The sequence below is a fragment of the Pseudophryne corroboree genome, chromosome 1 (assembly GCF_028390025.1).
Source record: "Pseudophryne corroboree isolate aPseCor3 chromosome 1, aPseCor3.hap2, whole genome shotgun sequence".
NCBI classification, from domain to species: Eukaryota; Metazoa; Chordata; class Amphibia; order Anura; family Myobatrachidae; genus Pseudophryne; species Pseudophryne corroboree.
Window position 1 is genome coordinate 969,944,383 of NC_086444.1, and position 144,179 is coordinate 970,088,561.

Consider the following 144,179-nt stretch of genomic DNA (forward strand, 5'->3'; position numbering starts at 1 on the left):
CCGGACTCCCCTGTTTTGGTCTGGACCAGGTTTTCGGAGCCCAGGGCAAGATGGAAAATGGCGCCCCCCCCAAAAAAAGAAGAAGCATGTGCGCGCGTCATACAAATGGGCGTGACCACACTCCAGAAGGGGTGTGGCCACACTCCAGAAGGGGTGTGGCCACTGAAAATGGCCCACAGTGCCAGTTACATTGCCCCACAGTGCCAGATACAATGCCCCACAGTGCTGGATACATGCCCCACAGGGATGCAGTCAGTTTACCTCCAATCAAAATCCTGACGTTCAAAATCCCGACACCAATTGACCGATGGTCAAAATCCCGACAAGGTCAAAATCCCGACATGGACAAAATACCGACATTTAAAATACCGACAAGGTCAAAATACCGACATGTAAAATGCCGACAGGTCAAAATACCGACATGAGTTTTTCATGATTTTTTTCATTGAAACCGACTTGTTCATACTTTACCATCCCAGTGGACCTGGAGGGGGAATATAATAGTGTGCCGAGCGCAGCGAGGCACCGTACCCGAAGCATGACGAGTGCAGCGAGCCATGCGAGGGGACGCGGTACACTTTATATGGTGTTCATGTTGACTTATGTCGACATACACACAAAAAATAACAAAAACCGCATGTCGGTATTTTGACCTGTCGGCATTTTACATGTCGGTATTTTGACCTTGTTGGCATTTTAAATGTCGGTATTTTGTCCATGCCGGGATTTTGTCCATGTCGGGATTTTGACCATCGGTCAATTGGTGTCGGGATTTTGAACGTCAGTATTTTGATTGGAGGTATTTCATACCGATCCCGCCCCACAGTGCCAGATACATTGCCCCACAGTGCCAGATACATTGCCCCACAGTGCCAGTTACATGCCCCAAAGTGCCAGATACATGCCCCACTCAGTGCCAGATACATGCCCCACAGTGGCAGTTACATGCCCCACTCAGTGCCAGTTACATTGCCCCACAGTGCCGGATACATGCCCCACAGTGCCGGATACATGCCCCACAGTGCCAGATACATTGCACCACAGTGCCACTTACATTGCCCCACAGTGCCATATACATGCCCCACAGTGCCAGTTACATTGCCCCACAGTGCCAGTTACATGCCCCACAGTGCCAGATACATGCCCCACAGTGCCAGTTAGATGCCCCACAGTGCCAGATACATGCTCCACAGTGCAAGTTACATGCCCCACAGTGCCAGATACATGCCCCACAGTGCCAGTTACATTGCCCCACAGTGCCAGATACATTGCCCCACAGTGCCAGTTACATTGCCCCACAGTGCCAGTTACATGCCCCACAGTGCCAGATACATGCCCCACAGTGCCAGTTACATGCCCCACAGTGCCAGTTAAATTGCCCCACAGTGCCAGTTACATGCCCCACAGTGCCAGATACATGCCCCACTGTGCCAGTTACATGCCCCACAGTGCCAGTTACATTGCCCCACAGTGCCAGTTACATGCCCCACAGTGCCAGATACATGCCCCACAGTGCCAGTTACATGCCCCACAGTGCCAGATACATGCCCCACTCAGTGCCAGATACATGCCCCACTGTGCCAGATACATGCCCCATTTAGTGCCAGATACATGCCCCACTCAGTGCCAGTTACATGCCCCACTCAGTGCCAGTTACATGCCCCATTTAGTGCCAGATACATGCCCCACTGTGCCCCCCCCCGGTCACTCACCGCTTGTTGATGATATGTGAGGGGAGGAGAGCGCAGCTAGGGCTTTCAGCGGCGGTGAAGGGAGGGAGAGACGGTGCGCTCTCCTCCCCTCACATTTCGGGTTGACGGGGGAGAGTGGGGCATGATGCCCTGGCCTCCGCCGGCGGCGCCCCCCTCTCCTGGACCTGCCAAGGCACCCAGGGCACGTGCCCCACTTGCCCTACCCTAGATACGCCTCTGGAACTGCTATTATACTATAACATGATTACTCCCCAGTGGTCTGTGACCATTAGTGATGCGTTGGCTCGGTTTCCTAGGAAACTGAGCCAACCCACACTTCTAGTTTCCTAGTGGCCTTGAGCCCTGGCTTGGGTTTTGCTGCCAGGGTCGGATTCCAAAATTAGGCTAAATGTTTCTTTTCTGCCACTGCTGTGTGACAATGGGGGTCATTCCGAGTTGTTTGCTCGCTGCCAATTTTCGCAGTGCAGCGATTAAGTGAAAAAACGTCAAAAATGCGCATGCGCATGGTATGCAGCGCGCATGTGCTAAGTACTTTCACACAAAACTTTGTAGATTTACACAAGCACGAGCAACGTTTTTTCATCGCTCGAGTGTTTGTAGTGTGATTGACAGGAAGTGGGTGCTTCTGGGTGGAAACTGTCTGTTTTCAGGGACTGTGCTAAAAAACGCAGGCGTGCCAGGTAAAAACGCAGGAGTGGCTGGAGAAACGTGGGAGTGGCTGGCCGAATGCAGGGCGTGTTTGTGACATCAAACCAGGAACTAAATGGACTGAGGTGATCGCAGTCTAGGAGTAGGTCTGGAGCTACTCAGAAACTGCAGGGAATTAGTTAGTAGCAGTTCTGCTAATCTTTCGTTCGCTATTCTGCTAAACTAAGATACACTCCCAGAGGGCGGCGGCCTAGCGTGTGCAATTCTGCTAAAAGCAGCTAGCGAGCGAACAACTCAGAATGAGGGCCAATGTTTCTTAGATGTGCTATAAACTGCTGTGTGTTTGTGCTGCTGCTCTGTCACTTAGTAACCAGTCAAATTGCTGCAGCCTTTGGCCTAAACTGGATTTAAAGAATCCAGTGAGCTATGAGGAGGCCCAAATTGTGTGAATGTAGCAGTTTGTATCACTCCCCCACTCCCCCCAGGCTTCCCCCCCCCCCCCCCCTGCCTGGCCTTATTGTCTGGGACCCACCCCTTCCTCAAGGGATCAAGTTCTAGACTGAGCACTTGATATATACATTATGCTGTGTTGCATTATACTGCACTGGACTATGGCATATTTTCAAAGTGTGTTGCTGATATTGATCTGGTACAGTACATTATCATTCATGCACTATATGTATGTATATATCAAGGGGCCCAGATCATGCAATAATGGTTAGCCAATCCTCAAAGTATGGGCCCTTACCACTGCATTTTCCCCGGTTGGCCCTTCATGTCCCAGTCCGGCACTGGACAGATCTCCAGATTATTGGTAAATCGGCCTGATAATTATATAGGGGTGGTCTTCTGTATGCCGAATGTCGGGATCCCGGCGCACAGTATACCGGCGCCGGAATCCCGACACCCGGCATACCGACAACTATTCTCCCTCGTGGGGGTCCACGACCCCCCTGGAGGGAGAATAAAATAGTGTGGCGCGCGTAGGGGCTCCTTTGCGCTCGCCACACTGTTGGTATGCCGGCGGTCAGGCTCCCGGCGCCGGTATGCTGATCGCCGGGAGCCCGAGCGCTGGCATACCATACTACACCCTTATATAGTGTGTACCTAGCTATAGAATTGCGAAGTGCATGTCCAAACTCAAATCTAAACTGCAATTGTACGAGTATAAATATGTTTTTCAGCATTTGTGGGCTACATGCAAAAGTAGCCTGTATTTAACCTGCATACAAAAAAATAAACAATGTATTTGCACCCTTTGCATTGCAACATGGTTTGTCACCCTTTGCATTGCGACATGGGTTGTCAAGGTGTAAATTTTGTATTTGCAACCTTACCAGGGGCATAACTCCCAGAAGCAGTGGAGACGCCTGCCTCCAGGCTCTAAGCCCTGAAATGGCACCTATGCAATAACGGAGAAAATCCACAGGTAAATGGCGCTCAATGTTGTTTCACATATAACAATAAGCAATGAATACTTAGAGTCCAAATCAAGATCAAATCAGTCCCGCAAATAGGAAAGTCCTGTCTTATGATCCTCTGATTACGTTCTCACAGGAAGGACCTCTGTCTCCAGTAGTCGCTCAAGATGACATAAAAAGAAAGCAATGAAAGATCATGGTGCAATACGTCCCAAACTTCTTTCAAACAACAACAGATGCAGATGTTAGGGATCCAATGCGTACCCCACTCACAGTGTGTAAGGTGTTTGTCCACACATAAAGGTATCTTTATCGTGATAATGATGTGATAAATCTCTGTCAGATATTGCGTACCATACTCACTTCTCCACAAGCAAGGACCCTCGCATCAAAGTTTCTTTAGACGCTCCAAACCATATTCCTCCTCAATAATGGAAATATAAATACTGATAAAAAAGGATTTTATTTAAAAAATCGGCAATTTCCATACATGAATATCCTAAACTGAAAATGATGCTTTTTGAACAGGTAAAGCCGTTGGCCAATAACAGCAATTCCCTGCCTGGTGTTAATAACATCAATGACAGAATGGAAAACAATGATGGATAAGCCTCAAGCACTCTTCCTACGCGTTTCTACCCTCTGGGGGTCTTTGTCAAGGAACAAGAGTGCTCATACAACAACCTTATTTAAATCAAACACAGGAAATTGAAACAATTAAAATTCCCCATTCAGAAAACGGGTTGCCATGGCAACGCGTTTCCACGTGTACCCAGCATTCCCCGCATTAACCATTACTACTTCCTCCTCGGGATGCAGACTCCTGGTAACCACACCAGTGAGTCTATCCGCCCTTAGTTGCCGTCACTTCCGCTACGTGTTGCCATGGGAACCGCCCTTAGTTGCCGTCACTTCCACTATGCGTTGTCATGGGAACCGCCCTCCGGGCTGTGTCCGCTCGTCCGTCTCTGACGGGCGTCACTCCCGCCCTCCATTTCCATGGAGATCCGTTACCACGGCAACGCGTGCGGCCGATTACCTCAAAACACCGCCGCACGCCACTAGCAAACGGCTTCAAATGAGCCGCTAGCCTGCAATGGGGATATCGCTATCTATATCACATCATCCATAGTACTCCCTGGGTTAGAAGTATAAGCTCGGCGTACCATCTCCATGGCAACCCGTTCTCCTTGGCAACATTTGTGAAAACAAACACTTGAAACAAACATTTAAAATAAACATTGGAATAACAAACATTTAAAAAACCTTAGGCAATATCTACAAGAACCACCTTAACTCAAACTCATGGTTTAAACCATCTGGTGCCATGGTTTGTAAATTAAAAATCCATTGCATCTCGTTTTTAGCCAACCTATTATCCTTATTATTATTGCGCCACTGATCTCTCGTTAATTCAATGCCCCAAAAAGCTAGAATATGATCTGTTAAACTGTACAAGTTTTCGTGTTTTTAAGGGGCAACTCTTACACATAGTGTGTGTAAGAGTTGCCCCTCAAAAACACGAAAACTTGTACAGTTTAACAGGAATGGGAAAGAATTTCGCATCCAACAGTTTATCACTTGTAACAGTAAGTATGCAGTATATGCTATACAATGTTCTTGTGATAAACTCTATATAGGCAAAACGAGCAGGACATTAAAAATTAGGTGGAGTGAACATGTGCGGAATATCTGGAAGGGTTTAGTCACTCATCCTTTTTCACTCCATTTTAAGGAAACCCATGGATGCTCCACTGATCATATTCTAGCTTTTTGGGGCATTGAATTAACGAGAGATCAGTGGCGCAATAATAATAAGGATAATAGGTTGGCTAAAAACGAGATGCAATGGATTTTTAATTTCTCTAACGTCCTAGTGGATGCTGGGGACTTCGAAAGGACCATGGGGAATAGCGGCTCCGCAGGAGACTGGGCATAAAGTAAAAGCTTTAGAACTAGCTGGTGTGCACTGGCTCCTCCCCCTATGACCCTCCTCCAAGCCTCAGTTAGGATTTTGTGCCCGAACGAGAAGGGTGCAATCTGGGTGGCTCTCCTGAGCTGCTTAGAGTAAAAGTTTAAATAGGTTTTTTTATTTTCAGTGAGACCTGCTGGCAACAGGCTCACTGCATCGAGGGACTAAGGGGAGAAGAAGCGAACTCACCTGCGTGCAGAGTGGATTGGGCTTCTTAGGCTACTGGACATTAGCTCCAGAGGGACGATCACAGGCCCAGCCATGGATGGGTCCCGGAGCCGCGCCGCCGGCCCCCTTACAGAGCCAGAAGAGTGAAGAGGTCCGGAAAATCGGCGGCAGAAGACGTCCTGTCTTCAATAAGGTAGCGCACAGCACCGCAGCTGTGCGCCATTGCTCTCTGCACACTTCACACTCCGGTCACTGAGGGTGCAGGGCGCTGGGGGGGGGCGCCCTGGGACGCAATGAAAATACCTTAAATGGCTAAAAATACATCACATATAGCTCCTGGGCTATATGGATGTATTTAACCCCTGACAGTTTTCCACAAAAAAGCGGGAGAAAGGCCGCCGAAAAAGGGGCGGAGCCTATCTCCTCAGCACACAAGCGCCATTTTTTCCTCACAGCTCCGTTGGAGGAAGGCTCCCTGACTCTCCCCTGCAGTCCTGCACAACAGAAACAGGGTAAAACAAGAGAGGGGGGGCACTAAATTGGCATATTAATATATACAGCAGCTATATTAGGGAAAAACACTTATATAAGGTTATCCCTGTATATATATAGCGCTCTGGTGTGTGCTGGCAAACTCTCCCTCTGTCTCCCCAAAGGGCTAGTGGGGTCCTGTCCTCTATCAGAGCATTCCCTGTGTGTGTGCTGTGTGTCGGTACGCTGTGTCGACATGTATGAGGAGGAAAATGGTGTGGAGGCGGAGCAATTGCCTGTGTTAGTGATGTCACCCCCTAGGGAGTCGACACCTGACTGGATGGTCTTATGGAAAGAATTACGTGATAGTGTCGGCACTTTACAAAAGACTGTTGACGACATGAGACAGCCGGCAAATCAGTTAATACCTGTACAGGCGTCTCAAACACCGTCAGGGGCTATAAAACTCCCGTTACCTCAGGTCGATACAGACACTGACACGGACACTGACTCCAGTGTCGACGGTGAGGAAACAAACTTATTTTCCAGTAGGGCCACACGTTACATGATCACGGCAATGAAGGAGGTTTTGAACATTTCTGATACTACAAGTACCACAAAAAAGGGTATTATGTGGGGTGTGAAAAAACTACCCGTAGTTTTTCCTGAATCAGATGAATTAAATGAGGTGTGTGATGAAGCGTGGGTTTTCCCCGATAAAAAACTGCTAATTTCTAAAAAATTATTGGCATTATACCCTTTCCCACCAGAGGTTAGGGCGCGTTGGGAAACACCCCCTAGCGTAGATAAGGCGCTCACACGCTTATCAAAACAAGTGGCGTTACCGTCCCCTGATACGGCCGCCCTCAAGGAACCAGCTGATAGGAAGCTGAAAATATCCTTAAAAGTATATACACACATACTGGTATTATACTGCGACCAGCAATCGCCTCAGCCTGGATATGCAGTGCTGGGGTGGCTTGGTCGGATTCCCTGACTGAAAATATTGATACCCTGGACAGGGACAATATATTATTGACTATAGAGCATTTAAAGGATGCATTTCTATATATGCGAGATGCACAGAGGGATATTTGCACTCTGGCATCAAGAGTAAGTGCGATGTCCATTTCTGCCAGAAGAGGATTATGGACGCGACAGTGGTCAGGGGATGCGGATTCCAAACGGCATATGGAAGTATTGCCGTATAAAGGGGAGGAGTTATTTGGGGTCGGTCTATCGGACCTGGTGGCCACGGCAACGGCTGGAAAATCCACCTTTTTACCCCAAGTCACCTCGCAGCAGAAAAAGATACCGTCTTTTCAGGCTCAGTCCTTTCGTCCCCATAAGGGCAAGTGGGCAAAAGGCCACTCATATCTGCCCCGGGGCAGAGGAAGGGGAAAAAGACTGCAGCAAACAGCCTCTTCCCACGAACAGAAGCCCTCCCCCGCTTCTGCCAAGTCCTCAGCATGACGCTGGGGCCTTACAAGCGGACTCAGGCACGGTGGGGGCCCGTCTCAAGAATTTCAGCGCGCAGTGGGCACACTCGCAAGTGGACCCCTGGATCCTGCAGGTAGTATCTCAGGGGTACAAATTGGAATTCGAGACGTCTCCCCCTCGCCGGTTCCTGAAGTCTGCTTTACCAACGTCTCCCCCCGACAGGGAGGCGGTATTGGAAGCCATTCACAAGCTGTATTCCCAGCAGGTGATAATCAAGGTACCCCTCCTACAACAGGGAAAGGGGTATTATTCCACGCTGTTTGTGGTACCGAAGCCGGACGGCTCGGTGAGACCCATTTTAAATCTGAAATCCTTGAACACTTACATAAAAAGGTTCAAGTTCAAGATGGAGTCACTCAGAGCAGTGATAGCGAACCTGGAAGAAGGGGACTATATGGTGTCTCTGGACATCAAGGATGCTTACCTCCATGTCCCAATTTGCCCTTCTCACCAAGGGTACCTCAGGTTTGTGGTACAGAACTGTCACTATCAGTTTCAGACGCTGCCGTTTGGATTGTCCACGGCACCCCGGGTCTTTACCAAGGTAATGGCCGAAATGATGATTCTTCTTCGAAGAAAAGGCGTCTTAATTATCCCTTACTTGACGATCTCCTGATAAGGGCAAGGTCCAGAGAACAGTTAGAGGTCGGAGTAGCACTATCTCAAGTAGTACTACGACAGCACGGATGGATTCTAAATATTCCAAAATCACAGCTGATTCCGACGACACGTCTGCTGTTCCTAAGGATGATTCTGGACACAGTACAGAAAAAGGTGTTTCTCCCGGAGGAGAAAGCCAAGGAGTTATCCGACCTAGTCAGGAACCTCCTAAGACCAGGCCAAGTGTCAGTACATCAATGCACAAGGGTCCTGGGAAAGATGGTGGCTTCTTACGAAGCGATTCCATTCGGCAGATTCCACGCAAGAACTTTTCAGTGGGATCTGCTGGACAAATGGTCCGGATCGCATCTTCAAATGCATCAGCGGATAACCCTGTCTCCAAGGACAAGGGTGTCTCTCCTGTGGTGGTTACAGAGTGCTCATCTCCTAGAGGGCCGCAGATTCGGCATTCAGGATTGGGTCCTGGTGACCACGGATGCCAGCCTGAGAGGCTGGGGAGCAGTCACACAGGGAAGAAATTTCCAGGGCTTGTGGTCAAGCATGGAAACGTCACTTCACATAAATATCCTGGAACTAAGGGCCATTTACAATGCCCTAAGTCAGGCAAGACCTCTGCTTCAGGATCAGCCGGTGTTGATCCAGTCGGACAACATCACGGCAGTCGCCCACGTAAACAGACAGGGCGGCACAAGAAGCAGGAGGGCAATGATGGAAGTGGCAAGGATTCTTCGCTGGGCGGAGAATCATGTGATAGCACTGTCAGCAGTATTCGTTCCGGGAGTGGACAACTGGGAAGCAGACTTCCTCAGCAGACACGATCTTCACCCGGGGGAGTGGGGACTTCACCCAGAAGTCTTCCACATGATTGTGAACCGTTGGGAAAAACCAAAGGTGGACATGATGGCGTCCCGCCTCAACAAAAAACTGGACAGATATTGCGCCAGGTCAAGGGACCCTCAGGCAATAGCTGTGGACGCTCTGGTAACACCGTGGGTGTACCAGTCAGTGTATGTGTTCCCTCCTCTTCCTCCCATACCAAAAGTACTGAGAATCATAAGAAGGAGAGGAGTAAAGACTATACTCGTGGCTCCGGATTGGCCAAGAAGGACTTGGTACCCGGAAATTCAAGAGATGCTCACGGAAGACCCATGGCCTCTACCTCTAAGAAAGGACCTGCTCCAGCAGGGACCATGTCTGTTCCAAGACTTACCGCGGCTGCGTTTGACGGCATGGCGGTTGAACGCCGGATCCTGAAGGAAAAAGACATTGATGAAGTCATCCCTACCCTGATCAAAGCCAGGAAGGATGTAACCATACAACATTATCACCGTATTTGGCGTAAATATGTTGCGTGGTGCGAGGCCAGGAAGGCCCCTACAGAGGAATTTCAACTGGGTCGTTTCCTGCATTTCCTGCAAACAGGACTGTCTATGGGCCTCAAATTAGGGTCCATTAAGGTTCAAATTTCGGCCCTGTCAATATTCTTCCAAAAAGAACTGGCTTCTGTTCCTGAAGTTCAGACGTTTGTCAAGGGAGTACTGCATATACAGCCTCCTTTTGTGCCTCCAGTGGCACCTTGGGATCTCAATGTAGTTTTGGGATTCCTAAAATCACATTGGTTTGAACCACTCACCACTGTGGACTTAAAATATCTCACATGGAAAGTGGTAATGCTGTTAGCCCTGGCTTCAGCCAGGCGTGTCTCAGAATTGGCGGCTTTATCCTATAAAAGCCCTTACCTAATTTTTCATACGGACAGGGCAGAATTGAGGACTCGTCCTCAATTTCTTCCTAAGGTGGTTTCAGCATTTCACTTAAACCAGCCTATTGTGGTGCCTGCGGCTACTAGGGACTTGGAGGATTCCAAGTTGCTGGACGTAGTCAGGGCCCTGAAAATATATGTTTCCAGGACGGCTGGAGTCAGAAAATCTGATTCGCTGTTTATCCTGTATGCACCCAGCAAGCTGGGTGCTCCTGCTTCTAAGCAGACGATTGCTCGTTGGATTTGTAGTACAATTCAGCTTGCACATTCTGTGGCAGGCCTGCCACAGCCAAAATCTGTAAAAGCCCATTCCACACGGAAAGTGGGCTCATCTTGGGCGGCTGCCCGAGGGGTCTCGGCTTTACAACTTTGCCGAGCAGCTACTTGGTCAGGGGCAAACACGTTTGCTAAATTCTACAGATTTGATACCCTGGCTGAGGAGGACCTGGAGTTCTCTCATTCGGTGCTGCAGAGTCATCCGCACTCTCCCGCCCGTTTGGGAGCTTTGGTATAATCCCCATGGTCCTTTCGGAGTCCCCAGCATCCACTAGGACGTTAGAGAAAATAAGAATTTACTTACCGATAATTCTATTTCTCATAGTCCGTAGTGGATGCTGGGCGCCCATCCCAAGTGCGGATTGTCTGCATTACTTGTACATAGTTATTGTTACAAAAATCGGGTTATTGTTGTTGTGAGCCATCTTTTCAGAGGCTCCTTCTGTTATCATGCTTTTAACTGGGTTCAGATCACAAGTTGTACGGTGTGATTGGTGTGGCTGGTATGAGTCTTACCCGGGATTCAAAATCCTTCCTTATTGTGTACGCTCGTCCGGGCACAGTATCCTAACTGAGGCTTGGAGGAGGGTCATAGGGGGAGGAGCCAGTGCACACCAGCTAGTCCTAAAGCTTTTACTTTGTGCCCAGTCTCCTGCAGAGCCGCTATTCCCCATGGTCCTTTCGGAGTCCCCAGCATCCACTACGTACTATGAGAGATAGAATTATCGGTAAGTAAATTCTTATTTTACAAACCATGGCACCAGATAGTTTAAACCATGAGTTTGAGTTAAGGTGGTTCTTGTAGATATTGCCTAAGGTTTTTTAAATGTATGTTATTCCAATGTTTATTTTAAATGTTTGTTTCAAGTGTTTGTTTTCACAAATGTTGCCAAGGAGAACGGGTTGCCATGGAGATGGTACGCCGAGCTTATACTTCTAACCCAGGGAGTTCTATGGATGCTGTGATATAGATAGCGATATCCCCATTGCAGGCTAGCGGCTCATTTGAAGCCGTTTGCTAGTGGCGTGCGGCGGTGTTTTGAGGTAATCGGCCGCACGCGTTGCCGTGGTAACGGATCTCCATGGAAATGGAGGGCGGGAGTGACGCCCGTCAGAGACGGACGAGCGGACACAGCCCGGAGGGCGGTTCCCATGGGAACGCATAGTGGAAGTGACGGCAACTAAGGGCGGTTCCCATGGCAACACGTAGCGGAAGTGACGGCAACTAAGGGCGGATAGACTCACTGGTGTGGTTACCAGGAGTCTGCATCCCGAGGAGGAAGTAGTAATGGTTAATGCGGGGAATGCTGGGTACACGTGGAAATGCGTTGCCATGGCAACCCGTTTTCTGAAAGGGGAATTTTAATTGTTTCAATTTCCTGTGTTTGATTTAAATAAGGTTGTTGTATGAGCACTCTTGTTCCTTGACAAAGACCCCCAGAGGGTAGAAACGCGTAGGAAGAGTGCTTGAGGCTTATCCATCATTGTTTTCCATTCTGTCATTGATGTTATTAACACCAGGCAGGGAATTGCTGTTATTGGCCAACGGCTTTACCTGTTCAAAAAGCATCATTTTCAGTTTAGGATATTCATGTATGGAAATTGCCGATTTTTTAAATAAAATCCCTTTTTATCAGTATTTATATTTCCATTATTGAGGAGGAATATGGTTTGGAGCGTCTAAAGAAACCTTGATGCGAGGGTCCTTGCTTGTGGAGAAGTGAGTATGGTACGCAATATCTGACAGAGATTTATCACATCATTATCACGATAAAGATACCTTTATGTGTGGACAAACACCTTACACACTGTGAGTGGGGTACGCATTGGATCCCTAACATCTGCATCTGTTGTTGTTTGAAAGAAGTTTGGGACGTATTGCACCATGATCTTTCATTGCTTTCTTTTTATGTCATCTTGAGCGACTACTGGAGACAGAGGTCCTTCCTGTGAGAACGTAATCAGAGGATCATAAGACAGGACTTTCCTATTTGCGGGACTGATTTGATCTTGATTTGGACTCTAAGTATTCATTGCTTATTGTTATATGTGAAACAACATTGAGCGCCATTTACCTGTGGATTTTCTCCGTTATTGCATTTGTTCATAAGGGTTGAGTGGCCCTTTCATCCTCAGGTGGCTGCACAGGTGTGTTTGCGCCTTGGGTAATTGATTATTTTCTTCTTCTGAAATTGCACCTGCATGTACAGCAGCACCTTCGTGATTCACAGTGGGATCCAAGGGTAACCGCTGCTCGTCCAATGGAGCTCTAGGGAGCAGCCACTGCTGCTGCAGACTTATACCCCTCTTCCATTATGTAGCACGGGTCGCAGCCGTGTTGCCTGACACGGCTGCGACCCGTGCTACAGCCCCCTGCAGACAGCGCTCACCAACCCGGCAATTGCCGGGTTGGTGACACGCTAGTGCCGCAGCAGGGGCGGCACTGGGAGATCACATGATCTCCCAGCACCACCCTCCCTATGCACTGTTAACGGGAGCCGTGTCGCCTCGACATGGCTCCCGTTCACACTAGACAGCTAGCCGGGTTGAAGACGTGTTCAACCCGGCTAGCTACCCGGGTAGGATTCCCGGATCACTTGATCCGGGAATTTGCCGGGGGACCCGTTTCTACTAGGGAAAAACACGGGTAAATGCGCGCCCCCGCGCATTTACCCGTGTTTAAAAAAGCTAGTGGAAAAGGGGTATTAATGGCTGTGTCCCAGTAGCCATGCTAATACCTGCAATAGGGGCAGGATGGCTCCTGCCTGGTACTGCTCAGCCTGCGCTGCAGTAAGTGAGATTGGGCCTTCCAATGAATGCTAATTCGGCATACTGCAGATTACTTTATCTCGGCGTAACAGGTGTCCTGACAATTCACTGCATGCTCTGATCCCTGTATACTGTCTAAGAGCGCTATCTATATAATTATTTAAGTCGTAAATGTTCATACGTACACACCATAATTGTTTTCCCTTTTATTCAAGGGGAGGGGGACTGAACTCCAGCTTGCCGCTGGGCGACTGGGATGAACTTAAGCTCCTGATCCTTACAGGTTATTTCCCCTTAATTATTGTAGAAAATACCACTGCAATAATGTTACTACAGAACTAATATTAATTATAATAATAATTCTAAATAATGCTTCCTTCTCCTTCATGGGATTAGTAAACAATAAGATTTATCCCAGTACACTCTACATATGAGAAATATTATTACATTCCAAGAAGGTCACTACTGGGTAAAAATAGTAACTCTCCTTCTAGTTCACTGCACTGAATGTTGATACAACCTGGGAATTCATAAACAGAGAAGCACTTTGGCCTTATTTTGCTATACTGTCCATATGGAAAATGGCTTTAAAATAACTCTGTAATAATGTATTGTCTGCAGATAACAGGAAAGATTTAAAAATACATTTTGCCAGGCATATATCATATATTCCTAGGGAAAGCATTACAAAACTTGACACATGGAAATTTACAGCTAATGGGCTCGGACAGTTGCATTTGTTAAGTTGCAGTGATAGGATGTGGCACACTGCACAAAGCATAGAGATATGAAAAATGCTGCTGTTAGTTGTCTACACGGTTCCTGTGATTTAAAGCTCCAATGGCCTCTTTTGCTACAGTGACCTTTTTAAAAATTTGCAATTTTTTTATTGATTGGCTTGTACGTTTTCTTCCAGATGGATGAAGTGAAGGGGTTGCCATAAAAGAAAAAAACACAGAGCGTTAAAACCAGTGACAGTTTTGCTTTGTACTTGGGGTGATGTGTTGCAAAAATAACTTAAGCCTCCAGATGAGATTAGGAAAGACAGAACACAAGCCAGCAGAGGGTAGGATCAGATGTGATGACAGCATGCAGGCATTTGGCTTGGATGCTTTACAATGTAGCAAGTTACCATTCCTCTGTCATGTGTCACTGCTACCAACGCAGAAAGAGTCATTTATACAAACTAGCGATTATTCTAAAATTGTGCTTGTCTCAGGGATCTCCTTATTACTTTCTCTGGACTATTTATTTTATACTTCTATTACTAAAAATCTACAGTATACCTGTGAATGCTGATGGTGACCAATACAAAAGGTAAAATGCATTGTTAGTAAATGCTGTAGAATAAGGAGGGGGTTACATAGAAACATAGAAACATAGAATTTGACGGCAGATAAGAACCACTTGGCCCATCTAGTCTGCCCCTTTTTTTATTTTATCCTTTAGGCAATCTCAACCCTTTTTTAACCTTAATTTTTTGTAAGGATATTCATATGTCTATCCCAAGCATGTTTAAATTGCCCTACAGTCTTGGCCTCTACCATCTCTGATGGGAGGCTATTCCACTTATCCACTAGCCTTTCTGTAAAGTAATTTTTCCTTAAATTTCCCCTGAACCTCCCCCCCTCCAGTCTCAATGGATGCCCTCGAGTTCTAATACTTCTTTTCCTTTGAAGAATGTTTCCCTCCTGAACTTTGTTAAGACCCTTGATATATTTACATCAAGATATTATTTGCAATGTTATTTTGATAGATCGATAGATCTATAGATAGATAGATAGATAGATAGATAGATAGATAGATAGATAGATAGATAGATAGATAAATACAGTACTTATTTGTGGGCTACATGCACTAGCAGCCACTATTTACAGGGCCAGCAACAGATATTTTGGGTCCTGGTACACTGATATCTCTGGGGCCCTATATATATATATATATATATATATATATATATATATATACGAATCCAAATAGTGGAAAAAAGGCACTCCAGAGGCTTATTGAAAAATGAAAACTTGTATTGACAAGAAGCGACGTTTCGGGGCCGTGCCCCATCCTCAAGGCATACCAATACATATATATATACAGGTTGAGTATCCCTTATCCAAAATGCTTGGGACCAGAGGTATTTTGGATATGGGATTTTTCCGTATTTTGGAATAATTGCATACCATAATGAGATATCATGGTGATGGGACCTAAATCTAAGCACAGAATTCATTTATGTTACATATACACCTTATACACACAGCCTGAAGGTAGTTTTAGACAATATTTTTTATAACTTTGTGCATTAAACAAAGTGTGTGTACATTCACACAATTCATTTATGTTTCATATACACCTTATACACACAGCCTGAAGGTCATTTAATACAATATTTTTAATAACTTTGTGTATTAAACAAAGTTTGTGTACATTGAGCCATTAGAAAACAAAGGTTTCACTATCTCACTCTCACTCAAAAAAGTCTGTATTTCGGAATATTCCGTATTTCGGAATATTTGGATATGGGATACTCAACCTGTATATATATACATATATATATATATACACACACACACACACACACACACACACACACACACACACACACATATATCACATTACGGGCACCTACATCCTGCATCCCCCTAATCCCAACAGTTGGCAGGCTGACTAGCAGGGTCTAGAGTGGGAATAGAACCTGTGGCATGCGCAGCTCGCCAACGAGCCTGCAAGGAGACTCGTTGCGCTCATCGTCGCCCCCCGCCGGCATTCCGCAGCCAGGATCCTGGCGCTGGGATGCTGAACGCCGTGATACCAGTTGCCGGTAACCCATACCTAACCCACTCCGGTCCGTTAGCCCCTCACCTTTTAGATTGTAAGCTCACAGGAGCAGGAACTTCTTTCCCCATGTGCCTTTCCTTTTCTTACTTACACTATCTTATACTCCATACTCCCTTTGATGGCACCTAAGCCCTGGTTTTCCATACCTGTCCTATATTGTCTTGAACTGTAAGTGCTGTTTTCTTGTTTGCTTATTTGATTATGTACTGTGTAATGGGCGCTGCGGATCCCTTGTAACGCCATGTAAATAAAGGATAATAATAATAATAATACAGCTAACTTTCCATACAGTAGGTTTATTTTTGACAAACACAGCATACACATTTAGCCATGCATACTACCTTTGATAAACAGAGGAGGGTGCAGGTACAATATAATTAGAACATAGTGTAGCTTCAAAAATGTGCACAATCTGTATGTAGTATCTGTATCGACATTTATGGATTACTGGTTACATATGTGGTATTCCCAATAAGACACCACGAGTCGGGATGTAATGGAGTCCGAGATCGCCGGCGGTGCAGGATGCCTGGATGATCTCGGACATTTTTTTTTAAAGGGGCAATGACTTACAAGGCAAAACCATGCCTTGTAAGTGATTGCCCCTTTAAAAAAAACATCCGAGTTTGGCCGGCATCCTGCAGCCTAGGCGATCTCGAACTCCATTATATCGCTCCCCACTGTTCTAAAGGGATATAATTGTAATGCCTTCAAATTTATATATGTTTAAGATTATTTCTGCAAAATGCTTTTCGTGTCATTTTGAAATGTTTAACTGGTGCTGTACTTTTAACTTATGTATATATATCTTGGTTTCTAGTCTTTGGAGAGTGCTGACGTTTGAAAGTACCATCATTTACTTGTCTGACAACTTTGTTTAAGTTTGGCTAAACACTGAGATTTGCCAGCTAACAAAGTATATTTTAACTGACATTTTACAATTTGTTACTACTTTACTGTTACAAATAACGATGGTATTATGATGAGCAGACCTCCCATTTAGAGCAAGACAAGCAAAATGACATCTGCTGGAATATTTAACTATATATATAAGTGAGCTTGCTTTGGTGAGTGCTGAATTTTCTGTTTGTATATATATATATATATATACACGTGTGGTAATGGTCGGCACTCCCAAACAAACAAAGTCGCCTGGCCCTGGTGCCCTCCTAGGTGTATGCACACATTGCACACCAAACAATAAACGGCTGGAGATAGGCGGCACTCACGGGACTTGTTCATAGAATACACGGGACGGCACCCGTAGATATCTACGGGTGCCGTCCCGTGTATTCTATGAACAAGTCCCGTGAGTGCCGCCTATCTCCAGCCGTTTATATATATATATATATATATATATACAGTTGTGCTCATAAGTTTACATACCCTAGCAGAATTTGTGATTTTTCTGGCCATTTGTCAGAGAATATGAATGATAACTCACAAACTTTTCTTTCACTCATGGTTAGTGGTTGGGTGAAGCCATTTATTGTCAAACAACTGTGTTTACTCTTTTTAAATCATAATGACAACAGAAACTACCCAAATGACCCTGATCAAAAGTTTACATACCCCAGTTCTTAATACCATGTATTGCCCCTTTTAACATCAATGACGGCTTGAAGTCTTTTGTGGTAGTTGTGGATGAGGCTATTTATTTTCTCAGATGGTAAAGCTGCCCATTCTTCTTGGCAAAAAGCCTCCAGTTCCTGTAAATTCTTGGGCTGTCTTGCATGAACTGCACGTTTGAGATCTCCCCAGAGTGGCTCAATGATATTGAGGTCAGGAGACTGAGATGGCCACTCCAGAACCTTCACTTTATTCTGCTGTAGCCAATGACAGGTCGACTTGGCCTTGTGTTTTGGATCATTGTCATGTTCGAACGTCCAAGTACGTCCCATGCGCAGCTTCCGGGCTGATGAGTGCAAATTTTCCTCCAGTATTTTCTGATAACATGCTGCATTCATCTTGCCAGCAATTTTGACCAAGTTTCCAGTGCCTTTGTAGCTCACACATCCCCAAAACATCAGTGATCCACCTCCGTGTTTCACAGTAAGAATGGTGTACCTTTCATCATAGGCCTTGTTGACTCCTCTCCAAATGCAACGTTTATGGTTGTGGCCAAAAAAATAAAAATTTTTGTCTCATCACTCCAAATGACTTTGTTCCAGAAGTTTTGAGGCTTGTCTCTGTGCTGTGTGGAGTATTGTAAGCGGGATGCTTTGTGGCATTTGCGTAGTAATGGCTTTCTTCTGGCGACTCGACCATGCAGCCCATTTTTCTTCAAATGCCTCCTTATTGTGCATCTTGAAGCAACCACACTACTTTTTTTCAGAGAGGCCTGTATTTCAGCTGAAGTTATTTGTAGATTTTTCTTTGCATCCCGAACAATTTTCCTGGCAGTTGTGGCTGAAATTTTTGTTGGTCTACCTGACCGTGATTTGGTTTCCACAGAATCCCTCATTTTCCACTTCTTAATTAGAGTTTGAACACTGCTGATTGGCATTCTCAATTGCTTGGATATCTTTTTATATCCCTTTCCTGTTTTATACAGTTCAATTACCTTTTCCCGCAGATCCTTTGACAATTCTTTTGCTTTCCCCATGACTCAGAATATAGACACGTCAGTGCAGCACTGGATGAAAGATGCAAGGGTCTTTCAGGAGTCCAGAAACTCACTGACCTTTTACACACACACACTGATTACAAGCAAACAGATCACAGGTGAGGATGGTTACTTTTAGTAGCCATTCAAACCCGTTTGTGTCAACTTGTGTGCATGTTATCAGGCCAAAATCTCCAGGGTATGTAAACTTTTGATCAGGGTCATTTGGGTAGTTTCTGTTGTCATTATGATTTAAAACGAGTAAACACAGTTGTTTGACAATAAATGGCTTCACCCAACCACTAACCATGAGTGAAAGAAAAGTTTGTGAGTTATCATTCATATTCTCTGACAAATGGCCAGAAAATCACAAATTCTGCCAGGGTATGTAAACTTATGAGCACAACTGTATATATATATATATATCTTGTATTGTAGTGTTTTCTATATTAGTGTCCTGACATAGGGGGGCATTTACTAAGCAGTGATAAGAGCGGAGAAGTGAGCCAGTGGAGAAGTTGCCCCATCACCCAATCAGCAGCTCTGTATAATTTTAGAGTATGCAAATTATAGATGTTATTTCAGTGCTGATTGGTTGCCATGGGCACTACCCCACTGGCTCACTTCTCCGCTCTTATCACTGCTTAGTAAATGTCCCCCATAGACATTTACTGTATACTTTTGTCTTTGCTATACATGTGTGTAGCTTGTAAATGACATTTACATAAGACATATAATTGCAAATAGCATTATTACATTTTCTAGACACCTAGACAGCATTTCTATGAACCAATAACTGAACAGCTGTTTAGTAAAAAAAAAAACCTGAACAACACATTATAAAATGGTCATTCTAAACTGCAGTTTCATAAGAGGTTTCATGTCTTAATATATTAATCCATACAGTACATTTCTGTTACTTAGGAGATGATAAGCTAATCATTTCCATTTGCGAATCTGTAGGTGTACATGCTTTCCAATTAGAGACGTTCCTCTCCGGTAAACATGTGACCTTTCACAGGCATTGATCAAGTATGGTAGCATGATTCACCTTTAAGCACAAAGACATTAGTAACAACATGCATTTAGTAATATCCAGACGTGTGTGTGTGTGTTTGTGTATGTGTATAAATTATATATACTGTGTATGATTTGTGAAGAAGACCAATTGATTGTGGTTGAAACGGCTGTTGGGCGGCTGCTGCTATTACATTTTGACTATATAGATCTTTAACATTTCTACTGAAATGTAAGTGCTGGTTCTTTTTTCTTTTTTCTTGCAGGAAAAAGTGAGTGTTATTTACTAATAATTATGAACGCTGCACTGCTCTCTATCTTGGATACTTAGTGCTGTCTTACTGTATGTGTGTGTAGATAGAATACATGCTAGCATGTATTCTAAGCAGCACCTTATAGGTAGTCCACTGCTAGTGGGGACACATACTACAACTAGTTTGTTTTACTATCCCTAGTTAGGATTGTATGACATATATTCATAGTCACTGTCCCATGAAGATCTATTTGGCCTTTTAAAGCTTATTTGTGGATCTTATTCGTCCATTCAGAGAAAATAAATCTACTTCACTGATTGTGCATTTAATTGATCCTTTTGAATTATACCCCTGATGAAATCCTGTTTGTGGATGAAATGCATAGGGTTGTTTGTGTTCCTTTATGTAGTAAGTTCTTTATGCTTTCTTTAAGCTCTCACAGAGAAGCAGCATTACAGCCCAGAGGGAGTGATGGATCATTAGTCACTGTGCTCACCGGCTTGAGAAACGGGTCCCTAGCCAACCACCCGGAAGGAGGTGAGGAACTTCATAAAGAACTTACTACATGCGAGGAACACATGTCCTGAGGGTATTATTATATCATGACCTTAGGCTGTGGGCACATTTACTTATTTTTGCTCCTGACACCGAGTGTGTTACTCTATCTAATGTCTGGACAAAAGCCCCGACAACACTGCTATTCTTCATAAGCACGTTTGTACACATGTTATTTGCAATATTGCACTATTGTCGTTTTTTTTTACCTTCCTTATGGTCTATACACTGGGTTTCTGAGAGAGACGGAGGAAGGACCAATAGAAAGGAAAGAACACACTATATGCTTGAATTTACTTTCGCTCTGGTACCCATGAATTCTATATCTTGTTTTTGTCTTCTTTGCATGTCTATATACATGATTTTAGATAGATTAATAGATTTATATTTGGAATAAGAAAGCCAGACGTATGGCACTCCAGGATAAGATTAAATGCCAACATTGTGGCAACGATGAGCATAGCTACATCTGTACTAGCAGTGCCTACCCGTCAATGCCGAGGTTATCCGGATGGTAGGTCGACATTGATTAGGTCGACAGTCAATAAGTCAACCACTATTGGTCGACTTTGAGATGATTAATACAGGAAAAAGGTGGACACATTAAAATGGTCGACACGGGACAGGTTGACATGACATTTTAAAAAATTTGGCTTTTTTTTTTGCTATTTCATACTTTAACATCCACATGGACTATGTTTGGGATTAGTAACCATGCCCGCAGCATGGTGAACGAAGTGAGCCATGCAAGGGCACACAGTGCACTAATTGGGGTCTCTGGTCATGTTATGCAAAAAACAACACCAAGAAAGTATAAAAATATCACGTCAACCTTTTTATGTGTCGACCTGCCATATGGCGACCATTTTCATGTGTCGACCATGCCAATGTCGACCAATAGTGGTCAAACTATTGACTGTCGATCTAAGTCAGGTTGACCTATTTATCCATAAACATTGCTGAGTGATTAATTTTATTCAATGCTGCTGAGTGATTATTAATTTTATTCAATTATACATTTTTTCTTTCCCATTATTTAGTTCACTCATCTGTCTCAATATTTTCTGTAGTAAAAAAATATTTTTATATTTTTATTGTCTACAATATCCTTTACTCTGTAAATACCTCTTTGTAAACCACATTACAGGCTAAATGTAATAGGGTCCGAGTTTGGTGTGTGGCATAAACTTGCACCATCTCTGACATTTTAATGTGTGCGTTTATTCCATAACTTGGTCTGTGTAATAGGGTTCAAGCTTTCAGTCACAAGCGTAACTCTCATGCAACTTCTCGCGAGAATACACACCAGGAAACATCAAAGTTTTTAGACCAACCGGAATCTGAGTTTCATTATGTGAATTGCACAGTTTAATAGAAAGTCACCCATTGGCACTGAAAAGTCACTTGAATTATACCTCACACGCCCTATATAACCCCTTGATCCTTCCTTTTGTCCTTTGATATTTAGTGAGGCGATTTGAAAAGGACAGAAAAGTTTGTTTGTGAGTGATATAGGGATTTGGCTTTGCTTTTATGCAGCAGCATGACTTCAAGGAGAGTTACACAGCAGGTGATGGAGGATGAGGAGATGATTGTGCAGCAGCCTGACCCTGAGAGTAAGGTCGAGGAGAGTGAGGAGGAGGAAGAGGAGCCAGCTGCACCTGCGCCTGGCAAAACAAGGACAAGGCACAAGGGGCCTAATTGAGACCTGATCGCTCGCTAGGGTTTTTTGTAGTTCTGTGAACAGATAGTCGCCGCCCATAGGGGAGTGTATTTTAGCTGTGCAAGTCTGCGAACGCATGTGTAGCAGAGCTGTACAAACAGATTTTGTGCAGTCTCTGCACAGCCCAGGACTTACTCAGCCGCTGCGATCACATCAGCCTATTCGGGGCCGGAATTGACGTCAGGAACCCTCCCTGCAAACGCATGGACTCGCCTGCGTTTTTCCAACCACTCCCAGAAAACGGTCAGTTGCCACCCATAAACGCCTTATTCCTGTCAATCACCTTGCGATCGGCTGTGTGAATGGATTCTTCGTACAACCCATCTCACAGCATTGATCCGCTTTGTACCTGTGCGATGAGCCTGTGCATTGCGGTGCATATGGATGTGCAGTTCTGACCTGATCGCAGCACTGAAAAAAATGCTAGCGAGCTATCAGGTCTGAATTACCCCCAATGTCCATTTAAAAATATTGACATGGCCCATGTTGTTTCAAATTTTGATTTAAAAATAAAAAATTAAAGTATTTAAAAGTATACATAGTGTTAACTTATCTAAAATATGTGCCACTAACCCTGAAGAGGTTAAAATGTGTGTTTGTAAATCCTGTAAATGTTATCTTTAGTAAGGTATGACTGTGTGACACGAGAAAGTAAGGGTCGCACAGGAAACTGGTAAGTATGGGAAACACACACACACACATTACACACATTTCCATGTTTCTATAGACCCAAGTGTAATGTCACATATGGCAGCATTAAATAAATTACAATTGTGACATATTAAGGCCTGCAACCAATTTTGCCTCAACCATATGAGTGAGTATTTTGTAGTGTCTTACTTAAAACACACTGATATGTGAAATAGTATTTTACATTTAAAAGGGCGCCTGAAAGGACAATTTAGAAACCATGCTTACATTGTACTGGTTTACGTAATTTATTTTACACGTGCATTGTTAGGTGGCCCAAATTAGTAGGAACAGTATTTATTGTACAGTATAAGTATATTTATTTTACTTTTTAGTTTTATTTTCAGGCCCGTGTGCTGTTTCCACCACCACTCCCCACACCACCAGCGCCTGTGGTCCTGCCAACTTCAGTGATGCTGGCGGTATATTCATCAGGGGAGGAGGAGGACACCATAATCCTCACTCTTGTGGAGTCGACACCACCCATGCCACCACCACAGCAGCCGCAGTCACAACCACCAACCCCACAGCCCAGTGTGCCACGTGCGGGTGAACTGTTTATGTCCCTCCACATTTTCCATGTGCATGAGATCACAGTTATGGAGAATCAGACTCGCCAGATGGACTCCATTGGGTGGCAGCTGCGGAGGCTGAACTACACAATGGCAGTGGCATCCAGATGGCCTGTGACATTTACAACCATTTGCTCCAGCTCACCCAGGCGTCTCGTGAGCAATCACTGGCCACACTGGAGAAAACGTAGGCCATCCAGGAGCAGAAGAAGGTGTTTTCGGCCCTGCAGGGGGAGTTGGCAGCCCAAAGGACACTTGATCCCAGCTCTGTTACACTGGGGACCCAGCTTTACCGCAGCCTGCTGCTCCTCCGGCGCTGGGAACAGACACATTGTCCCAGAACCAGGACATATTTCCACAGGAGCATCGGTCAGCCAGACAGCACCAGTGCCCCCAAGCCACCGCGGGGGCTATTGTTACGCGACTGAATAGCATGCTCGCAAAGCCACCGGAAATTCGTTTGTGGTAACTCCTCAATGTTAGGCAGTTTACTGAATTAATTATTAAAGTATTATGTGGATGGGGACTCTCTCACCTGGTTGTCAGTGAGATCAGACCAGGCTCGGACTGGGCCACCGGGGAGCCAGTGAAACCACCGGTAGGCCCCACTGATATTTGGCCATGCCCTCTTTTGTGTGAGGGCGGGGCCTACTGTAATAGTGTGGAGCCCGCGTAGCAGCGCCGTAGTGCGAGGAGCTGCCTAATTATAGTAAGATGCTGCCGTGCAGTCAGTGGCCCCGGGACAGAGGGAGGCAGCACACACACCAGATGAGGAGCAGGAGAGGCGCACGCTGCACTCTCTTCCCCGGCTCCGACACATGAGCAGCAGCGGAGCATGGGTGGTGGCGGTGATTAGATCCCAGATCCCACGCAGAGTCGGACTGAGGGGCAGGAGAGGCGCACGCTGCACTCTCCTCCCCGGCCCACAGACACGGGAGCTGCAGCAGAGCCTGGGCGGCAGCGGTGAGTTACTTACAATGTGTTTACATATGTGTAACTGGCACTGAGGGGAGGGCATATATGTAACTGTCACTGGGGGGGGTTTATGTGTAGTTGGCACTGGGGGGCATATGTGTTACTGGCACTGGGGGGGGCATATTTGTAGCTGGCACTGGGGGGGCAAATGTGTATCTGGCACTGGGTGGCATATGTGTAACTGGCACTGGGGGGGCATATGTGTATCCTTCACTGTGGGGGTATATGTGTATCCTGCAGTGTGGCAGGAGTATATGTGAAACTGGCACTGTGGGCATATGTGTATCCTGCACTGTGGGGGCATATGTGTAACGGGCACTGTGGGGGCATATGTGTAACTGTGGGGGCATACAGTATGTTTATCCTGCACTGTGGGGGCATATGTGTAACTGTCACTGGGGGGACATTTGTGTAACTGGCACTGGGGTGACATATGTGTATCCTGCACTGTGGGGGCATATGTGTAACTGGCACTGGGGGGTGATATGTGTAACTGGCACTGGGGGTAGCATATGTGTGTCTTGCACTGTGAGGGCATATGTGTAACTGGTGATGGGGGCATATTTGTAACTGGGGGAGCATATGTGTTTCCTGCACTGTGGGGGCATATGTGTAACTGGTACTGGGGGGCATATGTGTAACTGCCACTGTGAGGGCATATGTGTAACTGGCACTGGCAGGGCATATGTGTATCCTGCACTGTGGGGGCATATGTGTAACTGGCACTGTGGGGGCATATGTGCAACTGGTGATGGGGGCATATTTGTAACTGGGGGAGCATATGTGTTTCCTGCACTGTGGGGGCATATGTATAACTGGCACTGGGGGGGCATATGTGTAACTGGCACTGTGAGGGTATATGTGTAACTGGCACTGGCTGGGCATATGTGTATCCTGCACTGTGGGGGCATATGTGTAACTGGCACTGTGGGAGCATATGTGTTTCATGCACTGTGGGGTCATATGTGTATCTGGCACTGCACTATTGGGGGCGTATGTGTATCTGGCACTACTGGGGGCGAATGCGTATCTGGAACTACTGGGTGCGTTTGTGTATCTGGCAATATACCCCAGTCATTATGTGTATCTGGCACTCTGCTGGGGTCATTATTTGTATCTACTGTTCTATCCCAGATTAACCCAGGCGCATATACTACTACTTTCTCCCGGTGTAACCCAGGTGAATATACTACTGTTCTCTCCCGGTGTAACCCAGGCGCATATACTACTGCTCTCTCCAGGTGTAACCCAGGCTCATATACTACTGCTCTCTCCCGATGTAACCCAGGCACATATACTACTGGGGCTAATTCAGACCTGATCGCTAGGCTGCGTTTTTGTACAGCGGGCGATCAGGTCTAAACTGCGCATGCATATGCACTGCAATGCACAGGGCGCGTCGCACGGGTACAAAGCGGATCGCCGCTTAGAGATGGGTTTGTGCGAAGGATCCATTCGCACGGGCATTCGCAAGGAGATTGACAGGAAGAAAGCGTTTGTGGGTGTCAACTGACCGTTTTCTGGGAGTTTTTGGAAAAACGCAGGCGTGTCCATGCATTTGCAGGGAGGGTTCCTGATGTCAATTCTGGTCCCAGGCAGGCTGAAGGGATCGCAGCGGCTGAGTAAGTCCTGGGCTACTCAGACACTGCATATAATCTGTTTGTACAGCTCTGCTACACATGCGTTTGAACACTTGCATAGCTAAAATACACTCCCCCTGTAGGCGGCGACTATCTGATCGCAGAAGTGCAAAAATTGCCTGCTAGCGATCAGGTATGAATTAGGCCCACTGTTCTCTCCTGATGTAACCCAGGTTTTCTCCAAGTGTAACCCAGGCGCATATACTACTGCTCTCTCCCGGTGTAACCCAGGCACATATACTACTGCTCTCTCCTGGTGTAACCCAGGCACATATACTACTGCTCTCTCCCGGTGTAACCCAGGCACATATACTACTGCTCTCTCCCGGTGTAACCCAGGCACATATACTACTGCTCTCTCCCGGTGTAACCCAGGCACATATACTACTGCTCTCTCCCGGTGTAAACCAGGCGCATATACTACTGCTCTCTTTGGTGTAACCCCAGGCGCATATACTAATGCTCTCTCCCAGTGTAACCCAGGCGCATATACTACTGCACTCTCCTGGTGTAACCCAGGCACATATACTACTGTTCTCTCTCAGTGTAACCCCAGGCACATATACTAATGTTCTCTCCTGGTGTAACCCAGGCACGTATACTAATGTTCTCTCTCGGTGTAACCCAGGCACATATACTACTGTTCTCTCCAGGTGTAACCCAGGCACGTATACTACTGTTCTCTCTCAGTGTAACCCCAGGCACATATACTACTGTTCTCTCCAGGTGTAACCCAGGCTCATATACTACTGTTCTCTCTCAGTGTAACCCAGGCACATATACTACTGTTCTCTGTCGGTATAACCCAGGTGCATACACAACAGCCTGAAGTGGGCAGCAAAGTAGAGCTCTTTTTCTTTATAAACTATGCTAGGTGGCACCTATAATGGCTGGCCACTCCCCTCAGTTCACGTGGCCACACCCCTTCCAGCATATGGAAGCACCCCTTAGTGGGCCCCTGTGATGGCATTTCCCTAGTGGGCCCTTCATGCTCCAGTCCGACACTGGAGCAGTCAGCCTGTCTACTTAGAGCTGTGCAGGCAGTGTGGTGGCCACCCTTTCCCTCTCCTTCAGTCCTCTCCTGCACTGGGGTTCTGCGGAGACTGTCAGTCACAAGCTCTGCCCTCAGATTACACAAGGAGCTGCTGCTGGCAGAATTTATAGCTTAACAGCATTCTACATTTTGGCATACCTCCCAACTTTTGATTTGCTGCAAGAGGGACCCGAAAAGGGGTGTGACCCAAGAAAAGGGGGCGTGGCTTCGCGGGAGGACCCGCGATCGCGGGCCACGCCCCTGTTTTCATCACTGAGGGGGCATGCCCCCTCTCCCTCTGTCTGCACTGAATAGACGCTGTGCGCATGCGCACAGCGTCTATTCACCGCTGCTCTGCTAAGCAGGGCAGCGAGTGCCTGAGCTCCCAACTGTGCCCCCCACCCCCACCGCGGGACACTGCGGCCCGCGGGGGGGACAGCGGGACAGTCCCCAAAAAACGGGACTGTCCCGCGAAAATTGGGACATTTGGGAAGGTATGATTTTGGCCAAGTGTGGGAACATTTCAGTGAAAATCCAATCAAGACATACAGCAGAGGCACCAACACAGCTTGAAGATAGGAATTGTCTTCATGCTGTGTTGATGCCTCTGCTGTATATCTTGACAAAGACTCTGTGGGGGTCAAAACATTGACTTTATGCTGTGATGAGGATGGCTCAATTAACCTTTTCTGAACACTTATGGTTGGTGAGTGCCCTCTACTGGCCATAGTGACCGCAATTCTTACACAATTGGAACATATTATATGTTACCTTTATGGAGCACCCCAGAGACGACCTATCCTGAATGTGGGTGGTGGATCACTACAAGCAAAAAACAACAACTATATATATATATAATATATTCATACAGAGTAAGTTTAGACTTTTTCATGTGTAGCCACTGTAATAAAAGAAAATGTAATGGTTTGCAGTATAATAACTAATAAGACACTTGGTAATGTCTCTGAAAGCTGTCGAATACTGCCAGTGATGGCTTCTTACCTGTGTGGACACGGTTGGGGGTACATGTACATGTGTGCATACGCACAAATTAGCAAACCAGACAGCTTCTAAGAACTGCATTGACTGCATCTACTAGATCAGAATCAGAATCAGCTTTATTGGCCAGGTGTACTCACGTACACTAGGAATTTTTGTAGTACAATGCACTGCCAAGCAGCAACATAAAGGGGGAATACATAGCATAAGAAGGGGGAAAATCGTAGCATACATTACAAGGATTACACTTATGAGTTCATACAGCACATTGCAACTGTACGATAGACTCGACATATTATACATATTATACATGTTAGACTTTTTATATATTGTCCAGTAGGTGGACAGCTAGTGGGAAGAAGCTTTTAATGCCGGGTAAAGGCTGACGTGATAGCAGGGGATTGGCTTCCCATTGGAACTGCTATTGCTATTGTAGCGCTATGGCATTCTAAGGAGGAGAAAACACCTTGTCAGGAGTCAGTAGCCAGTGAACACATGCTTGCCCACCCAGTGGTCTCAGCAGCTGGGCCCAGTATAGTTACCTGAGTTACTACCAGTTCCTGTTCAGCTCTCCTCCTCTTATCTGTTAATCCAGCACTATCCAGCTGATACTTATTCCCATACCTCCTTATGCAGAGAAACGACATACAACCACCCAGCTTCCGACCATCAAACACCACCCCCAAAGCAATTCAAAGATCTCTCCCAAATACACAAGTTTCTGAAACGTAACATACCTACCCTAGAACTGCCTACCCAGCTGTAATTAGCAGATTGCACTTCCAATAGGAAGCCACTGCCTGTCCAGCCACTGAGGTTGTGGATTTCACTGGGGGGAAGGGGGGTTAGCCCTGCAACTCCTAGGTAAAATCTGCCAGTGGACATCACCCTTTTTATTTTTGTTTTGTGGATAAGCAAAGCAATCATATTCTTTCGGCAGAGCTCACCACTAGCTAGTTCTGCCACTGTACAGATGGGTCCACATTTATCTTGACCTTTAATAGGATTAATTGAGACTGGTCAATTGGACTTAATCCCCTGCTGTAATGACTTAATCCCTTGCTGTATTGTTCTCTGTATTTTATTGCATCTGAGAACAATAGATGAAGGGTTTATGCTAATAAGTCATGTTGTGCCTATGCACAGAAAACTAGTCAAGATAACCGTGAACCCATCTGTTCTTCTCAATAATACTTTGACCATATTTGTACCTTTGTGTGAGCTTCTGGATTACACAAAAAAGACAACATAGAAGCCACAACATTATTGTATGACAACAAGGTATCAGTATAATACACTACATCAGACTAACATTAAAAAGTGCATGAACAATTACCAGATCAATCACCAAACCCCTACTGTATATCAAGTCTTGACCACACAGTTCACCTGAGAGGAGACAGTACTGCTATCCTCAGTTTTATGACATACACTCTCCTCAGTATACCTACCCAGAGATAAGACAATGGGGGGTCATTCCGAGTTGATCGCTAGCTGACGTTGTTCGCAGCACAGCGATCAGGCTGAAAATCGGCATTTCTGCACATGCGTATGCACCGCAATCCGCAGGCGCGTAGTATGAGTACAATGAGCATCGTGGGTTTGCACAGAGTGTAACGAACATTCCAGTCGCACGGGCGAACGCAGGAAGATCGACATGATGTGGGCGTTTCTGGGTGTCAACTGACCTGTTTTCAGGGAATGTTTAGAATAACACAGGCATGGCAGAAAAAAACGCAGGCGTGGCTGGGCATTCGCTCGTCAAAAGCCGTCCCTCCATCGTTAGAATCAATGCACAAGAAGAGTAACCACAGGGCTACTCTTGTTTTGCACAAAAAGATTTGCCAGGCGCTCTGCTGCACAAGCTTTCGCACTTCTGCAAAGCGAAAATACACTCCCCAGTGGGCGGAGACAATGCTTTTGCACGGCTGCTAAAAACTGCTAGCGAGCGATCAACTCGGAATGACCTCCCCCCATGTTTTTTTTGGAGCATGAATGAACTGTCCAGCAAAGCCAACATTTCATTTCAGCTCTATTGCTTCATTTAGACCTTCTGGGTAGATGGACCCTAATCTAAACATCCAATACACTTCTTGTTTGCATAATCTTTTAAATCGATCACCTCCCCTATTTGTTAATGGGATATGTTCTCTCCCTATTAGTTTAAGACCTTTGGGATCACCATTATGAAACTCATGGAAATGCTGAGAACACTGTGTGAAGAAAGTCTCTTGAGAATATTTCTACGGTGTCTGAGGAATCTGATTTTAAGCTTGCTCGTTGTACAGCCTACATATTTAATGCCACACTCACAGGACAAAATATAAATCACATTAGTCGAATTACAATTAATATGGCTTTTAATTTCATACAGCTTTTCCCCTCTATAAGTCTTAACATATTGTGTCTTATCTTCTTATTTTTGGTGGTATCTTTATCAGTTAGCCTAAATTTTGTTTTTGCAAAGTATCGCTTGCGGCATGAGGACCATACATATCTATTTAATTCAACAAATAGATTGAATATATTAGGGGGAGATGAGGGATAAAATTTGAGGTCTCTATTCAGAAGTGAAACCTCCGCATCTGTTATTACTTTTGATGACAAATTAAATATATTAGTTTTTTTTTTTTTTTTTTTCAATTTCTTATATTTTTCTTTTTTTGCCCCCTCTTCTTCCTCTGAATCTAAACTTCTCCTTCTTTTTTTGTGTTGCCTGATAAGATGTTTTGTTTCGGGAGATTAATCGGGGTTGTGGGTCTAAAAAAAAACTCAGATTCTGTTTTTTTGGAATCTGGGATTATAATCTAGTTCTTTGGATCTCGCTCCTATATCATAGTCATCTCGTGAGTGTGACAACAGATGCTGGGTGCACCATTGCTTACTGCAGCACAGGCTGAGAGGTACCAGATGGTAACCAACCTGTTCCCTTATTACAGGTGTTAGCTTGGCTTCTGTGACAGAGCCGATTAACTCTGCAGCAGGAGCAGGTGTGCCGCAGAGCTTCGTTGGAAGAGCAGCGGTCACACTTGGATCGTGCTGTGAACCTCACAGGTGCTGCTTGTACGGGTGTGGTATGGTATGCCAGCGGTCGGGCTCCTGGCGACCAGCATACCGGCGCCGGGAGCCCGACCGCCGGCTTACCGACAGTGTGGCGAGCGCAAATGAGCCCCTTGCGGGCTCGCCGCGCTGCGTTCGCCATGCTGTGGGCATGGTGGCGCGCTACGCACGCCACGCTATTTCATTCTCCCTCCAGGGGGGTCGTGGACCCCCACGAGGGAGAATAAGTGTCGGTATGCCGGTTGTCGGTATTCCGGCGCCGGTATACTGTGCGCCGGGATCCCGACAGCCGGCATACTGAAGACCATCCGCTTGTACAATGCAGGTACCCATTCAGAACTTGGAGCCTAGAGGCAGGCATTTACATTGCCTCTGGGAGTTATGCCCCTGTCTCCCACCACTAATACCACCCCCTGTGAGACTTGTAATTTCACAGACAGGATGTACTGCTTAGTAAATGACAAACATAACACAGCAAAAGGGCAAAGGGAACCCAAAAGGCACAGAGGGCATGTTCATTTGTAAGGCATGTTAGCATTGTGCATGCACAGAGAGATCGAGAGATGTCTGGCATGAGGGAGCCATCAGTTGCCGGGCAGCACAGCATCTCAGATGGACACAGTGACAGCAGCACCGCCCCTTACATGTACACAGTGACGGCAGCATAGCCCCTAAGATGGACACATTCATTAGGCACGTGAGGGGTGGCACTTGTTTTGAAGCGGCACTTGGATGCTTGTGTTGGTACTGTCAGCCCAAAAAGTACTAGTAACTGCTAAATATTTCCACTGTAGTGTACCATATGCCATCTTAAATGAAGTGTAAACAAGTAGGACATGCACACACTGCCCCTGTAAGCTCTCCTACTTATTAAATATGTATACATAATTAAAAATAAAAAATTGGCATAGTTATTGGCTTTTTGATAATTTAATTAAATTTGCTATCATCAATTGAGAGCTTATAACCAATAAATGAAAATAATTAAATTTGGCAGATGGGGGCAATTGATACTGTTGTGCCAAGGGGTGCCCTTAGCCCTAAATCCACCCCTGTACACAGTGACAGCACTTGTATTCCACACAGCCACTTGGATTGACATGGCACAGCAGAGCACAGCATAGCATACAACAGCATGACTGGAGTGAATTGGTGCTGAGTCCCGTCCATGTCTGAATAGAGTTGGTATCTGCACACTCAATATTTTTTATATGTTTTACTGTGGATATATGTGATTCATCACCATAAGTCCACTGATGAGGTCCCCTTTTCCCAGATGAGAGACAATGTCAGACGACCCGCTAATTCTTGGAAAGTGCTTTCACATCGCACACTGACCCGCGTCGACACGGCAATATGCTGTGTCGATACCGGGTTATTTGTGCGATGTGAAAGGGGTATTGGTGTGACAATAGTCTTGGCCTTCAGGTTAGGAGATATTGTATTTATATAGATTGCTATTTCTGCATATCCCCTATCTTTGAATTCCCCAGTCAAACACCACTAGGGAATAAATCTCCATGTAACAGGGTTATATCACATTCATTATTAGTGTCCCTGATAAGGAGAACATAAATGCTCTGATTATGGGGGTCATTCCGGGTTGTTCGCTCATTGCCGATTTTCGCTATACTGCGATTAGTCGCTTACTGCGCATGCGCAAGGTTCGCATAGCGCATGCGCTTAGTTATTTTACACAAAAGTTAGGTATTTTACTCACGGCGTAACAAAGTTTTTTCATCGTTCTGCTGATCGGTGAGTGATTGACAGGAAGTGGGTTTTTCTTGGCGGAAACTGACCGTTTTCTGGGAGTGTGCGGAAAAACGCAGGCGTTTCAGGGAAAAACGCGGGAGTGGCTGGAGAAACGGGGGAGTGTCTGGCTGAACGCAGGACGTGTTTGTGACGTCAAACCAGGAACGAAACTGACTGAACTGATCGCAATGTAGGAGTAAGTTTTGAGCTACTCAGAAACTGCTAAGAATTTTCTATTCGCAATTCTGCTAATCTTTCGTTTGCAATTCTGCTATGCTAAGATACACTCCCAGAGGGCGGCGGCTTAGCGTGTGCAATGCTGCTAAAAGCAGCTAGCGAGCGAACAACTCGGAATGAGGGCCTATATACGTACAAACCGGTTGCTTTTAGGAATATAGCAATTCCAATTTTACATAGTGATAGACAGCCTCTTGAGAACATTTTGCTACAATCATCCCATTATTTGGTAATATATATATCTATGTAGCCACCTCAAGAGGATTGCACAGTAGTAATCACACGTGGACACGTTTTTGTAATACTTTATTCACAATTTCTATTTTCTTAAATTCACGTATATGTTTGTCTTTGTGATTTTAACCTCTATGTTTCACTGTAGTCTGGGATATCAATAACAAATACATATTCTATTTTAATGTATATCTAATAAAGGTTATATTTTATGACAAACTACTTCTGTCTAGTGCGTCGACAATACAGATTTCTTCTTGTTTCTTCCTCCCAAATCCCGCCCATGTCTCCCATATGTGGAATCCAAAACCCGCAAGAATCTGATGCCGGCAGGATGACGTTTGGCCTCTATCTGGAATACGAGTCTGGCGGGAACACTCAAGCCGCAGCTCGGGTAGACCCGGATTCCATAAGCTCGGAGTGGTTCAGATTCTCATCTCTAGTAAATACTGTCTGTGTTTGCATGTAGCCGTTAAATACCGGGCAGCTTTATTTTTACACTGCAATGTAGATTTCAGTTTTTACATGCCCCTCTCAATTGTAAATCTCTGTGCACACTTTACACCTGCCTCATCTGCAGTGCAGAAACATGGATTGCTTTCCCAGAAACTTGCACTGCTGGCAAGTTGTCAGCTCTACCATAACATGTGATTCATGCAAGGGTGTAGCCAGTGCCGTAACTAGGCATTTTTAGCGCTGTGTGCAAGAAACGACAGTGGCGCCCCCCCCATGTAAGATAGGGGCAGTGCGCGCCGCAGGCGCGTGAAAAATTTATAGGGGCATGGCTTCACGGGGAAGGGGCGTGGCCACAAAATAATAGCAATTCATACTACGGTGCACGGTAGTCTACATTATTCAAATTACGCTGCACAGTAGCACCACTACACCAGGTAGAGCCCCTTTTATACATTACAGCAGACAGCGTCCCCCTTTTTACACATTGCGGCAGACAGTCCCCCTTTTTACACATTGCGGCAGCCAGGCCCCCTTTTTACACATTGCGGCAGCCAGTCCCCCTTTTTACACATTGCGGCAGCCACAGCCAGTCCCCCTTTTTACACATTGCGGCAGCCAGTCCCCCTTTTTACACATTGCGGCAGCCAGGCCCCCTCTTTACACATTGCGGCAGCCAGTCCCCCTTTTTACACATTGCAGCAGCCAGGCCCCCTTTTTACACATTGCGGCAGCCAGGCCCCCTATTTACACATTGTGGCAGCCAGTCCCCCTTTTTACAGCCAGTCCCCCTTTTTACATATTGCGACAGCCATCCCCCTTTTTACACATTGCGGCAGACGGTGACCCCCTGAGAGAGAGAGAGAGAGAGAGAGAGAGAGAAAGAGAAAGAGAGATATACTTACCATCTCCCTGCTGGCAGTCAGGCTCCTCGTGTAGCTCCCTCGGTGCAGGCAGTGAGGTGAGAAGGAGGAGGAGGGAGGGGGAGCAGGGAGCCACAGCAGCGCTATGTCATTGGTAGTAAGCGCCGCTGCAGCATCCCCCTCTCCTTCTGTATTGGCTGCCTGGCGCTGCTGTGGATGCTGGGATGGAGGAACCGCATCCCAGCATCCACAGCAGCGCCGGGCAGCCAATACAGAAGGAGAGGGGGATGCTGCAGCGGCGCTTACTACCAATGACATAGCGCTGCTGCGGCTCCCTGCTCCCCCTCCCTCCTCCTCCTTCTCCGCTGCCCGGCGCTGGTCCTCTTCTCCCTCCACAGCGCGGCGCACACAGCAGAGGCGGCATGTAATTAGTCAATTTGACTCATTAAATGCCGCTGGCCGTGCGCCCTCAGGGCAACTGCGCTGTGTGCCAAGCCCACTTGGCACACACGTAGTTACGGCACTGGGTGTAGCTACCATAGGTGCAAGAAGTGCAAAAGCTATGGGACTCAGAGGTGAGAGGGGTCCACCTTCCCTGTCACAGGTACAGTACATGTGTTTATACTTTTTTCTCCATTGGTAGATACATAGGGGCTCTTACAAACGTTTGCCTTGGGGCCTAAAATATCTATCTAGTTACGCCTTTGTACCTTCTCATTGTAATGTGGTATAAAATAAGCTTATAATGTTACATAATAAAATGAACTGGGGGCACTGTAATGTGGCATAATATGAGCAGGGGGCACTATCTGTCATAATGTGTATTGGGGGTACTGTGTGGCATAATGTGTGGCATAATGTGTACTACAATGTCACATAATGTGAACTAGGGCACTACTATGGTTCATAAAATAAACTAGGGCACTACTATAGTCTATAACAATAACCATGGCACTACTTTGGTTCAGAAAATGAACTAGGGCACTATTGTGTGGCATAAAATTAACAACCACTCTGGAGAGGTCTCTCTAGAAGCATTGGGACAAGGGCCCTTTCAAAATGTTGCTATGGGGCCCACAAAGTTCTGGCTATGCCCCTGGATTCATGCAATGTTCCACTACAAATTTAAATTTTTCTGATTCTAAGGTGCAATTAGACTAAAATAACTCAAGATAACCTAAATTCCGTTTGGGAATAGAGGCTGCTCATGTGTTTGAGCTTCACATTATAAACTCATTAGTTCCCCTATTTTGCATTCTTTTTTTCACATTACAGCATTGCTCTCAGCCACAGTCTCTGCAGTTCCCGTTGTTAGTGTGTGGGAAAATAACTAGAAAACTTTTAGCAATCAATAGCTGAGTACATTGCAATCCCATAGGAATCACTGTGACCTTGATATTTTCCACTAGATCGTAAGCAGTGACCATGTGTATGTTCCCTGCAGGAATGTAAAGATGCTTGTGTAATTTAGAAGGTAATAAACTGGTCTATATATTATATATCTATGTGAGTTAATTAAAATGAATACACACACACACAAATATATATATATATATATATATAGTTCAGGGGTATTTCGGCGGCACTCAGTCAGACTTATACGGCTGAAGTATAAACAAGTGGTTTATTGGGCCAACATGTTTCGGGGATTAGACCCCGTCCTCAGGGCCAGACAATCCTCAAAATGCCTTACAATCAAACATTTATAGACAACACAACAGACATTAACACAAACCCTACTCACCTGCTCCACGGCGCCACCGCCCGCCAGTCCTTCCAGCCACACTTCCGCATCGCCGTCATCTGACGTCACGGCGCGCCGCGTCGCAGGAGAGTTCCCATAGCAACCAGCCGAAGCTGGACGGGAGCTAAAGAAACAAAAACAATAACAATACACATATGATACCTTAATACAGTGAAAAATGTGAAAAATATGAGAAATATGACGTGTATCTAAAAAGCCACCCCAGAAGGAAGCCTCGGGAGAAATTGCAGTAATAGCTTGTTAATTATGGAATAATGTTATTTTAGTTATGAACAAAACATCTCACAAAAAATGTTAATACTGCTATAAACATTATCTATATAATCTAATGTCACCCTTATGTTGCCCTCCCTGTCTGGCAACATCCTGTCATTATGTCAGATCCACAATCTATAGTGATTCTCTACCATGGGGCTTTTTACAGAAAGCAGTGTATGCTAGAGATGAGCGCCGGAAATTTTTCGGGTTTTGTGTTTTGGTTTTGGGTTCGGTTCCGCGGCCGTGTTTTGGGTTCGACCGCGTTTTGGCAAAACCTCACCGAATTTTTTTTGTCGGATTCGGGTGTGTTTTGGATTCGGGTGTTTTTTTCCAAAAAACCTAAAAAACAGCTTAAATCATAGAATTTGGCGGTCATTTTGATCCCAAAGTATTATTAACCTCAAAAACCATAATTTCCACTCATTTTCAGTCTATTCTGAATACCTCACACCTCACAATATTATTTTTAGTCCTAAAATTTGCACCGAGGTCGCTGTGTGAGTAAGATAAGCGACCCTAGTGGCCGACACAAACACCGGGCCCATCTAGGAGTGGCACTGCAGTGTCACGCAGGATGGCCCTTCCAAAAAACCCTCCCCAAACAGCACATGACGCAAAGAAAAAAAGAGGCGCAATGAGGTAGCTGTGTGAGTAAGATTAGCGACCCTAGTGGCCGACACAAACACCGGGCCCATCTAGGAGTGGCACTGCAGTGTCACGCAGGATGTCCCTTCCAAAAAACCCTCCCCAAACAGCACATGACGCAAAGAAAAAAAGAGGCGCAATGAGGTAGCTGTGTGAGTAAGATAAGCGACCCTAGTGGCCGACACAAACACCGGGCCCATCTAGGAGTGTCACTGCAGTGTCACGCAGGATGTCCCTTCCAAAAAACCCTCCCCAAACAGCACATGACGCAAAGAAAAAAAGAGGCGCAATGAGGTAGCTGTGTGAGTAAGATAAGCGACCCTAGTGGCCGACACAAACACCGGGCCCATCTAGGAGTGGCACTGCAGTGTCACGCAGGATGTCCCTTCCAAAAAACCCTCCCCAAACAGCACATGACGCAAAGAAAAAGAAAAGAAAAAAGAGGTGCAAGATGGAATTGTCCTTGGGCCCTCCCACCCACCCTTATGTTGTATAAACAGGACATGCACACTTTAACCAACCCATCATTTCAGTGACAGGGTCTGCCACACGACTGTGACTGATATGACGGGTTGGTTTGGACCCCCACCAAAAAAGAAGCAATTAATCTCTCCTTGCACAAACTGGCTCTACAGAGGCAAGATGTCCACCTCATCATCATCCTCCGATATATCACCGTGTACATCCCCCTCCTCACAGATTATCAATTCGTCCCCACTGGAATCCACCATCTCAGCTCCCTGTGTACTACTTTGTGGAGGCAATTGCTGCTGGTCAATGTCTCCACGGAGGAATTGATTATAATTCATTTTAATGAACATCATCTTCTCCACATTTTCTGGATGTAACCTCGTACGCCGATTGCTGACAAGGTGAGCGGCGGCACTAAACACTCTTTCGGAGTACACACTTGTGGGAGGGCAACTTAGGTAGAATAAAGCCAGTTTGTGCAAGGGCCTCCAAATTGCCTCTTTTTCCTGCCAGTATAAGTACGGACTGTGTGACGTGCCTACTTGGATGCGGTCACTCATATAATCCTCCACCATTCTTTCAATGGGGAGAGAATCATATGCAGTGACAGTAGACGACATGTCCGTAATCGTTGTCAGGTCCTTCAGTCCGGACCAGATGTCAGCATCAGCAGTCGCTCCAGACTGCCCTGCATCACCGCCAGCGGGTGGGCTCGGAATTCTGAGCCTTTTCCTCGCACCCCCAGTTGCGGGAGAATGTGAAGGAGGAGATGTTGTTGACAGGTCGCGTTCCGCTTGACTTGACAATTTACTCACCAGCAGGTGTTTGAACCCCAGCAGACTTGTGTCTGCCGGAAAGAGAGATCCAAGATAGGCTTTAAATCTAGGATCGAGCACGGTGGCCAAAATGTAGTGCTCTGATTTCAACAGATTGACCACCCGTGAATCCTTGCTAAGCGAATTAAGGGCTCCATCCACAAGTCCCACATGCCTAGCGGAATCGCTCCGTGTTAGCTCCTCCTTCAATGTCTCCAGCTTCTTCTGCAAAAGCCTGATGAGGGGAATGACCTGACTCAGGCTGGCAGTGTCTGAACTGACTTCACGTGTGGCAAGTTCAAAGGGCATCAGAACCTTGCACAACGTTGAAATCATTCTCCACTGCGCTTGAGACAGGTGCATCCCACCTCCTATATCGTGCTCAATTGTATAGGCTTGAATGGCCTTTTGCTGCTCCTCCAACCTCTGAAGCATATACAGGGTTGAATTCCACCTCGTTACCACTTCTTGCTTCAGATGATGGCAGGGCAGGTTCAGTAGTTTTTGGTGGTGCTCCAGTTTTCTGTACGTGGTGCCTGTACGCCGAAAGTGTCCCGCAATTCTTCTGGCCACCGACAGCATCTCTTGCACGCCCCTGTCGTTTTTTAAAAAATTCTGCACCACCAAATTCAAGGTATGTGCAAAACATGGGACGTGCTGGAATTGGCCCAGATTTAATGCACACACAATATTGCTGGCGTTGTCCGATGCCACAAATCCACAGGAGAGTCCAATTGGGGTAAGCCATTCCGCGATGATCTTCCTCAGTTGCCGTAAGAGGTTTTCAGCTGTGTGCGTATTCTGGAAACCGGTGATACAAAGCGTAGCCTGCCTAGGAAAGAGTTGGCGTTTGCGAGATGCTGCTACTGGTGCCGCCGCTGCTGTTCTTGCGGCGGGAGTCCATACATCTACCCAGTGGGCTGTCACAGTCATATAGTCCTGACCCTGCCCTGCTCCACTTGTCCACATGTCCGTGGTTAAGTGGACATTGGGTACAACTGCATTTTTTAGGACACTGGTGAGTCTTTTTCTGACGTCCGTGTACATTCTCGGTATCGCCTGCCTAGAGAAGTGGAACCTAGATGGTATTTGGTAACGGGGGCACACTACCTCAAGAAATTGTCTAGTTCCCTGTGAACTAACGGCGGATACCGGACGCACGTCTAACACCAACATAGTTGTCAAGGCCTCAGTTATCCGCTTTGCAACAGGATGACTGCTGTGATATTTCATCTTCCTCGCAAAGGACTGTTGGACAGTCAATTGCTTGGTGGAAGTAGTAAAAGTGTGCTTACGACTTCCCTTCTGGGATGACCATCGACTCCCAGCAGCAACAACAGCAGCGCCAGCAGCAGTAGGCGTTACACGCAAGGATGCATCGGAGGAATCCCAGGCAGGAGAGGACTCGTCAGAATTGCCAGTGACATTGCCTGCAGGACTATTGGCATTCCTGGGGAAGGAGGAAATTGACACTGAGGGAGTTGGTGGGGTGGTTTGCGTGAGCTTGGTTACAAGAGGAAGGGATTTACTGGTCAGTGGACTGCTTCCGCTGTCACCCAAAGTTTTTGAACTTGTCACTGACTTATTATGAATGCGCTGCAGGTGACGTATAAGGGAGGATGTTCCGAGGTGGTTAACGTCCTTACCCCTACTTATTACAGCTTGACAAAGGGAACACACGGCTTGACACCTGTTGTCCGCATTTCTGGTGAAATACTTCCACACCGAAGAGCTGATTTTTTTGGTATTTTCACCAGGCATGTCAACGGCCATATTCCTACCACGGACAACAGGTGTCTCCCCGGGTGCCTGACTTAAACAAACCACCTCACCATCAGAATCCTCCTGGTCAATTTCCTCCCCAGCGCCAGCAACACCCATATCCTCCTCATCCTGGTGTACTTCAACACTGACATCTTCAATCTGACTATCAGGAACTGGACTGCGGGTGCTCCTTCCATCACTTGCAGGGGGCGTGCAAATGGTGGAAGGCGCATGCTCTTCACGTCCAGTGTTGGGAAGGTCAGGCATCGCAACCGACACAATTGGAGTCGGACTCTCCTTGTGGATTTGGGATTTCGAAGAACGCACAGTTCTTTGCGGTGCTACTGCTTTTGCCAGCTTTAGTCTTTTCATTTTTCTAGCGAGAGGCTGAGTGCTTCCATCCTCATGTGACGCTGAACCACTAGCCATGAACATAGGCCAGGGCCTCAGCCGTTCCTTGCCACTCCGTGTGGTAAATGGCATATTGGCAAGTTTACGCTTCTCCTCCGACAATTTTATTTTAGGTTTTGGAGTCCTTTTTTTACTGATATTTGGTGTTTTGGATTTGACATGCTCTGTACTATGACATTGGGCATCGGCCTTGGCAGACGACGTTGCTGGCATTTCATCGTCTCGGCCATGACTAGTGGCAGCAGCTTCAGCACGAGGTGGAAGTGGATCTTGATCTTTCCCTAATTTTGGAACCTCAACATTTTTGTTCTCCATATTTTAATAGGCACAACTAAAAGGCACCTCAGGTAAACAATGGAGATGGATGGATTGGATACTAGTATACAATTATGGACGGGCTGCCGAGTGCCGACACAGAGGTAGCCACAGCCGTGAACTACCGCACTGTACTGTGTCTGCTGCTAATATATAGACTGGTTGATAAAGAGATAGTATACTCGTAACTAGTATGTATGTATAAAGAAAGAAAAAAAAACCACGGTTAGGTGGTATATACAATTATGGACGGGCTGCCGAGTGCCGACACAGAGGTAGCCACAGCCATGAACTACCGCACTGTACTGTGTCTGCTGCTAATATATAGACTGGTTGATAAAGAGATAGTATACTCGTAACTAGTATGTATGTATAAAGAAAGAAAAAAAAACCACGGTTAGGTGGTATATACAATTATGGACGGGCTGCCGAGTGCCGACACAGAGGTAGCCACAGCCGTGAACTACCGCACTGTACTGTGTCTGCTGCTAATATAGACTGGTTGATAAAGAGATAGTATACTCGTAACTAGTATGTATGTATAAAGAAAGAAAAAAAAACCACGGTTAGGTGGTATATACAATTATGGACGGGCTGCCGAGTGCCGACACAGAGGTAGCCACAGCCGTGAACTACCGCACTGTACTGTGTCTGCTGCTAATATAGACTGGTTGATAAAGAGATAGTATACTCGTAACTAGTATGACTATAAAGAAAGAAAAAAAAAACACGGTTAGGTGGTATATACAATTATGGACGGGCTGCCGAGTGCCGACACAGAGGTAGCCACAGCCGTGAACTACCGCACTGTACTGTGTCTGCTGCTAATATATAGACTGGTTGATAAAGAGATAGTATACTCGTAACTAGTATGTATGTATAAAGAAAGAAAAAAAAACCACGGTTAGGTGGTATATACAATTATGGACGGGCTGCCGAGTGCCGACACAGAGGTAGCCACAGCCGTGAACTACCGCACTGTACTGTGTCTGCTGCTAATATAGACTGGTTGATAAAGAGATAGTATACTCGTAACTAGTATGACTATAAAGAAAGAAAAAAAAACCACGGTTAGGTGGTATATACAATTATGGACGGGCTGCCGAGTGCCGACACAGAGGTAGCCACAGCCGTGAACTACCGCACTGTACTGTGTCTGCTGCTAATATATAGACTGGTTGATAAAGAGATAGTATACTCGTAACTAGTATGTATGTATAAAGAAAGAAAAAAAAACCACGGTTAGGTGGTATATACAATTATGGACGGGCTGCCGAGTGCCGACACAGAGGTAGCCACAGCCGTGAACTACCGCACTGTACTGTGTCTGCTGCTAATATAGACTGGTTGATAAAGAGATAGTATACTCGTAACTAGTATGTATGTACAAAGAAAGGAAAAAAAAACCACGGTTAGGTGGTATATACAATTATGGACGGGCTGCCGAGTGCCGACACAGAGGTAGCCACAGCCGTGAACTACCGCACTGTACTGTGTCTGCTGCTAATATATAGACTGGTTGATAAAGAGATAGTATACTCGTAACTAGTATGTATGTATAAAGAAAGAAAAAAAAACCACGGTTAGGTGGTATATACAATTATGGACGGGCTGCCGAGTGCCGACACAGAGGTAGCCACAGCCGTGAACTACCGCACTGTACTGTGTCTGCTGCTAATATATAGACTGGTTGATAAAGAGATAGTATACTCGTAACTAGTATGTATGTATAAAGAAAGAAAAAAAAAACACGGTTAGGTGGTATATACAATTATGGACGGGCTGCCGAGTGCCGACACAGAGGTAGCCACAGCCGTGAACTACCGCACTGTACTGTGTCTGCTGCTAATATAGACTGGTTGATAAAGAGATAGTATACTCGTAACTAGTATGTATGTATAAAGAAAGAAAAAAAAACCACGGTTAGGTGGTATATACAATTATGGACGGGCTGCCGAGTGCCGACACAGAGGTAGCCACAGCCGTGAACTACCGCACTGTACTGTGTCTGCTGCTAATATAGACTGGTTGATAAAGAGATAGTATACTCGTAACTAGTATGACTATAAAGAAAGAAAAAAAAAACACGGTTAGGTGGTATATACAATTATGGACGGGCTGCCGAGTGCCGACACAGAGGTAGCCACAGCCGTGAACTACCGCACTGTACTGTGTCTGCTGCTAATATAGACTGGTTGATAAAGAGATAGTATACTACTAATATTATATATACTGGTGGTCAGGTCACTGGTCACTAGTCACACTGGCAGTGGCACTCCTGCAGCAAAAGTGTGCACTGTTTAATTTTAATATAATATTATGTACTCCTGGCTCCTGCTATAACCTATAACTGGCACTGCAGTGCTCCCCAGTCTCCCCCACAATTATAAGCTGTGTGAGCTGAGCACAGTCAGATATATATATACATTGATGCAGCACACTGGGCTGAGCAGTGCACACAGATATGGTATGTGACTGAGTCACTGTGTGTATCGTTTTTTTCAGGCAGAGAACGGATATATTAAAGAAAACAAACAACTGCACTGTCTGGTGGTCACTGTGGTCGTCAGTCACTAAACTCTGCACTCTCTTCTACAGTATCACAGCCTCAGGTCAATCTCTCTCTCTCTCTCTCAACCCTAATCTAAATGGAGAGGACGCCAGCCACGTCCTCTCCCTATCAATCTCAATGCACGTGTGAAAATGGCGGCGACGCGCGGCTCCTTATATAGAATCCGAGTCTCGCGAGAATCCGACAGCGTCATGATGACGTTCGGGCGCGCTCGGGTTAACCGAGCAAGGCGGGAGGATCCGAGTCTGCTCGGACCCGTGAAAAAAACATGAAGTTCGTGCGGGTTCGGATTCAGAGAAACCGAACCCGCTCATCTCTAGTGTATGCCAAGGTTTTCATTCATTTCCCTGGGTGACAATGTCCCCAAAGAGTATATCCACCTAGATTCTTTCTGTAACAATCTCCTATCGCGATTTCCACCCCGTAATGAATTAGGGACATGATCAATGAGTACAGCCCTAATACTAGCCACATTGTGATTAGCGATCAGACAGTGCCGTGCAAAGGGTTGATCGCTAGAACCCTTTTCGTGCGCTTTCTTAATGGCACTCCGGTGCAGTGCCATCCTGTACCAAAATTGTCGTATGGTCTTGCCCACATAGGCAAGACCGCAGGGACAAGACAACATGTATATGTGTGGTAGTGCATGTTAACCGATGTTGGATTTTTATTTTCTTACCCGTTTGAGGGTGGTTGAAGGTGACACCCGTGATTAGTGTGTTGCACGTGGCGCACCCCAAACACCTACAGCATCCATTCTTTGTCCGCAAAAAATGGGATTCCTGATTCAAGCAGCTTGCGAGTGAACAACTCGGAATGAGGGCCTTAGTCCTTTGAAATGTTCTGATGTTCATATGTTCTGATGTCTACTTGTTTTAGATATTTCTCATATGGAGAATTATTAATATATGCTATTGAATTTTATGTGATTTGATGGACTTATTGGTTTTATAAATAAATATTCTTTATTATGGACAGCACTTTAAATTTTTGTTCTTTGTTTTACTAATTATATTGGGATTCAACAACCCAATATTTTGAAGGCAGCAGTCCATAATTAAGGAGAGGTAAAATCTTGATATTGGTTCTGGGAGCTAAACCACTGACACACATATAAGCTTAGCGCTTTCATATATATATATATATATATATATATATATATATGTTAGTGACGTGCACCGGAAATTTTTCGGGTTTTGTGTTGTGGTTTTGGATTCGGTTCCGCGGGCGTGTTTTGGATTCGGACGCGTTTTGGCAAAACCTCCCTGAAATTTTTTTGTCGGATTCGGGTGTGTTTTGGATTTGGGTGGTTTTTTTTTTACAAAAAACCCTCAAAAACAGCTTAAATCATAGAATTACGGGGTCATTTTGATCCCATAGTATTATTAACCCCAATAACCATAATTTCCACTCATTTCCAGTCTATTCTGAACACCTCACACCTCACAATATTATTTTTAGTCCTAAAATTGGCACCGAGGTCACTGGATGGCTAAGCTAAGCGACCAAAGTGGCCGACACAAACACCTGGCCCATCTAGGAGTGGCACTGCAGTGTCAGACAGGATGGCAGATTTAAAAAATAGTCCCCAAACAGCACATGATGCAAAGAAAAAAGAGGTGCAATGAGGTAGCTGTGTGACTAAGCTAAGCAACCCAAGTGGCCGACACAAACACCTGGCCCATCTAGGAGTGGCACTGCAGTGTCAGACAGGATGGCAGATTTAAAAAAATAGTCCCCAAACAGCACATGATGCAAAGAAAAAAAGAGGTGCAATGAGTTAGCTGTGTGACTAAGCTAAGCGACCCAAGTGGCCGACACAAACACCTGGCCCATCTAGGAGTGGCACTGCAGTGTCAGACAGGATGGAAGATTTAAAAAATAGTCCCCAAACAGCACATGATGCAAAGAAAAAAGGAGGTGCAATGAGGTAGCTGTGTGACTAAGCTAAGCAACCCAAGTGGCCGACACAAACACCTGGCCCATCTAGAAGTCGCACTGCAGTTTTCTAGCGAGAGGATGAGTGCTTCCATCCTCATGTGAATCTGAACCACTAGCCATGAACATAGGCCAGGGCCTCAGCCGTTCCTTGCCACTCCGTGTCGTAAATGGCATATTGGCAAGTTTACGCTTCTCATCAGACGTTTTTAATTTTGATTTTTGGGTCATTTTACTGAACTTTTGTAGTATACTTGACGACACAGAGGTAGAGCAGTGGACTACTGTACCGTACTGCTATATATATACTGGTGGTCAGCAAAATTCTGCACTGTCCTCCTACTATATACTGCGCACAACTAAAATGCAGCACTGGTATGGATGCATAGTATACTTGACAACACAGAGGTAGAGCAGTGGACTACTGTATCGTACTGCTATATATATACTGGTGGTCAGCAAAATTCTGCACTGTCCTCCTACTATATACTGCGCACAACTAAAATGCAGCACAGGTATGGATGCATAGTATATAAGGGTAGTAGTAATAAACGATAACTGAAAGGAGATTTTGTGTCTGTGTGTACCGTTTGCCTTGTAAGTTTAATGAACAACAGACTTGAATGAAGAAATTAATAGGACTTTATTCTAATCATAAACTGACCTCCGTTATGGTGCGTTTTAGTAACAGAAAAAAATGAAAACATAAAAATAAAAATAATAATAATAAATGATAAATATTGATGCAAATTTCTAAATTGAAAAAACAAAGATAAATCAAGAATAAAAAACAGGTCAAAAATAGAAAAAAAAAAAAAAAGCAATGGTGCTTGAGCAAATGCTCACAGTCCGGAATGATGGGGTAGTGTGGATTTTCAAAAAGGTCTATTAAACGTTGGTATCCAAAGTTCAGATGCAGTTCATACAATTTGCGGCGTCCCGCATAAACTTTCTCAGAGCGCTCGAGGGAGTGGATGATATCAGGTACGTGATATCGTTTATTACTACTACCCTTATCAACTACACAGAACACTATCAGTATATAAACTTTCATCTTCTACAGATGAACATAGGACTGAGCGCAGTACAATTACCTGTCTATAGATTTACGTACGTAGGTGGTCACCTATTTAGTACGGCAGCTTGTCCGAAGCAGAGAGGACTCAGTGCGCAGATAAAAACCCCCCAATTTTATGGATGCATAGTATACTTGATGACACAGAGGTAGAGCAGTGGACTACTGTACCGTACTGCTGTATATATACTGGTGGTCAGCAAAATTCTGCACTGTCCTCCTACTAAATACTGCGCACAACTAAAATGCAGCACAGGTATGGATGCATAGTATACTTGACGACACAGAGGTAGAGCATTGGACTACTGTACCGTACTGCTATATATATATACTGGTGGTCACAGCAAAATTCTGCACTGTCCTCCTACTATATACTACAATGCAGCACAGATATGGAGCATTTTTCAGGCAGAGAACATAGATATTTTCAGCACACTGAGCACAGATATTTGCAGCACACTGAACACAGAAACTGAGAGAACGCAGCCACGTCCTCTCGTTATCATCTCCAAAGCACGAGTGAAAATGGCGGCGACGTGCGGCTCCTTATATAGAATACGAATTTTGCGAGAATCCGACAGCGGGATGATGACGTTCGGGTGCGCTCGGGTTAACTGAGCAAGGCGGGAAGATTCGAGTCTGCCTCGGAACCGTGTAAAATGGGTGAAGTTCGGGGGGGGGGGGGGGGGGGAGGGTTCGGATCCCGAGGAACCGAACCCGCTCATCACTAATATATATATATATATATATATATAGCAAACAGTTCTGCCAGCACTCTGTCATGCAAATGAACTGCCCCAGTGCAACATCCTATAGAAGCATGGCACAATGTAATCCAAGAACAGATGGCACTCGGAGACTTAGAATCGAAAAAGCATAGGTGATGTATTCCAAAATCGTCGTTTCGGGGTGCAACCCCCTTTGTCAAGATCACACCATAACAACCATATATATAGGGGATTTGTACTGGAAAAAGACTTAGGGGTTCACATAGATAACAAATTAAGCAGCAGTACCCAAAGTAGGAGTGCAGCAAAGAAGGCTAATAAGATATTAGCATGCATAAAACGGGGAATTGATGCAAGGGACGTGAGTATTATACTCCCATTATATAAATCACTAGTGAGGCCACATCTTGAATACTGTGTGCAATTTTGGGCACCATATTACAAAAAGGATATCATGGAGCTAGAAAAGGTTCAGAGGCGGGCGACCAAACTAATCAAGGGCATGGAGACGCTGGAATACGAGGATAGGCTTGCAAAGCTAGGCATGTTTACATTGGAAAAGAGGAGACTAAGAGGGGACATGATCAAGATCTACAAATATATAAGGGGTCAATACACAGAGCTTGGAAGGGACCTGTTTTCTATAAAATCAGCACAGAGGACACGTGGTCACTCGCTAAGGTTAGAGGAGAGGAGTTTCTGCACATTGAGGCGAAAAGGTTTTTTCACAGTAAGGACAATATGTGTTTGGAATTCCCTGCCTAAGAGAGTAGTAATGGCGGACTCAGTCAACACCTTTAAGAATGGGTTAGATAAATTCCTATTGGATAAACATATTCAGGGTTATGGTGCGTAGGCACGCATTATAGTTAATATAACTAGTCTTAACATATAAATAACTAGTCCTGTAATAAGACTGCATAGGAGACCACAAATAGGTTGAACTCGATGGACAATTGTCTTTTTTCAACCTTAGTTACTATGTTACCTCATTAATACAGGTATATATAGATGAGCTGTCCCGCTAACTAATCACCCCTTGATGAAGTCCAGATAGGACGAAACGCGTTGGGTGCTACCGTACTTACCTTCTCAAAGTTAAGAATTTTATTCACATTTTATATGCTGATCTATTTTCCAATTTTATATTGTTAGGATTTTGGTCCTCACGTCTTATATCAGTTTTTACTGTTAACTATCTATGAATTGGTGTACTTTTACGTAGCTCCAGAGATATTTATATTTTATATTTTTTCATTAGTAATTTGTTTTATATATGTGGCTCTTTTATTCACTTTTTGTATTGGTGCTAATCATTTTTATTCATTTTTTTTATTACTTTTAAAGAATAGTCTCCTTAGAGTCCTATGACACCACTGGTCGCTTAAAACCACCTTATCTACTATCTTCTATATATATATATAAATATATATTAGAGATGAGCGGGTTCGGTTCTCAGAGACCCGAACCCTACCAGACTTTGCCTTCCGAGTTTGTTTCCGAGCCAGGCTCGGGTTTTCCCACCTGACTCGGAAACCCGAACGCGGCAAAACATCATCATCCCGCTGTCGGATTCTCACGGGATTTGGATTCCATATAAGGAGGCGCGCGTTGCATCCATTTTCACTCCAGTCACGGAGAGTGTATTGAGAGGACGTGTTTTCAGTGTTCAGTGTCTGTGTGGGGGCGGGAAAGTGGGGTGGCGAGTCTTGTGCTGTGTTGTGCTGCTCAGTCCAGTCCAGTGTAGTCAGTGTATTGTGCGGCATCAGTCCAGCCAGTCACAGTGTTGGTGTCGTCTACTGCCATATATCCAGTGTAGCTGTATAAAGTCGTGCTGTGTTGTGCTGTCCAGTCCAGTGTAGTCAGTGTATTGTGCTGCATCAGTCCAGCCAGTCACAGTGTTGGTGTCCTCTGCTGCCATATATCCAGTGTAGCTGTATAAAGTGGTGTTGTGTTGTGCTGCATCAGACCAGTGGTAGTGTCCTGTCCATCAGTCATTCCAGTGACGATATACACTGCTGCTATATGTCCACTGCTACAGTATTATAATAATTATAACAACAACCACAAGTCCCTTACAGTGTTGTTGTGTTGTGCTGCATCAGACCAGTGGTAGTGTCCTGTCCATCAGTCATTCCAGTGACACTATACGCTGCTGCTATATGTCCACTGCTACAATATTATAATAATTATAACAACCTCAAGTCTCTTACAGTATTGTTGTGTTGTTCTGCATTAGACCAGTGGTAGTGTCCTGTCTCATCGGTCATTCCAGTCATTCCTGTGCCGCATATTGTCTCATATAACTCCCAAAAAATAATGGAGAACAAAGATTTTGAGGAGAAAATAGGGAAAGATCAAGAAGAACCACTTCCTCCTAGTGCTGAAGCTGCTGCCACTAGCCATGACATAGACGATGAAATGCCATCAACGTCGTCTGCCAAGGCCGATGCCCAATGTAATAGAAGGCATGTAAAATCCAAAACCTTGGTAAAAAGAACCAAAAAAATTAATTTAAATCGGCTGAGGAGAAACGTAAACTTGCCAATATGCCATTTACGACACGGAGTAGCAAGTTCCTTGAGGGCTGAGGCCCGGGCCTATGTTCATGACTAGTGGTTCAGCTTCACATGACGATGGAAGCCCTCATAACTGAGGCCTTGACACTTATGTTTGTGTTTGACCTGCGTCCGGTATCCGCCATTAGTGCAGTATGATTTAGACAATTGATGGAGGTATTGTGTCCCCGGTAACAAATCCCATCTAGATTCCACTTCACTAGGCAGGCGATAGCAAGATTTTTCCATTTAATTCCAGTGATTTGGACGTATAATTACAGTGATTTTTCCAATTAATTTTAGTGATTTATAATTATTAATTACAGTCATCTTGCCAATTAATTACAGTGATTTGGACGTATAATTCCAGTTGGAATTGTTTGTGTCGCTTGGCTTAGTCATACAGCTACCTCATTGCACCTCTTCGACATTTTTGCATGAGGTGCTGTTTGGGGCCTAGTTTTTGAAAAGTGCCATCCTGTGTGACACTGCCGTATGAGTTCAGGGGTACTGCTGTATTAGTCCTGGGGTACTGCCGTATAAGTCCACCATTTGCAGATTTTTTTAAAGTGACTGGAGCGTGCTGGAGATGCTGTCAGTGGACCGAACAATTGCGGCCCACTCTCGACATTCAGTCACACTACTAGATGGGCCAGCTGGTTGTGTCGCTTAGCTTAGGCCTATAGCAACCTCGGTGCACCTTTTTTTCTACTTTGCATGATGTGCTGTTTGGGGCCTTTTTTAAAATATCTGTCCTCCTGTCTGTCACTGCAGTGCCACGCCTAGATGGGCCAATTGTTTGTGTTGCTTGGCTTAGTCATACAACTACCTCATTGCAATTAGTTTGCTTCTTTGCATGATGTGCTGTTTCGGGCCTTTTTTTATATCCGCCCTCCTGTCTGACACTTCAGTACCACTCCTAGATGGGCCAGGTGTTTGTTTTGTCCACTTGTGTCACTTAGCTTAGTCATCCAGCAAACTCGGTGCAACCTTTTTTGCCTAAAAACAATATTGTGAGGTGTGAGGTGTTCAGAATAGACTGCAAATGAGCGGAAATGATTGTTATTGAGGTTAATAATACCATAGGAGCAAAATTACCCCCAAATTCTGTGATTTTAGCTGTTTTTATGGGTTTTTTTTTTTTTAAATCATCCAGATCCAAAACCAAAACCCGAAAGGATGGTTTTGGCAAAACCAAGCCAAAACCAAAACATGAAAGTGGAGTTAGAATCAAAACCAAAACACAAAACACGAAAAATGCCTGCCGCACATGTCTACTAACGCTGATGCTCAAGGGCATAGAGAGTTTACACAACTGGTAAAGAAAAAAAGACCTGAAACAGTAAGAAAAAGAAAGTTGGTTCCTGCAAGAAAACTTAAAGTTGCCAACATGCCATTCACATCACACAGTGGCAAGTAAAGACTCAGGGCTTGGCCTATATTCAGGACAGGTGATTCTGCAACTATTAAGGCATCTTCTGCCTCTCATGACAATGAAAGACCTTGTCACTCAAACTTTAGAGGTGTAAAAAACTGAAACCCACTGAGGCAGAAAAACTGTGCATGTCCTGTTTAATATCCAACGTAAGGGTGGGTGGGAGTGACTTAATATCCAACATAAGGGTGGTTGGGAGTGCCCAAGGACAATTTTATCTTGCACTACCATTCATTTATCCCACTGCCGTGTGGCAGTGTTTCATAGATATGCTACAAACTGCCGCATGTTTGTGCCGCTGCTCTGTCGCCAAGTATTAAGTAGTAGATAGATTTGGAGAAGAGAAGACTCTTGTGTGGGCGCACTCTTAGTTATTCAATAGAAGAAAATATGAGGTATTATATATTTTAAGACATAACTTTTAATTAGTTATTAAAAATATTGTATATCCAGCAGCAAAAAGCGTTTAACACACAAATTGAAAGAATGATTAAAAGAAATGTATGTTCTGGTCCATCCACATGAATTGTGTCCTAGTGGATGCTGGGAACTCTGTAAGGACCATGGGGAATAGACGGGCTCCGCAGGAGACTGGGCACTCTAAAGAAAAGATTAGGTACTATATCTGGTGTGCACTGGCTCCTCCCTCTATGCCACTCCTCCAGACCTCAGTTAGAATCTGTGCCCGGCCAGAGCTGGGTGCTCCTAGTGGGCTCTCCTGAGCTTACTAGAAAAGAAAGTATTTATTAGGTTTTTTATTTTCAGTGAGATCTGCTGGCAACAGACTCACTGCTACGTGGGACTAAGGGGAGAGAAGCAAACCTACCTGCTTGCAGCTAGCTTGTGCTTCTTAGGCTACTGGACACCATTAGCTCCAGAGGGTTCGAACACAGGCACCTGTCCTCGATCGTCCGTTCCCGGAGCCGCGCCGCCGTCCCCCTCGCAGAGCCAGAAGAACAGAAGCTTGAAGATGACGAAATCGGCGGCTGAAGACTCCTGTCTTCATTAAGGTAGCGCACAGCACCGCAGCTGTGCGCCATTGCTCCCAGCACACTTACACACTCCGGTCACTGTAGGGTGCAGGGCGCTGGGGGGGGGGGGGGGGGACGCCCTGGGCTGCAATTGAAGTACCTTTTGAAATAAAAATACATATATACAGTCTGGCACTGTTTATATGTAAAAACCCCCGCCATTTTTTCACACAGAAAGCGGGACAGAAGCCCGCCACTGAGGGGGTGGGGCCTTCTTCCTCAGCACATCAGCGCCATTTTCTCTTCACAGCTCCACTGGAAGCAGCTCCCCAGGCTCTCCCCTGCAGTATCCAGGTACAAGACGGGTTAAAAAGAGAGGGGGGGCACATAAATTTAGGCGCAAATAAGACATATAAAGCAGCTATTGGGTAAATCACTTATTATCAGTGAGAATCCCTGTGTTATATAGCGCTGTGGTGTGTGCTGGCATACTCTCTCTCTGTCTCCCCAAAGGACTTTGTGGGGTCCTGTCCTCAGTCTGAGCATTCCCTGTGTGTGTGCGGTGTGTCGGTACGGCTGTGTCGACATGTTTGATGAGGAAGGTTACGTGGAGGCGGAGCAAGGGCAGATAAGTGTGGTGTCGCCCCCGTCGGGGCCGACACCTGATTGGATGGATATGTGGAAGGTCTTAAATGACAATGTAAACTCCTTACATAAAAGGTTTGATGACGCTGCAGCCTTGGGACAGCCGGGGTCTCAGCCCGCGCCTGCCCAGGCGACTCAGAAACCGTCAGGGGCTCATATACGCCCTGTATCTCAGATGGTTGACACAGATGTCGACACGGAGTCCGACTCCAGTGTCGACGATGGTGAGGCACATTTACAGTCTAAAATGACCAAGGCCATCCGATACATGATTATTGCAATGAAAGATGTATTACACATTTCTGAGATTAACCCTGTTAATACCAAGAGGGTTTATATGTTTGGGGAGAAAAAGCAGCCAGTGACTTTTCCCCCATCTGATGAATTAAATGAATTGTGTGAAGAAGCGTGGAGTTCCCCTGATAAGAAATTAGTGATTTCTAAGAGGTTACTGATGGCGTACCCTTTCCCGCCAACGGACAGGTTACATTGGGAAACATCCCCTAGGGTGGACAAGGCACTGACACGCTTATCTAAAAAGGTGGCCCTGCCGTCTCAGGATACGGCCGCCCTAAAGGAGCCTGCGTATAGAAAGCAGGAAGCTATCCTGAAGTCAGTGTATACACACTCTGGTACTCTACTGAGACCTGCTATTGCTTCAGCCTGGATGTGTAGTGCTGTAGCAGCGTGGACAGATACTCTGTTAGATGACATAGATTCCCTCGACAGAGATACTGTTTGGCTAACCCTGGTCCATATCAAAGACGTCGTCTTATATATGCGGGATGCTCAGAGGGACATTTGCCTGCTGGGCTCTAGAATTAATGCTATGTCCATTTCTGCCAGGAGGGTCTTATGGACTCGGCAATGGACAGGAGATGCTGATTCTAAAAAACACATGGAGGTTTTGCCTTATAAGGGTGAGGAATTGTTTGGGGACGGTCTGTCGGACCTCGTGTCTACAGCGACAGCTGGAAAGTCGACTTTCTTGCCTCAGGTTTCCTCACAGCCTAAGAAAGCACCGTATTATCAAATGCAGTCCTTTCGTTCCCAAAAAGGCAAGAGGGTCAGGGGCGCATCCTTTCTTGCCAGAGGCAGGGGTAGAGGTAAGAAGCTGCACCATGCAGCCAGTTCCCAGGAACAAAAGTCCTCCCCTGCTTCCACTAAGTCCACCGCATGATGTTGGGGCTCCTCAGGCGGAGCCAGGTGCGGTGGGGGCGCGTCTCCGAAACTTCAGCAACCAGTGGGTTCACTCACAGGTGGATCTCTGGGCTATACAAATTGTATCTCAGGGATACAAGCTGGAATTCGAAGCGACTCCCCCCCGCCGTTACCTCAAATCAGCCTTGCCAGCTTCCCCCATGGAAAGGGAGGTAGTACTGGCGGCAATTCACAAGCTGTACCTCCAGCAAGTGATTGTCAGGGTCCCCCTCCTTCAACAGGGAAGGGGTTACTATTCCACAATGTTTGTGGTACCGAAACCGGACGGTTCGGTGAGACCCATTCTGAATTTAAAATCCTTGAACACTTATATAAAGAAATTCAAGTTCAAAATGGAATCGCTCAGAGCAGTTATTGCAAGCCTGGAAGAGGGGGATTTTATGGTGTCGCTGGACATCAAAGATGCTTACTTGCATGTCCCCATTTACCCGCCTCACCAGGAGTACCTCAGGTTTGTGGTACAGGACTGTCATTACCAGTTCCAGACGTTGCCGTTTGGCCTGTCCACGGCACCGAGAATATTTACCAAGGTAATGGCCGAAATGATGATACTCCTTCGGCAGAAGGGAGTTATAATTATCCCGTACTTGGACGATCTCCTCATAAAGGCGAGGTCCAGGGAACAGTTGTTGATCAGCGTAGCACTCTCTCAGGAAGTGTTGCAACAGCACGGCTGGATTCTGAAAGTTCCAAAGTCGCAGCTGATTCCTACGACGCGTCTGCTTTTCCTGGGCATGATTCTGGACACAGAACAGAAGAAGGTGTTTCTCCCGGTGGAGAAGGCCCAGGACTTAGCATCTCTGGTCAGGGACCTCCTGAAACCAAAACAGGTATCGGTGCATCACTGCACGCGAGTCCTGGGAAAGTTGGTGGCTTCATACGAAGCCATTCCCTTCGGCAGGTTCCATGCAAGGATCTTTCAGTGGGATCTGTTGGACAAGTGGTCCGGATCGCATCTTCAGATGCATCGGCTGATCACCCTGTCCCCAAGGGCCAGGGTGTCTCTTCTGTGGTGGCTGCAGAGTGCTCACCTTCTCGAGGGCCGCAGGTTCGGCATACAGGACTGGGTCCTGGTGACCACGGATGCAAGCCTCCGAGGGTGGGGGGCAGTCACTCAGGGAAGAAACTTCCAAGGGCTGTGGTCAAGTCTGGAGACTTCTCTACACATAAATATACTGGAACTAAGGGCCATTTACAACGCCCTGAGTCAAGCAGAGCCCCTGCTTCGAAACCGGCCAGTACTGATTCAGCCAGACAACATCACGGCGGTCGCCCATGTAAACCGCCAGGGCGGCACAAGAAGCAGGATGGCAATGGCGGAAGCCACAAAGATTCTTCGTTGGGCGGAGAATCACGTGCAAGCACTGTCAGCAGTGTTCATTCCGGGAGTGGACAACTGGGATGCAGACTTCCTCAGCAGACACGACCTCCACCCGGGAGAGTGGGGACTTCATCAAGAAGTCTTCACACAGATCGCAAAGCGATGGGAACTGCCACAGGTGGACATGATGGCGTCCCGCCTCAACAAAAAGCTAAAAAGATATTGCGCCAGGTCAAGGGACCCTCAGGCGATAGCTGTGGACGCCCTAGTGACACCGTGGGTGTATCAGTCGGTATATGTGTTTCCTCCTCTTCCTCTCATACCCAAGGTACTGAGAATAGTAAGAAAGAGAGGAATAAGAACAATACTCATTGTTCCGGATTGGCCAAGAAGGACTTGGTACCCGGAACTGCAAGAAATGCGCACAGAGGACCCATGGCCTCTGCCTCTCAGACAGGACCTGCTGCAACAAGGGCCCTGTCTGTTCCAAGACTTACCGCAGCTGCGTTTGACGGCATGGCGGTTGAACGCCGGATCCTAGCTGAAAAAGAGGCATTCCGGATGAAGTTATTCCTACACTGGAAAAGGCTAGGAAAGACGTGACAGCAAAGCATTATCACCGTATATGGCGAAAATATTGTGTGAGGCCAGGAAGGCCCCTACAGAGGAATTCCAGCTGGGTCGATTCCTGCACTTCCTACAGTCAGGGGTGACTATGGGCCTAAAATTGGGGTCCATAAAGGTCCAGATTTCGGCCCTATCCATTTTCTTTCAAAAAGAACTGGCTTCACTGCCTGAGGTTCAGACGTTTGTTAAGGGAGTGCTGCATATTCAGCCCCCTTTTGTGCCACCAGTGGCACCCTGGGATCTTAACGTTGTGTTGGATTTCCTGAAATCCCACTGGTTTGAGCCACTTAGGACCATGGAACTAAAGTATCTCACGTGGAAAGTGGTCATGCTGTTGGCCTTAGCATCGGCTAGGCGTGTGTTTCATTTGAACCAACCTATTGTGGTGCCTGCGGCTACTCGGGTCTTGGAGGACTCCAAGTTACTGGACGTAGTCAGGGCTTTGAAAATATATGTTTCCAGAACGGCTGGAGTCAGGAAGACTGACTCGCTGTTTATCCTGCATGCACCCAACAAGCTGGGTGCTCCTGCTTCAAAGCAAACTATTGCACGCTGGATCTGTAGCACGATTCAGCTAGCTCATTCTGCGGCTGGATTGCCGCATCCAAAATTAGTAAAAGCCCATTCCACAAGGAAGGTGGGCTCTTCTTGGGCGGCTGCCCGAGGGGTCTCGGCTTTACAACTTTGCCGAGCGGCTACTTGGTCGAGTTCAAACACATTTGCAAAGTTCTACAAGTTTGATACCCTGGCTGAGGAGGACCTTGTGTTTGCTCAATCGGTGCTGCAGAGTCATCCGCATTCTCCCACCCGTTTGGGAGCTTTGGTATAATCCCCATGGTCCTTACGGAGTTCCCAGCATCCACTAGGACATCAGAGAAAATAAGAATTTACTCACCGGTAATTCTATTTCTCATAGTCCGTAGTGGATGCTGGGCGCCCGTCCCAAGTGCGGACTTTCTGCAATACGTGTATATAGTTATTGCTTAAATAAGGGTTATTGTTATGAGCCATCCGTTGAGTGAGGCTCAGTTGTTGTTCATACTGTTAACTGGGTAAGGTTATCACAAGTTGTACGGTGTGATTGGTGTGGCTGGTATGAATCTTACCCTGGATTCAAATTTCCTTTCCTTGTAATGTCAGCTCATCCGGGCACAGTTTCCCCAGGGCCGAAACTAGGGGGGGGCTAGGGGGGCAGGCGACCTGGGCGCCAGATTGGAGGGGGCGCCGAGACCCCCTAACACCCGCCGCGGTACATACTTTTAAACCCCCTTCTCCCGAGTGCCCAGCTCGGGGGGCGGGGTTTCGCGGAATGACGCGATTGCGTCGTGACGTCACGGCGCAAACGCGTCATTCCACGAAACCCCGCCGGAGGAGGGAGAAGGGGGAGCCCGGAGCCGCGCAGACGAGGAGGGAGAGGCGGCTGAAGAGCGGCGAGAACCGCTTCAAATGTAAGTCAGCCCCTCTCCCTTCCTCTCTCTCTCTCTCCCTCCACCACCTGCCGCAATGTGTAAAATGGGGACCTGTGCCTGCCGCTATGTGTAAAATGGGGACCTGTGCCTGCCGCTATGTGTAAAATGGGGACCTGTGCCTGCCGCTATGTGTAAAATGGGGACACTTGCCAGCGTACTGTGTAAAATGGGGACCTGTGCCTGCCGCTATGTGTAAAATGGGGACACTTGCCAGCGTACTGTGTAAAATGGGGACCTGTGCCTGCCGCAATGTGTAAAATGGGGACACTTGCCAGCGTACTGTGTAAAATGGGGACCTGTGCCTGCCGCTATGTGTAAAATGGGGACACTTGCCAGCGTACTGTGTAAAATGGGGACCTGTGCCTGCCGCAATGTGTAAAATGGGGACACTTGCCAGCGTACTGTGTAAAATGGGGACCTGTGCCTGCCGCAATGTGTAAAATGGGGACCTGTGCCTGCCGCAATGTGTAAAATGGGGACCTGTGCCTGCCGCAATGTGTAAAATGGGGACACTTGCCAGCGTACTGTGTAAAATGGGGACCTGTGCCTGCCGCTATGTGTAAAATGGGGACACTTGCCAGCGTACTGTGTAAAATGGGGACCTGTGCCTGCCGCAATGTGTAAAATGGGGACACTTTTTCCTGCCGCAATGTGTAAAACGGGGACACTTTTTCCTGCCGCAATGTGTAAAATGGGGACACCTGTCTGCCGCAATGTGTAAAATGGGGAATGGGGACACTTGCCTGTCGTACTGTGTAAAATGGGGACACTTTTTCCTGGATATGAAATGTATGTTAGAAAAGGCAGTTTCTCAGGTAAAAAAGTTCTGAAAGAGAGAGATATATATATATATAATATTTTTATTCATTTATTTTTTTTATTTTATTTTATTATTTTTATTTATTTATTGTAAAATATATATATATTTTTTTGCGGGGGGGGAGGGGGGGGGGGGTGTCAAATGACTACCTTGCCCCGGGTGACAAAAATCCTAGTTTCGGCCCTGGTTTCCCTAACTGAGGTCTGGAGGAGGGGCATAGAGGGAGGAGCCAGTGCACACCAGATAGTACCCAATCTTTTCTTTAGGGTGCCCAGTCTCCTGCGGAGCCCGTCTATTCCCCATGGTCCTTACGGAGTTCCCAGCATCCACTACGGACTACGAGAAATAGAATTACCGGTGAGTAAATTCATATTTTTAAGACATAACTTTTAATTAGTTATTAAAAATATGGTATATCCAGCAGCAAAAAGCGTTTAACACACAAATTGAAAGAATGATTAAAAGAAATGTATGTTCTGGTCCATCCACATGAATTGTGGATTAAAAAGGGAATATGGAGACATTCAGTACCAAAACCCTCTCATTTGGTCCAGTACAAAAGATTTTTGTATTTATCAGACCTCAATCGGTCAATTCTGCATCTGGGGAACAACCAAACACCGGACTCTGGTTGCCCTGAGTTCACAGCTCATAAATAAAGGCATCTATACTCAATGATTGCTCAAATGGTGAGTCTACCTAAAATCTTATAAAGAGACAATTAAGACACATATTTCGAAACTGGGATTTAGAATTGAAGGAAGAAGAAGTGGTGATCATTAGGTCAAAGCTGCTTATCCTACAACACCAGGTATTCTCTGGAGGTCACCCTTCCAGGTACTGATGATTGGGTATCCGTGGTAAGGTATGGTAGTAGGAGGTGCCACAATGTCTCTGCCTTACTAATGAGAGTACACCTAATTGTAGCACAAGGGTTGAAGTCTGAATTAGGGACTCCAATTAGAGTGGAAAAGGAGAAATATAGACAAGGGAGGGAGGGAGGGAGGGAGGGAGGGAGAGGGAAGAAAAATATGGATCTGCTGTCTCCGTTAGATGGAGTGGTGACTGTTTGAGTTGACAGACATGGGGTCATGCCTCTGAATCGGGGATGAGAGTCCACTAATAAGTGTAGTAGGAAAAAGATGCAAGAATTGGGATCAATGTGATCAGTTCAATAATGATATCTTAAAAAGTATTATACTATATGTCTCCATTATTAATACAAGGTTGACTCAGAATTATAGGTAGATACCCACATGTATAGTCGATGGTTTAAGTAATTTCCAGTTCATCATATGACAGACAAAGAATAAAGCACTGAGTATTAAGTAGAATAAGCGGCGTAACTATTTATCAGTCACATATATTCAATAGTTTGGTCTATTTCTAAATCAGTATGTATCAAAAATAAAACATACTGATATACACCTGTCCTAAAGGAATGCAGTAGCCTAACTAGAGTTAATTATTAATGATGGTGTCCCCTAGAAGGTCAGGAGATGGGTTGGGTACGTTATCCTGGTGGTTGGGATGCCGGAGGTCACATGACTGACAGCAGAATCCCAACACTGACAATCCCAACACCGGATTGGGAAAGTATTCTACCTCTCCCCCATCCCCTACCCTAACCCTCCTGGGGTTGTGGCTATGGCTAAACCTTCGGGGAGGGCGGTAATAGCAAACCCTTAGGGGTAGCCGCTAAGGCTAACCACCCCCTAGTGCCTAACCCTGCCCCCCTCTAGTTCCTAAGCCTATTATCCCTGGGCCCTAACCCGTTCCTCAATACTCACCTTCGAGATGCCAGCTGTCGGTTCCGGCGCCGGTCTCCTAAGTGGTGTCAGGATTCTGGCGCCAGTCCTATGACTGCTGCCATCCCCAGGAGATACCTTTTCTCTCATTGTACTCTTTTAACATAGATGTTATGTTGCATGCTTGCCGTTATTTGTGTGTCTTGTGGCAAAATTGGATTTGATTACTTATGAAGTGTTAGACTATAAAAACCCAGCGCTTCTGATCATGTTTATGTTCGAAATTGAAAAAGACAATGCTTTCACTACCCATGTCTAGGTAGTAAAAGCATTGCCCTTTAAATATTGAGCATAAACACAGTCAGAAACACTGAGTTTTACAACCCGACACTTTTTATATAAACCCCTTACTGTCTTTAGTGAAAAAGGCATATAATCCTTTAAATGTAATTACCGGAGGAGTTCAACTAAATATATTTTCCTGGGGGTGATCAATCCAAACTACTAAATAAATGATGGACCATTTCTCATTACAGTATTGCTTCCATACATTAGTATCACTATAGGCATAGGCGGAACCGGGGGGGGTCACTTGGGCCCGTGCCCCCCCCCCTCCCCCCTATCGTTTCTGACTTCTTCTTTTTTTCAATAGGAGAATAGCAGCAGCTACTGCTATTTCCGTCAGTCAGATTTGATAAAAGAGCCGGTAGGCACTAGGACACGCCGCGGCTCTAACAGCAAGTCCGGGTGGTAACTAAAGGGGAGGCTGGAGCTGCAGCTCCAGCCTCCCCCTGCTCACACCGCAACCTACCTCCCCCACTTCCAGCTGGCCAGAGTCCAGCCCAGACGCAGGGTTCAAATGCCAGCATCGAGTAAGACTGTTACTTATGACAACGCAGAAGGCTTCATTAGCCCTCACTGCACCTCACAGTTTCCCAGCACTTCCTCCTCCACTTCCTTTACCACCATGCTAGGTGCAGTCAAACTCAGCCTCAGCTTTGAGAAGGCGGCCTGTGTGATTGTGACAGGGCTGTCCTGCAGATGTCTTATGCTGCTTGCTGGAGATCCAGCTGGCTGCTTCTGCTAATCAAAGATGGGCAGTTCATGTCCCGCAGTCTGAGTTTCAGTGCAGTGCCCAAAATAAGGTATGCTGCACCTGCCACCACCAACTAAAAACTTTAATAATTATATATTGTGCTGGGGTGCCTTCAAGGCTCCTATAACTAATGGAGCAGGTGACCAACATTTCAAGGCCAAATCAGCCTTTTCATCAGGGTGAAACATTGGCAATAAACCAGTATGTGCTCCTACAGCCAAACATTACCTGATGGCGTATTCTGTGAGGCCACGCCCCCTGTGATACCACACCCCTTATCTGGGAGCATGCGTGCCTTAGGCGCATGTAAATATAACTTATTGTTCCCCTATCATGGTGCCCCTCCTTTAATTTTCTTCTGGATCCGCCCCTGACTATAGGTCATTCTAAAATGTTAAATTTTTAGTAAAAATGAGAACTTCTATGTGAACATTACAAATTCCAATCTTTCTCTGCTACATCCAATCCATATTATATGTACTTTTGTGTTTAGTATTGTAAACGTGCTGCAGGACATTTTGTTAACATTCATAATATTCTGAACCCCAGAGCCCACCATTCGTCATGATTGGGATGAGATTCCATTGTTGGAACACAATGTTTTATTTTCTACAACCATAATGTTTCTAGTATGGCTCATATACATATTCCATAATTAAAGAACATTCTGAGCTTTCTGAGTCATCTAAATGCTTACTGGCCAACTTGGAATAGATGCTATTGTTCTATTGCAAAGTCTTTACCTTGTGCTTCACTCATGAAGACTGACATTAGAAGATGCAAGGGATACCTGTACTGTATAGACTTTTTTTTTTAGCCTGGTAATCTTTGTGACACATCCATATTATTGTATGTTTAGACTGTCTCTTGCTGAAAACCATACTTTGAAAATGTAACAATAACATTTAAGTTTTTCCAAAGACTTTAGAAATGGATTTATATACCTTACCAACCTACCAACTTGTTGTTCCTGTGATATTTGCAAAGCTCTTTGAATGATTTCATTCTACTCACCTTTGCCGCAAAGAGTGGACTATGATAGTGACATCCATATTTTGTCATTTATACAGTGAAAGCCCACCAAACCTGCTCCAATAACTAATCTAAACATGACTGAAATATCACGAACTGAAACATCTACCATATATTAGACCTTCATATATGACAAATATGCTCTGTTGTGAAAACTCCCATTTGGTAAAGGGAGTGGGCGGACTATATTCTTTAGATTAGTTGGTGGAATCTGATATGAACAGGGATCGGTAGACTTAAAGTGCTGCCTTAGTGCCTAAAAATAAAAGCTCCTGCGATCCTACGTCTGGGAAAAATGTTTGGATATCACATGTTGTTTAGTTCAAAGCCACATTCAAACGCATCAATATAGAATTGATCTCCCCTCATACACACCCGCCGCCCCATTAGGTAGACTCAGGGCCAGTGCTAGGGTTTTCGGTGTCCCCGAAAAGTTTGTGTATTACCTCCGATACTTTATAAAGGGACAGTGGTCTCACAAGGAAGGGGCATGGTCACACAATAATACCCCAAATTCAAATTACGCTACACAGTAGCACAATCTTATCTCCATTACACCACATGTTGTGCTCCTGATTCATATTAACCACATAGTAGTGCCCCTTATTCACGTTACAACAAACAGCAGTGCCCCTTATTCATGTTACTTCACTCGGTAGTTACTTCACGTTACTCTACACAGTGGTACCACATATACATGCTATGGAAATGCTGTCCAAGGCCATGGAGGAGGTGGAACTGGTTCCTCCTACAATTACAGGTGGTGGAAGTCAGTTCCACCTCGTTACCCCCCACTTTAACCCCTGGTTACATGTTGATTGGCCATGCTGACTGCTATCATGAACTCTGGATAGCAACCTCTCTGTCTCGTACATCTTAGTCCTATGGCCTATTTTGAAAAATAGAACATCCAGGTGAATAAACCAATAGTTTTTCTGGTGTTTTAGCATCCTGCAAACTTTATGGAGCAGAAACCTTGACTAGAACCATTGTCACAATGTACAGTACATACAGTGGCGGATCTTGCCACGGGCAAGCAGGACTTTTGCCCGGGGCGCCGCCTTCCGGAGGGCGCTGGCGCCTTCCGGAGGGCGCCGCACCGTGGCAAGATCCGCCACTGCCGCCCGCTGTGTCCCTGTCCGCCTCCGCTGCCCGCTGCCGTCCCCGTCCCCATCCCCGTCCCCGTCCGCCTCCTGAAGGGAACTAGACGCTATGCGTCTAGTTTCCCTTCCTGGAGAGTAACTTTGCTGAGCGGTGCGCGATGACGTCATCGCGCACCGCACAGCAAAGGTCCTCTCTACGAAGGGAACTAGACGCATAGCGTCTAGTTTCCCTTCGTGGAGAGGACCTTTTGCTGTGCGGGGCGCTATTACGTCATCGCGCACCGCTCGGCATTCAAGCGGTGCTTTTAATGTACAGGGGGCGTAATTGAGCACGCCCCCTGTATTAGGCCACGCCCCATTTCCTGCCCGGGGCGCAGAGCGCCCTTGAACCGGCCCTGAGTACATACTTTGGGGGTTGTTATAATGGGACAAATAACTGGGGTTTACTGTACTTTTTGAATATGACACTGGCTATGAATTATGGCAGACAGAGCCAAGATGGCTGCTGTTCCTGTGTGTGTGTTGTGGCATTGGTGAGTTGATTACTACACCTATGTATGACTGTGATGTGACTGCCCCTATGTATAAACCTGGTTTTGTACTAGTTATAATTAGTGATGAGCGGGTTCGGTTTCTCGGAATCCGAACCCCCCCGAACTTCAGCCTTTTTACACGGGTCCGAGGCAGACTCGGATCTTCCCGCCTTGCTCGGTTAACCCGAGCGCGCCCGAACGTCATCATCCCGCTGTCGGATTCTCGCGAGGCTCGGATTCTATCGCGAGACTCGGATTCTATATAAGGAGCCGCGCGTCGCCGCCATTTTCACACGTGCATTGAGATTGATAGGGAGAGGACGTGGCTGGCGTCCTCTCCGTTTATAGAGAAGAGAGTAGAGAGTTAGAGACACTATTTACTAATTTTGGGGAGCATATTAGGACTGGAGTACTACTACTTGCTGATAGTGTGACCAGTGACCATTGACCACCAGTTTAATTAATCCGTTCTCTGCCTGAAAAAAAACGATACACAGTGTGACACAGTCACATACCATATCTGTGCTCAGCCTCAGTGTGCTGCATCATCATATGTAATACTGTATATCTGACTGTGCTGAGTGCTCACTGCTCACACAGCTTAATTGTGGGGGAGACTGGGGAGCAGTTAGAGCAGGAGTACATAAATAATATATTTTAAGTACAGTGCACACTTTTGCTGCCAGAGTGCCACACTGCCAGTGTGACTGACCAGTGACCACACTGACCACCAGTATATTGTGATTGTCTGCTTAGGACGGAGTACTACTTGCTGATAGTGTGACCAGTGACCAGTGACCACCACCAGTTTAATTAATCCGTTCTCTGCCTGAAAAAAAACGATACACAGTGTGACACAGTCACATACCATATCTGTGCTCAGCCCAGTGTGCTGCATCATATGTAATACTGTATATCATTATCTGACTGTGCTGAGTGCTCACTGCTCACACAGCTTAATTGTGGGGGAGACTGGGGAGCAGTTATAGCAGGAGTACATATTTTAAGTACAGTGCACACTTTTGCTGCCAGAGTGCCACTGCCAGTGTGACTGACCAGTGACCACTGACCACCAGTATATTGTGATTGTCTGCTGACCACCAGTATATTGTGATTGTCTGCCTGAAAAAGTTAAACACTCGTCGTGTGGTGTTTTTATAAACGCATTCTGCAGACAGTGTCCAGCAGGTCCGTCATTACATAATATATACCTGTCCGGCTGAAGTACTAGTGTGATATATATATATTTTAATTTTATCTCATTATCATCCAGTCTATATTAGCAGCAGACACAGTACGGTAGTCCACGGCTGTTGCTACCTCTGTGTCGGCAGTCGCTCGTCCATCCATAATTGTATACCACCTACCCGTGGTTTTTTTTTTTTCTATCTTCTTGATACTAGTAGCTTACTTTAGGAGTCCGCAGTGCTGACAGACAGTGTCCAGCAGGTCCGTCATTACATAATATATACCTGTCCGGCTGCAGTACTAGTGTGATATATATATATATTTTAATTTTATCTCATTATCATCCAGTCTATATTAGCAGCAGACACAGTACGGTAGTCCACGGCTGTAGCTACCTCTGTGTCGGCAGTCGCTCGTCCATCCATAATTGTATACCACCTACCTGTGGTTTTTTTATTTTCTTCTATCTTCTTGATACTAGTAGCTTACTTTAGGAGTCTGCAGTGCTGACAGACAGTGTCCAGCAGGTCCGTCATTACATAATATATACCTGTCCGGCTGCAGTACTAGTGTGATATATATATATATTTTAATTTTATCTCATTATCATCCAGTCTATATTAGCAGCAGACACAGTACGGTAGTCCACGGCTGTAGCTACCTCTGTGTCGGCAGTCGCTCGTCCATCCATAATTGTATACCACCTACCCGTGGTTTTTTTTTTCCTATCTTCTTGATACTAGTAGCTTACTTTAGGAGTCTGCAGTGCTGACAGACAGTGTCCAGCAGGTCCGTCATTACATAATATATACCTGTCCGGCTGCAGTACTAGTGTGATATATATAATATATATTTTAATTTTATCTCATTATCATCCAGTCTATATTAGCAGCAGACACAGTACGGTAGTCCACGGCTGTAGCTACCTCTGTGTCGGCAGTTGCTCGTCATCCATAAGTATACTAGTATCCATCCATCTCCATTGTTTACCTGAGGTGCCTTTTAGTTGTGCCTATTAAAATATGGAGAACAAAAATGTTGAGGTTCCAAAAATAGGGAAAGATCAAGATCCACTTCCACCTCGTGCTGAAGCTGCTGCCACTAGTCATGGCCGAGACGATGAAATTCCATCAACGTCGTCTGCCAAGGCCGATGCCCAATGTCATAGTACAGAGCATGTAAAATCCAAAACACCAAATATCAGTAAAAAAAGGACTCAAAAATCTAAAATAAAATTGTCGGAGGAGAAGCGTAAACTTGCCAATATGCCATTTACCACACGGAGTGGCAAGGAACGGCTGAGGCCCTGGCCTATGTTCATGGCTAGTGGTTCAGCTTCACATGAGGATGGAAGCACTCAGCCTCTCGCTAGAAAAATGAAAAGACTCAAGCTGGCAAAAGCACAGCAAAGAACTGTGCGTTCTTCGAAATCACAAATCCACAAGGAGAGTCCAATTGTGTCGTTTGCGATGCCTGACCTTCCCAACACTGGACGTGAAGAGCATGCGCCTTCCACCATTTGCACGCCCCCTGCAAGTGCTGGAAGGAGCACCCGCAGTCCAGTTCCTGATAGTCAGATTGAAGATGTCAGTGTTGAAGTACACCAGGATGAGGAGGATATGGGTGTTGCTGGCGCTGGGGAGGAAATTGACCAGGAGGATTCTGATGGTGAGGTGGTTTGTTTAAGTCAGGCACCCGGGGAGACACCTGTTGTCTGTGGGAGGAATAGGGCCATTGACATGCCTGGTGAAAATACCAAAAAAATCAGCTCTTCGGTGTGTAAGTATTTCAACAGAAATGCGGACAACATTTGTCAAGCCGTGTGTTGCCTTTGTCAAGCTGTAATAAGTAGGGGTAAGGACGTTAACCACCTCGGAACATCCTCCCTTATACGTCACCTGCAGCGAATTCATCATAAGTCAGTGACAAGTTCAAAAACTTTGGGCGACAGCGGAAGCAGTCCACTGACCAGTAAATCCCTTCCTCTTGTAACCAAGCTCACGCAAACCACCCCACCAACTCCCTCAGTGTCAATTTCCTCCTTCCCCAGGAATGCCAATAGTCCTGCAGGCCATGTCACTGGCAATTATGACGAGTCCTCTCCTGCCTGGGATTCCTCCAATGCATCCTTGCGTGTAACGCCTACTGCTGCTGGCGCTGCTGTTGTTGCTGCTGGGAGTCGATGGTCATCCCAGAGGGGAAGTCGTAAGACCACTTTTACTACTTCCACCAAGCAATTGACTGTCCAACAGTCATTTGCGAGGAAGATGAAATATCACAGCAGTCATCCTGCTGCAAAGCGGATAACTGAGGCCTTGGCATCCTGGGCGGTGAGAAACGTGGTTCCGGTATCCATCATTACTGCAGAGGCAACTAGAGACTTGTTGGAGGTACTGTGTCCCCGGTACCAAATACCATCTAGGTTCCATTTCTCTAGGCAGGCGATACCGAAAATGTACACAGACCTCAGAAAAAGACTCACCAGTGTCCTAAAAAATGCAGTTGTACCCAATGTCCACTTAACCACGGACATGTGGACAAGTGGAGCAGGGAAGGCTCAGGACTATATGACTGTGACAGCCCACTGGGTAGATGTATGGACTCCCGCCGCAAGAACAGCAGCGGCGGCACCAGTAGCAGCATCTCGCAAACGCCAACTCTTTCCTAGGCAGGCTACGCTTTGTATCACCGCTTTCCAGAATACGCACACAGCTAAAAACCTCTTACGGCAACTGAGGAAGATCATCGCAGAATGGCTTACCCCAATTGGACTCTCCTGTGGATTTGTGGCATCGGACAACGCCAGCAATATTGTGTGTGCATTAAATATGGGCAAATTCCAGCACGTCCCATGTTTTGCACATACCTTGAATTTGGTGGTGCAGAATTATTTAAAAAACGAGAGGGGCGTGCAAGAGATGCTGTCGGTGGCCAGAAGAATTGCGGGACACTTTCGGCGTACAGGCACCACGTACAGAAGACTGGAGCACCACCAAAAACGCCTGAACCTGCCCTGCCATCATCTGAAGCAAGAAGTGGTAACGAGGTGGAATTCAACCCTCTATATGCTTCAGAGGTTGGAGGAGCAGCAAAAGGCCATTCAAGCCTATACAACTGAGCACGATATAGGAGGTGGAATGCACCTGTCTCAAGCGCAGTGGAGAATGATTTCAACGTTGTGCAAGGTTCTGCAACCTTTTGAACTTGCCACACGTGAAGTCAGTTCAGACACTGCCAGCCTGAGTCAGGTCATTCCCCTCATCAGGCTTTTGCAGAAGAAGCTGGAGACATTGAAGGAGGAGCTAACACAGAGCGATTCCGCTAGGCATGTGGGACTTGTGGATGGAGCCCTTAATTCGCTTAACAAGGATTCACGGGTGGTCAATCTGTTGAAATCAGAGCACTACATTTTGGCCACCGTGCTCGATCCTAGATTTAAAACCTACCTTGGATCTCTCTTTCCGGCAGACACAAGTCTGCTGGGGTTCAAAGAACTGCTGGTGACAAAATTGTCAAGTCAAGCGGAACGCGACCTGTCAACATCTCCTCCTTCACATTCTCCCGCAACTGGGGGTGCGAGGAAAAGGCTCAGAATTCCGAGCCCACCCGCTGGCGGTGATGCAGGGCAGTCTGGAGCGACTGCTGATGCTGACATCTGGTCCGGACTGAAGGACCTGACAACGATTACGGACATGTCGTCTACTGTCACTGCATATGATTCTCTCCCCATTGAAAGAATGGTGGAGGATTATATGAGTGACCGCATCCAAGTAGGTACGTCAGACAGTCCGTACTTATACTGGCAGGAAAAAGAGGCAATTTGGAGGCCCTTGCACAAACTGGCTTTATTCTACCTAAGTTGCCCTCCCACAAGTGTGTACTCCGAAAGAGTGTTTAGTGCCGCCGCTCACCTTGTCAGCAATCGGCGTATGAGGTTACATCCAGAAAATGTGGAGAAGATGATGTTCATTAAAATGAATTATAATCAATTCCTCCGTGGAGACATTGACCAGCAGCAATTGCCTCCACAAAGTAGTACACAGGGAGCAGAGATGGTGGATTCCAGTGGGGACGAATTGATAATCTGTGAGGAGGAGGATGTACACGGTGATATATCGGAGGATGATGATGAGGTGGACATCTTGCCTCTGTAGAGCCAGTTTGTGCAAGGAGAGATTAATTGCTTCTTTTTTGGTGGGGGTCCAAACCAACCCGTCATTTCAGTCACAGTCGTGTGGCAGACCCTGTCACTGAAATGATGGGTTGGTTAAAGTGTGCATGTCCTGTTTATACAACATAAGGGTGGGTGGGAGGGCCCAAGGACAATTCCATCTTGCACCTCTTTTTTCTTTCACTTTTCTTTGCGTCATGTGCTGTTTGGGGAGAATTTTTTTGAAGGGCCAGCCTGCGTGACACTGCAGTGCCACTCCTAGATGGGCCAGGTGTTTGTGTCGACCACTAGGGTCGCTTAGCTTACTCACACAGCTACCTCATTGCGCCTCTTTTTTTTCTTCTTTGCGTCATGTGCTGTTTGGGGAGTGTTTTTTGAAGGGCCATCCTGCGTGACACTGCAGTGCCACTCCTAGATGGGCCAGGTGTTTGTGTCGGCCTCTAGGGTCGCTTAGCTTACTCACACAGCTACCTCATTGCGCCTCTTTTTTTCTTTGCGTCATGTGCTGTTTTGGGAGTAGTTTTTTGAAGGGCCAGCCTGCGTGACACTGCAGTGCCACTCCTAGATGGGCCAGGTGTTTGTGTCGGCAACTAAGGTCGCTTAGCTTACTCACACAGCTACCTCATTGCGCCTCTTTTTTTCTTTGCGTCATGTGCTGTTTGGGGGGTGTTTTTTGGAAGGGCCATCCTGCGTGACACTGCACTGCCACTCCTAGATGGGCCAGGTGTTTGTGTCGGCCACTTGGGTCGTTGAGCTTAGTCACACAGCTACCTCATTGCGCCTCTTTTTTTCTTTGCATCATGTGCTGTTTGGGGAGTGTTTTTTGGAAGGGCCATCCTGCGTGACACTGCAGTGCCACTCCTAGATGGGCCAGGTGTTTGTGTCGGCCACTTGGGTTGCTGAGCTTAGTCACACAGCTACCTCATTGCGCCTCTTTTTTTCTTTGCGTCATGTGCTGTTTGGGGAGTGTTTTTTGGAAGGGCCATCCTGCGTGACACTGCAGTGCCACTCCTAGATGGGCCAGGTGTTTGTGTCGGCCACTTGGGTCGTTGAGCTTAGTCACACAGCTACCTCATTGCGCCTCTTTTTTTCTTTGCGTCATGTGCTGTTTGGGGAGTGTTTTTTGGAAGGGCCATCCTGCGTGACACTGCAGTGCCACTCCTAGATGGGCCAGGTGTTTGTGTCTGCCACTTGGGTCGTTGAGCTTAGTCACACAGCTACCTCATTGCGCCTCTTTTTTTCTTTGCGTCATGTGCTGTTTGGGGAGTGTTTTTTGGAAGGGCCATCCTGCGTGACACTGCAGTGCCACTCCTAGATGGGCCAGGTGTTTGTGTCGGCCACTTGGGTCGCTTAGCTTAGTCATCCAGCGACCTCGGTGCAAATTTTAGGACTAAAAATAATATTGTGAGGTGTGAGGTGTTCAGAATAGACTGAAAATGAGTGGAAATTATGGTTTTTGAGGTTAATAATACTTTGGGATCAAAATGACCCCCAAATTCTATGATTTAAGCTGTTTTTTAGGGTTTTTTGAAAAAAACACCCGAATCCAAAACACACCCGAATCCGACAAAAAAAATTCGGTGAGGTTTTGCCAAAACGCGTTCGAACCCAAAACACGGCCGCGGAACCGAACCCAAAACCAAAACACAAAACCCGAAAAATTTCAAGTGCACATCCCTAGTTATAATCAGTGTGCACCTGCATCCTGTACTACAGATTTAGCCTAGCTCAGCTTTGCGCAATGTGTACGCATTGTGGCATAGCTGGTGTTACAAATGTGCCCCCCTGACTAGACACACATGTGCGTATGTATGCGCACATCCATATGAAATAGTGGAGTGATTGCCGGCTGTGAATAGTCACAGTCTGCTGCACCATGCAGTAAGCTACAATGCTGCATGTCACATCGCGGCAAAGCTGAACTTGGCTACATCTGTATTTGCAAAACATATCATATTGCATAACCTGCAGATCCATCAATACACCCTCACCAAACTTTTGTCTATGTAATAATGCTTCATTACAACCCAGTTATATCTGTTCAGTAGTACAGTAAGTGTAGATGTGATTTAAATGTGTGCAGGTCTGCATCACCCATACTTGTTTGGGCTCTATTCTGCAAAATACAGAGTCTGGAAACATGAAAGTTACACTTCGCAAGCAGGTGTACCGTATGTTACACTCAGTGTGTGCAGATTTAAAGGTTGTAAAATTATTGTGAGATGATTTACTTTAAACAGCCATTGTTCCCCCCTAACATTTTTATTTTGCAGTGGTATATTAACAATAGGCACAGGGTATGCAGTGCACAGTGCCCACCCTGCACCCACTGTTTTCCACTGCAAACGCAAGTTAAACGAGAAGTTGCAGTCAGGACAGATAAACTATTCATAGATACCAGCACATATGTAGCTTGTATCACCCACCTCCCATGCTGTTACTCCCTTTCAGAGAAAGGCACAGAGAAATAAAATGGGGGGTAGGGGAAGAGAGCGAAAAAGTAGAGAGACACAGAGAGAACTGTTTTTTTGGAGGTAGAGCAGCCAGAGGGAAATACAAAAAATGGGGAGGTGGAGTAGAGAGAGCAATAACGGCCAGAGCCATCTTAACAGCAGTGTAGGCCTCTGCGCAAAGCAATGCACTGGGGCCTCTACCCATCCTCCAGAAGTAGGGGTGGGGGGTGCTATCAGTGGCAGCTTTGATATCCCGTGGGCGGTAGGGGGTGTTTTATCTTCCACTCAGTATGTAGGACCTGGAGCAGTAATTTCTGATAATTACTCCTTTACTGCACAGATGGTGGTAGATGGGGCGGGAGGGAGAACACTAACTGTAGAAGGGAGCATTGGGCTGAATGAAGGGGACCCGGTACATGACTTCCAGGGTGGTAGGGGCTGTTTAATATGCAGGGGAGGGGTGGATAGTGGAGAGGGCTTAATATTCATCATATTCCAGTGGGAGGGCAGCTTGCTTGGACTGCAGATATCTCCAGTTACTGGAAATAGATTGCTTTGCTTTCAATGGGATAAAAAAACTAGAGAGTCCCACATAAGAAGCTGCAAGTAGCAGATACTCTCCAAAAAATTTTGTTTTTTGAACCAACTTAACAAGGCGCCACCTCAAAACTGTGCAACCAACTCTGAAATAGTGGAAAAATAAAAATGCATTTACGTTCCTTATGTGTGGATCAATTTCCTCTTCCCTTTAGAGCTCAAGCATCATCAGCTCGGTATATGTAAAGAGAATGGATTCTCATGTGTAGTATTGTCAATTTAATACATGAATATGGATCACACATGAACATACAATGTAAATACAATATAAAGCAAATCCCCCTATGGTTCCATTTCGGTGCCCCCAAAGAACTTGAACAATTAACAATGGCTGTGGAGAATCGGTGAGTAAACAGTTGTCAAGCAAGCGTTGTTAAACACCCAAAGAGAGTCCACCCGGGTAGGTAATTGTTCAAGTTCTTTGGGGGCACCGAAATGCACAGTTTTGAGGTGGCGCCTTGTTAAGTTGGTTCAAAAAACAAAATTTTCTAGACTATTATTCGAGTGTACTGGAGGGACACTCAACATTTGAATCAGCTAGATAAGGCTGCCTATTGGTTTCTTTTGCGCATAAGATTTATCACCTCAAGTATCTCATACTTACACAGCAGATACTCTCCAGGCTGCACTGGTACATATGTCTTGTAGGCATGTACAGTGCAAATGTCTGCAATTTATGTTATGCACATGTTACATCTACCCCACCTGCAGTGCAACATGGTTTTGTCCATTTGTTTTGGTTTACTTAAAAACCTGAATAACCCTCTTATACCCCTTTCACACTGCACAAATAACCCGGTTTCGACCCGGTATATTGCCAGGTCGACACGGGTCGTTGTGCGGTGTGAAAGGGGCGATGGACGAATTCCCAGGTCGCCTTACCCGGTAATTCAACCCGGGTTATAAGAAGGGTTATTCCCGGGTAATTACCGGGTCAGACGCAGTGTGAACGGGTTATCTGGGTTGATGCAACCCGGTGCCCGTTCACAGCATAGGGAGAGGCGGCGCGGAGATGATGTCGCACTCGCCCCCAGTACCGGTTCCATCCCAGTTCCCGGATGGCTACCCTTATTGCCCATAAGCATATTGCCTGGTAGGGATTGCGGTGTGTAGGGTCCAATGCCGGGTCCCACCCAGGAAGGACTCATTTCCAATTCCTGGATGGGACCCTGCACTGCGATCTGAAAGCGGTATCAGTTTGTAGTCATTGCACGCAGGTCATCTAGCACACATCATGGTTTCCAGTATTAGAAAATAATTACAGTGTTAGTAACAAAAGAAAAAAACACTTTCCTTGTTACAGTATATGTACATACTGTATTAGTGTTGATTTAAAACAAACCCTTCACCATATTAAACTACATTTAGTACATTTTCAAATTAACTGAAAATAATAAGCTAGTGCATTAGTGAGAATGGAAACATTGGTAGTATATGCAGGCATAATTAACAATGTATGTCAGGTATAATTACCATCAAAAGAAGAAACCCTGGCTGCAGGCATGTAATGTGTCAAACAAGTCAGTTAATGGCTGAGCCCAGAGGCACAATAAGGGCAGATAAATACTTACACAGCTAAGCATTCTGAATAATAATGAATTTATTTAGCAATGTTTATTATATCTCAAAGGAAAAGTACTGCAAAACAATAATACAATCCTATATATTTACATTTCATTGCATCAAATGGATGCACAAGTACTGTCCATAATGTCGTTTCCTCTAAGAAATAAAATAATGTATAGCATGGCATAATTTAAACCTGGTTGCTGGACTATAGAATTTATATTACTTCTACACTTCAATAACTACATTTAAAAAAAAAAACCTGTTTATCTATCTATCTATCTATCTATCTATCTATCTATCTATCTATCTATCTATCTATCAGAAGATAGAATGAGGGTACCTAGTGACCGCTGGTCTTAGTATAACAATAAGTTATATATAAGAAAATATTCAATTTTAAAAGTTTAACAAATATATTTTATTAAAGACAAAAAAAACATAAAAATATAAATATAAAATGGCTAGAAAGATAAACAGATCATAAAATAAACTTTGTTCGTGTATGTAGAAAATACTGTTACTTTTGAAAAAATTTCTTTCATACATATATATATATATATATATATATAAAGGAGGTATATCTTATCTTTAAGGTGCTGGAGGTCACAGTGAGGGTAAACCAAAGCATTTCATCCTAAGCCTTCATCAAGGGCCCAAACGCGTTGGATTTCCCTGTGACCTCCAGCACCTCAAACATCATCAGGATACATACAGTGAAAAGAACACAAGTGGGTCTTACCTTATGTCCCCTGTGGATGCGTCTGCACGGGCATATGCATTGCGGCATGCTGCAATCGTGCCACACTGCGATTTAGTGCATACATATCATAGAAGTTTATGGTGTGCACATGCGTACGCACGTGCACGCCACAGACGTGGACACACTAGTCACGCCATCCATACCGCAATGCATACGCATCGCTGGATGTATGAGCGTGACTACATCTGTATGAAGTTTCAATTATGTACTGTAGTGGGGAATTTTAGACGTGTCCTGATGACCCCTTCTCCATTATACAGTTATAGATTAGGAGTAAATACTAACCAGGTTAAGTTGTAAATGAAATTACTAGAGGGATTGTGTGTGGTGGAATTACTGTGGGGGGCAGTGTGCAGCATTATTATAAATATGTTTTATTACTGTGTGGGTGAAAGCATTTGTTGCGTTGGGTACGGGTTACCGACACTGGGGATCCCGGCGGTTAGTATCACGACCGCTGTATCCTGGCAGGAGAATGACGGCAAGGTGGTGGTGGTGGGGGAAACCAGCGCAACAAAGCCCCTTGATAAGCATGGCTATATTTGTACGTTTTAAACATCACTGAATGTTTTAATTTGTTTTTCCACAGCTGGTGCTCCACGGCGTTCGGCTCCACCAAAGAGGAGACGGCAAGAGGCAGGCACAGAGGAGGCTGGTAAGTGTGCCTAAAACACACACACACACACACACACACACACACACACACACACACACACACACACACACACACACTATGCACATTTCCATGGATCTGCAGGCCTATGTAAGCTAAGTGCATTGTCACATACTGTAACATTAATTGCTTTACAATTATGGCATTTGAAGGCTTGCAGCCATTACATAAAACAATTTTGACACAACCATATTAGTGAATATTTTGTAGTGTCCAACTTAAAACACACTGACATGTTTAGTAGTAATTCAAATAAAAAAAGGGCCCCTGAAAATACTCTTTAGAAACCATGCTTACATTGTGCTGTTTTACTTCATTGAATGGAGTCCCTACTGGATGCACCTGTCAGCAGACATGGATTTCTTTTACACGTACATTGTTAGGTGGCCCTAATTAGCTGGGGCAGTATTTTTTCTGAGGTACAAGTATATTTATTTTTCCTTTTTGTTCCCTTTTCAGGTCCTTCTCGTGTGCTATTGCCACAGCCACTCCCATCACCATCAGCACCTCCAATCCCACCAACTGCAGTGCTGGTGGCACATACATCAGAAGAGGAGGAAGATACCATCATCTTGATAAAGGCCTATTACAGGCTGAAACATGTTGACCAGCTGAGAGTGTGGACCTTTCACTATACCATCTAGGTATGAACTGGCATTCATTTTATTTAAAAACTGTTTTGTTGTTTTTTTTTGCAATATTGTATTGTTTATGCGATTGAAAATTTGGACTCTATTTTTATGCATGAGCCATGCTGCTATAACATCTTTTAGACTCTGCATATTTTAATATTTTTTCTTGTTGTTTGGTGCCATACCCCAAATGTGGGGTGTGTTTTTTTAATAAAGAAATACATTTTTTTATGTGGACTCACCGTGGTTGAAATACTGCCTGGTGTTCTTTCTGGGATAAACCATATACGAGGATGACATGATGGTAACAACTTACACATTTGGCCTTTAAAAGAAACCCAGATGCGTTTGAACATAACCATTCTTCCCGTGAGTAGGGTACGCTTTATATTCACTCACTAAAGTATTAAAGAAAACTTTATGTGTTTCCATCAAACCTCATTTGTGTGAATGAGGTACGCTTATCTTTCTGGCAGAGGGGGTTCATCACTTAATTGATGTTTTCTGACACAGTGGTGGACAAAAAGATACCTTTATGGGTTTAAATCTACTGCTTGGAAAATGAATTGGGGTACGCCTCTTCGGTGGGTGAATCTCGTCCTCTCCGTTTGAATGAGGATGTTAATGAGAGTTTATTTATAATCAAAACTTTATTACACATATATACATCACTCTTTTCATGCTAAACATCTGCTTGGGAGGAGAGAATCTTGTAAAGGAAGAAAGAAGGTTGCTGACGTTGCTGTGTGGAAATTCAGTATTAACCCACTAAAGTATAAAAGAAACCTTTATATGCTTCCATCAAACCTCATTTGTGTGAGTGAGGTACGCTTATCTTTCTGGCAAAGGGGGTTCATCACCAAATTGATGTTTTCTGACACAGTGGTGGATAGAAAGATACCTTTAGGGGTTTAAACCTACCGCTTGGAAAGTGAGTTGGGGTACGCCTTTTCGGTGGATAAATCTTGTCCTCTCTATGTGAATTTGGATGTTAATATAAGAGTGACTTATTTATAATCAAAACTTTATTACACATATATACATAACTTTTTTATGCTAAACATCTGCCTGGGAGGAGAGAATCCTATAAAGGAAGAAAGAAGGTTGCTGACGTTGCTGTGTGGAGATTCAGTCCATCTACATACCTCAGGGACATATTGTTGAGTATTAGACATTCCTTTTGTTAGAATAAGCGCCTACTATCTTGAGTCCTACAAAAAATTATTTTTAAACCTGTACTAGTATTTGAACCTGCGGTGAGGTTCAACTGTGGTGAATCAGTTTGTGGGCTGCTTTAAGTGCACCAATTACGGGGATTCACAAATAATTTTTTTCATCCCTACTGGATGCACCTGTCAGCAGACATGGATTTCTTTTACACGTACATTGTTACGCGGTCCTAATTAGCTGGGGCAGTATTTTTTCTGCAGTACAAGTATATTTATTTTTCCTTTTTGTTCCCTTTTCAGGTCCTTCTCGTGTGCTATTGCCACAGCCACTCCCATCACCATCAGCACCTCCAATCCCACCAACTGTAGTGCTGGTGGCACATACATCAGAAGAGGAGGAAGATACCATCATCCACACTTCCGTGGAGTCAATGCCACCTGTGCCACAGCAGCTGCAGCCATCGTCGCCCACCCCACAGCCCAGTGTTCTGATTGTGGAGGAGCTGGCTATGTCCCTCCACAATTTTCACTAGCTCTGATTTATGGATTGGCAGATCAACCAGATGGACTCTATACGGCAGCAGCTGAGGAGGCTCAACAGAACAATGGCAGTGGCACAGGGGACCTGCATCCGGATGGCCTGCAACATAAACAATCGTCTGCTCGGGCTCACACAGGCCACCTGTTAACAATCTCAGGCAACACAGGAGCAGACATAGCCCAACCGAGAGCCGATGCAGGAGTTTGTTTACACTGCAGAGGGAGCTGGTGGCCCAAAGGACAGTGTGGGAAGAGTCTTCTACCTCAGCTGCCAGCTCCCTACAGACCAGCCTACAGACTGCCTTGCTGGAGAATTCCCCAAGGTGTAGTGCCCATATGCAGGGAGGTGGGGGGGCACCAAAAGGGTCAGGGAGAGGATGAGGCCCTTCCATTTTTATTGTTGTTTGTTTTGTTCTGTTTGTTTAGTTATTTAAAAAAATGTTTCAGTGAAGTGTTTTAAAAACATTTGTGTTTGTGTGTTTCTTTTCACATAAGTTAATTTGTTACTATACATTAGTACTTTTTTTTTGGTAGTGGAGTTTTTAATTGTACTGTATGTATAAGTAAAAACATTATTTAGGGGGTGCATTAAGGTAAATAGGTTTTTTAAACACATGTAGGAACACTATTTAGGGGTGACATTTTAGCTAATATATGGTTAGTGTTATGTGTTTTTTTCACACATACATGTAAGTACTTTATTTAGAGTTTAAAATATTGTATTTGTGTTTTTTTTAATTAGAAATATTTTTAGAAATGTTTATTTATTGTTGTTATGTTTAAAAGCAGAAAGGAGAATAAAAAATTATATGTGATCTAAGGTGTGGTGATTACCTGCAGAAATAATCACCAATAATGATTTCAAGTGACTGTATATATATAATCTTGTATTCTTTCAGATTAGACATGACTTATGTTACTATGACAAAATGGCTGACATCCTATGCCCTGCGTTTGACCTACAGTACATGTATCCAGGCTGGGGGAGAGAGAGCAGATTCTGTCTCCCTGAAACCAGCTCTTATCTACAGACCCTAAAGTTAGGGATGAAAGCAATGCTCCATGTGCCGATGACCAGACCAGAGATTATAAATCCTGATAATGGGGAGATGTACGGATCAATCACAACTAAAGAAAATAAAGGAATTCCACATGTTTAGATAACTAAGCCACTAAACTTCATTGCTAGTCATAAAACCATTCAGGGGTGACAAGGCAGAGATCCTCACAGACCCCACTCTCTTTGAAAGAGATTCCTGTGCCCTGGGCTAAACCCCCTCCCCTTCCTGTTGCCAGGCACCTACAGTATGTAAAAATGGTGTATGTTTAGTGTCCAGCAGTAAAGTTGTTAAAAATCCCAAGGGTGGGGGCTGCTGCAGCTGAGGGCTATATCTGTCCCTCTCACTGGGACTGAGTGTGAATCTCTTGGGAAAGACAGCTATACACTGGAGATGACCATTTCTTATTCTGTGAAATTCCCCCACAACAGAACCACCTAAGTTTGTTTGAGTTAGTGAGTTAAGTTTTCTGTACTTTTACTTCTTTTATTGGAGATTGTGCCATAATCTGTGTGTATTTTTTAAATATTCTTAATAATCTTTGTAACACTTTTTGTAACTAAAGCTCCAAAGTATTCTTGGAATTAAACTTAAATAATTCTAGTTCTGATTTTCTGTGTTTCTTATGAACCAAAGCTCCGTGTGGCAGGTTACCGATTTCTCGAAATATTGATAATTGTGTATGAAGGTAAGGGCTGAAGTTTGACTTCAAAAATAGTACTGTTCCTTCAGCTGGTGGCAGTGTACCATGTTTGATTATTCGTGACAAAGTGGTGGCAAGCAGTGGGATGATAATTGTTTGTTTTTATCTAAGAACTAAAGTGAATGTGGTAATTATTTCGTGAGCAGAACACCCACTTCACCAGAATCAGAACTCAGAGCTTTACTATAATTTAAAATCCACACAGTGAGTGGCAATCTCTGTTCACCTCCCCTTCTCTTGTTTTTCTTTTCTATCTGTTTATTTGGCAAAAAGTGAGGTCCAAGATTTCCAAGTATAAGCAAATGAGGAAGGATGTCCTTGTGGAGCTGTGTGAGGTCAGAGGGATTGCCAGCACCAACAAGACCAAGGATCAGCTGGTCCAAGCACTCCAAGAAGCTGACCAGTGGCAGGATGCGGAAAGGGATCAGACTGAGACAAATGCTGTTGGAGGAAATCGTCTGCCCCTGGATATTACAACAGATACTGGTACCATTGCTAGCCGGAGGTCGGATCCCTCTACTAGTTTTTTTTTTAGAGTTGTTAGTCATGTTTTACAGATGTGTCCCCTTGCATCTTGGCTGCTTTCTGCAGATTTTCATGGCACTGTCATAATGCGTACACATTGCGGCACAGCGTAGCACCGGAATTTCAATAAACAACGCGCAGATTAATACATATCGGTTGCTTCCTGCAACAGCTGTGTGCCTCCATTTTGTTTGTGTTTCTTGCCCGCTACAGTACTTTGTGCCATGGTTCACATTGCGGGCAAGCTCCAAGGGGACACATCTGTAGGTCCGAGTGTCAAACTCAGAGACTATTACATTGGCCGACTTGTATGCACAAAATGGAAAGACATCTGGATCCGAATTTGAAATATGCAAGTTTGCGGAAGTCCGGAAAACATACGACTTTGCATGTTTTTGGTCCCTATTACTTAAGTCGCATTTCCAAAATATGAAAGTTTAGCATTAAACTCGCACATTTTTAAAACTCGAACCCTATTATATGTAGCTCATTATATGTCTTCTTTCTATTCCCTTCATCTTTATAGAATTTCCTTAATGGTTACTTACTACCATTTATTCTACAAATTAAAAAAAATATTTTTTGTTTAATTTGTTTACTTTTCTTACTAAAGCTACATAATTAATTATTCCTGCATCTGCTTTATTGTCAAAATAGGAATAAATAGCTGTCTTCTTTTTCAAATTTTTGTTGAAACCTATTACTCTCAAAAGAAATGCACTTTTCGTTATACCTCTTCAACAGCTGTACTACAGTCCTGATATGCTTTAGTGATAGTTAAGTGCATTTACTAAAGATCTTGCGTTATGTGAAATGCAAAAAATGACAGAATATATAACAAATAAACTTTTGCCTGACATTCCAGTAACTGTTTTTACTTTTTTTCATTTCAAAATAGTCAAAACAGAGAAAAATGTAAATAACATCCTTAACACTTTATGGGGGTTATGCAATTAGCTCCGGTAATCTCGGAGCTATCGATTTTGACCCCCTGCCTATTTAATTGAGGCCGTTTTCACAATTTTTGTAGGGAAACCTTCACCAATGCCTTTTCACTCTTTTTTTTTCCAGTGAAATGGCATTTGCGAAAAATGCCTCAAAATCATCAAAAACGGCCTGTGTTTTCACCAGCGCAGGTGAAAAAACATGTGAATTCGCAAAAATGGCCCTGCTATTGAATAGGGCGAATTCCCATTCGCCCTAAAAATAGCTAAAAGCAAAAAAAATTTGCCTAGGTGAAAAATAATGGACCTAATTGCACACACCCCTTTATAGGCTAGGGGAGTTATTCAGTAAGGATTGCAAATTCTTTTTAGCAGAATTTGCAATCCTTTGAATTGCATGCTGGGGTCCGACCATTGCAGGGCAAGGCTGCCCAGCATGCAGCCCACCGCCCACCCACTGCAATCACGCTGAAATTGCAATAGCACCGAAATCACAGCGTGATAGCTGAAATTGTGGATGCCTCCTGCCGGCACGGTCTAGCTGCGACGGCAGGAGATCTGTCGCCATTTTTTAGTTCGGAGCGGCTGCGTATGACAACATGCAACAACCCCGTTAATGCTGACTACATGCCCCCAGTTTACGCAGCCATGCCTCCATTGGTTAAGTGCCACCCCCGCAACACTCCATTTCCACCTAGAAAATGGAGCATTGCCACCCTGCGAACACCTCTGCCTGTCAATCAGGCAGAGGCGTTCGCAATTACTGCAGGTCACCTGCATTAAATGTGGGCACATGCGCAGGACAGGACCTGAGCATGCACCCAAGGGGCTCATTTGCAATAAGTACACTCGCATTGCAATTGGATGTGAGCTGAATGACCCCCTAAGTTATCTGCTGTCTTGTTCACTATGCATTATTAATTACACAGAAATTAATGTATCTCTCACTAAGGAAGCCAAGCAGAATAAACATCTAATCTTTCATCGTTTAATTAATTTTTTAGATTTCATCCAACATACTGTATCCTGAGAATTCAACAAATTGCTGTATTTATTAGGATAACATTTTACATCAACATTAATATAACCACTGCTGGAACCATCTGCACTAGTATTATTATTATTATCGTTTATTTATTTATATAGTGCCACCAATTTCTGCAGCACTGTGCAGAGAATACTTGTCAATGGGATCAGTATTGAAGGTTACAGTTTAACTTCCCTAACAAGAGCACACAGTAGATTTAATTTTGTCAGAATCCAATTAACCTACCAATATGCTCTTGGGGTGTGGAAGGAAAGCCCTTGCAAATACAAGAAAACATACAATCTCCACACAGATGGGGACCTGGATGAGAAATAAACTCATGACTTCAGTGTTATGAGGCAGCAATGCTAACCACTACACCATTGTGCTGCCATGCATAAAAATAGTCACCCTCCATTTCTAGGCTGATATTAATTCCATGAAAACATAGTAACTACTCTTTAAAAAGCACTGAGTAAGGTGGTGATGTACAGTAAATAATAATAATAATAATAAAGTATGTGTCATACTTGCCTACCATCTCGGATTGGCCGGGAGACTCCCGAAAATCCGGTGGTGCTCCAAGCCCCCCGAAAGTTAGGCAAGTCTACCGGATTTGGCCTCACCCCCTGCAGCCCCCCTCAGCCATCATTCATAGTGGGCGGTCAAGGGGGACTGGTGATGCGATTTGTGCTGATTCGCATCATCATGTCACCGCCTCCCGCTATTCAGTGCCGGTAATCTGGGCATTCATTTGCAGGGGCGGGGCCATGATGACATGATCACGCCCCTTTTACGCTTACCTATGATGAGGCCACGACCCCTGTTATATTGACCCGACTGCCCCCTCCTGCCTGGGGCTGCCGGAAAGTCAGTAAGATTGGTGTGTGTTATGGAGCACTAATCAAGAGCAGACAAAAGCCATCTTGAAAAAAATATTTATTAAAACAGCAAGAAAAATAGTTTCTTACAATATATAATAGACAATGCTTATTACAAATAAATGTGCATCATAAAAAGCATGCTGTTCACAAAAATGATATTATAAAATATAAAAATAATATAAAATAGCAAGCAATGGTACAGAGTAAAAGATCAACTGTGATACATACTAATACCCAGACTGACTACTTTATATAGGATACTGCAGTCAGATAGCAATAGCTAGACATACATTATTAAAAAGTATTTTAATATCAATCTCTGCCACTTAAATGGGTGATAAACAGATTAAAAAAAAACTCCAAAAGTGTCCCAATTTTACACAAAAAACCTCCATGAATAGCAATGATTGTTATTGGGATATGTCACTTAATGCTTTTATGTCTCTTGGATACTTCCTTTAAAATGCCAGTATTTGCAAACACCTGCATGGTATGTGGAGCACATAGTTTACAGGTTATGGGTCATATTATCTGAAGTGAAATAGGGTCAACAATCCCGGAAACACTCAATTTAATTTCACGCATATAGGTTTTGTGGTGCTTGGTAATTAATTCAAACCTAACCCATGGTTCAATGAATTTCCATTTAAATTTTGTTGGTTCATTGAAAAGCAAACTACTCTTTGAATTTGTCCTCAATTATCTATCATCATTCAAATATCATAATAAAGTATAATAAAGTATATTAAAATATCATAATAAAGTATAGTGAAATGTTAACCAGGCTAAGAGAAACCTGGATCTGAGCACCTAAAAAGTGGGTTTAGAAGAATTCCTGATATGATCTTTATAATATCCACGTGTGGTTTAAACCTCCCTTCTTTCCAAGCCAAGAACACATTGTACATTTGATTAGCATGCTGCCAGTAGAAAGCTTAAAGGGGATTGGAAAAAGGAGATGTCAGCACTGAAGTCTACTTAACAGGAAAAAACAAAGCATTTTTAGCATACAATACATTTATGGGGCAATAACTTTGATAGCTCATGATGAATCTAATCTCAGCGTTTGAGCCATCTGGATATTTATTATGTCTGCTTGGTTATATTCCACATTTAAAATGTGCTATTAGTTTTATTTAACTTTTGGAAAAATCTTAAATGAATAAATCATTACACAAAAAAAAGGTTATTTGATATATATCAGCTCTTTCATAAGAGTTTAATGACACACCCTGCTGTGAACTTAGCAAATCCTGAAAATCATTAAACACAGTTTTATATTTTATAGTTTAATTAGTTCATTGGCCTTCACTGAAATATACTAAGGTACTGTTAATATTGTATTGAAATATACTAAGGTACTGTTAATAATATTACTAACAGTATAAAAATGTGTTTTCTTTTGCCAGAATAGAAGTGTTCCTTTGGAAAAATTGTAGGTAGGTAATTAAATGTCTTAGGATGTTTACTGATATAAGAGTTAGAATAATTGACATAAAATTATGGATGAGCAAATCACCTCATGATTTCTTTTTGGTTTTGCTTCCAATACAATTTGGTGTTGATTTTACATTCCACACCAAAAAGGTAAATTTTCGGTAAATAAATAAAAAAATTACAATTAATGTATTTAGACGTTTTTCACTGACCAGCTCACAAGTAGCAACATTATGAGCAGCAGTGTATTGACTAACTAGCTGAAAATGTTACATACACCTAATGTTAAATGGATCCCTAGCCTTAATGCATTGTTATTACAGTATGTCTTTCTGCTACTAGAAGATATCCATTTGACACAAATGAAACTGATTGGAAGAACAGCCCAAGATACTGTAGGCAGTCAGATGAATATTTAAAAAACAGATACACTTCCTACTGATAAAACAAAATGTCATTAGATTCAAATGAAACAGTGCGGAAAAACAACAAAAGATCGGATGATAGTTTAATAAAACATAAAGCTGGACAAATCCCAGCATTTCTCAGTAGTATAAGAAAATGGTATGTAATACAAAAGCAACAGTTTGAAAGGGAGCCTCAGATACTGTAAATAGTAGTGAAAAGGCAATTAATAGACTAAGGAGCATTGTATAGGGATCCTGTCAGAATACCAACAGCAGCATCCTGATACCCAGGATTCTTACACCAGCTTGGTAAGTATACTATCCCTAATAACTAACCTTCCTAACCCTAACACTCCTTACCCACAGCCTGATCCTAACCCCCCCCCCCAGCCTAACTCTAACCCTCCCTGGTGGTGCCTAACCCTAACTGCCCTTCCCCGCAGCCTAAACCTAACCCTCCCACCCCTGCAGCCTAACCCTATCCCTCCCCGATGGTGCCGAACCGTCACCCCTGCAGCCTAAACCTCCTCCAGCAGCCTAAACCCAACACCTAAGCTCCTCCTGCGGCTTTCCAGTCTCTAGTCCTAAATTAGGCTCATTCAGGTTTCTGGCATTCGGGAACCCAGCACTGGCTTTTTAGATCCATGTCCGGATGCTGGCGTTTGTATTCTAAGCAGTGTCGGGATTCCGGTGTCTGTATTTCAACTTCCAGGATTCCAAATGGCAGGTTCCTGACCAGATCCTGATTAAGGTAGGTACAGCATAGGCATGCTTAGTTTAACCATCAAAAATGCAGTGCTAGATATATTTGAGCCGTCACACAATAAAATAAGAGACATTTTGGACTGTGGACTATAGAAGAGACACATAATCATCCTCAATAGTGTCCGATGATTTTCTGTAAATTTAATAGACTTATGGTGGGTACACACTAGAGCGACAGGGATTCATCCGACGTTGGAACGAATCCCCGTGAACCCTAGATTGTGTGCACACACTGGGGCGATGCTAATGAGGGTCGGAACAAACATGTTCCATCCTCCATTAGCATAATACAGGACACTAGCGACAACGCTTTGTTGGACTTGCAGCACATAGAACCAAGCATCCATCGCTAGCGACCGCAGGAGCGCGCAATCCCCCGTACACAGTGAGCAATGTAGGCAAAATGTCATTACGAAATGGCATTTTGTGCCGACATCGCTCTAGTGTATACCCAGCTTTAGGCTAGCAGTGTCTGAACTCACTTCACTTGTTACTTTGGTAAGCACAGCACAATGGCTCAAGAAGTTAGTAAGTAACCTTTTACATGAATCAACTTGTAATCTTATACATTAATTTATTTCATCTTTATTGTCAATTGAACTAATAAATTCTACAAGTTATAAATCATGAAATAACCAGTTTGCTATTGGCATTTTTTCAATGGGGTTTCCTTCATACTAAACAGGACTGGGCCGTGCCCAAGAAGAGGTTTTTTTTCCACCTCCATGTTGTCAAGGAGACAAGAGTGCTACTAAAGTGAGACTTACACATGGATAAATCCATTTGAAACTGTTTCTAAATAAATGCTTGCACATTTAGAATTATTACTGAAAGTAATAAGCTGCTCTTATGAAACTGTGTGAAGTTTATTATAGAAAATACTTATTTAATTTTGTGTTCTCATACAATAATTGTATTACTGATGATTTGCATAGTTAGCGGTATATAATAAATTTGGTGGACAAATGAAATTGGAGTGGGTATTTTTTTTAGTTACTAATATATATATATATTATAGATACAGACTCGGAGACTTTCAAAGATCAATGTGTATTTCAAATGTCACACCAACGTTTCGGGGCTGCAACGCCCCTTTGTCAAGGTGAGTAACTTGTTGGCAGTAACAAATAAAGTCTGAGACTTCATTTGTTTCTGCCATTTGCTACTATTCTAAACACTGAGTATTGCTGCAGTTATCTGTTGTTCATATTCTCAATTTTGATGGGTATATTTGCTAATGGTTGATTTAAATCAATCTAAATCGATGTTATGATTCCGGGACTAAAACACACATTTACTAATATCTGTATTTAAAAATTAACATAAAAAAAATCATCTGTTAATAAATGCGTTTTTAGCCCATAAAACACACATCAATTTAGATCGATTTCCATTTAATTAAAATTGACCTTTTAGTAAATATACCCCCTAGCGTTTTCCTCATGTCAGCATGCAAGTGACTAACTGTATTTTCCTTGTGTCTGCATTTCAGAACCTGAAGGGGTTCCTCATAGTCTAGGTAGGTGGCCATGTAAAAAGATCCACTTCCTGTCTGTCATGCCACCTTGGCCTCCTTGGTCATTTTTACCTTGGCACAGCACTTAATGTTGTAGAACCACTTCCAAAAAAACTTAGACATAAAAGAAGACAAACTGTTAATTAACAAGAGAAGATTATAGACAAGACAACTTTCACACAGAAGACAGCACTCAGTAATCACAAAAATCACCAAACTACTCACCAACTCCGCAAAAGCACAACCTCTCTACATTCCTCTAATTAAACTCACGAGGTTCGGACTATTTGTGGAGCATTTATATGCCTGTGAGATGACATTCCCACGTATGGCACTTTCTACTAATCACGCACGGTCTAAAGCTACTTCCGTGAACAGCCGTATTTCTCTGAATGCGGCCGCTCTTGGAAAATACGAACTGGACTCAAATCCAGCCATGTGCAGTAGTGTCTGACAAATGCACCCGTAAAACATGGTTCTGGAATTCGACTGTATACACCATCGTTAAATATGAATTTAGCAAACACGGTAGCTTAGTAAATATCCAAATGTCCAAATTGTCAGGGAAATGCATATTAGTTACAGGAACCTTGGCTGCAATATGAGTTTAAAGGTACATTTTTTGAATTCCCATATTGAGCATTTCCCGAATAATCTCAGAGACTACAGTGAAGAATAGGGTGAACAGTTCCACCAAGACGTTAAAGATGTAGAAAGAAGATACCAGGGTTGTTGGGACATCAGCATGATGGCTGACTACTGCTGGATGATACACAGAGACAACACAGAAAAAACTTATAAGAGAAAAGCGACAAAACGAAATTTGAAGACAAAACAAACAAGATATTAACGATTTTTTCAATAATTATGGTTTTGTTTCTACTATTGTTGGATTTACTGTTATTTTATTATGTAATTAAGACAAAAACACAGTGATATCATCTACACTTCTTCGTATTTTACAATAAATATGTCAAGAACAATTAAACTTCTTGTTTTTTTCTTAAAAAATGTATGTAACCCCCTTATAGGTAAATATGATGTGGTAATTTTTTTATATACTATTTCTTGATGTACACAGGAGTATAATTAAGAATATAAAAGTATCATTAAAAAAGCTTTCAATATCTCAAATTTCGCAGACCTGTGTAATATACAAACATAACTTGACTTTTGAAGCACTAGCACAGAAAGATTGATAGAAAGGCAGGCCTTATAAAGGCTGCACACAGGCGAGGTCTCTCAGTCCTAACTGACCTGATGTTTGGCAAAGTGCTGCTTGCAGTAGGTGAAAATGAATGTGCAGTTTCAGTATAATGCTGCACTTCCATTTGTAGCTTTTATTTGAGTGACAAGACCTGTATTGGCAAAGCCCAACATTTTTTCATTTATTTATTTTTAAATGAAATGAATTAAACTATTTGTATTATTGTTTTACATTAAAGTTTTGAAGATCTGTTGTTATGCAAGAGATCATCAAACCTTTGTTTTCTGATCTCTCAATGTACATAAACTTTGTTTAATACACAAAGTTATTAAAACTATTGTATTAAATGACCTTCAGGCTGTGTGTATAAGGTGTATATGAAACATAAATGAATTGTGTGTATGTTCACACACTTTGTTTAATGCACAAAGGTGGTCATTCCGAGTTGATCGCTCGCTAGCAGTTTTTAGCAGTCATGCAAACGCTATGCCGCCGCCCACTGGGAGTGTATTTTAGCTTAGCAGAAGTGCGAACGTTTGTAACGCAGAGCGTCTACAAAATAATTTTGTGCAGTTTCAGAGTAGCTTCAAACCTACTCAGCGCTTGCGATCACTTCAGACCATTCAGTTCCTGATTTGACGTCACAAACACGCCCTGCGTTCGCCCAGCCACGCCTGCATTTTTCCTGGCACGCCTGCATTTTTCTAAACACACCATGAAAACGGTCAGTTGACACCCAGAAACACCCACTTCCTGTCAATCACTCTGCGGCAGCCAGTGAGACTGAAAAGCATCGCTAGACCTTGTGTGAAACTACATCGCTCGTTGTAATAGTACGTTGCGCGTGCGCATTGCGCCACGTACGCATACGCAAAAGTGCCATTTCTTTGCCTCAATGCTGCACAGCGAATGAATGCAGCTAGCGAACAACTCGGAATGACCACCACAGTTATTAAAAATATTGGCTAGAATTACCTTCAGGCTGTGTGTATAAGGTGTATATGAAACATAAATGCATTCTGTGCTTAGACTTGCTCCCATCGTCATGATATCTCATTATGGTATGCAATTATTCCAAAATACGGAAAAATCCCATATCCAAAATACTTCTGGTCCCAAGCATTTTGAATACTCAACCTGTATCACTACTACTGCTATTACTAGTACTCAGTGGTGCAAGTGGGCGGGTACGGGTCGGTACGGCGTACCCGTAAGAATTTAGCCATGGGTACGCCGTACCCACACCGACGGGCCGCCGCTCCTCTTCCTTCCCTCCCCTGCTCCACGCCGCACCCGCCGTCCCCGCCGCACCGCCGCACACGCCGCACCCGCCGTCCCCACCGCACCGCCGCTGATGTGAGGGAAGGAGAGCGCAGCCTGCGCCTCTCCTTCCCCTCAGTTTCCGGTGGGTGTCTCAGTTTACTTCAGCGCCGATCCGTGAGCCAATCAGAGCTCGCACCCGCGAGCTCTGATTGGCTCACGGATCGGCGCTGAATTAAACTGAGACACCCGCCGGAGACTGAGGGGAACGAGAGGCGCAGGCTGCGCTCTCCTTCCCTCACATGACAGACAGGACGGCGACGGCAGCGGCAGCGGTGAGTAGGGGAGGGGGCATGTTTACCTGGCACTGGGGGGGGGGCATGTTATACCTGGCACTGGGGGGGCATGTATACCTGGCACTGGGGGCATATCTGGCACAGGGGGCATGTATACCTGGCACTGGGGGATATCTGGCACAGGGGGGCATGTTATACCTGGCACTGGGGGATATCTGGCACAGGGGGGCATGTTATACCTGGCACTGGGGGATATCTGGCACAGGGGGGCATGTTATACCTGGCACTGGGGGATATCTGGCACTGGGAGGGCATGTTATACCTGGCACTGGGGGATATCTGGCACTGGGGGCATATCTGGCACAGGGGGGGTATATATACCTGGCACTGGGGGATATCTGGCACAGGGGGGCATGTATACCTGGCACTGGAGGCATATCTGGCACAGGGGGGCATATATACCTGGCACTGGGGGATATCTGGCACAGGGGGGCATGTATACCTGGCACTGGGGGATATCTGGCACTGGGGGGGCATGTTATACCTGGAACTGGGGATATCTGGCACTGGGGGGGCATGTATACCTGGCACGGGGGGATATCTGGCACTGGGGGCATATCTGGCACAGGGGGGCATATATACCAGGCACTGGGGGATATCTGGCACAGGGGGGCATGTATACCTGGCACTGGGGGATATCTGGCACTGGGGGCATATCTGGCACTGTAGGGGCATTTCTGTATCTGGCACGGGGGGCAATGTATATCTGACACAGTGGGGGCATTTGTGTATCTGGCACTGTGGGGCAATGTGTATCTGACACTGTGAGGCAATGTATGGCACTCTGGGGGCATTTCTGTATCTGGCACTGTGGGGCAATGTGTATCTGGCACTCTGGGGACATTTGTGTATCTAGCACTGTGGGGCAATGTGTATCTGGCACTGTGGGGCAATGTGTATCTGGCACTGTGGGGCAATGTGCATCTGGCACTGTGGGGCAATGTGTATCTGGCACTGTGAGGCAATGTGTATCTGACACTCTAGGGACATTTGTGTATCTGGCACTCTGGGGACATTTGTGTATCTGGCACTGTGGGGCAATGTGATTCTGGCACTGTGGGGTTATGTGTATCTGGCACTGTGGGGCAATGTATATCTGGCACTGTGGGGCAACGTGTATCTGACACTATTGGGGTCATACGTGTATCTGCCCCTCCCCCATATGTGTATCACGCCCCCATTTTCATTGGCCACGCCCCATGTGGCATTTGGCCACACCCATTTTTGCCCAGTACCCGTAAGACATTTTTTCTACTTGCACCACTGCTAGTACTGTACTGTTCAATGGACTTATCGATGTCTACCACACTAAAGCCATGTATTACAGTGTTGTAGCAAAATAAATGAAATATTGAAACATTACAGTACTGTATGCTGATTTTGCTGCCATCACACCAGGTGAATGAGCAATTACATACCTAACAAGTTAAGTGCGGGTTCCGCACATGTATGTTTTACAGATATATCTCAGGTCATATATTATACAGTATGAAGAGGTTTACCAACATATCTAAGATACATGTCCAATAAATTTGGAAAAGGGCTAACTTATTTGGAAGTGCTCCCAAGAGTCAATGTAATACATAGATAGGACAGAAAAGAAGACTCTATTTGCTGGGGAACTCTTAGCTAAAAATCAGTTTAATCCTTATTGATATACATTAAAATTACAAGATGTCATCTCTTAGTTCTCAGGATGTCAATATTATAAGTCAATACAATCAATATGTGCATAGAATTACAGTAACTGGGAGAATACTCACAGTAATACTAATAAAAAACAAGGTGATTAGATTACTACTTGTAATAGCCAAGCAAGCCAAACAAGACATTCCAAGATTCATAAAATCAAATTAGGTATCAGCCAGAGATGTGTGTGATTTCCAATATTTGGATAAGCGACTCTTTCCCTGTTATCATGTTAGTCATGGCTGTGCTTGCTAAGGATACATAAAGTTGTAAAAACAAAATGAATGAGCAATTAGGTAATCATGAGGAACGAGTGGTATATAAACACAATAGACAAGCTCTAGCATATGAGAGTCCAACATCATGGGAAAGTTGGTCCCACTCTTAGATCCAAGGTGAGCACAACTTTTGGTAATCTGTATTCCAAAAGAAATTGGTTACATCACCAAAGTCAGACTTAACTGTTACCTAGAATTTTCAAGATGGCATTTTTTTTAAATTAGAACAAAGGCACACCAGTTATCTGGTGATAACAGAAGGTCGCGGTAAAAACAATCATATATTTAAAGCATGGCCATGCTTAATAGAGTTCAATAATTATAATAATTATAACTCTGCAACATATTTCAACTTTGCATGCATAACAGTTCCAAATTTGCCTGGCAAACTAACATCTAACAACTGGAACTTTTGTTACAATATTTGGAGATAACTTTGTGGACTTGTAACCATTTGTACTATATGAAACAAATACTGCAACAGTTACCACTACAAAGATTACTCATTTATTTTGCTGCCAATCCAAACATCTGGCTGTATTGAGTGGACTAACTTTGCTATATATATCTATGACAATTACTTTTGGCCAAAAAAACATATAGTGTTGTTATTATAGGGAACCCACATGTCTATATTGATAGGGATTGATTAGGATCATTGTATCAATATAGTTTATAAAGGTGGTCTAGGAACAGTCCTTGTGTATTTTACATATTTTAATAAAAAGTGATTGAATTTTAGTATTCAGTGTGTCAGCGCTTTCTTAGTTTTTTTCTTTTTGTATTGCTTATTTGTGGAGGGCGTGGTGGTCCCTCTAATTTAAGAAAGCTGCAGACAGACTGTTTTTAAATTACTGAGCATTTAAAATTGGTGCCAGGTGGTACTAAGTACCAATTTTTCTTTTTTGCAAGTTCACATATATGCTTGATGCGGATTGCGTGAATTTTCTGGACGTCGCTTTGACTAAGATAGACGGCAAACTATGGCCCGCGTTGTATACAAAACCCACAGACAGGAATAATTTGCTGTGAACTACAAGTGCCCATCCAGAGCCCCTTAAGAAAGCTCTTTTTTTGAGAGCATTGCGTATCTCCACTGATCGGGAGATGGGAGTAAAACAACTTGAGTGTATGTTTAAGAAATTCCTGCAAAGGGGTTACAGGATGGATGACTTGTTAAAAGCCAAGTCTAAAGCATTGGCTGTTCCTCCAGATACACTTTTGGTACCATGTAGGAAAGAAAATTGTTCTAATTGACACCTGTGGAGCAGTCGGTATACACATATGAGCCCTTATATCAATCAAAAAGCAAAATCATTGTGGCCTTTGGTACAGTCAGATAAGGATTTACTGGCCTTACACCACAAATCTCTTATGATGTGTTACCGAAGAGGTAAAAATCTTAGGGACTATCTTGTACGTAACGATGTGTCAACTATGGGCAAGTGTGTTAGCAGTAATTTCTTGGGGAAGCCCAAGAATGGCTGCTTTAAATGCCCAAATTGTACTACTTATGGGTTCCTGCAGACAGGACCCAGTTTTCACCATCTGTTTACAGGGCAGAACTTCAACATCAGACATCGGTTAACATGTACTAGTAGATTTGTGGTGTACGCCATCACTTGTCCATGCGCTAAGATGTATATTGGTAAAACCGAAGTGACGTTCCGCAAACGTATGGCTCAGCATGGTACTGCAATACGTGCGGTACTGAACACTGGGACCAGTGTACAGCCATTCGCTCTGCACTTGTTTGAGCAAGACATAATCTTTCCACCTGCCGTATTGTATAATTGATCACGTGACACCACTGAATAGGAGTGGGGATAGATCTGCAAGGTTAATGCAGCGTGAATGCGAATGGATTATACGTCTTGATACTTTAGTTCCCCCGTGGTCTCAATGAGATACTGGGGTTGCAGGTATTCATTTGAGTGAGTAGATATTCATTCGAGTGAACGGGTCCCTTATTAGTTAGAGGGCAAAACTGTGATAGATGTAATTGGGAGCTTTTTGGGCTCCTTATATTAGCTAGTTAGGTAATGTCCTTAGAGGGTTAAAACTGATTTGTTGCTTGGTATCTAGTGTGTCAGCAATTGAATATGAAAATCAATTCTTTATTGCTTAATAACATTGTTTAGATGGTATTAACTTGCTGCAATGCAATTTTGAATGTTTTTAATATGTATGTTGATGTTTGTGTACATTATTTGTATTTGTCTTAGTTTGCACGGGTGATGTCAGTTGCTATGGAAACCGTCACGACTTCCGGGCTGGTCTCCATAGTGACCAGGAAAAGGAATTGAGGCAGAGACTGCTGGCGCGGTGATGGGAGCACTTATAAACTGATATGTGTTTGTTCATTATTAATGGCTTGAAAAAAGCGCAACACAGCACTGAAATGTCTGAAAGCAGCCGTTTACTGTCGTCTTTATTGAACTAGTCTGAGTGCCGCCAGTGGGGAGCTATATAGATAGATAGATAGATAGATAGATAGATAGATAGATGGATAGATACTGTATATATATATATATATATATATATATATATACACATATATATATACTGTATATATATATATATATATATATATATATATATAAACCAGCTGAAGTACCCAGCCTTGTCTGGTTTTACATTTTCCAATTATTAAGTTATCAATGAGTTGGCTGTAACTGTCAACATACTAAATATAATTAGTAGCTTAGTGGCTCTTCTAACACACCCATGAGGTGGCTGCCCAGTGTTGTTTTTGTTTTTGGGGTGTCGCTAGTAGCCCTGATCCCCAGCTTTCTTCCTGTTTGGTTTAATAATAATTTTTAAATTGTGAATGGCTTTAAAGTTTTCCTTCTGTTATCAATGTTGCTATTCCAGGCTCCCTAGGTCAAAGTTCTGCCTGGCGCATTCCACCATGAGGTCCGACTGGGACAATAACCCCCCTAATACCTGGCCAGGATCTAACTGGACCACAAGGGGCCAGATGTCATGGCTTGCAAGACGGACGGCTCTTCAAGACTCCAGCCGAACTCGTAATTTTTTTTAAAGCAGCAAATATTTGCAAGGAAAAACCTGGTTTGCTGCTTTAAAAAAATGAGTTTGGCCGGAGTCTCGGAGCTCCAGCCGTCTCGCAAGCCATTACATCTGGCCCCATGTGTTGGTTTCATCCCAATCAGTGCAGGGGAGTCCAAATCCATAACCAGACAGACAAACAAACAAACAAACAAACAGACCAATACATTTTATATATATCAGATATATGACCCTGGCCCCGAAAGGGGCAGATTTTTTTCTTGTTTAAACCCCCCAGTATTTTAAGTTATATAATGAAGTGTATGAGTACCAGGTTTGGTCCAGATCCATCAAGCTATGTAGAAGTCTATGTAGAACAAATATACATACTGTACTTTCACTTTTATATACTGTATACAGATGTAATAAATAGGCTAAGAAAGATAGTAATGCCACCAGATGGTATGGAGGACTGGTCCCCAAATCCAAGACTTGTTTCATTACAAGAATGTGCTAGAGATTAACTTAATTATGTTACCCAGACCTGGCCAAAACATCATAGTAACATAGTAACATAGTTGATGAGGCTGAAAAAAGGCAAATTGCCCATCGAGTTCAACCTGTATTATAATTCTTACCCTATTCTGTATTTAGCTAAAGCTTACTAAAATGACCCAGCTGAAGTGATGTTTTAAGACTAATTATCAACTATAATTAGTGCTCTTCCTAAAATATAATTATTGTAAATGCTATATCCTCGGATATCTTTTTCAGTTAGATATTTATCTAAACCATTTTTAAATGTATTTACTACCTTCCAAATCCTTATGGTCCTTACTGTGAAGAACCCTTTTCTACGTTGGGTATGACATTTTCTCTCCTCTAGCCTCAGAGGGTGACCGCGTGTCCTGTGTAGTGTTCTCTCAATAAATAAATCTGTTATCTCCTGGTGATGTCCCGTTACATATTTGAAGATATTAATAATGTCTCCTCTTAGACGTCTCTTTTCTAGTGTATACATACAGATGGAGCCTCCGTTGTTGCTGCTCCCACTGTGAGCGTCTCTTTCTGGACGGGCGCATGCGCCCAGATGGAGACGATCCTCATTCACTTGAATGGAGAGCATCCCCATCTGAGCAGGCGCCCCGCCCAGACAGAGACGCTTACAATGGGAAGCATCTCCGTGCACTCCCGGTCTGACTAGGCAGATGGATTGCCTAGTCCCGCCAGGAGTGCACGCCTGCACCTCAGCCAGCAAAGATAACGCTGGCTCCATCTGTATTCAGCCTATTAAGCCTTTTCTCATAATTCAGTGCCTCTAAGTCCTTAACCAATTAACCAATTTTGTAGCTCGCCTCTGCACTCTTTTGAGTTCCAAGATATCTTTTTATAATGCGGTGCCCAGAACTGTACACAATATTCCAGGTGTGGCCGTACCAATAATTTGTACAGTGGCAGGATCATATTCTTATTTCTTGTCTCAATTCCCCATTTTATGCATGCTAACACTTTATTTGCCTTCTTTGCTGCACTTTGACATTGGATGCTGCTACTAAGTCTATTATCAATGAGCACACCCAAATCTTTTTCAACTACCGTTTCCCCTAGTTTTTCCCCATTTAATTTATAGGTTGCATGTTTATTTTTTGTTCCAAAGTGTGTAACTTTACATTTTTCTATATTGTACCTTATTCTCTATTTAGATGCCCAATTTTCCAGTTTGAATAAGTCACTCTGTATAGACTCAACATCTATTACCGAATTAATTACCGTACATACTGTAGTTTAGCATCATCTGCAAAAATTTACAGTGTGCTTTCCAGTCCTAATCCTAGGTCATTAATAAATATGTTGAACAATAGTGGCCCAAATACATACCCTTGTGGTATTCCACTGAATACTGATGCCCAGTTGGAGAACATTCGATTGACCATCATGCGCTGTTCCTTGTTATCCAGCCAATTGCTTACCCAAGTAAAATAGTTTTTCCTAGGCCAAGTTTCTTTAATTTGATAATCAGCCTCCTGTGAGGCACTGTATCGAAGGCTTTTGCAAAATCTAAATAGACCACATTTACTGCATTTCCATGGTCAAGATTGTTGCTCACTTCCTCATAGAAGCTAATTAGATTAGGTTGACATGACATATCCCTCACAAACCCATGCTGGTTCCTATTAATAATCTTGGAGGTCTGCAGGTACTCCTGTATGCTATACCTTAATATACCTTCCAATATTTTCCCCACGATAGATGTCAAACTTACCGGTTTGTAATTACAAGGATGCCTTTTGATTCCCTTTTTAAGATTTAGATTGCTATCTACCGGTTGCTCATAGAGCTTCCACTGGTAGATTGTGACAAACTTCAGTAGAAGTGCCTCTTCAGAAGCCTCAGTGTTCCCAGTAGTGCAGCATGGGCTGTGATGTGAGGAGCTACAAGTTGGATCCAGTCAGCAGCAGCGTGCCTTGTACAGCCAGCAGGAACCAATGTATGCAGCCTTCCCAGCAGGAATTCTTGTAAGTCAGGTAAGTTCTATTCTCTGACTGGGGCATACTGCACAGGGGTGGGTGGGTGTGTGCAGTTCTGCACTGTGGGGGGTTCTGCACAAGAGGAGAGTATTCTGCACTGAGGGGGTTATGCACAGGGTAAGGGGCATTCTGCCCATAGGTGGGTTCTGCAAAAGGGGCAATTTAATATAGACTTTATTTTTTTGGGGGTACAATTTTTTTTTCTTGTGTGGGGTAATGTGTTTGAGACTTTTATGGTGTGGGGCAATGTGTTTGAGGTTTTTACTGTGTGGCATAATGTTTTTGAGGCTTTTTCCTGTGTCAGGCAATGTGTTTATTACTGTTGGGGCCAATATGTGATTTCAGCGACACAGTCCATGCACCCACTGTTGCAGGGTCATGCCTCCTTTATTTTATGCCGTGCCAACTTTTTTGAGCACATACCTGCATCGCAAACTAATGTCCCATCTGGGTAGAGCACAAAAACTTTTCAGCTTTCAAAGTAGATTATCAACTCCAAAAGTCTGGCCACCCCTTCCCTAGACAATGTAAAACTGCTGTTGAAGTTAATGGAGAAGTGAAAGCTGACTGGCCAGCAGAAGGTGAGCCATCTTTTTTTATTTAGAGAAATTTGTTGTATGGTGTGTGGGTTGTTCAAGGGAAAAATATAGATCAAATATTGATACCACAGGTACTGTACATATTCCTTTAGTTTTGGAAGCTGCAAACATATCTTTGTAGTAGAAGAAAGAAAGAAAGAAAGAAAGAAAGAAAGAAAGAAAGAAAGAAAGAAAGAAAGAAAGAAAGAAAGAAAGAAAGAAAGAAAGAAAGAAAGAAAGAAAGAAAGAAAGAAAGAAAGAAAGAAAGACTATGATTCTACTTGGGAAGAAATACATATGACAGTGAAAAGGTGCAGATGTGTTCTCATGCAGCCTTGCCTGTGATGCAAATGCATTGCAGGCAAGGATTCCCTGCACAACGTGACATTCACAGGTGCGTGGGTCAGGACGACCAACGCTGGACAAGCTGGTCGGTGACTAGCTAGGTGACTAGTGTATAGACAGTGACAGTGTCACAGGAATACTTTGCTGATGTGATTGCTGGAACCACACTTAATGCTGTTTGTATTATCCTGACAATTAGTGAATAAATTACAGCCCAGTGGTTCAGCAAAACCTGTGTGGACATTCAACTATTTCCTGCTTTGCCACAAGATGTATACAGTGGGGAAAAAAGGGGATTTCGACAGCCACCGATTGTGCAAGTTGACCCACTTAAAAAGATCTGCGAGATCTGTAATTTCCATCATTGGTACACTTCAACTGTGAGAGACAGAATCTGAAAAAAAAAAAAAAAGGAAATCACATTGTATGATTTTTTAACAATTTACTTGTATATTCTTGTGGAAAATAAATATTTGGACACCTATCAAGCAGCAAGATTTCTGGCTCTCACAGACCTGTTACTTCTTTAAGAAGCTCTTCTTTCCTTCACTCGTTACCTGTATTAATGGCAGCTGTTTGAACTGGTTATCTGTAAAAAAGAAACCTGTCTACACCCTCAAACAGTCAGACTGATACCCCTCCACCCTGGCCAAGACCAGAGAACTGTCTAAGGACACCAGGGACAAAATTGTAGAGCTGTACAAGGCTGGGATTAGGTACTCGACAATAGGCAAGCAGCTTGGTGAGAAGAGATCAACTGTTGGTGCAATTATTAAAAACAGAAGAAATACAAGATCACTGACAATCTCCCCCGACCTGGAACTCCATGCAAGATCTCACCTCGTGGGGTATCAATGGTCTTGAGAACGGTGAGGAATCAGCTCAGAACTACATGGGGGGACCTGGTCAATGACCTCAAGAGAGCTGGGACCACAGTCCCAAAGGTTACTATTAGTAACACACTACGTCGTCATGGATTGAAATCCTGCCCGAAAGGTCCCCCTGCTTAAGCCAGCACATGTCCAGGCCCATCTAAAGTTTGCCAGTGACCAACTGGATGATCCAGAGGAGGATTGGGAGAATGTAATGTGGTCAGATGAGAGCAAAATCGAACTTTTTGGTATAAACTCCACTCGCTGTGTTTGGAGGGAGAAGAATGATGAATGGCATCCCAAGAACACCATACCCACTGTGAAGCATGGGGGTGGAAACATCATGCTTTGGGGCTGCTTTTCTGCAAAGGGGACAGGACGACTGATCCGTATTAAGGAGAGGATGAGTGGGGCCATGTATCATGAGATTTTGGGCAAAAACCTCCTTCCCTCAGTAAGAGCATTGAAGATGGAACGTGGCTGGGTCTTCCAGCATGACAATGACCCCAAACACACCACCCAGGCAACTAAGGAGTGGCTCCGTAAGAAGCATTTCAAGGTCCTGGAGTGACCTAGCCAGTCTCCAGACCTCAAACCAATAGAAAATCTGTGGAGGGAGTTGAAAGTCCGTGTTGCCCGGCGACAGCTCCAAAACAAGACAGATCTAGAGAAGATCTGCATGGAAGAGTGGGCCAAAATACAGGCTACAGTGTGTGTAAACCTGGTCAAGAATTACAGGAAACATTTGACCTCTGTAATTGCCAACCAAAGTTATATTACAAAGTATTGAGTTAAACTTTTTGATTGTCCAAATATTTATTTTCCGCAAGAATATACAAATAAATTGTTTAAAAATCATACAATGTGATTTCCTTTTTCTTTTTTCTTCAGATTCTGTCTCTCAAAGTTGAGGTGTACCTATGATGGAAATTACAGACCTCTCTCATCTTTTTAAGTGGGTCAACTTGCACAATCGGTGGCTGTCCAAATACTTTTTTGCCCCACTGTGTACTTTATAAAACATGCGTTTCATCAGTATGATGACTTCTACAAAATGGCCCAACATAGATAGCTAGACCTGCTTCTTTGCCTGCCAAACTCTAAGTCTACTGCTTATGTACATTCTATTCTTCACATCATGACATTGATCTGTCACATACTTCCCTTTCCTCACATAATCACAAGATCAGTACATTCATCTCCTAAAATATTATGTTCTGCTGTAAGCATTTGGATGATTTGATTGGCTACTGATTACTCAATGCATGCCTACTTCAAAATATGGGACATACGCAGAAGCAGGTAAGGCAAGACATGGAAATGTACCTTACAAAATCTGGAATCATTGTACAGATAGACTACAGTTGAAGGTTGATATAGTAGTTAATGTCATTTAGAATTGGTCTTACAGTCATGATCTCTATTGGAGAGCAGAATCAACAGAAAGAAAGCTCTAGGAGAGTTAAGTTATCCCAGGGAAGATGGAAGCTGGGATAACTTAACTGGAAGATGGAAGATGGCACAAAGCTATGATCAGAATAGCACTAAGAACTAAATCAAAATTAATCTTCACAGCTTTCCTCTAAAAAAATATGCAATAACACTAGAAGTGAGAATATTTTTGTTGCTGGAAATTGTACTGTAATAAAAATGTTAATTTAATACATCTAAGTGGCACTTTGAGGCTTATAACATTTCTCATTCTGCAGTGATTTGTCATTGTAAAGATATTCAACTCGGCACTAGATCGAGAAAAACATTGACGAATCTTAAAGTCTCAGGTTAAATGCATGTTTTATATTATTTAACAGAAACTAATCACAATATTTTCTAGACCCTTCAATCTCAAGAAAAGTTTTGTAAAAATAAGTGCAAGCATATTTAGCATCTGAATGCTCAGTAAATGTAGCATTTGGGTGCTCAGAAAACTGATGAAGGCAATTGTATTGTGTATACCTTTGTAGCAAAAATAGAAAACATTCACAGAAAAACATATTGGCACCCCCAACACCCCCATTTTCATTGGTACAGTGCAATTTTAAGATCTCTACCATGCCGTCAAGATTGGGATTGTAATATCCTGATCTGTGTGGCAGTTCAAAGATAATAAGAGATAAATGTCCCTAAAGATCATTGATATAATGTTTCACTTACGTCCTAGAGGATGCTGGGGAACACATTAGTACCATGGGGTATAGACGGGTCCACCAGGAGCCACTGGCACTTTAAGAGTTTGAGAGTGTGGGCTGGCTCCTCCCTCTATGCCCCTCCTACCAGACTCAGTTTAGAAAATGTGCCCGGAGGAACTGGTCACAGCTAGGGGAGCTCTCCAGAGCTTCTATACTAAAACTTTGTTTTAGGGTTTGTTTGTTTACGGGGAGGCTGCTGGCAACAGCCTCCCTGCAGCGTGGGACTAAGGGGGGGAGTAGTGTCCGCCCTGCGGGGTCTGAGCCACTTACTCCGCTGACAGGACACTGAGCTCCTGAGGGGATAGATCGCTCCCCGCCACAGGGAATCGCTCGCCCCAGCAGCATGCCGCCACCCCCTAACAGAGCTGAAGATTGTGGCGAGTAAGTCACCGACCCCCCTAGCAAGCGGGGAGCCTGTGTGAAGATGGCGGCAGCAGGGATGGGAGCACAGTATTAACTACGCTCCTGGGAAGGCTCAGCAGTACATGGTGCGGCACTGTGAGGGGTGCCCTGGGCCAGTACTTACCCCCTACACTGGTCGAGAAGCCTGTCGGAGTCCGCGGATCTCAGCCAGCAGTAAATCCTCAGGCCAGTATAATCCATGGTGAGCGGTAAGACAGCGCCATTTTGGGGGCGGAGCTTCTCCTCAGAGCGGACCCAGCAGCGTTCAGCGCCATTTTCCTGCCTGCACAGCGCTGATCAGGAGCAGCAAGTCCCTCCACAGCAACTCCAGCTATCTCTCACGGTACCAGGGGGTTGTAGAAGGGGGGGAGTTCTGCTAACTCGGAAAGGCTTCCGAACACTATTATTCCCTGATATGGGCTAGGAAAGGAGTAACGTCTAAACATTACCATCGTATTTGGAAACAATATGTATCTTGGTGTGGGTCCAAGAGGTTTCCTGCGGTGGAGTTTCAAATGGGACGGTTTCTCCTCTTCCTGCAAGCAGGTGTGGATATGGGCCTGAGTTTGGGGAACTGTGCAGGTCCAGATTTTGGCCCTATCCATTTTCTTCAAGAAACGATTGGCTGTCCTCCCTGAGGTTCAGACCTTTTTGAAGGGAGTTCTGCACATCCAACCTCCCTTTGTACCACCTGCGGCGCCTTGGGACCTTAACGTGGTGTTGCAGTTCCTCCAATCGGACTGTTTAAACCTCTACAGGAAGTTGAGGTTAAATTTCTTACAAGGAAGCAGGGGCGGATCCAGAAAAAAATTACAGGGGGGGCACCATAAGGGGCGTGGCTTTGTTGGAATGGGCGTGGCTTCGTTTGAATGGGCGTGGTATTGCAGGAAAAGACTACCTTATACCCCAGTTTTGCAACCTGCACACCCAGACGTTGGCCACCACAGGAAAGAAAAATAATCCTGATTCATGCCCCTTACATTATTTGTCATTTTTCCTCCTTATAGTAATGCCCAGTATACATTATTCCACATACTGCAATGGCCCTTAGACATTATTCCACACACAATAATGCACATGACACAATATGCACACACTGTAATGCCCCAGACACATTATGCCACACACCGTAATGCCTGTGACACATTATGACAGGAATCGCAATGCCCGTTATACATTATGCTACACACTGCACTGCCCCTAATACATTATAGCACATACAATGTCTGTGACACATTATGCCACACACTGCAATGACCTTGAGACATTATACCACAATGCCCGTGATATAGTATACCATACACCGTAATGCCTGTGACACATACCGCAATGCCCGTTATACCCTATGCCACACACCGCAATGCCCGTTATATATTATGCCACACTGCAATGACCCTGAGACATTATACCACATACCACAATGCCCGTGATATAGTATACCACACACCGTAATGCCTGACACATTATGATACACACCGCAATGTCCGTGATACATTATGCCACACACTGCAATGACCCTGAGACATTATACCACATATCACAATGCCAGCGATATAGTATACCATACACCGTAATGCCTGTGACACATTATGACACACACCGCAATGTCCGTGATACATTATGCCACACACCGTAATGCCCATTACACATTAAGTCCTACAGTAAGGCTTCTAATTACTTTTCAAATACCTGCTCGTTGTCAGGGGTTTCATGCACTGGGTGTCATGCTCGTTGCCAGGGGTTTCATGCTCTTGGTTCCATGCACGGTGCCAGGGGTTTTCATGCTCAGGGTGTCATGCTCGTTGCCAGGGGTTTCATGCACTGGGTGTCATGTTCGTTGCCAGGGGTTTCATGCACTGGGTGTCATGCTCGTTGCCAGGGGTTTCATGCACTGGGTGTCATGCTCGTTGCTAGGAGGTAGTCCTTGTTGCTAGGGCTGTGCTCCCAGTGCCACATATGTCCCCAGTGCCAGATATTCCCCCACGGTGCCAGGTACTCACATGCCCCCAGTGCCAAATATAGCCCCCCCCCCCCCCCATGTGCCAGGTACACATATACCCCCAGTGCCAGATATTCCCCGACAGTGCCACATATGCCCCCAGTGCCAGATATCGCCCCCCCAGTGCTATATATGCCCCCAGTGCCACATATGCCCCAGTGCCAGATATTCCCCCCCCAGTGCCACATATGCCCCCAGTGCCAGATATCCCCCCCCCCAGTGCCATATATGCCCCCAGTGCCAGATATTCCCCCCCCAGTGCCATATATGCCCCCAGTGCCAGATATTCCCCCCAGTGCCATATATGTCCCCAGTGCCAGATATTCTCCCCCCCCCCTCCCTGCCAAATATGCCCCCAGTGCCAGATATTCCCTCCCCAGTGCCATATATGCCCCCAGTGCCAGATATTCCCCCCAGTGCCATATATGTCCCCAGTGCCAGATATCCCCCCCCCCTCCCTGCCAAATATGCCCCCAGTGCCAGATATTCCCCCCAGTGCGTCCCCCCCCCTTCCTCCGCCGCCGCTGCTCCCCCCGCTCCCCTGCTGTTAGGAGGGACACGGAGGGCACAGTGCATGCCTCCCTGTGTCCCTCCTGTGTCTTCGGCGGCCGCGGGTCACTGTAATAAAGGAAGTGCTCACGAACGGCACTTCCTTTATGAGACCAGCGGCCGCCGGAGACCCAGGAGGGACACAGGAGAGGCGCGCACTGTGCCCTCCGTGTCCCTCCTAACAGCAGGGGAGGAAACGAGACCGCAGACTGACATGCGGACGCTCGTCCGCATGTCAGTCTGCACTAAAAATGACAGGGGGGGCACGTGCCTTGGTGCCCCCCCCTAAATCCGCCACTGCGCCTCCCTGTGTCCCTCCTGTGTCTCCGGCGGCCGCGGGTCACTGTAATAAAGGAAGTGCTCGCACAGGAGAGGCGCGCACTGTGCCCTCCGTGTCCCTCCTAACAGCAGGGGAGGAAACGAGACCGCAGACTGACATGCGGACGCTCGTCCGCATGTCAGTCTGCACTAAAAATGACAGGGGGGGCACGTGCCTTGGTGCCCCCCCCTAAATCCGCCACAAGGAAGGCTGTCACATTGTTGGCCTTAGAGTCTGCTAGATGTGTGTCGGAGTTGGGGGTTTTGTCCTTTACGAGCCCTTACTTAATCTTCCATGAAGATAGACCTGAGCTCCGGACAAGTCAACAGTTTTTCTGCTATGGGTTGTGTCGGCCTTTCATATCCACCAACCTATTGTGGTGCCAGTTGCTACTGACTCCTCAATTACATCAATGTCCTTGGATGTTATTAAGGCTTTGAAAATCTATGTGAAGAGGACTGCTCGTCACAGAAAATTGGACTCTCTGTTTGTCCTGTCTGTATGATCCCATGGATAATTGTGTGTCCTGCTTCTAAGCAGACGATCTCTCGCTGGATCAGGTTCACTATCCAGCACGCGTATTCTTTGGCAAGATTGCCATGTCCTATGTCTGTTAAGGCCCACTATACTCGTAAGGTGGGGTCTTCCTGGGCGGCTGCCCAGGGTGTCTCGGCGTTACAACTTTGCCGAGCTGCAACTTGGTCTGGGTCGAACACGTTTGCAAAGTTCTACAAGTTCGATACTTTGGCCTCTGATGATCTGAAGTTCAGTCAATCAGTTCTGCAGGAGCCTCCGCGCACTCCCTCCCGTTCTGGGAGCTTTGGTACATCCCCATGGTACTATTGTGGACCGCAGCATCATAGGACGTAAGAGAAAATAGGATTTTGGTTACCTACCGCCGGTAAATCCTTATCTCGTAGTCCGTAGAGGATGCTGGGCGCCCACCCAGCGCTTCGTTTTCCTGCAATAGTTATCTAGTTCAGTACAACTTTGTTTTAGTTGTGTACTGCATCGTTACTTGGTAAGTAATGTTGCAGCTGTTGCTGAGTTTTCAAGCTAGTTAGCTTGATGTGCCTTGTATGTGTGAGCTGGTATGAATCTCGCAACTATCTGTGTAAAATCCTTCTCTCAAAGATGTCTGTCTCCTCGGGCACAGTTTTTTGACTGAGTCTGGTAGGAGGGGCATAGAGGGAGGAGCCAGCCCACACTCTCAAACTCTTAAAGTGCCAGTGGCTCCTGGTGGACCCATCTATACCCCATGGTACTAATGTGGACCCCAGTATCCTCTACGGACTACGAGAAAAGGATTTACCGGTAGGTAACCAAAATCCTATTTTTGCCATGCAGTCTGTAAGAAGATCCCTGTACACACTGCATTTGCTGCACAATATTAGCTCATCGGAGCTGACGAACCATACAGTTCTCTTGATTAATCTGTTGGGTTTCTAAGTGATAGTTGGCTCTTGGTGCTGTTGATACCCTGTGCAACAATTGAATCAACTAGCCAAGAACTGTCTGATTGTCCCAATTATCGCACACTGTGTATCTAGCAAAAGTCTCATGCACAGCAGAGTAGCAATGGATGGGTACCGCATGTACCTGCTACTAGTGTGCATTGCAGTAAGCAGTCATTAGAAAGGACAAAAGGTAGAAGAAGGGGCAGCTTAGACCTTTAAGAACACCATTGGGGAATATGGCCCCATTCCAATGTATCAGCCAAGCTATACGCATTGTTTGGAGGCATGTATTTTTTATAAGTAACTGTGGCCGGAGGCCTGTCCTACATTATAAATTTGTGGCGCGTTCACCTTTAGCAAAATGGATGAATTGGCACTATGGCCCTCATTCCGAGTTGTTCGCTCGGTAATTTTCTTCGCATCGCAGCAATTTTCCACTAATTGCGCATGCGCAATGTTCGCACTGCGACTGCGCTAAGTAAATTTGCTATGCAGTTAGGTATTTTACTCACGGCATTACAAGGTTTTTTCTTCGTTCTGGTGATCGTAATGTGATTGACAGGAAGTGGGTGTTTCTGGGCGGAAACTGGACGTTTTATGGGTGTGTGTGAAAAAACGCTGCCGTTTCTGGGAAAAACGCGGGTGTGTCTGAAGAAACGGGGGAGTGTCTGGGCGAACGCAGGGCGTGTTTGTGATGTCAAACCAGGAACGAAACTGACTGAACTGATCGCAGTTGCCGAGTAAGTGTGGAGCTACTCAGAAACTGCTAAGAAGTGTCTATTCGCAATTCTGCTAATCTTTCGTTCGCAATTTTACTATGCTAAGATTCACTCCCAGTAGGCGGCGGCTTAGCGTGTACAAAGCTGCTAAAAGCAGCTTGCGAGCGAACAACTCGGAATGACCACCTATGTGCCATATACTGTGAATGTACTGTAGGTGATAATGTGTTTTAATGTGTTATATATAGTGCTCTATGCACGGTTGTAGGAGTACATGTTTAAATGTATTTATATTTGAGATGTGCTTGAATGTATTTTTAAGGAAAAAATACACTTACTCTACATAAGACTGAAAAAGGAATAACTATCTTCTGTGACTAGGAGATGCAGAGCCGACCATAGGCATAGGCAAACTAGGCAGTTGCCTAGGGCATTTGATATGCCTAGGGGCATCAGCAGCTTCTGCTGATTAAAATGATATGTGGCATGCCTATATTCTGTGTGTTTCATATGCAGATACAGCCATAGTCTCACACAGTATATAGTAGAGATGAGCGCCTGAAATTTTTCGGGTTTTGTGTTTTGGTTTTGGGTTCGGTTCCGCGGCCGTGTTTTGGGTTCGAACGCGTTTTGGCAAAACCTCACCGAATTATTTTTGTCGGATTCGGGTGTGTTTTGGATTCGGGTGTTTTTTTCCAAAAACACTAAAAAACAGCTTAAATCATAGAATTTGGGGGTCATTTTGATCCCAAAGTATTATTAACCTCAAAAACCATAATTTACACTCATTTTCAGTCTATTCTGAATACCTCACACCTCACAATATTATTTTTAGTCCTAAAATTTGCACCGAGGTCGCTGTGTGAGTAAGATAAGCGACCCTAGTGGCCGACACAAACACCGGGCCCATCTAGGAGTGGCACTGCAGTGTCACGCAGGATGTCCCTTCCAAAAAACCCTCCCCAAACAGCACATGACGCAAAGAAAAAAAGAGGCGCAATGAGGTAGCTGTGTGAGTAAGATTAGCGACCCTAGTGGCCGACACAAACACCGGGCCCATCTAGGAGTGGCACTGCAGTGTCACGCAGGATGGCCCTTCCAAAAAACCCTCCCCAAACAGCACATGACGCAAAGAAAAAAAGAGGCGCAATGAGGTAGCTGACTGTGTGAGTAAGATTAGCGACCCTAGTGGCCGACACAAACACCGGGCACATCTAGGAGTGGCACTGCAGTGTCACGCAGGATGTCCCTTCCAAAAAACCCTCCCCAAACAGCACATGACGCAAAGAAAAAAAGAGGCGCAATGAGGTAGCTGTGTGAGTAAGATTAGCGACCCTAGTGGCCGACACAAACACCGGGCACTTCTAGGAGTGGCACTGCAGTGTCACGCAGGATGTCCCTTCCAAAAAACCCTCCCCAAACAGCACATGACGCAAAGAAAAAAAGAGGCGCAATGAGGTAGCTGTGTGAGTAAGATTAGCGACCCTAGTGGCCGACACAAACACCGGGCCCATCTAGGAGTGGCACTGCAGTGTCACGCAGGATGTCCCTTCCAAAAAACCCTCCCCAATCAGCACATGATGCAAAGAAAAAGAAAAGAAAAAAGAGGTGCAAGATGGAATTATCCTTGGGCCCTCCCACCCACCCTTATGTTGTATAAACAAAACAGGACATGCGCACTTTAACCAACCCATCATTTCAGTGACAGGGTCTGCCACACGACTGTGACTGATATGACGGGTTGGTTTGGACCCCCCCCAAAAAAGAAGCAATTAATCTCTCCTTGCACAAACTGGCTCTACAGAGGCAAGATGTCCACCTCATCTTCACCCTCCGATATATCACCGTGTACATCCCCCTCCTCACAGATTATCAATTCGTCCCCACTGGAATCCACCATCTCAGCTCCCTGTGTACTTTGTGGAGGCAATTGCTGCTGGTCAATGTCTCCGCGGAGGAATTGATTATAATTCATTTTAATGAACATCATCTTCTCCACATTTTCTGGATGTAACCTCGTACGCCGATTGCTGACAAGGTGAGCGGCGGCACTAAACACTCTTTCGGAGTACACACTTGTGGGAGGGCAACTTAGGTAGAATAAAGCCAGTTTGTGCAAGGGCCTCCAAATTGCCTCTTTTTCCTGCCAGTATAAGTACGGACTGTGTGACGTGCCTACTTGGATGCGGTCACTCATATAATCCTCCACCATTCTATCAATGTTGAGAGAATCATATGCAGTGACAGTAGACGACATGTCCGTAATCGTTGTCAGGTCCTTCAGTCCGGACCAGATGTCAGCATCAGCAGTCGCTCCAGACTGCTCTGCATCACCGCCAGCGGGTGGGCTCGGAATTCTGAGCCTTTTCCTCGCACCCCCAGTTGCGGGAGAATGTGAAGGAGGAGATGTTGACAGGTCGCGTTCCGCTTGACTTGACAATTTTGTCACCAGCAGGTCTTTCAACCCCAGCAGACCTGTGTCTGCCGGAAAGAGAGATCCAAGGAAGGCTTTAAATCTAGGATCGAGCACGGTGGCCAAAATGTAGTGCTCTGATTTCAACAGATTGACCACCCGTGAATCCTTGTTAAGCGAATTAAGAGCTGCATCCACAAGTCCCACATGCCTAGCGGAATCGCTCCGTGTTAGCTCCTCCTTCAATGCCTCCAGCTTCTTCTGCAAAAGCCTGATGAGGGGAATGACCTGACTCAGGCTGGCAGTGTCTGAACTGACTTCACGTGTGGCAAGTTCAAAGGGCATCAGAACCTTGCACAACGTTGAAATCATTCTCCACTGCACTTGAGACAGGTGCATTCCACCTACTATATCGTGCTCAATTGTATAGGCTTGAATGGCCTTTTGCTGCTCCTCCAACCTCTGAAGCATATAGAGGGTTGAATTCCACCTCGTTACCACTTCTTGCTTCAGATGATGGCAGGGCAGGTTCAGTAGTTTTTGGTGGTGCTCCAGTTTTCTGTACGTGGTGCCTGTACGCCGAAAGTGTCCCGCAATTCTTCTGGCCACCGACAGCATCTCTTGCACGCCCCTGTCGTTTTTTAAAAAATTCTGCACCACCAAATTCAAGGTATGTGCAAAACATGGGACGTGCTGGAATTGGCCCAGATTTAATGCACACACAATATTGCTGGCGTTGTCCGATGCCACAAATCCACAGGAGAGTCCAATTGGGGTAAGCCATTCCGCGATGATCTTCCTCAGTTGCCGTAAGAGGTTTTCAGCTGTGTGCGTATTCTGGAAAGCGGTGATACAAAGCGTAGCCTGCCTAGGAAAGAGTTGGCGTTTGCGAGATGCTGCTACTGGTGCCGCCGCTGCTGTTCTTGCGGCGGGAGTCCATACATCTACCCAGTGGGCTGTCACAGTCATATAGTCCTGACCCTGCCCTGCTCCACTTGTCCACATGTCCGTGGTTAAGTGGACATTGGGTACAGCTGCATTTTTTAGGACACTGGTGACTCTTTTTCTGAGGTCTGTGTACATTTTCGGTATCGCCTGCCTAGAGAAATGGAACCTAGATGGTATTTGGTACCGGGGACACAGTACCTCCAACAAGTCTCTAGTTGGCTCTGCAGTAATGATGGATACCGGAACCACGTTTCTCACCACCCAGGATGCCAAGGCCTCAGTTATCCGCTTTGCAGTAGGATGACTGCTGTGATATTTCATCTTCCTCGCAAAGGACTGTTGAACAGTCAATTGCTTACTGGAAGTAGTACAAGTGGGCTTACGACTTCCCCTCTGGGATGACCATCGACTCCCAGCGGCAACAACAGCAGCGCCAGCAGCAGTAGGCGTTACACGCAAGGATGCATCGGAGGAATCCCAGGCAGGAGAGGACTCGTCAGACTTGCCAGTGACATGGCCTGCAGGACTATTGGCATTCCTGGGGAAGGAGGAAATTGACACTGAGGGAGTTGGTGGGGTGGTTTGCGTGAGCTTGGTTACAAGAGGAAGGGATTTACTGGTCAGTGGACTGCTTCCGCTGTCACCCAAAGTTTTTGAACTTGTCACTGACTTATTATGAATGCGCTGCAGGTGACGTATAAGGGAGGATGTTCCGAGGTGGTTAACGTCCTTACCCCTACTTATTACAGCTTGACAAAGGGAACACACGGCTTGACACCTGTTGTCCGCATTTCTGGTGAAATACCTCCACACCGAAGAGCTGATTTTTTTGGTATTTTCACCTGGCATGTCAACGGCCATATTCCTCCCACGGACAACAGGTGTCTCCCCGGGTGCCTGACTTAAACAAACCACCTCACCATCAGAATCCTCCTGGTCAATTTCCTCCCCAGCGCCAGCAACACCCATATCCTCCTCATCCTGGTGTACTTCAACACTGACATCTTCAATCTGACTATCAGGAACTGGACTGCGGGTGCTCCTTCCAGCACTTGCAGGGGGCGTGCAAATGGTGGAAGGCGCATGCTCTTCACGTCCAGTGTTGGGAAGGTCAGGCATCGCAACCGACACAATTGGACTCTCCTTGTGGATTTGGGATTTCAAAGAACGCACAGTTCTTTGCGGTGCTTTTGCCAGCTTGAGTCTTTTCAGTTTTCTAGCGAGAGGCTGAGTGCTTCCATCCTCATGTGAAGCTGAACCACTAGCCATGAACATAGGCCAGGGCCTCAGCCGTTCCTTGCCACTCCGTGTGGTAAATGGCATATTGGCAAGTTTACGCTTCTCCTCCGACAATTTTATTTTAGGTTTTGGAGTCCTTTTTTTTCTGATATTTGGTGTTTTGGATTTGACATGCTCTGTACTATGACATTGGGCATCGGCCTTGGCAGACGACGTTGCTGGCATTTCATCGTCTCGGCCATGACTAGTGGCAGCAGCTTCAGCACGAGGTGGAAGTGGATCTTGATCTTTCCCTAATTTTGGAACCTCAACTTTTTTGTTCTCCATATTTTATAGGCAGAACTAAAAGGCACCTCAGGTAAACAATGGAGATGGATGGATTGGATACTAGTATACAATTATGGACGGACTGCCACGGTTAGGTGGTATAAAAAAACCACGGTTAGGTGGTATATAATACAATTATGGATGGACGGACTGCCTGCCGAGTGCCGACACAGAGGTAGCCACAGCCGTGAACTACCGCACTGTACACTGGTTGATAAAGAGATAGTAGTATACTCGTAACAACTAGTATGACGACGGTATAAAGAATGAAAAAAAAACCACGGTTAGGTGGTATATATTATAATACAATTATGGTTGGACGGACTGCCTGCCGAGTGCCGACACAGAGGTAGCCACAGCCGTGAACTACCGCACTGTACACTGGTTGATAAAGAGATAGTAGTATACTCGTAACAACTAGTATGACGACGGTATAAAGAATGAAAAAAAAACCACGGTTAGGTGGTATATATTATAATACAATTATGGTTGGACGGACTGCCTGCCGAGTGCCGACACAGAGGTAGCCACAGCCGTGAACTACCGCACTGTACACTGGTTGATAAAGAGATAGTAGTATACTCGTAACAACTAGTATGACGACGGTATAAAGAATGAAAAAAAAACCACGGTTAGGTGGTATATATTATAATACAATTATGGATGGACGGACTGCCTGCCGAGTGCCGACACAGAGGTAGCCACAGCCGTGAACTACCGCACTGTACACTGGTTGATAAAGAGATAGTAGTATACTCGTAACAACTAGTATGACGACGGTATAAAGAATGAAAAAAAAACCACGGTTAGGTGGTATATATTATAATACAATTATGGTTGGACGGACTGCCTGCCGAGTGCCGACACAGAGGTAGCCACAGCCGTGAACTACCGCACTGTACACTGGTTGATAAAGAGATAGTAGTATACTCGTAACAACTAGTATGACGACGGTATAAAGAATGAAAAAAAAACCACGGTTAGGTGGTATATATTATAATACAATTATGGATGGACGGACTGCCTGCCGAGTGCCGACACAGAGGTAGCCACAGCCGTGAACTACCGCACTGTACACTGGTTGATAAAGAGATAGTAGTATACTCGTAACAACTAGTATGACGACGGTATAAAGAATGAAAAAAAAACCACGGTTAGGTGGTATATAATACAATTATGGTTGGACGGACTGCCTGCCGAGTGCCGACACAGAGGTAGCCACAGCCGTGAACTACCGCACTGTACACTGGTTGATAAAGAGATAGTAGTATACTCGTAACAACTAGTATGACGACGGTATAAAGAATGAAAAAAAAAACCACGGTTAGGTGGTATATATTATAATACAATTATGGATGGACGGACTGCCTGCCGAGTGCCGACACAGAGGTAGCCACAGCCGTGAACTACCGCACTGTACTGTGTCTGCTGCTAATATAGACTGGTTGATAAAGAGATAGTATACAATACTACTAATATACTGGTGGTCAGGCACTGGTCACCACTAGTCACACTGGCAGTGGCACTCCTGCAGCAAAAGTGTGCACTGTTTAATTTTAATATAATATTATTTATCATGTACTCCTGGCTCCTGCTATAACAACCTGCAGTGCTCCCCAGTCTCCCCCACAATTATAAGCTTTATATACAATACATTGATGTGCAGCACACTGGGCTGAGCAGTGCACACAGACTGAGTCACTGTGTGACTGTGTATCGTTTTTTTCAGGCAGAGAACGGATATATTAAATAAAACAAACAACTGCACTGTCTCTGGTGGTCACTGGTCACTGTGGTCGTCAGTCACTAAACTCTGTCTGCACTCTCTTCTAATCTACAGTATCACAGCAATCTCTCTCTCTCTCTCTCTCTTCTAAATCTAATCTAAATGGAGAGGACGCCAGCCACGTCCTCTCCCTATCAATCTCAATGCACGTGTGAAAATGGCGGCGACGCGCGGCTCCTTATATAGAATCCGAGTCTCGCGAGAATCCGACAGCGTCATGATGACGTTCGGGCGCGCTCGGGTTAACCGAGCAAGGCGGGAAGATCCGAGTCGCTCGGACCCGTGAAAAAAAAAGTGAAGTTCGTGCGGGTTCGGATTCAAAGAAACCGAACCCGCTCATCTCTAGTATATAGGCATGCTGCATATCATTTTAATCAGCAGGAGCTGCTTGTGTATACTAGCTACACAGCAATGCAAATAAGATGCATTTTCATAAAAAAAAAAGGTGCCCGATGTTAGCATTGAGGCAAGATTTATGAGGACACATCTGTATCCAAGCAGAGGCAGAAGTCACAGTGTTAGTGGCAGTGTGAGTGCTGTGTGCATGTGAGTGGGTTGGTTGTGCAGTAGTGTTCAGAATATGTGTAAGGAGCATTATGTGTGTCATGTAAAAATGCATTAATAATGTGCAACATATGTGTAAGGGGCACTATGTGTGTCATTATGTGTATAAGGGTATTAATAATGTGCGGCATATGTGTAACAGGGTACTACTGTATGTGTGTCATTATGTGCATAGGGGCACTAATAATGTCCAGCAAATGTGTAGGGGGCACTATGTTTGTCATTATGTGTATAAGGGCATTAATAATGTGCAGCATATGTGTAAGGGACATTGGGGGTAATTCCAAGTTGATCGCAGCAGGATTTTTTTTAGCAGTTGGGCAAAACCATGTGCACTGCAGGGGAGGCAGATATAACATGAGCAGAGAGAGTTAGATTTGGGTGGGTTATTTTATTTCTGTGCAGGGTAAATACTGGCTGCTTTATTTTTACACTGCAAATTAGATTGCAGATTGAACACACCACACCCAAATCTAACTCTCTCTGCACATGTTATATCTGCCTCCCCTGCAGTGCACATGGTTTTGCCCAACTGCTAAAAAAAATCCTGCTGCGATCAACTTGGAATTACCCCCATTATGTGTAAAAGGGCATTAATAAAGGTTGTCATAATGTGTAAGGTGCATTATGTTTATAAGGACATTAATAAGGTGTCTCATATGTGTAAGGGCATTACTGTGTGGAATTATGTGTATAGATGCATTACTAATGTGTGGCATTATGTGTATAAGGTGCTCTACTATATGGCGTTGCGTATAGAAAGGGCACTACTGTGTCATCTAATGTGAATAAAGAGCAATAGGGTGTGGTGTAATGTGAATAAGGAGCAATTCAGTGTGATGTAATGTGAATAAGGGGCTCTACTGTGAGGAGTAACGTTTATAAGGTAAAGTGATACTACTGTGGGATGTAATATGAATTATGGACACTATCGCATGATCAAATGTGAATAAAGTTGCAGTACTGTGTGGCGTAATTGGAATTGGGGTAACAATTGTGTGGCCATGCCCCTTGCCAGCAAAAAACACCCCTTTTTGGGCTGTGAGCCAAATGTGCAAGCTGTTTCTATTTAAAATATAGGGGGTACAAACACCAAAATAAGGACTGCTATGGGTGAGGGGTGATGGTGCTGGGAAAGAGGTGCAAGGTCAGAGGCGGAACCAGTGGTGATGCTAGGGGGCACCAGCCAAAATCTTGCCTAGGGCATCATATTGGTTAGGGCCGGATCTGAGGAGATGAGATGCTAAATTGTCATTTCCTAGCAGGAGGTCTGATGAATGACAAGACCTTTTGATGTTGGTCAGTGCACAGCGAGTAATGTGCTTGAATTCTGCGGTTTTTGTTAGAAGGTGTTAAGAGTGAAATTACCAAGACTTTGGTTACACACTCCGTTTGAAATGCCCCCTAGGTGGTCTCTTGTGTGTGTGTGCTTTTGCGGAAAACAGTTTGTTTTTCAATGATTTCCTGTATGTACATTACATTACAGATACATGAATGTCAGGAGGAAAGCAATTTGTTAATTTTCAAGTTGTTATCCTGTATTATTTGTTCGTCAAATGCAGACATTATTGCTGTGTAAACTATAAATACTTTGACTTTAAGTTACCAGTTCCTGTGTAATATAATCTGTATTTATTTATATTTTGTGAGATAGCCTAAGTGGTTAAAGAGAACACAGGTCAAAACTACCCCCTGACAGTGGCGTAACTACTGCCCCTGCACAGTGCCAGATTAAGGACCACGTGGGCCTGGAGCTGAAATTTAGGAAGGGCCTACTATGTGCCGTCACAGGTAGTGTGATCAGCGCCGTAGAGAAATTCTTCCAGGAAGGCAGGGGTGTGTGGTGACATACTATATCACTGCACTACCTCCCCACACTACATCAATATTTCTACCTCCCCAAACTACTTCCCACAGTACATCACCATGCTACCTACTCACACTACATCTCCACACTATGCCTCCCCACACTACATCACTATGCCATCTCCCCACCGTATATCACTACGCTACCTCACCACACTACATCTCCACACTATACCTCCCCACACTACATCACTATGCTACCTCCCCACCGTATATCACTATGCTACCTCACCACACTACATCTCCACACTATACCTCACCACACTACATCTCCACACTATACCTTCCCACACTACATCACTATGCTACCTCCCCACCGTATATCACTATGCTACCTCACCACACTACATCTCCACACTATACCTCCCCACACTACATCACTATGCTACCTCCCCACCGTATATCACTATGCTACCTCACCACACTACATCTCCACACTATACCTCCCCATACTACATCACTATGCTACCTCCCCACACTACATCTCCACACTATACCTCGACACACTATATCACCACACTATACCTCCCCACACTACATCACTATGCTACCTCCCCACCGTATATCACTATGCTACCTCACCACACTACATCTCCACACTATACCTCCCACACTACATCACTATGCTACCTCCCCACCGTATATCACTATGCTACCTCACCACACTACATCTCCACACTATACCTCCCCACACTACATCACTATGCTAACTCCCCACCGTATATCACTATGCTACCTACTCACACTACATCTCCACACTATACCACTATGCGACCTCCCCACCGTATATCACTATGCTACCTCACCACACTACATCTCCACACTATACCTCCCCACACTACATCACTATGCTACCTCCCCACCGTATATCACTATGCTACCTCACCACACTACATCTCCACCGTATATCACTATGCTACCTCACCACACTACATCTCCACACTATATCACTATGCTACCTCCCCACCGTATATCACTATGCTACCTCACCACACTACATCTCCACACTATACCTCCCCACACTACATCACTATGCTATCTCCCCACCGTATATCACTATGCTACCTCACCACACTACATCTCCACACTATACCTCCCCATACTACATCACTATGCTACCTCCCCACCGTATATCACTATGCTACCTACTCACACTACATCACTATGCTACCTCCCCACACTACATCACTATGCTACCTCCCCACCGTATATCACTATGCTACCTCCCCACACTACATCTCCACACTATACCTCGACACACTATATCACCACACTATACCTCCCCACACTACATCACTATGCTACCTCCCCACCGTATATCACTATGCTACCTCACCACACTACATCTCCACACTATACCTCCCACACTACATCACTATGCTACCTCCCCACCGTATATCACTATGGTACCTCACCACACTACATCTCCACACTATACCTCCCCACACTACATCACTATGCTAACTCCCCACCGTATATCACTATGCTACCTACTCACACTACATCTCCACACTATACCACTATGCGACCTCCCCACCGTATATCACTATGCTACCTCACCACACTACATCTCCACACTATACCTCCCCACACTACATCACTATGCTACCTCCCCACCGTATATCACTATGCTACCTCACCACACTACATCTCCACCGTATATCACTATGCTACCTCACCACACTACATCTCCACACTATACCACTATGCTACCTCCCCACCGTATATCACTATGCTACCTCACCACACTACATCTCCACACTATACCTCCCCACACTACATCACTATGCTACCTCCCCACCGTATATCACTATGCTACCTCACCACACTACATCTCCACACTATACCTCCCCATACTACATCACTATGCTACCTCCCCACCGTATATCACTATGCTACCTACTCACACTACATCACTATGCTACCTCCCCACACTACATCACTATGCTACCTCCCCACCGTATATCACTATGCTACCTCACCACACTACATCTCCACACTATACCTCCCCACACTACATCACTATGCTACCGCCCCACCGTATATCACTATGCTACCTACTCACACTACATCACTATGCTACCTCCCCACACTACATCACTATGCTACCTCCCCACCGTATATCACTGTTACCTCACCACACTACATCTCCACACTATACCTCCCCACACTACATCACTATGCTACCGCCCCACCGTATATATCACTATGCTACATCACCACACTAACTCCCAACACTACATCCCTGCCGTATATCACTATGCTACCTCCCCATACTACCGCCCCACACTACATCCCTGCCGTATATCAATATACTACCTCCCCACACTACATCCCTGCCGTATATCACTGTTCTACCTCCCCACACTACATCCCTGCCGTATATCAATATACTAACTCCCCACACTACATCCCTAACATATATCACTGTGCTACCTCCACACACTACATCCCTGCCGTATATCAATACGCTACTTTCCCACACTACATCCCTGCCATATATCACTACGCTACTTCCCCACACTACATCCCTGCCGTATATCACTACGCTAGCTCCCCACACTACATCCCTGCGGTATATCACTATGCTACCTCCCCACACTACATCCCTGCTGTATATCACTACGCTACTTCCGTACACTACATCCCTGTAGTATATCACTATGCTATCTCCCCAGACTACATCCCTGACGTGTATCACTGTTCTACCTCCCCACACTACATCCCTGCCGTATATCAATACGCTACTTCCCCACATTACATCCCGCTATATATCACTACGCTACTTCCCCATACTACATCCCTGCCATATATCAGTACGCTACTTCCCCAGGGGGAACATGCAAGGCTGCAATGCTTGCCTCCAGTGCGGGGTTGGCTGGGATCAAGGTCGAGGAGTGCCGTCATCCGCCTTCCGGCAGGGGATGGCTCCAACAGGGTGTGCCAGGGTTGAGGGAGTGACTGACATCCTTCTTCTGACAGTGGCTGCCTGAGCAGTAAACTGTACTGTAAAATGGACACTGGGCCAGAAGTCACCTCTGGGGGGAGTCAGCCCGGGTATATCGGGAGTTTGTGGGAGCGCCGCTGCTACACTGTATTAGGTCAGTGGTCACTGCAGGGAGCCGTCTCACTGCACAGGTGGCCTTCTCTGGGTTCAGGTAATGTCACTGCAGCAGCAGCGAGCAAACTGCCGTGTGCTGTTGTGGAGATACAGTGGTCACTGGCAGGGCCGGATTAAGCCTTTGGGGGGCACCTAAGAGAGGGGGCCCTCATATCAACACTGCCCCCCTGGTATTGCAGTGCCCCCATACACACATTATGCCACACCATAGTACTTAAACCAATAATTTATTGTTATACATAATATGTGCCTGCCCTGCAGTGCAGACTTTACTTACAGATCAGCTGCAGTGGTCTCCGAGGCTTCTGTATGGAGAGGTTGCACTCTGCAAGGAGACACGTGTCTGACTTCAAGGGGCGGGGCTAGTCAGGCCTGTGGGCGGAGCTTCGGGTTAGGGTAGTGCGAGGGGGGGGGGGGTCCATGCTTTATGTGAATGGAATGATGGAGTGGTGCACCCAGGTAAAGCTTTGGATACCACTGGAGCAGAGGTTTTGGCAGTCTGAGCAAGTACAGCTTCGTTCAGGCTGCCGAGGGGGCGGGGCTTATCGCGGTCGGGGGCGGGGCTTAGCAAATCCCGGGGGTTTGAGCTTCCTGCAAGAGGCAACACAGCGGGAGAGTGCACTGCTGCTGGTGGTCTGAAGGGAATAGGAGGAGCCTTGGCCAGGAGGGAGGAGGGACAGGGAGGCATTTGCTTTCGAGTGATGACAGGAGAAAAGTTTTTTTATCCTGTCAGCACTGCACTGCAGGGAACTCTGTGGGCCTATTTTCAATGGGGGGCTTGGAGCTGCAGCTCCATCCGCCCCATTGTTAATCCGGCCCTGCCCCTGCAGACCCCTCCTTGGCGTGGAGGCGCCTCCACTCCGGAGTACAGTATGTATATGTGTGACTCGGAGGGCACAGCGCGCACCTCTCCTGTGTCCCTCCTGGGTCTCCAGCGGTGGCGTGTCTGTCAAACGAAGTGCCAGATCGTGAGCCAATCAGAGCTCGCAGACCGGCAGTCAATCAGGAGCCGCAGCTGCCGGTCCATTAGCTCTGATTGGCTCCCGAACTGGCACTTCATTTGACAGACACGCCGCTGGAGACACAGGACAGACACAGCCAGGAGAGGCGCGCGGTGTGCCCTCCCGCCTCCGGCTCCTTCCCAGACTCACAGCAGCGGGGGAGGGTGTGTACCTGGCACTGGGGGGACATATTTGGCACTGGGGGCATATGTATAGCTGTTACTGGAGGGGCATATGGGGCACTGGGGGTATAGGTGTTTCTTGTACTATGGGGATATATTTTTATCTGGCACTGGGGGGAATATCTGGCACTGGTATGGGGCACTGGGAGTATATGTATTTCTGGCACTATGGGGGTATATTTTTATCTAGCACTGTGGGGGAATATCTGGCACTGGGGGCATATGTGTTTCTGGCACTATGGGGTTATATTTTTATCTGCCACTGTGGGGGAATAGCTGGCAATGGGGGCATATGTGGCACTGGGAGCACAGCCTTAACAACAAGCATTACACCCTGGTAACAAGCACAACATCCAGCTCATGAAATCCCTGGCAACAAGCATTACCCCCTAGCAACAAGCATGACACCCAGTGCATGAAACCCCTGGCAATGAATATTACCTCCTGGCAATGAGCTTGACACCCAGCACATGATACCCCTGGCAACAAGCATAACACCTAGCGCATGAAACCCCTGGCAACGAGCATGACACCCTGAGCATGAAAACCCCTGGCATCATGCATGGAACCAAGAGCATGAAACCCCTGGCAATGAGCAGGTAATTTAAAAGTAATTAGAAGCCTTGCTGTAGGGCTTAATATGTAATGGGGATTGCAGTGTGTGGCATAATGTATCACGAACACTGCTGTGTGTGTCATAATGTGTCACAGGCATTACAGTGTGTGGTATACTATATCACGGCCTCCCCTGCAGCACTGGCACATGGTGGTCTCCACTTTACACACACCTCCAGACCCGGTAACCATAAAGGAGGAGGAGTTGGACTTTTACTTTCCCAATCTTTTGCATACACTGTTCTACCACAGGTTCCATCACTCACATTTACATAATTTGAAGTACATTCCATTAGGGTTTACTCTCCTTTCTCTCTGCGTGTTGCAGCTATCTACTGCCCACCTGGGCATCCAAAACAATTTTTGGAAGATTTTTCTGCCTGGCTCCCTCACTTCCTATCCTCTGACATCTCCACCATTATCATGGGTGATTTCAATATTGCTATTGATTGTCCAAAATCTGCTGCTCATGCCTCCAAACTACTCTCTCTAACTTCCTCTCTTGGCCTCTCCCAATGGACTGACTCCTCTACTCATCAGGAAGGCCACTGCCTTGATCTAGTATTTACCAGACTATGCTCCATCTCTGAACTCACTAACACTCCTTTCCCCCTCTCAGATCACAACCTTATCACCTGCATGCTCTCCTCTGTTAATTCAAACCCTGTGTTGCTGAAGTCCTCCAATCTTCCTCAAATCCGCAGAAATATTAGCACAATTAATCTTCAAGAACTTTCCACTTCACTCCAACAACTGCTTTCACCTATTTCTGCATTCACCTCTCCTGAGATGGCTGTATCACACCTTAATGAGACTCTAGAACTAGCCCTTGATGAAGTGGCTCCAGCTACCCATAACACTCCACGTAGGCCTAGATGTCAACCATGGCACTCCAAATTAACAAAGACAACTACAAAAACTCACACGAAAACTTGAACGCCAGTGGCGTAAATCTCGTATTTCAAGTGACTTCCTCACATATAAGACTGTCTACCATACTTATAAAAATGCCCTGGACACTGCCAAACAAACATATTTCCAAACTCTTATCTCTGCTCAAGCCTCCAACCCCAAACGACTCTTTAATATATTTAAATCACTTCTGAATCCTCCCTCACCTACCCCACCAGCCACTATCAAGGCACAGGATCTTGCTTCCTACTTCAAGGAGAAGATTGATAAGAATCAAAATGAAATGGTATGCTTTTCAGCAGCCAGTGACCTGCTCCGTTCTTTACCTGAACCCTCTGGCACTCTTTCTTCATTTGATCCCACAAATGAAGATGAAGTATCATCACTCTTCTTATCCTGCTTCTCTACTACCTCTCCTCTTGATCCTTTACCCTCACAAATAAGTAAAGCTCTGTCTCTTGTGCTCATCCCTACCTTAACTAACATCTGTAATCTCTCTCTCTCTACTGGTATTTTTCCTTCACTCTTCAAGCATGCAGAGATTACTCCCATTTTAAAGAAACAAAATTCTGACCCTAATGCTCTCTCAAACTACTGCTCTATCTCTCAGCTCCCTTGTCTCTCTAAGCTACTTGAGAGACTTGTCTACACTCGACTCACACACTTTCTTAACTCATACACTTTATTGGACCCACTTCAGTCAGGCTTCCGTCCCAACACTCCACAGAGACAGCACTGACTAAAGTGGTTAATGATTTGGTCACTACGAAGTCTAAAGGCCATTACTCACTACTTATTCTTCTAGATCTATCTGCTGCATTTGACACTCTAGACCACTCTCTTCTCATACAGACATTACAATCCCTAGGTCTTAAAGACACAGCCCTTTCTTGGTTCCTATCCTACCTATCTAATCGCTCCTTCAGTGTTTGCTTCTCTGAATTTACTTCCTCTTCGCTACCTCTTTCAGTTGGAGTACCGCAAGGCTCAGTTTTGGGTCCTCTGCTTTTCTCTATCTATACCTCATTTCTTGGTAAACTAATCAGCTCTTTTGGTTTTCAGTATCATCTGTACGCAGATGATACTCAAATCTACCTATCCTCACCTGACTTGTCCCTATCTGTACTGGACCGTGTCACTGAATGCCTTTCTGTCATTTCATCCTGGATGACATCTCGCCACCTCAAACTGAATATTTCAAAGACAGAGTTAATTATATTTCCACCGGCCAATAGTAGGTACCAACCTGATATCTCTATCACTGTTGAAAACTCGACTATCTACCCTACCCCACAAGCTCGCTGCCTAGGTGTCATCCTTGACTCTGATCTGTCCTTTGTTCCCCACATTCAATCTGTCTCAAGATCATGTTACATGCATCTAAAAAACATATCCAAAATACGACCATACCTTACACAAGACACTGCTAAAACTCTAATCCACACTCTCATTATCTCCCGCATTGATTATTGCAATAGTCTCCTAACTGGTCTTCCCAAAACGAGACTCTCACCACTACAATCCATTCTGAATGCAGCGGCGAGGCTTATCTTCCTCGCTAGACGTTCATCGTCTGCAGATCCACTCTGTCAGTCCCTCCATTGGTTACCTGTACTCTACCGCATTCAATATAAAATACTTTTACTCACACACAAGGCCATTAACCAAACTACAACAACGTACATCACTTCGCTTACCTCAAAATATCTCCCAACCCGACCTCTTCGCTCTTCACAAGACCTGCGTCTCTCATCCACACTCATTACTCGTTCCCACTCACGATTGCAGGACTTTCATCGGGCTGCACCCACTCTGTGGAATGTCCTACCACGCACAATAAGACTCTCCTCTAGTCTCCAAACCTTCAAGCGTTCCCTGAAAACTCACCTCTTCAGGCAAGCATACCAAATTCCAGAACCGCCCACATAACTTTCATAAACCTTCCTATCAAATTGCATCCACTCTGTACAGTCCACACATATACTCACATGTCTTCTCATTCTATGCAATAGATAGCACCTTTCCTTATGTACACATGCCTATTTCCCTATAGATTGTAAGCTTGCGAGCAGGGCCTTCCTACCTCTATGACTGTTTGTTATCACCCATTTTGTTATTGTTATTTCAAATTGTAAAGCGCAACGGAATTTGCTGCGCTATATAAGAAACTGTTAATAAATAAATAAATCACGGGCATTGTGGAATAATGTCTCAGGGGCATTGCAGTGTGTGTCATAATGTATAATGGGCATTGCGGTATGTGGCATACGGTATGAGGGGCATTGCGGTATGTGTCACAGGCATTACGGTGTGTGGTATACTATATCAGGGGCATTGTGGTATAATGTCTCAGGGGTATTGCAGTGTGTGGCATAATGTATAACGGGCATTGTGGTGTGTGTCATAAAATGAATGGTGTGTGTGGCATAATGTGTCAGGGTCATTACGGTGTGTGGCATATTGTGTAGTGGGCAATATTGTGTGTGGCATGATGTCTAAGGGCCATTGCAGTATGTGGCATAATGTATACTGGGCATTACTATAAGGAGGAAAAATGACAAATAATGTAAGGGACATGAATCAGGGTTATTATTTTTCCTGTAGTGGCCAACGTCTGGGCGTGTAGGTTGCAAAACTGGGGTATAAGGTAGTGTTTTCCTGCAATGTCACGACCCTTTATGCAATGCCACACCCATTTCAGCAAGGCCACGCCCCTTTTTTGTGAATCATAATTTTGCTAGTGCCAATTATGGGGGGGGCACCAGAGAATGTTTTGGTTTGGGGGAGAAAAAATTCTAGTTACGCCACTGCCCCCTGAGGTATTGTGTGTTGGACCGAGATAAAAAGGAGGCCTGTGTGCCTCAGAGAGTGTACATCTTCTTTGACATCTTGAAGTGTGGACCTGTTTTAAACATGTTGTATGCAGTACCCCCTTGAAAACAGGATGAGTCTTCTTCAAGACTTATTTGAGCAAATAAACACATTGCCTCAAGACACCTGGGTTCAACTTGCGATGACTGGGAATGCGACAAATGCAGTCCGGTTCTGGAGCGAGCCCAGCATCTCCAAACTCTGCCTTCTTCCAGCTACCGATGTAGGGGCATGGTCAGTGACCAGTGGTGGTCAGGCAATGCCAACCATTACTGTAGGTGTGGCAGCAGCATGACTATGCAAACACAGCAGTAAGCGATATTCAGGTGTCAGTTGTAGGAGCCTGAGCAGAAACAAGGTTCCAGGTGCTGGTAGCAGGAGCCTATCAGTGGCAGCAAAATACCCTCCCACTGCACAGTGGATGGAGTCAGTAACAGGCGTTTACTGGTGGTTTGATGGAATGCCCTATTGGCCAGGTCCAGAGTGACCCAAACCCAAACTACAGTACGATCGCTTGGCGCAGGCAAGAACGTATTCGGTCGCAGTAACATATGTGTCCTCATATTAACCATTTTATGACTCAAATATTTTTTTTCTTTTTATGACTAAATAATTTTTTACTTTAATGGGGAAAATTAATAAAGGACAGTTTGCAAAAAATTATGCTTTTTCATGTATTTTATTCTGGCAGTTTTGAAACAGTCCCACAATATGCACTGTTGCCCCAATATTTCACATGTAAAGAAAAGAAACCATCATTTTTATCTAGCAGTGATTTTTTAAATGGTTATACAGCAAACAAAAAAAGGTGATTGTGTCGGGAGAGTATCCGGTTGATAGATAGACAGTGTCTAGTTAGACAGTCAATAGATAGACACCATATGTTAGACAGACATTAGGCCGGCAGGGTCAAAAGGTCGACATGAAAAAGGTAGACAGTACAAAAGGTCGACAGGGTCAAAAGGTCAACATGAAAATGGTTGACATATGGTGTCTATCTATTGACTGTCTAACTAGACACTGTCTATCTATCAACCCCCACCCGTCAGGAGAGAGAGCTCAAACTGCATATTATTGAACTAGCTGGTAATATATTTGTGAAGAGGGCAACAACTATTATTTTCTACTGTGGACAGCATTTATAACCTTATAAAATAATAAGTGTCATGCCAATCATAAATACATTTTATCTGGTCACATTAGGAATCAATATTTAAATTTAATATATTTAAATAATATAAAATTTGGATTATTAAGATAAGTATTCATGTTTTTTATTCTCTTACTCAAAACATAACAAATTCACTCATATAAGAGTATTGGGTCTGTACAGTTCACAGTGAGCACCCCCCCCCCCCCCCCCCCCAATTTTGTTAGAAAATAGTGACTGCTAAAATATCCATTAATTTTGCATTATGCTTTAGGTACAACCAGCCATCTAAGGAGCATTGTTGTGAGTGAGTGAATGCATTCATGTACAGTGCTGACTGTCAAAATTACATATTAAAATGATGCCATTTACTTAATTGATTTATTCCAATACCCTCTAAAGGCTCAACAGGCGAGAGAGGAAAAAGGTCAACCAAGAATTCAGGAACGGTTTGGAATGTGTCAGATTGTATTCAATGTTTCTTTTCTGTTCTTATTTCTTATCATAATAACTGTCAAGAATCACTGATATTTAGTAAAGTAAGTGAAAGTGTACTCATTCAGTTAGAAAATGTTAACACAGTAATTATGATTTTAATGACACAAAAGAACCGCACATGCACAGCATGATGATCAACACCATTGATCTGGAACCAGATGTCTTATTTCTATTTAATTTCACAATTAATAAATTTTGTGCTTATCTGGATGCCTGTATAGTACTATATGTGGGAATATATGAGCTTCAATCATAATATGCACTCTCAGTATAATGTAAACAGCTGGGTCATTAACCTTAAGTGTACAAATAAAAAATAAAATAAAAAAATATTTCCTGCTAACCCCCTCTTCAATATTAGGTCAATACTTATGGGATCTCATCCATCTCCCATATGACATAAGGTGCCCATACACCTAAAGATTTATCTTCCAATCTGGCTGGTTGGAACGAAAATCTGCTAATGGATGGGAGCAAATGACAGTTGACCATTTGAAATGGTCAACTGTGATTTGCTCCCATCCATGTCATTTGCTCCCATCTATTACCAGATTTTCGTTCCAACCAGACAGATTGGAAGATAAATCTTTAGGTGTATGGGCACCTTTAGTTAGAAAAAGTACTTGTTGCAATGTGAGTTAAAGAAACATGCTCCATATTTATGATGGCTTCCAATTATCTGCACTTCCGTCAGCAGTCCTTTTGTGAGGATAAGAAACTCTTTCAGTGGAAAGAGTTAACCCAAGATTCCAAAATAGTCTTTTGGGGGTACATGTAATAAGGTGTAAGTTTGCCGGATGCAAAGGATGTCAGCCGAGAATGGCCATATTTTTAAAGCAGTCATTTACAAGGCAAATCAATGTTGGTTATGTCTTGTAAAGTTGTAAATGATTACCACTTTAAAAATATGCCTATTCTTGGTTGACATCATGCGCCTCCGGCAAACTCGGACCCTATTACATATACCCCATAATGTCTTGAGAAAGGCATCAAGGGTTCAATTTATGAGAATCAAATTCATATTGAGAATTGTTCTATCGTTTTTGCTTCTCCCCACAAAGAGTTATAATCATGTTTTATTTCTCCTTTTTGTTCTATAAGAAATTATTGCCTAGGGTTAGATCTAGGTATGCAGTTTCATTAATTGATTTTGTTTATCCAGACAGTGTTGTATTTTCTAGTGATGAGCGGGTTCGGATCCTCGGAATCCGACCCGCCCGAACTTCACCTTTTTTTTACACGGGTCCGAGCGACTCGGATCCTCCCGCCTTGCTCGGTTAACCCGAGCGCGCCCGAACATCACCATCCCGCTGTCGGATTCTCGCGAGACTCGGATTCTATATAAGGAGCCGCGCGTCGCCGCCATTTTCACGCGTGCATTGAGATTGATAGGGAGAGGACGTGGCTGGCGTCCTCTCCGTTATAGTAGAACACAGAGTGACTTAGTTAGTTATAATTGTGGGGAGGATTGGGGACGGGGAGCAGCTGTTAGGGAGTACAGTGCAGGGTTTTGATTATACCACCAGTGAGTTTAATCCTTTGTTTCTCTGCCTGAAAAAAACGCTCCGACCACCATATCTGTGCTCACTCAGTGTGCTGCACTGCTGCATGATATATCTGTGCTGAGTGCACTGCTCTGCTCACACTGCCTAATTGTGGGGACTGGGGAGCAGTTATAGCAGGAGTACAGTGCACAGTTTTGCTGACAGTGACCACCAGTCCAGTATACGTTTGTCTGCCTGAAAAACACTCCTGTGTTTTTTTTTTTTCTTCATACTAGTTTAGCAGTCTGCTGACAGTGTGCACCAGGTCCGTTATACAGTATATTATATATATAAGCAGCAGTACGGTAGGCCACGGCTGTACCTACCTCTGTGTCGTCAGTGCACTCGTCGTCCATAAGTAATATAATACTATACTATCCATCCATCTACATTGTATACCTGTGGTGTTTTTTTTTTCTTCATACTAGTTTAGCAGTCTGCTGACAGTGTCCACCAGGTCCGTTATACAGAATATTATATATATAAGCAGCAGTACGGTAGGCCACAGCTGTACCTACCTCTGTGTCGTCAGTGCACTCGTCGTCCATAAGTAATATAATACTATACTATCCATCCATCTACATTGTATACCTGTGTTGTTGTTTTTTTCTTCATCCTAGTTTAGCAGTCTGCTGACAGTGTCCACCAGGTCCGTTATACAGTATATTATATATATAAGCAGCAGTACGGTAGGCCACGGCTGTACCTACCTCTGTGTCGTCACTCGTCGTCCATAAGTAATATAATACTATACTATCCATCCATCTACATTGTATACCTGTGGTGTTTTTTTTTCCTTCATACTAGTATAGCAGTCTGCTGACAGTGTCCACCAGGTCCGTTATACAGTATATTATATATATAAGCAGCAGTACGGTAGGCCACGGCTGTACCTACCTCTGTGTCGTCAGTGCACTCGTCGTCCATAAGTAATATAATACTATACTATCCATCCATCTACATTGTATACCTGTGTTGTTGTTTTTTTCTTCATCCTAGTTTAGCAGTCTGCTGACAGTGTCCACCAGGTCCGTTATACAGTATATTATATATATAAGCAGCAGTACGGTAGGCCACGGCTGTACCTACCTCTGTGTCGTCACTCGTCGTCCATAAGTAATATAATACTATACTATCCATCCATCTACATTGTATACCTGTGGTGTTTTTTTTTTCTTCATACTAGTTTAGCAGTCTGCTGACAGTGTCCACCAGGTCCGTTATACAGTATATTATATATATAAGCAGCAGTACGGTAGGCCACGGCTGTACCTACCTCTGTGTCGTCAGTGCACTCGTTGTCCATAAGTAATATAATACTATACTATCCATCCATCTACATTGTATACCTGTGTTGTTGTTTTTTTCTTCATCCTAGTTTAGCAGTCTGCTGACAATGTCCACCAGGTCCGTTATACAGTATATTATATATATAAGCAGCAGTACGGTAGGCCACGGCTGTACCTACCTCTGTGTCGTCACTCGTCGTCCATAAGTAATATAATACTATACTATCCATCCATCTACATTGTATACCTGTGGTGTTTTTTTTTCTTCATACTAGTTTAGCAGTCTGCTGACAGTTTCCACCAGGTCCGTTATACAGTATATTATATATATAAGCAGCAGTACGGTAGGCCACGGCTGTACCTACCTCTGTGTCGTCAGTGCACTCGTCATCCATAAGTAATATAATACTATACTATCCATCCATCTACATTGTATACCTGTGTTGTTGTTTTTTTCTTCATCCTAGTTTAGCAGTCTGCTGACAGTGTCCACCAGGTCCGTTATACAGTATATTATATATATAAGCAGCAGTACGGTAGGCCACGGCTGTACCTACCTCTGTGTCGTCAGTGCACTGGTCGTCCATAAGTAATATAATACTATACTATCCATCCATCTACATTGTATACCTGTGTTGTTGTTTTTTTCTTCATCCTAGTTTAGCAGTCTGCTGACAGTGTCCACCAGGTCCGTTATACAGTATATTATATATATAAGCAGCAGTACGGTAGGCCACGGCTGTACCTACCTCTGTGTCATCACTCGTCGTCCATAAGTAATATGATACTATACTATCCATCCATCTACATTGTATACCTCTGGTGGCTTTTAGTTGTGCGCAAAATATGGAGAACAAAAATGTGGAGGTTAAAAAAATAGGGAAAGATCAAGATCCACTTCCACCTCGTGCTGAAGCTGCTGCCACTAGTCATGGCCGAGACGATGAAATGCCATCAACGTCGTCTGCCAAGGCCGATGCCCAATGTCATAGTACAGAGCATGTAAAATCCAAAACACAAAAGATCAGTAAACAAATGACCCAAAAATCAAAATTAAAAGCGTCTGAGGAGAAGCGTAAACTTGCCAATATGCCATTTACGACACGCAGTGGCAAGGAACGGCTGAGGCCCTGGCCTATGTTCATGGCTAGTGGTTCAGCTTCACATGAGGATGGAAGCACTTATCCTCTCGCTAGAAAAAAGAAAAGACTTGCGGCAAAAGCACAGCAAAGAACTGTGCGTTCTTCGAAATCACAAATCCCAAAGAAGAGTCCAATTGTGTCGGTTGCGATGCCTGACCTTCCCAACACTGGACGGGAAGAGCTTGCGCCTTCCACCATTTGCACGCCCCCTGCAAGTGTTGAAAGGAGCACCCGCAGTCCAGTTCCTGATAGTGAAATTGAAGATGTCAGTGTTGAAGTACACCAGGATGAGGATATGGGTGTTGCTGGCGCTGGGGAGGAAATTGACAAGGAGGATTCTGATGGTGAGGTGGTTTGTTTAAGTCAGGCACCCGGGGAGACACCTGTTGTCCGTGGGAGGAATATGGCCATTGACATGCCTGGTGAAAATACCAAAAAAAATCAGCTCTTCAGTGTGGAAGTATTTCAACAGAAATGCGGACAACAGGTGTCAAGCCGTGTGTTGCCTTTGTCAAGCTGTAATAAGTAGGGGTAAGGACGTTAACCACCTCGGAATATCCTCCCTTATACGTCACCTGCAGCGCATTCATAATAAGTCAGTGACAAGTTCAAAAACTTTGGGCGACAGCGGAAGCAGTCCACTGACCAGTAAATCCCTTCCTCTTGTAACCAAGCTCGCGCAAACCACACCACCAACTCCCTCAGTGTCAATTTCCTCCTTACCCAGGAAAGCCAATAGTCCTGCAGGCCATGTCACTGGCAAGTCTGACGAGTCCTCTCCTGCCTGGGATTCCTCCGATGCATCCTTGAGTGTAACGCCTACTGCTGCTGGCGCTGCTGTTGTTGCTGCTGGGAGTCGATCGTCATCCCAGAGGGGAAGTCGGAAGACCACTTGTACTACTTCCAGTAAGCAATTGACTGTCCAACAGTCCTTTGCGAGGAAGATGAAATATCACAGCAGTCATCCTGTTGCAAAGCGGATAACTGAGGCCTTGACAACTATGTTGGTGTTAGACGTGCGTCCGGTATCCGCCGTTACTTCACAGGGAACTAGACAATTTCTTGAGGTAGTGTGCCCCCGTTACCAAATACCATCTAGGTTCCACTTCTCTAGGCAGGCGATACCGAGAATGTACACGGACGTCAGAAAAAGACTCACCAGTGTCCTAAAAAATGCAGTTGTACCCAATGTCCACTTAACCACGGACATGTGGACAAGTGGAGCAGGGCAGACTCAGGACTACATGACTGTGACAGCCCACTGGGTAGATGTATTGCCTCCCGCTGCAAGTACAGCAGCGGCGGCACCAGTAGCAGCATCTCGCAAACACCAACTCGTTCCTAGGCAGGCTACGCTTTGTATCACCGCTTTCCAGAATAGGCACACAGCTGAAAACCTCTTACGGCAACTGAGGAAGATCATCGCAGAATGGCTTACCCCAATTGGACTCTCCTGGGAATTTGTGACATCGGACAACGCCAGCAATATTGTGAGTGCATTACATCTGGGCAAATTCCAGCACGTCCCATGTTTTGCACATACCTTGAATTTGGTGGTGCAGAATTATTTAAAAAACGACAGGGGCGTGCAAGAGATGCTGTCGGTGGCCAGAAGAATTGCGGGCCACTTTCGGCGTACAGGCACCGCGTACAGAAGACTGGAGCACCACCAAAAACACCTGAACCTGCCCTGCCATCATCTGAAGCAAGAGGTGGTAACGAGGTGGAATTCAACCCTCTATATGCTTCAGAGGATGGAGGAGCAGCAAAAGGCCATTCAAGCCTATACATCTGGCCACGATATAGGCAAAGGAGGTGGAATGCACCTGTCTCAAGCGCAGTGGAGAATGATTTCAACGTTGTGCAAGGTTCTGCAACCTTTTGAACTTGCCACACGTGAAGTCAGTTCAGACACTGCCAGCCTGAGTCAGGTCATTCCCCTCATCAGGCTTTTGCAGAAGAAGCTGGAGGCATTGAAGGAGGAGCTAAAACAGAGCGATTCCGCTAGGCATGTGGGACTTGTGGATGGAGCCCTTCATTCGCTTAAACAGGATTCATGTGTGGTCAATCTGTTGAAATCAGAGCACTACATTTTGGCCACCGTGCTCGATCCTAGATTTAAAACCAACCTTGGATCTCTCTTTACGGCAGACACAAGTCTGCAGAAGTTCAAAGACCTGCTGGTGACAAAATTGTCAAGTCAAGCGGAACGCGACCCGTCAACATCTCCTCCTTCACATTCTCCCGCAACTGGGGGTGCGAGGAAAAGGCTCAGAATTCCGAGCCCACCCTCTGGCGGTGATGCAGGGCAGTCTGGAGCGACTGCTGATGCTGACATCTGGTCCGGACTGAAGGACCTGCCAACGATTACTGACAAGTCGTCTACTGTCACTGCATATGATTCTCTCACCATTGAAAGAATGGTGGAGGATTATATGAGTGGCCGCATCCAAGTAGGCACGTCAGACAGTCCGTACGTATACTGGCAGGAAAAAGAGGCAATTTGGAGGCCCTTGCACAAACTGGCTTTATTCTACCTAAGTTGCCCTCCCTCCAGTGTGTACTCCGAAAGAGTGTGGCAGGAAAAAGAGGCAATTTGGAGGCCCTTGCACAAACTGGCTTTATTCTACCTAAGTTGCCCTCCCTCCAGTGTGTACTCCGAAAGAGTGTTTAGTGCCGCCGCTCACCTTGTCAGCAATCGGCGTACGAGGTTACTTCCAGAAAATGTGGAGAAGATGATGTTCATTAAAATGAATTATAATCAATTCCTCCATGGAGACATTCACCAGCAGCAATTGCCTCCAGAAAGTACACGGGGACCTGAGATGGTGGATTCCAGTGGGGACGAATTAATAATCTGTGAGGAGGGGGATGTACACAGTGAAAGGGGTGATGAATCGGACGATGATGATGAGGTGGACATCTTGCCTCCGTAGAGCCAGTTTGTGCAAGGAGAGATTGATTGCTTCTTTTTTGGTGGGGGCCCAAACCAACCAGTCATTTCAGTCACAGTCATGTGGCAGACCCTGTCGCTGAAATGATGGGTTCGTTAAAGTGTGCATGTCCTGTTTTTACAACATAAGGGTGGGTGGGAGGGCCCAAGTACAATTCCATCTTGCACCTCTTTTTTCTTTCATTTTTCTTTGCGTCATGTGCTGATTGTGGAGTATTTTTTTGAAGGGCCATCCTGCGTGACACTGCAGTGCCACTCCTAGATGGGCCAGGTGTTTGTGTCGGCCACTAGGGTCGCTTAGCTTAGTCACACAGCTACCTCATTGCGCCTCTTTTTTTCTTTGCGTCATGTGCTGTTTGGGGAGTATTTTTTTTGAAGGGCCATCCTGCGTGACACTGCAGTGCCACTCCTAGATGGGCCAGGTGTTTGTGTCGGCCACTAGGGTCGCTTAGCTTAGCCATCCAGCGACCTCGGTGCAAATTTTAGGACTAAAAATAATATTGTGAGGTGTGAGGTGTTCAGAATAGACTGAAAATTAGTGGAAATTATGGTTATTGAGGTTCATAATACTATGGGATCAAAATGACCCCCAAATTCTATGATTTAAGCTGTTTTTTAGGGTTTTTTGAAAAAAACACCCGAATCCGACAAAAAAAATTCGGTGAGGTTTTGCCAAAACGCGTCCGAACCCAAAACACGGCCACGGAACCGAACCCAAAACCAAAACACAAAACCCGAAAAATTTCAGGTGCACATCACTAGTATTTTCTCAAACTAAACATACTTGAATAAGCTCTGTCTATGTGTTAACATCATATTCTTATGCCTGTGAATTGAGATAGTATTAACACAACATACTTCCTGAAACAGGTTACTATTTGGCTAATGATAACTGCAATTGACTTACAGTAAATAAGTAACAGGGAGAATTTGAGGCTTTCAGACTTAACTTTAGTGGCAACAGAAATTGGGAATTCATTGTGAAAGCATTATATAATAGGGATCAGTTGGTTTTTATTAAACCTTTGTCACGCCCACTCATGCCCACTCAAGTGAATTGAATGGCACAACTGAGATATTTGAATCTGCCATGATACCGTATAGTAATGAAAATATAGTGAATTGATACATGGTTACAACAGGTCCATCACTTTCGCCACTCACCAATTGAGTTTACTTTAAAATGAGTTTTATGGTAAGAACTTACCTTTGTTAAAACTCTTTCTGCGAGGTTCACTGGGCTCAACTAGGATTGGACAATGGGGTGTAGAGTAGGATCTTGATCCGAGGCACCAACAGGCTAAAAGCTTTGACCTTCTTCCCAGAATGCATAGCGCCGCCTCCTATATCACCCCGCCTCCCAGCACAGGAGCTCAGTTTTTAGTTAACCAGCCCAATGCAGTAGCAGGAATAGAGACGACAACGGTTAGTAGCCACAACACCGCATACTCACGACAGGAGACGTGTCAGCGGCTAATGCCATACCAACCCAAAGAAGCTAAGTGCATCAGGGTGGGCGCCTTGTGGAGCCAGTGTACCTCGCAGAAAGAGTTTTAACAAAGGTAAGTTCTTACCATAAAACTCGTTTTCTGCTGTGGGGTACACTGGGCTCCACAAGGATTGGACAATGGGGATGTCCTAAAGCAGTTCCTTATGGGAGGGGATGCACTGTAGCGGGCACAACAACCCGGCGTCCAAAGGAAGCATCCTGGGAAGCGGCAGTATCGAAGGCATAGAACCTTATGAACGTGTTCCCTGAGGACCACGTAGCTGCCTTGCACAATTGATCAAGGGTTGCACCACGTTGGGCCGCCCAAGAAGGTCTAACAGACCGAGTAGAATGGGCCTTAATGTGATCAGGAGCAGAGAGACCAGCCTTCACATAAGCATGTGCAATCACCATTCTAATCCATCTGGCCAGAGTTTGCTTGTGAGCAGGCCAGCCACGTTTGTGAAATCCAAACAAAACAAAGAGAGAATCAGATTTTCGAATAGAAGCAGTTCTCTTCACATAGATACGAAGAGCCCGTACCACATCCAAAGACCGCTCTTTGGGAGACAAATCAGGAGAGACAAAGGCCGGATACCACAATCTCCTGATTAAGGTGGAACGAAGAAACCACCTTAGGTAAATATCCGGGACGAGTCCTAAGAACCGCCCTGTCATGGTGAAAAATCAGATATGGGAAACTAGAAGACAAGGCACCCAGATCCGACACTCTTCTAGCAGAGGCAATAGCCAGCAAGAACACCACCTTAAGGGAAAGCCACTTAAGGTCAGCTGAACCAAGAGGTTCAAATGGAGGCTCCTGCAACGCCTCCAAAACCACCGACAAGTCCCAAGGAGCCACAGGCGGGACATACGGAGGTTGGATACGCAACACACCCTGAGTGAAAGTATGAACATCAGGTAAAGTCACAATTTTTCTCTGAAACCACACCGACAAGGCAGAAATATGAACCTTGAGGGAGGCCAGACACAGGCCTAAATCTAGGCCTTGCTGCAGGAAAGCCAAAAGTTTGGCTGTACTAAACTTGGAAGCGTCATAATTGTTAGATGCACACCAAACAAAGTAGGAATACCAGACCCTATGATAAATCCGAGCAGAAGCCGGTTTCCGGGCCCGCAACATAGTTTTAATGACCCCTTCAGAAAACCCTTTAGCCCTCAAGACGGAAGCTTCAAGAGCCACGCCGTCAAAGATAGCCGGGCTAGGTCCTGGTAGACACAGGGGCCCTGAACGAGGAGGTCTGGGCATTGTGGAAGTAGAATTGGACGCTCTGATGATAGGCCCTGCAGGTCTGAGAACCAGTGCCATCTGGACCACACTGGAGCTATGAGAAGCAGATTTCCTTTTTCTTGCTTGAACTTCCGAATTACCCTGGGTAGGAGTGACACCGGAGGGAACACATATGGCAGCCGAAACCTCCATGGCACCGCCTGCGCATCCACGAATGCTGCTTGAGGATCCCTTGTCCTTGCTCCGAAGACCGGAACCTTGTGATTGTGTCGAGACGCCATCAGATCCACGTCTGGAAGACCCCACTTTTCCACGAGAAGTTGAAACACTTCTGGATGGAGGCCCCACTCGCCGGCATGCACGTCCTGACGACTGAGAAAGTCCGCTCCCCAATTCAGGACTACCGGAATGAATATTGCCGATATGGCCGGTAGATGGCGTTCCGCCCAACGTAGAATCCGTGAGACATCCTTCATTGCCAAACGGCTTCAAGTGCCGCCTTGATGATTTATGTAAGCCACTGTGGTGGCGTTGTCCAACTGTACTTGAACAGGATGGTTCTGAATTAAATACTGGGCCAGGTTCAACGCATTGAAGACCGCCCGCAATTCCAGAATGTTGATCGAGAGGAGAGATTCCTCCTTGGTCCACTGACCCTGAAGGGAGTGTTGCTCCAGCACCGCGCCCCAACCTCTTAGACTGGCATCTGTCGTCAACAGGACCCAGTTGGATATCCAGAAGGGACGACCCCTGCACAATTGTTGGTCCCGGAGCCACCAGTGTAGCGACAGACGGACCTCCGGAGTCAAGAAGATCATTTGAGATCTGATCCGGTGAGGCAGCCGTCCCACTTGGCTAGAATCAGCCTCTGGAGGGGGCGAGAATGGATTGAGCATACTCCACCATGTCGAATGCTGATACCATTAGGCCCAGCACCTGCATTGCCGAATGTATGGACACTTGCGGACGAGAAAGGAAGCAACGAATCCTGCCCTGAATCTTCAGGACTTTCTCCTGAGACAAGAACAACCTCTGGTTGTGAGTGTCCAACAACGCTCCCAGGTGCACCATGCTCTGAGCAGGGACCAGGGAGGATTTCTTCCAGTTGATGAGCCACCCGTGGGCTTGTAGAAACCGGACCGTCATATCCAGATGACGCAGGAGAAGATCTGGGGAATTTGCCAGGATTAACAAGTCATCCAGTTACGGCAGTATCCTGACTCCTTGACGGCAGAGTACCACCGTCATCACCGCCATAACTTTGGTGAAGACTCGCGGAGCCGTTGTTAAACCAAAAGGTAAAGCCCGAAACTGGTAATGTAGGTTGCCAATAGCGAACCTCTGGTATTGTTGATGTGACACTGCTTAGGAATATGCAGGTAAGCATCCTGTATATCCAGGAAGACCATGTAGTCCCCAGGTTCCTAGGCCAGAACTATAGAGCGAAGGGTTTCCATACGGAACTTGGAAACCTTCACCAACCTGTTCAATGCCTTGAGGTTGAGAATGGGACGGGAGGACCAATTCGGTTTTGGGACTAGAAACAGCGGAGAATAGTACCCCCGGCCCCTCTGAGCAAGAGGCACCTGTACTACAACTCCTGTATCCAGGAGGGTCTGTACCACCGAGTGTAGAGTTTTTGCCTTTGTGTGGTCCAAAGGGACGTCTGTCTGGCAAAATCGATGAGGGGGTCGGTATTTGAAGGCTATGGCATAACCTCGATTGACGACTTCCCGTACCCAGGCATCTGAAGTGGTCTTCAACCATTCCTGGGTATACCCTAGAAGCCAGCCCCCCAACCTGGGATCCCCCAGGGGGAGGCCCGCCCCATCATGCGGCAGGCTTATCAGTCTTGGCAGCTGGCTGACGGGCAGCCCAGTCTCTTTTGGGCTTCGGCTTACCATGTTTGTAAGTTCGGGCCTGCTAATGGTACACCTGACCTTTTGCTTTACCTGAAGGACGAAAGGGGCGAAAGGACGTACCTTTAGTCTTCGACACAGAAGGAGCGGTATTAGGCAGACAGGCAGTTTTGGCAGTAGCCAAGTCAGCCACAATCTTATTTAAGTCCTCCCCAAACAGAATATCTCCCTTGAAAGGAAGTACCTCCAGGGTTTTTCTAGAGTCCAGATCCACAGACCAGGATCTCAGCCACAATATCCGGCGAGCCAGGACTGACGTAGTAGAGGCCATGGCTGCTAGGATACCGGCATCAGAAGCCGCCTCTTTAATATATCGAGAAGCTGTGACAATATATGACAAGCATTGTCTAGCATGGTCAAGAGATTTCAGCTGCAAGGCCCACGCTTCAATAGCCTCTGCAGCCCATGTAGCTGCAATAGTGGGCCTTTGTGCAGCACCCATGAGGGTGTAAATCGCTTTCAAACAACCCTCCACACGTTTATCCGTAGGCTCTTTTAGAGACGTGATGGTAGTGACAGGTAGAGCTGAGGAAACCACCATCCTAGCCACGTGTGAGTCTACTGGAGGAGGCGTTTCCCAATTTTTAGACAGCTCTGGCGCGAGGGGATAGCGAGCCAGCATCTTCTTTTGAGGCACAAACTTCGTACCCGGGTTTTCCCAGGGTTCCTGACGTATATCCACTAAGTGGTCAGAGTGAGGTAAAACTTGCTTAACCACCTTCTGACGCTTGAACCTATCTGGTTTCTTACGAGGGACGGATGGCTCGGGATCATCCGTAATCTGCAGAATTAACTTAATAGCCTCCAAAAGATCAGGAACATCCACATGTGAACTACCCTCCCCATCAGCCATATCTGAGTCAGAACCTGAGGGGTCAGTATATGTGCCGTCTTTATCAGACGAGGTGTCAGTGACAGCAGTGGATTGTGAGGAGATAAGCGCTCGCTTAGAGGACCTCTTGGACTTAGGCAAGCGTTGGTCAGACTTTTTAGTAGAGATGAGCGGGTTCGGTTTTACTCGGTTTTACTCGGTTCTCAAAACGGCATCTAATTGGCTCACGGATGTCACGTGTTTTGGATAGCCAATAAGGGTCGGTTTTGAGAACCGAGTAAAACCGAGTAAAACCGAATCCGCTCATCTCTACTTTTTAGTAGTCAAGGACTGGTTCAACTTCTTTAATTGAGCAGAAAAATCGTACGCCCACGGCGGGTTAGCTGCAGGGACCACATACGGTTGTACCGGCATTGGGGGTCCCATAGGGGGAGTTAGTTTATGAACTAGCGTATGCAGAAGCGTGGAAAAAGCGGCCCACGGTGGGTCAGTATGTGCCTCCGTTGCCACAGTCCCACTGGGGGGCAAGGAGCCCCCAGAACCAGAGCCCACAGCTGCTATATTCTTCTCATATGGCCCTGTGGTGTCAGCAACACCGGCAGTGTGTTCAGCCCCAGAACCATTACCCTCAGAAGCAGACTTGATATAACTTGCAGTATGAGCAGGGGCGTCAGAACATTTATAGGTTGAGGGGGGCAAGATAAATTTTCTATTTGGCGCCCCTGGGGGTGGAGCCACCAGGGAGGAGGAGGCAATACTATGGGGACGAAAAGGAGGCAGCACCACGGTGGGGTGGAGGCCGCACCATGTAGATGGTGGCCGGGAACCCCACTGACGGAGGTGCTGCGATGGGGGAAGGAGGCGCCTGGGACTGCAGTATTGCACCAGCAAGCACCATTGTGTAGGTGAGGCTGGCCCCCGGGACCTCCGGGGAGCAGTGGGGGTGTGGAAAAGTGAAGGCGGTAACTATGCTCTGGAAAAGGGGCCTGGTCACTCAAAAGGGGACGTACCCTTCAGTGTAGTGTACCACACCATATACCCCTTATACACATTATGCTTCACAATAGTAGTACCGCATATACTGTCTAGTACTGGTGCACCTTTCACATTATAGCACACGGTATGAGCTGAAATTTACATTATAGCACACAGAATGAGCCAAAACTCACATTATAGCCAATGGTAGGAGCCGAAATTTACATTATACCACATAGAATGAGCCGGAATTTACATTATAGCACACAGAATGAGCCGGAATTTACAATTATAGCACACAGTATGAACCGAAATTCACATTATAGCACATGGTATGAGCCGAAATTCACATTATAGCACAATGAATGAGCCGAAATTCACATTATAGCACACAGTATAAGCCGAAATTCACATTATGGCACACGGTATGAGCCAAAATTCACATTATAGCACACTGAATGAGCCAAAATTCACATTATAGCACACTGAATGAGCCGAATTTCACATTGTTGCACATAGAATGAGCCGAAATTCACATTATAGCACACAGTATGAGCCAAAATTCACATTATAGCACACGGTATGAGCCGAAATTCACATTATACCACACAGTATGAGCCGAAATTCAGGGAGAGTGACAGAGGGTCAGGGAAAGGGACATACGGACAGGGAGAGGGACAGGGAGAGTAACAGCAGGGACATAGGGAGAGAGAAAGGCAGCAGGGTAAAATTACCTATTGAGCAGTGGCGTTGCGGAGGAGGCTGTGGTCTGCGGTGGATGAGGAGGCTGTGGTCAGCGCGGGGCGAAGGAGGCTGTGGGCATTGGCGATGATGCGGAGGAGGAGTCTGTGGGAGTTGGCGGAGGTGCAGAGGAGACTGGGGGCGGCTGCAATGCAGCAGAAGAGGAGACAGAGGGCAGCGGTCTCTATATAAAACCTTGTCTCTGTGCCGCACTCCTGGACTATATCCTGATGAAATGGTGTAGACCATGAAATGTTGATAACGCTGAAACTGGTGTCTGAGTGATGTTTTATTATCCAGGAGTGCGGCACAGAGATAAAGTTGTAGGAAGCTAACACTATTGTGTATGGCAGTGCGGGCACCCGGAGCAGTTTATATACCTATTAGGAGAGCCAGTAAACAAAAAAACAAACAAAAAAAACAAACCAAAAAAAATAAAAAATATATATATATATAATATTTATTTTAATGTTATGTGCATACAGGATATGGACCCCTGGACCCCCCTTTCAAATCCTACATTTGCCATTGGAGAGGGGGGGAGAGAGAGAGTGGGAGCAGGCCGGATAGCCTCTGTCTTACCTGTGACAACCCAGCCACAGGTCTCCGCAATGCAGGGACAGCAAGCACTTCTCTCCGTTAGGCCATGCCCCCTAATCACCTGTGAATCGCGGCACTTCTCTGGGGCCGTGAGCCAGCCCTGGTAAGGGGTGGGACGGACAGCGCTGTTGAACTGAGCCTGGGAGCAGGATGGGCTGAACACAGCCATATCCTGCTGCTGCTCAGTCCCTGCACGGAGCGGAGGTTGTGATGTGCGGTCTTTCAGATGACCGCACATCGCTCCTCCTGAATATCGGGGGCGCCTATCATATTTTTTGGGGGGCGAGCTGCCCCCTTGCCCCCCCAGTTCCGACGCCTTTGAGTATGAGGTTAACACAGTACAATTATCAGCAGCACTATACCTCTGAACCCAAATCCCTGCGCAGTGTAGTCAGCACTAGCAGAGATAAAGGAGAGATATGGTGACTAAATCACAGAGAAAAATACGTAATACAGTATATCTTTGTGAAAATCCTATATTAGATAACACCTGACGCACCAAGCTCCCTCAGGTTATGGAATATAGGGATAGCAGGTTGAGTGAAAGACACGAAATGGACACCACTCAGCTATCAATGCACACACAGATAGTCACAGTTTGTACAATGCAGAGGTTATTACTGACAATAATACTGCACTGGACTAGCTTACACAGCTATATAACAATAGATATAACAGTACACAGTAAGAACTGGATGTATATCACAGGGCAATTGTACTATAAAACCCTGAATAAGTGCTCTCTTTCTTAACTATCACTGTCTAAAAAGGCAGGTATAATACTGAAGTGTCATGTAAAAGCACAGCGCTGACAACCAGGCGGCTTTACATAGGAGGATTTGCCCAAGTAGTCCCAGGAACAGTGAGCTGAGGGAGAATGGCGCCGCAGACACTGACAGGGAGTGAGGAAAAAACAGATATGCAGCTCAGGGCGGGAACACTTGCTAGAAATGGTGCCCTGGGGCTGGGGGAAGGGCTTCAGGTCTAAGCCTTATCCCCCTTGCTGGCAAAACCACCGGGTACTGTGGGCGATATAAGAATTGGTTTAGAGAGAAAACCTGACCTGCGCCCATGCCCTGGTGATCTAGTGGGATCGCCTGTACTGCCACAGTGTCCACCGCCAGCGCACGCGGCCCGCCTCCCACTGACCGCACTGGATCGCGATATAGACCGGGTCCCGCAAGCGGGACCCACTTACCACCTCCCGAAGCACGGCCACGCGATCCTGGAGAGCCCCAGCCGTGTGTGTCTAACGTGAAGAAAACCGGAGCCTCCGCTGTAGGTACCCGGCAACCAGGGCTCGGGATTGTACAGCGCCGCTGGGGAGAGCTGAAGCTGCAGCAGTGAATGTCACAAGACATTTACCACCGCTGCTGCCCTTGAAGTCTTCACTTTTTACCTCATAAAAAGCTTTTCTTAGGGCTGCTTGGAGCAGCCCCTCTGTTAAGTGCCTGCATACTGCAGCACCAACTTACAAAACTGAGCTCCTGTGCTGGGAGGCGGGGTGATATAGGAGGCGGCGCTATGCATTCTGGGAAGAAGGTCAAAGCTTTTAGCCTGTTGGTGCCTCGGATCAAGATCCTACTCTACTCCCCATTGTCCAATCCTTGTGGAGCCCAGTGTACTCCGCAGCAGAAATACATTTTTTATACAATGAATTAGAAATGTAACCTTGTTAATGGTTCTGACACATTATGAAGCTACCAGTCTCCAGTATACTGATCATTCATTGTTAATGCTTTATGCTACTGTCATTGGGACGCTGTGCTAATGCTTTAAATCACCAGTGCCTACTGGCTCCAACTACTTTCAGAACAGGCTGTACAGCTATCAAGAGATATGATAAAAATAGTGGGCTCAAATGTAGGTATTGTAGTTGTGACAGGACGGTCCCGTACGAAAGCACTCGCCGCTTTCGCGTCCCGTCGGCTGCGCACAGAATGGAAGGTCAAGTCACACGAGGCCTGACCACATAGGGGATTCCCGCTTACCGTCAGTAACCGCCTGTTACTGACTCCACCCACTGCGCTGTGGGCGGATTTATGCTGCCACCACCAAACTCCTAACCTGCCGTGGCGTTTGGAACCACGGTTCTGCTCTGTATGTGCCGACGCACTGCCTTACCACACCTGTGTGGTGTTGACGAATCCCCACTAGCCACTTGCTAGGCCTCTACCGGTAGCTGGCGGAAGGCGGAACTTGGAGACGTAAGGTGCTTCCCTGGACAGCCGGAGGACTGGCATAACCTTGTAGGTCACAAGATGAAGCAATCTTCTTGAGGCAATGATGTTTATTTGCTCAATAATAACCTTTAAAAAGGCTCCTCCCTATTGCTAGGGGCAACAGCATACAATCAGATGTTTCAGCAGAATAAAGATGGTACAATACAAATCTGGAGGCACGCAGGCCTCCTTTTTGTGTCAAATTTCCACACAGTACTACAGGGGGGTAAGCCCTCCCTGTCTTCTCCAACCAATCAGGTTATTTTACAAAATTCCAATAAATAAATTACATTTCAAAAGGATATAAGTGAAATAAAACAATATCCTCCTTCCTGTCACCCAGACAACGTTTGGTATCAGATTAACATTCACTATTGATAAATTTATCACATAGCTTCAAAATACAAATGTTTCTGGTCATTCACATCTCCAGGCAAACCCAGTGTTTGAGATTACAACAGGAAAGGCTACAATACAAACAAACAGTCTTCCTTCCTGCAGCTGCCATTCAGGGTTCGTATATCAATTAAATCAGGTACATGAAACAGGTTCCAAGCCCATAGACCCCGTGATTAGCATCTTTACACATCAAAAGGTTTTGTCATTCACACCTCTCTGCTAGGACAGGGCCATTAGCATGCCACTTCCTACTGACAGGAGATGATTATTCAGACATCTATAGTAAGTGCATTTTAAAACCAACACAGCTTACACATTCCTTCTAAGTGCTGGCATTTGCATTAAATATAACATTGGTGAAAACACAGTAGTAAATATATTTTTAAATACCCGGTGCCTAGC